At 39.4% G+C, this 107018-nt stretch overlaps 10 protein-coding genes and 4 long non-coding RNA genes across 19 annotated transcripts; 4 read left to right on the top strand and 10 right to left on the bottom strand.

The window, feature by feature from the left end:
* The first annotated feature begins 2040 nt into the window (after positions 1 to 2040).
* On the top strand, positions 2041 to 35754 carry LOC109997399 (voltage-dependent calcium channel subunit alpha-2/delta-3-like). 2 transcript variants are annotated; one of them, XM_065954803.1, is made up of 40 exons: positions 2050 to 2287; positions 2392 to 2614; positions 4313 to 4394; positions 6136 to 6354; positions 7844 to 7960; positions 9785 to 9844; positions 13874 to 14036; positions 14577 to 14708; positions 15958 to 16018; positions 16181 to 16331; positions 17247 to 17321; positions 17412 to 17501; positions 19965 to 20078; positions 21096 to 21174; positions 22903 to 23036; positions 23413 to 23430; positions 25316 to 25387; positions 25725 to 25805; positions 25915 to 25989; positions 26876 to 26959; positions 27243 to 27314; positions 27445 to 27506; positions 27600 to 27667; positions 27819 to 27864; positions 27979 to 28076; positions 28214 to 28307; positions 29312 to 29407; positions 29530 to 29651; positions 30265 to 30342; positions 31401 to 31462; positions 31543 to 31587; positions 31675 to 31737; positions 32171 to 32241; positions 32375 to 32450; positions 32722 to 32762; positions 33156 to 33211; positions 33381 to 33498; positions 33614 to 33727; positions 33975 to 34056; positions 34899 to 35754. In XM_065954803.1, the coding sequence occupies exons 2-40, from the start codon at positions 2514 to 2516 to the stop codon at positions 34989 to 34991; spliced, it is 3465 nt and encodes a 1154-aa protein (XP_065810875.1). In that variant the 5' UTR covers positions 2050 to 2287; positions 2392 to 2513; the 3' UTR covers positions 34992 to 35754. The 2 variants fall into 2 exon arrangements, 1 of the variants encoding a protein (XP_065810875.1); XR_010666417.1 differs by lacking the exons at positions 33156 to 33211; positions 33381 to 33498; positions 33614 to 33727; positions 33975 to 34056; positions 34899 to 35754 and having other exon boundaries at positions 2041 to 2287; positions 32175 to 32241.
* LOC136179214 (uncharacterized) lies at positions 35747 to 39942 on the bottom strand. 2 transcript variants are annotated; one of them, XM_065954808.1, is made up of 11 exons: positions 39850 to 39942; positions 39456 to 39734; positions 38976 to 39266; positions 38253 to 38564; positions 37929 to 37988; positions 37656 to 37712; positions 37478 to 37561; positions 37285 to 37353; positions 37040 to 37141; positions 36084 to 36124; positions 35747 to 35993 (listed from the first exon to the last, which is right to left on the bottom strand). In XM_065954808.1, exons 1-11 carry the CDS (start codon positions 39929 to 39931, stop codon positions 35859 to 35861), a joined length of 1512 nt encoding a protein of 503 aa, XP_065810880.1. In that variant the 5' UTR covers positions 39932 to 39942; the 3' UTR covers positions 35747 to 35858. The 2 variants fall into 2 exon arrangements, with proteins under 2 accessions (XP_065810880.1, XP_065810881.1); XM_065954809.1 differs by lacking the exon at positions 37656 to 37712.
* Positions 39943 to 41419: 1477 nt separating this feature from the next.
* On the bottom strand, positions 41420 to 45248 carry LOC136179253 (uncharacterized). Its single transcript, XM_065955067.1, has 5 exons — positions 45134 to 45248; positions 43568 to 43594; positions 43163 to 43441; positions 42683 to 42973; positions 41420 to 41784 (listed from the first exon to the last, which is right to left on the bottom strand). Exons 1-5 carry the CDS (start codon positions 45165 to 45167, stop codon positions 41420 to 41422), a joined length of 996 nt encoding a protein of 331 aa, XP_065811139.1. The 5' UTR covers positions 45168 to 45248.
* Positions 45249 to 46034: 786 nt separating this feature from the next.
* On the bottom strand, positions 46035 to 76546 carry LOC114921186 (uncharacterized). 4 transcript variants are annotated; one of them, XM_065954805.1, is made up of 13 exons: positions 76196 to 76544; positions 75962 to 75988; positions 75558 to 75836; positions 75073 to 75363; positions 73864 to 74175; positions 73540 to 73599; positions 73285 to 73341; positions 73107 to 73190; positions 72646 to 72714; positions 61568 to 61636; positions 61323 to 61424; positions 60367 to 60407; positions 46035 to 46791 (listed from the first exon to the last, which is right to left on the bottom strand). In XM_065954805.1, exons 1-13 carry the CDS (start codon positions 76227 to 76229, stop codon positions 46702 to 46704), a joined length of 1515 nt encoding a protein of 504 aa, XP_065810877.1. In that variant the 5' UTR covers positions 76230 to 76544; the 3' UTR covers positions 46035 to 46701. The 4 variants fall into 4 exon arrangements, with proteins under 4 accessions (XP_065810877.1, XP_065810876.1, XP_065810878.1 ...); XM_065954804.1 differs by lacking the exon at positions 46035 to 46791 and adding an exon at positions 58891 to 60276 and having other exon boundaries at positions 76196 to 76546; XM_065954806.1 differs by lacking the exons at positions 46035 to 46791; positions 72646 to 72714; positions 73107 to 73190; ... (5 more) ...; positions 75962 to 75988; positions 76196 to 76544 and adding exons at positions 58891 to 60276; positions 61761 to 61844; positions 61939 to 61995; ... (3 more) ...; positions 63739 to 64017; positions 64133 to 64225.
* On the bottom strand, positions 47601 to 52260 carry LOC136179237 (uncharacterized). The gene is made up of 11 exons (XM_065954962.1): positions 51913 to 52260; positions 51679 to 51705; positions 51275 to 51553; positions 50790 to 51080; positions 49581 to 49892; positions 49257 to 49316; positions 49002 to 49058; positions 48824 to 48907; positions 48363 to 48431; positions 48118 to 48219; positions 47601 to 47614 (listed from the first exon to the last, which is right to left on the bottom strand). Exons 1-11 carry the CDS (start codon positions 51944 to 51946, stop codon positions 47601 to 47603), a joined length of 1329 nt encoding a protein of 442 aa, XP_065811034.1. The 5' UTR covers positions 51947 to 52260.
* On the top strand, positions 56423 to 60037 carry LOC136179216 (voltage-dependent calcium channel subunit alpha-2/delta-3-like). Its single transcript, XM_065954811.1, has 8 exons — positions 56423 to 56524; positions 56658 to 56733; positions 57005 to 57045; positions 57439 to 57494; positions 57664 to 57781; positions 57897 to 58010; positions 58258 to 58339; positions 59182 to 60037. Exons 1-8 carry the CDS (start codon positions 56490 to 56492, stop codon positions 59272 to 59274), a joined length of 615 nt encoding a protein of 204 aa, XP_065810883.1. The 5' UTR covers positions 56423 to 56489; the 3' UTR covers positions 59275 to 60037.
* Positions 65703 to 69531, bottom strand: LOC136179235 (uncharacterized). The gene is made up of 5 exons (XM_065954948.1): positions 69417 to 69531; positions 67851 to 67877; positions 67446 to 67724; positions 66966 to 67256; positions 65703 to 66067 (listed from the first exon to the last, which is right to left on the bottom strand). Exons 1-5 carry the CDS (start codon positions 69448 to 69450, stop codon positions 65703 to 65705), a joined length of 996 nt encoding a protein of 331 aa, XP_065811020.1. The 5' UTR covers positions 69451 to 69531.
* On the bottom strand, positions 70318 to 71209 carry LOC136179218 (uncharacterized). The gene is made up of 2 exons (XR_010666419.1): positions 71166 to 71209; positions 70318 to 71074 (listed from the first exon to the last, which is right to left on the bottom strand). It is a non-coding gene; the product is annotated as an uncharacterized lncRNA (long non-coding RNA).
* Positions 76547 to 80706: 4160 nt separating the features above from the next.
* On the top strand, positions 80707 to 84320 carry LOC136179215 (voltage-dependent calcium channel subunit alpha-2/delta-3-like). Its single transcript, XM_065954810.1, has 8 exons — positions 80707 to 80807; positions 80941 to 81016; positions 81288 to 81328; positions 81722 to 81777; positions 81947 to 82064; positions 82180 to 82293; positions 82541 to 82622; positions 83465 to 84320. Exons 1-8 carry the CDS (start codon positions 80773 to 80775, stop codon positions 83555 to 83557), a joined length of 615 nt encoding a protein of 204 aa, XP_065810882.1. The 5' UTR covers positions 80707 to 80772; the 3' UTR covers positions 83558 to 84320.
* Positions 83174 to 85701, bottom strand: LOC136179217 (uncharacterized). Its single transcript, XR_010666418.1, has 3 exons — positions 85606 to 85701; positions 84650 to 84690; positions 83174 to 84559 (listed from the first exon to the last, which is right to left on the bottom strand). It is a non-coding gene; the product is annotated as an uncharacterized lncRNA (long non-coding RNA).
* Positions 85702 to 86234: 533 nt separating this feature from the next.
* LOC136179355 (uncharacterized) lies at positions 86235 to 88282 on the bottom strand. The gene is made up of 3 exons (XR_010666494.1): positions 88125 to 88282; positions 87645 to 87935; positions 86235 to 86748 (listed from the first exon to the last, which is right to left on the bottom strand). It is a non-coding gene; the product is annotated as an uncharacterized lncRNA (long non-coding RNA).
* A 1804-nt stretch (positions 88283 to 90086) lies between these two features.
* LOC136179252 (uncharacterized) lies at positions 90087 to 93915 on the bottom strand. Its single transcript, XM_065955066.1, has 5 exons — positions 93801 to 93915; positions 92238 to 92264; positions 91833 to 92111; positions 91349 to 91639; positions 90087 to 90451 (listed from the first exon to the last, which is right to left on the bottom strand). Exons 1-5 carry the CDS (start codon positions 93832 to 93834, stop codon positions 90087 to 90089), a joined length of 996 nt encoding a protein of 331 aa, XP_065811138.1. The 5' UTR covers positions 93835 to 93915.
* A 1192-nt stretch (positions 93916 to 95107) lies between these two features.
* Positions 95108 to 102341, bottom strand: LOC109997410 (uncharacterized). The gene is made up of 14 exons (XM_065954802.1): positions 101107 to 102341; positions 100572 to 100784; positions 100331 to 100357; positions 99926 to 100204; positions 99441 to 99731; positions 98230 to 98541; positions 97905 to 97964; positions 97645 to 97701; positions 97467 to 97550; positions 97274 to 97342; positions 97011 to 97079; positions 96766 to 96867; positions 95506 to 95546; positions 95108 to 95415 (listed from the first exon to the last, which is right to left on the bottom strand). Exons 2-14 carry the CDS (start codon positions 100603 to 100605, stop codon positions 95326 to 95328), a joined length of 1515 nt encoding a protein of 504 aa, XP_065810874.1. The 5' UTR covers positions 100606 to 100784; positions 101107 to 102341; the 3' UTR covers positions 95108 to 95325.
* A 2358-nt stretch (positions 102342 to 104699) lies between these two features.
* LOC136179198 (uncharacterized) lies at positions 104700 to 105761 on the top strand. Its single transcript, XR_010666401.1, has 3 exons — positions 104700 to 105227; positions 105361 to 105436; positions 105708 to 105761. It is a non-coding gene; the product is annotated as an uncharacterized lncRNA (long non-coding RNA).
* The last annotated feature ends 1257 nt before the right edge of the window (positions 105762 to 107018 follow it).

Below are 107018 nucleotides of genomic sequence, written 5' to 3'. Positions count from 1 at the left end.
TTCAACTCAGTCTGGCACTGGTTATGAAGATTTAACAACAACAACAATATATAATTTGATTTATTTTAATCAACATGACTTTAAATTGTGAAATGAGAGGCCTATTTCTCTGTACTTTGTTCTTATTGTTTACTAAAAAAACACAACTTAAGTTAAAATACTAAACTCAAGGCTACATGTGACCCTTCAGTTGCATTATGTTGAAGAAAGTGTGGAAAAATAGGGGATCACACACATATCGTATGGAATTGGAATTGTTAAAGAAGAAATTGAAACTAATGTAGGTGTTACTGTCCCATTTGATTCTCTGTTGCTTTTGTTGAGAATTTTTACCTAAAGGGATATGAAACACCAGTCAGAGGTACCATGGACATGTTTGGTTGATTGCCAAATTCAATAGAAAGTGTGAACTTGGAAGGACTAAAAACTACCAACAACAGCTCGGTGGATGCAAAGACTTACACATAATGGAACAGATAAGAAATTCAGCACCACTATAAGATAGTTCACTTAGGAGAAAAACTCTGAGACAGAAATAGTCATTCAAAGCAGAGTATTTGTATTATTGTATTATTGCTTTAAAACATATCTGTGGGAAATATTTTTAATGCATTTTTGGCCTCCATTCAAGGCAGCCGTAGTGAGAGAAGGAAAGTTGGGGAGAGAGAGAGAGAGCAGGGGTGACATGCACTGAACAGCGCCTTGCTTATTGGAGAAGAACTCATGTACTGAAAAAAATCTCAACAAATCAAACCACTGTACTCACGTTAATGCACTAAATCTGAACTGGTGTGTTTAACTCACTAGCTGCAGTCTTGGGTGGGGGTCATTACATAAATTCAAACATGGGCTACATTCAAATTTAGAATGTGTTTTGGCTTCTCTCTGAAAGCTTGTGGGACTGGTTGACCAACCCGGAAGAAACTCATCCCTTGCTTGAAAACTCTTCAGCAGGACTTGTGCCGGTGTAAAGTGCACGAGGACTGCCTTCATTCGCCGTCGATAGTTAATTAAAGCATTCAGGGAGGCAGTGTTGGTGACACTGGATGATACTGTCCGTCATCCCACTCGCGGCCATTCACCTTATCGGCACGCGCCAGACAGTACAGGCTCCTCACAACTGTGATGTACGATGCAATTACTAAACTAATAAAAGCCTCAAGTCCAAACACGGTTTGTGGGAGCGGTGGAGGGAGGGGGGAGGAGTGGTGGGGCATCAACCCGCCTACTGCCTTGACAACATTATCGCCTCCTAATCTGCAGTTCAGAGTTGGCTACAGGACGGCGGACCATACTTATTTTATAAGAGGCCATACTGATGAGTGTCGCGCAGCCGCAGTGGCTGAAACCTTTTCAATTTGTCCCTTAAATAAGATCCTCTTTGAAAAAGTTGCATGTGAGTGCCATGACGTCATTTGTCCGAGTGATAAAAAAAACCCAATCTAAAGGAGCTCAAGGAGCTGTTGCGCCAGTACTTACACATTGTTAAGTAGTCTTGCTCTTTAAGTCCTGTTGATTTGTAGAAATTATTTCTTTGAACTCAGTATAACACTGAGTTCAAACATTTTCACACAGATCAAACCGCTTCCACGATCAACTTGTGTTGGTGTGTGTGTGTGTGTGTGTGTGTGTGCTGCTGGCAGTGCGGAAGCTTTCACCAAACATCTGCAGTCTCATTATCGCCCACAGAGCCATTTTCTGTCAGGAATCTGCGCCTTAGCCCACTCTCTTTCTCTCTCTCTCTCTCTTTTTGTTGGTTTTAAATAAAGCTGCGTGAACTATCTTATCACTTAGTTTCTTTCTTAATGTATTGCAATATGCCATAAAGCCTAAATATAACAACATCTTAGTTTAAGTAAAAACTCTGGCAGGGTTGTGCAAGTGCTGCAGGAGACAGCACGTAAAGCGTGTACAGTAAGGCTAACTGCAGCGTCAGCGTAAAATGCAACAACTTCTGAACAGTGGAATTGAAAGAAACGCAGAGGAAAACAAAGATAAGAGTTGGATATTTTTTTTTTTTTTTTTTTTTTTTTTTTAGCAATTTTCGACGTACATGCGTTTTTGCCTCAGCTTTATGACCGATGCACCTGTCCATTCTGAGCATCTCTTTTGAACCAAATATTTTTCGTCTTAAGGAATCATCGTCTGTACTTTCCAGATGTCCATGCTACTTTGCAAAAATCTGAAGGGACGAGTCCAGTGATAACTGTTCGTGATGCCGGTAGCAGAGAGCAAGAGGGTTTTTCTCTTTTTAGGGAAAGGAGCAGAGAATGGACGCTGCAGAGGGGTAATGCTCGCTCTCTCTCACCCTCTCTCTCTATGTGTGTGTGTCTCTCTCTCTCTCACTCCCTCACTCACTCACACACTCTCTCTCTCTCTCTCTCTGTACAGTAGGGGACGTGCTGGTAGTACCACGGGGCTGGAGACGGTTTATCGGGTTCCAGATATCCAGCACGCTGCTACTGAGCCGGGACTTTTCTCCACAGATATTTTCTTTCAAACCAAAGCAGAAGATGCCGGGGGAATGCAGCAGCAGCGTCCTCCTGATCTGGATCCTTATCGGCGTCAACGTGTTGGAGGTGTCGGGGTCCCAGCCAGGGATTCCTCTATCAGTGTGAGTGAGAGGCAACTCTGCAACTTGGTTTCACTCGGATTTGATCGATATGTCGATCTCACACAGACAGAAAATGCTAAAACCACTGTGCAGCTTTTTTTTTTTTTTTTAGATTAAAACGAATCAAGGTGGTTTAAGAATGACGAGTTACACAGAGATTATATGTTCTATTCCTTAAATCTCCCTAAATGTATGCAGATCAAACTACCTCTGTCTGTATCCCCATCACAGTCCATATTGCTTCAACCATGCACTTACCTGTAGAGTGATACTCATGGTGGGAGAAAAAAAGGCAAATACTATGTGATTTTTTTTTCATCATAAATGGAGGGAACATTTAAAATAGGCATACTTATTAAAGCCCTTAAATAAGGGGGTTACAACTACTACTATTATGATTATTTATTATATATGATTAAAATATTGAGCATATTGTTTTGTGTTGTAAAAAGAATCAGAAATAATCAGTGCTACATGTGAGACTCTTATGGTTCTGCTAGAACAAAGAAGAGGTGTATATAACATTTATGTTGATCTTATTTTTTCCTAAAGTTATTAATAGTTTAATCAATTGAGAGCATTTTTTATTGTTACAAACTCCTCTGATTACTTTAAATTGTCTTAGGAGTTGAATTGTACTTCTAGCCTGCAGGTGTACTCTAGTCATTCCCAATGGTCTACATTTAAAGACAATAAGAGTGATTTACTGAAGCAGATTTTTCTCTAGAATTCAGATCATAGCTTAAGCAAATTGAAAGACTTTTTGAATTACAAAAAACTTTACTGGAGAACATTTATTGCAGGGTTTTATTAAGTTCTACTTCAATAATGTAAAAACTAGGTGGAATAAATATCAAAATAGAAATAAACGTTAATTCTAACACTTATCATATAGCCTGGGTAGCACGCTTTCCAGAGTGAACTAGTTAAAACAGTTTACCCACTGATTAAGTTCATGACAACATTCTGTTTCCCACTTTTAAAAATATGGGGCAAGACATTTGCTCCATGTAACTTTAATTATATCTTGTGTAAGAAATCCACAATTTTTTTAAATAACTTTTTTAAACTGAATATGAAGTCTGAAGAATATGAAAATTTTTTGGGGTTATAATAACCTTTTCACGTATTTTTTGTGAAAAATGTAGATTTGCAGGTGAGAATAATTTAACCAACATTTGTAACTGTAGAATCATTTTAGACACACTTTAATAAATGTAGCCTAGTTCTTTAATCATTTAACAGGGCTCGGAGAGTTCAGTCAAAGATGCCCCAAACTACAGTATAGATCATCAAAATTACAGGCAGTCATCTGTCAGCACAGTGAAGGTCAGGGACGACGGGACTTCATGATAATCTTTCAACTGATGTCAGGAATTAAGCTTTAAAAAATGATGGCTGAGGAGAGATAAAGCAGCAGAGGTATGTGGAGGACAGGGAGGATTCAGTGAGGAGACGGTGAGAAGAGATAACAGATTTAAATCCACATCTGTGACTGCTGCACAAACTTAAATCTTATCTTAAGTCGACAATTCTGTTTGTTGCAAAACATTGAATAACTTCGGCAATAAGTTTGAGCTTATTCTAATTAAATAAATTCAAACGCTTCCCTTGTTATTTTTGTTATACATGCATTTTTCTGTTCTTATAGACTTTTGTCCATGATGTCTTTTATGGTCTTTTTTTTTTATATTTTAGTGTAAAGCTCTGGGCCTCAGCTTTTGGTGGAGAAATTAAATCAATCTCTGCAAAATATTCTGGATCTCAGCTTCTACAAAAGGTATTGTTTTGTTTTCTATTCTTGCATAAGCACAAATGTGTTTTGTTTGTGTGATGGTCATGTAGTTACACACGCACTTACACACACTGAACGCAACGATGCTGCGTTCCCTCTGATGGGCTGTAGAAACATTTAAGTGTCTTAGCTGAATGCTGATGCGTCATTTTAGAGGGGACTCAGTTGTATTTGAGAGAGACACTGTGTTGTGTGTCTGTGTGTGTGTGTGTGTGTGTGTGTGTGTGTGTGTGTGTGTGTGTGTGTGTGTTTTGTACTGGACACAGCCCATTACCCACAGCTCTGATTCCCCTCTCATCTCATCTCTTCAGTTAACTCTCTGGAGTCAAGAGTTTCAACCTCTGGACATGAATGTGACAAGGAGACAGATTGAATTGGAGAGGTGCTTGGTGTGTTTGTGTGTGCGTTGGGGTGGGGAGTTATCAAATGAGGGACAACTGAAAGCAGCAGAGGAAGAGCGATGACCAAGTGCAGTTGATTTAACTTTCTGCCCACCTGATGTTAAAGGTGGACTGAGTGTTTTCTGGCCTGTGCTGGTTGGAGATGAGTCCGGTGGAGAGACGAAGAACCGTCTATCAGAATGCGATTGTACACACTTTACATCAATGTATTTAGGCATTTTAAAAGGCAGTAAATCTTCATAAAGAAATTCAATAGAATCTACCCTTAATACAAACTAAATGAACCTTTTACAAAGGAAAGAAAGGTAAAAAAGAAAAGAAGAAATTAACAAACACAAAAACAGTCTGCAGTCACAAGAACATTCAGAGAGGAAAATCTGTGACTTTTTTAAGAACAGTGTGTAATGTGTATCTATTGCTCTAATCATACATATCAAAAGTAAATGTTCTGAAAAGTTGTTGGTAATTAAAATCTTTGTTGATAACAAAAAAGGCAGCCTGGATATACAGTGTATTTTGAATCTTTGTAATTAGAAATAAATGGTCAGAAATTAGGAATAAAGTGCTGTGAGTCTGATAAAGCTTGGCCAAATAAATTCAAGTGAAACCTTCAAGACGGCCTTCAGGCTGAAGAAGTCAAATCCCGATGGAGGGGGACAGACCTGAAGATCTTTCTATCGTGCCTCATAGGCTGTGATCATTTGGCAGTTTATAGCTAAACTAAATAAAAGCATCTTTCAGAGATTAAATAGAGATATGTCGGAAATCTGTTTTCTGCCAACTCAGCACTGCTAAAAACTTTTCTGTTTGCTCATCAGGTTGAAAATAAGGTTTGGTTTGTTTGGCTGGTTTGAGTAGAAGCAAACCACAATACAGTAAATTAAACCTGAAATCTTCTGTTGTATTTTTCTGATTTAGTTGCTTTGCAGATTGACTCATTTGTTTGTTGTGTTTCAGTGGCTGTAGTTTGTATAGAGCGGTGTTGAATCAAAGTGTTAGAAATTAAGTTGTGTTAAATACTATTTCAAAACATTTGTTACCGACACATTTATGAAACAGGATTTTAATCATGTCTTTAGATTCAACAACACCAAAAACAAAAGCCTTAAGAGTACACGGTTAGATCATTGTCTGAGTTGACAGGCCCGCTTTACAGGCGGCTTATTTTCAACATTGGGAAACTGAGATTCCTCTGACTAGAACAATATTTATTTTCCGTCTTGCAGGTTAAATTAAATGATTAGTTGATACGTTGATTCTTGTTAAGTTGAATGAGTCAGTCATACCTGTTAACCCTTTACTTGTGACTATCCTCCCTCTTTCAGGAGCTGTGGGCAATCACGGCACCACGTCCAGGGACAAACTCCAGTTCTGAGACCAGTACTCCCATCAAAGTCAGCAGCAGGATAAATCCTAAAACCACTGCTGCTTGTCTATGGGAGGAAAGCCAAGGGCCCAGAGGTCCACGCAAATATGGGGAGAGTGTTCAGACTGCGATTAAAAGACGCCTCCAGGCTCCAAACTTAGGAGCGTCCTGCACTGAGGTGACTGATTCTTAATATAACATTTCCATTCAAACATTCGGTGTAAACTGAAGATTTGTCCTTCCATTTGGTACCAAATGACTTTTTCATCTTTATACCAACATATTTTGTAATTTGCCCTGTAGATTTGTTAATGTTTTTCTGTGTATGTAAGCACTTTGCTCGTGTTCCTGTTCATGGAGGCATGTCTGCAGAGCCAGTCAGCACAAAGCAGTGAGCTGCGAGGGAGCTGACGGGTCGTTAGGGGCCGCTCATTAAGGCTGATCATTAGATGCTTTTATGGAGAATTAGCCCATTTTACAGGAGGTTTCAGGAAAAAAAAAAAAGGGAACTCTTGGGCTCTTCAGGGTCTGCATTGGTCATTATTCTGATCAATAATCATGATCAGTGCTTTTGATGGATGGGGCTTAACCTCCTCTCAATGGCTGGAGGAGTGTGAGGAAGAGGAGGAGGAGGAGGAGGAGGACGGGGGGGGGGGGGGGGGGGGGATGGGAACTGGGAGTGCTGAGGCGAGGAGGACAGGCGTGAAATGAACTGTTCTGCTCCACTGCGAGTCCACACTCTTCCTTTCAGTAGGTAATTTGTCGCCTCATGTACTAGTGTGTGTGTTTTTGTGTATGTGCTGTCCACACACTATGATGTGTTAAAGGTGTGTGTACGTTTTTTTACGCAGCTTTTGTTTATTTGTTGGTGAGGTTATTGTAAGTGTGTAATGTTGCATGAGAGGATCAGGTTTTTGCTTTTCTTTAACGTGTGTGTGTGTGTGTGTGTGTGTGTGTGTGTGTGTGTGTGTGTGTGTGTGTGTGTGTGTGTGTGTGTGTGTGTGTGTGTGTGTGTGTGTGTGTGTAAGGGGCAGGATTATGTAATGTTATATTCCTGTGGGCTGTGGCGGGCTTTGTTCTGTATCACTGGAGGTCCAGAGCATCCAGCAGCATCAGCATTATGCTAGGTGTACTTCATTACCCAGAGTCACCCAGGCCTGACACGTTATTATCTTTCTCCTGTGCTTTGACTCCATTTCAATTACCCTCTTACCATGCATAGCCTTCTGATCCAAGCCCCTCCCCCTGGCCACCCAACAAGGCCTTTTCCAGCCAATCAGAGACATAGAAGCAGCGTGTGCAGCCAATGGCTGATAACGGCTAAAGACGATCAATCATTGCATGATGGAGCGAGGGTTTTATCAAGTGTTCATCTGAGACCGGCTGCATGCAGCTTGTCAGCAAACATGTGAAGCAGCATAAGCCTTGTTTAACAATTCCCTACCTCTCTGTAGGGGCTGCAGAGGAACAGTTGTGCTCTAAAATGTTGCAGAACACACACACACACACACACACACACACACACACACACACACACACACACACACACTCACTCACTCACTCACACTCCCATGGGTTTAAACATTTGAGGTCAACAATTTTGCAGTTTGTTTTTGTACAGCTGTTCACTGTGTGTTTGCTGCAACTATGTTTCTGGTAATTTTCAGAAATATAAAGAATTTGAAAAGTCAGTCAAAGTGGAAGAAATTGATGGAGTGAAACTGGTCAAAAACCTCGCTGTGAAGATGGAGGAAGTGTTCAGGAAAAAGGCAGAGGCCACAAGGGTACGTAAAAGTTTTCATATGTTTGGAAACTACATATTCTTGTTTTTAAAAGTCCTGGGAAATGGTTCTTATGGTGGTATGGGTCAGAAAGAAGTTTGTATCCTTTCCTGTAGGGAAGGGTCTTAAATATTGCTCAGTCAACACTGAAAGTTCACAGGCTCCTTCTGACTTTCTCAAAGTGGTCGGATTGTCAAACATCATGTGACTGATTTACAATCTGTTGTTCAACATTATCAGAATGTATTCATCCTGATATTACCGCTTGTAATCTGTGGTAACAAAGAGCAATTGGGTTGATTTCACAACCACATACTTGTTTTGTTTGCTTTTAAAAACATGTGGAATTATTCTGTGTTATATAAAATGTTTAATAAGAGAACACTTTTACATCATTTTTGAGTTAAATTAAATGGAGTGTGATAAACAGTTTCCCCAAAGGCTGATAGGAAAACACGAGTATTGTGCAACTTTCAGAGATGTTTTTTGTTTTGTTTTGCCTATCGTAATGTGAAAGAGTCGCTTGTGCTATAGGCCTACGTGTCTTGTATTTATTGCAGTCGAGTCTGAGCCCGAGTCACCCTCACACCGGCAGCCTTTCTGTGACCTCGGTGCAGAGGAGCTAGTAACCATTTTTAATGCTGCACCTCGCAGGGACTGCGGGCAAATGATAAGGTTTATCTCCCGCTACCTGATCTCATGTGCCAGACAGTTCAGGACGTATAGCTTATGAATTACACCCAGGAAAGCTGTCATGTCGTGTTCTTACACCATGAGATGCATAAAAGTGAAATAATTATTCATATTAAGACTGTTTTAACAATACAAGGCACAAAGTGGATATTGTAGCCTAAGAACAGGCCAGAATCGTATTTAAACCCAAAAATGGCACACGTGTCCCACAGCTGATATGCTGACGTCATCTTCGCGCTTCAAATTCCACGAGGAAGTGATTTCAATAAACTGGTGAAGGTTGAGGTGTCCGACCGTTTCAGGTAGATTTTACATGAAGGGAACTAGATGGTGGAAAGACTTTTTCGCCATCAAAAGGAGAAAGCAAGATAATTATTTCATCATATTTTCTTTATTTGCAAACTGCTGACGAAGGCAGAACTCTCCACGAGGTCAATTGAATGTGTCCACCTCCTGCTCCGCTGTTTAAAGCCTGCGTTGTGTTTATATAGCATTTATGTGACATTTGTGACAGATGTTAATTACCCGCTCGGCTCCTGAGGTGAGAGTGACTGTAACGTTTAGAGGGCATTTCAACGAAAACACAGAGCCAAGCACTTTTTTTTTTTTTTTTTACAGAACAGAGTTATTACTGAAGCTATGCTGCCTCTGGTGCAGGGGTGAAATTCTGATCCAATAACCTGCCTCCATCAATCATCTATATCTGCTGCTCTCTCCACTGTAGTGCCCCACATTTTATGCATAGCCTACTTCGACTAAACAATAACACTATGGGCTGTCAAAAAAGAAAGATGTTTTCTTTCTTTTTGTGAGTTCAACTTCAAGCTGGACATGCCGTCGATTTCATTCAAAGACTAATCGCTGCTTGGTCTTGTCCTCTTCGATTTAAGCCCATTTTTTGACATTAAAATAAAAGTGTTGCAGAGTTATGTGCACAAATAATTTTAGCCTGAAAACCTTTCTGCCATAAGCCTACAGGACGCACCTAAGGCCTTTGTGGAAGTTTTTACAACTGTTAGTGTTATTATTATTTTTTTAAATGAGTTAGATTGTTTTAAAATACATTAAAAACAATTACATTGTTTGTGTTAAAAGCTATATGCTCTAATTGGACACCGTTTTCCCTCCTCTCAGCGGCTGGTCGAGGCAGCAGAAGAAGCGCACCATGAGCACGAGGAAAACCCCGACCTGCAGGTGAGCTTTGTCCGGACACAAGAAAAAGAAAAGAGAAATAAATTGGGAGTTTAGTATTAGAAAAATAATAATAATAAAAAGAAGTGGTGAGTCATGGTGTTAGATCAGGGGGAATCATCTTTCGCTGGACTGCACAAGAGTGAATCCAAGGTGAGAGGAGGCTAATAGGCCCTAAAAGTCTTTAATTGCGTTGGCATTGTCCTTCACACTGCTGCTGTCCTGTCCGCGCTTTGATGTTGATATAATGTTTCTATGATAAGCAATGTCGAACATATCGAAGACTGCAGCGGCTTGCTGCTATAACTCACGACGACTGTTTTTTAAGAGATATAATAGCTCAAAGCCACCGTGCTGCTGCTGCTGCTGCTGCTGCGCCTGAAGCTGCAGTATCCTACAGGAAGCGTATTCGATGATCAAGATCTATTGCCAGTGTGTTGGTGTTGCTGGGATCAAATTTGTGCTAAAATGTTGTGATTTCTATGCAGGCCTGTTAATGAACTCAATGTTTCTCAGAAGACTAAATGAGGCTGTATACAGGCGTGTGCGCTGGGTAACTCGGGGAGAAGAATGGTGTAAGAAGTCGGCCTGCAGGTCTACTTTTAATTATATTTCACAGGATGTGCATGCGCGGTATGTCTGGATGTTTTTAGGCTGCGCTCGTTGCGGATTTCCTCAGATCTGCAGAGTTAATGCGCTCTCTCTCTCTCTCTCTCTCTCTCTCTCTCCTTTTCTCTCACTCTCTCTCTCTTCGTTCAGTGGACAAAGATAAATGAAAGTCTTTGCGCCGCATTGTTTCACTTTCATGGCCCTAGATTGGAAACGCACTGGAGCAACACAACAGTGAAATAACGGGCAGCACTTTACAGTTAATAGAAGCATTTACATCATAAGAATACATTTCAGCCTCCTTGTTTCCTGCCCGTTTCTCTGCTGTTCACACAGCCCTAACAAGACAGGTAGATTCAGCCCATAAGCCAAAATCAGACCGCTTTTTTTGATTAAGCAAATGTTTTTTGTTTTTTTTCAAGATTTCAAAATGTGCAATGTCGAGGTATGTCGAGTATTATCATGACACATTTTAATTAATTACATGTTGACTGATATCAGTTTTTTTTTGGTATCTCTTGCTCTCAAAGTAATCCATCAAAAAGTTGTCAAATAATGTTTATTTTTTTTAAATGTTGTAATATTTCTATTAACCTGACATGATTTAGAATTTACCTATTCTTTTTTCCATAGGCAAATATCTATGTGTATTTCAAGCATCATAACCGCCATCACAGAGTTTTAATAAATTATCTACAAACTAAAATCTTACAATAAAAATCTTCTAGGCTATATTTGGGAAGCTGTGTGAACATTTTGTTTGAACAGTTTTCATACAGCTCCGGTCCATCACGCAGTCTTTTTATCTCCAAGATCATAAAAAATAATAAGGAAAATTCAATATCCACCTGTGATAATGATGTGATGTCATTATATTACTCCTTGTGGCATCATTTAGTCAAACTCGCCTCCCCTGACATCCCACATTTTTCACGCACCATTTCACTGACCACAATGAGATAAGCTGACTGCTGCTATCTCTGCTGTGACTCTTGGACTCAGGTGTTCTGCATTGACCCTGGTGTGTCTGCAGTGAAGGGATGTGCAGATCACAGCTGAATGAATCATTGAAACTTGGCTTTTTCTTTAAAAAAAAAAATGAATTGACTATAATGTTTCAAAGTATTTTTGCTTTGTAACAGAGCTTTGCTGTCAACTTTTAACATTGAGGTATAGGCCTTCGATGTATTTGAAAATCCAAAATATTTCTACCCATACAATTTAAACAGCTTGAATTTATCGTATGAAACTTTTATATCACAGCTATAATCTTGTCCCGCTTCAAGTCAAAGCCCCAAATTACTGCTTTTTTTAATCCAATTTAACAGAGGCATCATAAAAAAAAGTAGACATAATGAAATTTAGAAAGCGTTGTTTAATTTGTATGCCATATTTTTATGACAAAATAAAAACTTTAATGGAAGACAGTGTTGTTCAGAAGTGTTATAAATCCAAATTATTGCATTCTGCTGTCGTTATGGATTCTTCAAATTATAATCATTTGATAAATGAAGCTTTATGCTGATAGTCCTTATGGTTTAATATGATAAAAGGGTATTTGCATAGATACTGAACATGTTTGGTTCACAGCACAATTTTCTAAATGACCATGTTCCCTAATGATCACTAACACCTGGAAACACACAGCTGTAGAACAAATGCATTTATGACTTGATGAAGCTGTTACTTATCACTGACATATGAGTTGGAGCCTGTCGGGCCATCAGTGCTCTGAACACAGCTAATTTAGACCCACCCTCTGCAGATACTGTGCTATGGTTTTACATTAAGACTGTGCAGATCTCTGCAGAAGGCCTTCAGCAAGCTGCAGTGGTGTAAGAGTCAGTGGGGCGTCTCAGAGCTGCAGTGTCCCCTGGCCTGCTCTACAGTAAAAAACCCTGCTGTTTAACGTGGCTCTACAGCACTATCACTTTTTGCTGAGGGTGCACGTTTCTTTTCTCCCATACCGCCCCCCTCCCCCCTCCGTGCCCCCTCCTTGCCGCAGCCCGTCAGAGAGCCGCTCAGGCGTGGTATGAGCTGTCAGCGGCTGCTTGATGGTGATGCCCACGCGGCCTCCCCCGAGTGCGATGCTGTAGAGTCCATCACCAATCTCTCCCTCCCTCTCCCTCTCTTTCTCTCCCTCACTTGGTGCAGACAATCAGGAGCAGAGGCCACAGAGAGGCCGCTCACACAGGATGAGACAGTCTTTCTTCTGCAGCAGCAGGCAGTGAAGGACAGGACACACTAACTGTTGGCTTTCACTTCAGGGAGGACAGAGGGTCTCACAAGCCACTGTGCAGTCCTCTTTGCACGCCCAGGTCCCTTTTTTGACCTCAGTGACGAGTGACTAAAGTGTAAAGACATTTTGGACAATTTTTCTATTTTAAAAACTACACTGACAACGCAGAAAACTCAGGTTTTAGAGCGTCTTCTTGTCAATATGTCAAAGTGTTCTTCAATAAATCATCGAACCCAAATTGCTCCCACATAGTTTGCATATGAGGAAAGAATGCCCTGTTCAAACCAACATAATTTAAAACATTGCGAAAATATATTCTTTTACGTATATTTTAACCCTTTTATATGCTATGGTATCCTTTACAGTCATTTGTAAGGTTTTACAGACTCTTAGTTTTGCATCCATCGATATCGTCCTCGATAAGAGAATTTTTATAAATCCACATAAACTCAATGTGTTTTCACCAATTGCTAAGATTTATGTAATGTACTGTAGTCCAAAGATAAAAAACCTGTATGAGAAAAATATGTCAACCCACTTAAAGAATAGATTTAAAAAAAGCATTTGAAGCATTCCGACTGAAAGAACCTGTTAAAAAATTTCCCTGGAGAGTTCCACGATGAGTAAGCCAATTTAAAAAAAAGTAGCAATAAAAGTTCTTCATAGCTGCTTCGAGTAAAACTCTACTTACATATACGTATGCTCAAAAAATGAATTGTGCTTGTTGTCAGTGTTCCTTTTGTTTTTTGTGGCTGTAAAAACATCAATCCTGGATTAGTATGCATCCCCCTGACACTACTGCCTCAGGAAACAATAAGAGTATTTTATTATAAAGACAGATTTTTGGAAAGAAACATTCTTGCTCTATTTTAGACAGCTAAGACTTCCTTCAACTGAACTTAAGGATGCATTGTTTGCACAGATTGAAAACTGAGAAGCAAATGAGGCATGATCACTCATTGATCACTAGACAGGAGAGTTTACAGCTTGAAAAATACTGTAGATGATGTACATTATGAAAATGTCATTTTTGTTTTTGAATAACTACTTGATGTGTACTGTGAACCCATTTTCTGCTACGCATTTATAGTTTTGGTTTTGAGTTAAAAGAATAACAAAAAAATGCAAGCTTGCATACATCCCTGCTGGCTTTGGTTAACATGTGCTCACTCTTTTTTCCTCAGTACGAGTATTACAACGCCGTGCTGATCAATGAAGTGGATGAAGTAGGAAATAACGTGGAGCTGGGAGGAGAGTTCCTCCTGGAGCCAAACGATCATTTCAATAACCTGTCAGTCAACTTGAGTCTCAGTGTGGTGCAGGTTCCAACCAACATGTACAACAAAGGTGAGGGCTCCTCCTGCATAAATATGTGACTTTGTTTTTTTTTAACCAGAAGCTGATGTAGGGGGAGGAGAAGAGGAGGGAAGAAAGTAAGTGGTGAGAGTGAGAAATGGTAGTTGAAGCTGTATTAGTATCACAGGCGAGGAGAAGAGGCGTTCAGGGATCGATAAAGAGTCCAGACAGAAAGAGAAAGCAGCTGCAGACCTCTCAAAGCGACTGAGCAGGATGTTTGTCATACGCTCGCTGTTCAGAAGCTTCTTTTCTTATAACAGAGTGTGTCACCTCCCCCTGTGTGTCACCATGGCTGCTTTTGTTGGGCTGTAATGGACTCCCCATAACTCTGTGTTTAGTGCACAAAGGGAGGCTTGTCCAGCAGGAGGAGGGAAGGGGAGGTTATAGTCACAGGCTTTGTATCTTCTACAGGGGGGTCTATAAGGACCAAAAGTCAACCATGCACCATGATGATTACCATTATCACCATTTCATACACTTGTCTCTGTTTCTCTCCCCATTTCTTGTGTGTTTCCTCGTCCTCTCCATCAGATCCTGACATAGTGAACGGAGTGTACTGGTCAGAGGCTCTAAATAAAGTTTTTGTTGATAATTTTGAAAGAGACCCAACCCTCATTTGGCAGTACTTTGGGAGCGCCAAGGGTTTCTTCAGGCAGTATCCTGGTGAGTGCTACAGCTTTTTAAAATGTGTCTGTGGTCCTATTGTGTCAATGCATGTGCGTTTTGTGCTCGCATCCGTGTGTGTGTGTGTGTGTGTGTGTGCGTGCGCGCGTGTGGGAAAAGAAAGGCTGGTCTCGAGGGAGTCATCAGCCGTCAGTGCTGGAAAAAAAACAGATCAGAACAAATGATTTAGAATTACTAAAAGGGTGATTTGGCTAATGTTGTAATTTTACAGACCATCAGAGAGGATGCATATGTACAGCTGGTGATTTATCAGAGTTTGTGGGTCCTGCGTTGTACTGAGGAACTGTGCATGGCTGTAAAATCAGGCAAAGCTTTAAAGGGATGGGAAACAGGCCAAGAGACAAGATACAACAGATTTTTTTTTTTTTTTAGAAAACAAACACAGGCTTTGTGGGTTTGATTTATTATAAGCAATTTATTTTTTTCATCTTGGTTTTAGAACATGCTTGTTCTTATTTTTTCCTCCTCATATTCCTCCTCATTTAAATGCTCTTCAAAGATCCTACATCACTGAATTATTTTTGTTTTTTCTGTACATTTAAAAAGATCAAAGAGAAAAAACATGGATAAAGATAGACAGAGCCTTAAATATGTTATTTATGTTTGAGGCAGTGATGGCAAACACTAAATCATTTCTTAGGTCTATTTTGGGGAGTGCTCATTTTTATTACACATTTTTAGTTTCACAACGTTCAAAGATAAATGTTGTACTTTTGTCTCCACTTTATTGTTTTCCCACCTTTTCAAAATATTTATTTTTCATTAAAAACCAAAACCAGTATATAATAATTATGATACCATCTCAGTCTATATAGTATATAAAGCAGGTACGACTCCACTTTGACAGACTTCATCAAAAAATGCTTACTGTACATGTTAAAACTCATGAAAACATAGTTTCACAAATTAAGACATGTTTCACTGAAACCACTTAGTATAAAAGATCAATCTATTCACTTTAGTTGTTATTAATTGATTTGCTTGATCAGAACTTTGTGGGTGTCGTTTGATTGACAGTGCTGGTCACCAGGTTCAATTGTAGAACCTGGAGAACTGAGATTTGTGTCACGTCACCTACCTGAGCCTGCACTCATCTCTCATGTTGAATTACAAACAGCTCTGCACAGAACATGAGCATTCATTTTGTGTCTGTTTATTGCAAAATGTGTTTTGTTTCCCCTTTTTTCTTCTGTTTTCTTTCCATCCACCTCCTGATCTGATTTCTCAGGAGTGAAGTGGCATCCGGATGAACACGGCGTTATTGGCTTTGACTGTAGAAACAGGAAGTGGTAAGTAGATTAAAAATAGACACGTTTTTGTACCTTTTTTTGAGGGCTTTTTTTTTACCTGTTTTTGTAACTTATTTGTAAATCAAGCACTTCTTGTCAATTCTCCCATCAATACTGCAACAATCAAGGTACCACAATGTGTGATTTACCTGTGTATCTCAGGTACATTCAGGCAGCTACGTCTCCTAAGGATGTAGTGATCTTAGTCGATGTCAGTGGAAGCATGAAAGGACTCAGACTGACCATCGCCCGACAGACCGTCTCCTCCATATTAGACACACTGGGAGACGATGACTTCTTCAACATCATTGCTGTGAGCTTCAGTAAATCCTTCGCTATGTTTGTGCCTGTGTATTTATTCAACAATACTAGTACTGTATGGTAAGATATGATTCACTTCAGTTCCCCTTGGTGAAATGTGTCTTACACTCCAGTGCTGCACACATTGAGCTGTCTCTACATTAGAAAGAAACAACAATCCACATGTAGACAGAGAAGCAAATCCCAGTCAAAACCACAAAACAAATATCACTGTCAAGGCCGGCTCAAAGCAGAAGACTAATGACGAGAAGAGACAAGGAGTTACTTGAAAATTATTTATTTATTTACATGAGAGTTCAAAAAGTTGAGTTAGCAAACATGAGATGTGAAAGTCAGTTAATCAGTTGTGTAAGAGCATGAGTGAAGGTATGGTGAGTGAGGAGTTGTAAAACAAAAAGAAATGTGGAATGTGGCTAAGTGGGGAGTAGCCTCTCTGCCTTTCCTTCTTCCTGTCTCCCAACAATGAGGAAGTGGGGTCAGCTCTTATGGATTGGGAGCTCATCTGAAACACAGAAAGCACAATGAGCAAAACAAGCTAACAAGAACCCAGCAGGGTCGTCACATAGCATATTACCTTAAAAACACAACATAAAGAGAAAAATAAGATCAGATAAGATAAGAACACCATGGCACTATTTCACAGCAGATACAGCCATCAGAAACATTATTCAATATTTAGATGGAGGTGGTTACAAAACTTAACAGTTTAAAAACAGTTTGCATTTGGGGACTCTGTAGAGGATGTGAGATGGGTCAGATGATACTCTGCACTTGCTTAAGAACAGACCGCCCTTATATGGACTTATAGAAAAATATTTCTTACCTAAGTTACATCTGTGAAGTATCTAAAATAACTATGCTCAGTCTTTCATGGAAACAAATAATCCTTTATTTTGTATTTTCTCAGTACAATCAGGAGATCCACTATGTGGAGCCTTGTTTGAACGGCACGCTGGTCCGAGCCGACAGAACCAATAAAGATGTGAGTTGGTGTCCAACTAAAGTGTCATGACTGTATGCTGATCAAATCAAGTTGAATTTGTTTGACATCTGTTTTACGATTTACTGACAGCATTTCCGGGAACATCTGGACAAGCTCTTTGCCAAAGGGATCGGGCTGCTGGGTGACGCTTTGGCCGAAGCATTCACAATCCTGAGTGATGTAAGCTCCTATATTCTCCACCTCTTTACATGAACCTCTTCTGTACCTGTCACTGTCAGTTTAATAAGGATGCTGTGCAAACACAAACCCGCACTATTTTCCTAAAAGACAATGTATCTTAAAGCAGATCCTGTAAATTCTTTTTTTTTACTGTTTACTGAATTTGTGACAATGCTGTTGAGTATTCATGAGTTCCAATGAAAGGATGCATCAATTTATTCATTTGTATGACAAAAAAAGAATGTATTTGTGCAATGTGCACCTATTTGTTTTATTTAATTGATGGACTCCACTTGACCAGAACATTAGAAAAACTTTAATTTCACAATTTCACAGGCCACATTTGTTTTCAGTGACGGGGAGTGTTCATGTACGACACTCGGCGTGTTCACTGCTAATCATAATAAAAGTAACACACACTGCAGTCAGATATATGTGAGCGTTTGGGAGGTGGTCGCCTGTCGAAACGCTCCAGTGCTATCCCTGTTCTGCCCTCCAAACACAGACACATCTATTCTGAAGTGTGATTAATGGCTGTAATTATTGTCAATGATTAATAACGGGGCTGATTGGAACACAAAGCAGATAAGAGCAGGAGCTGCGCCATGCTCCTTTTATCTCCCTGTTTTCAGGCGAGCCGGGGCTGCAGCGCTGAAGCTGAGCGAGCGCAGCTTTTACCTCTGCATTTGTCAGATTAATTAAAGCCCTGCAATGAATATGGTAATCAGGGAGCAGACTGCTGAAATGTGTTGTTACACCACTGCCCAGTGAGTGAAGTGAGAATATAGACTATCAAAGAGCAAATCAGAGAAACACATTAAGAGCACTGCGGCATTTTTACAACCAGTGCTGCTGAGCACGGAGAGAGAAACGTCTCCTACTTACACACTGATGATGATAAAAAATGAGCCTAAAATTAAATATTTTACCACCACAAAATATGTAAGCCCATCCCCTCGATTCATGATAAACTAGATAAGTGATTTAGCTCTCAAACACTCCGAGCCTGAAATTGATTCGATTTTTACCAACATCAGCTACATAATGATCCCTTTTATTGATTGCCTTTTATCATTAACATTTATATTTACATGCTTAACTTACTTATAATACTTAAGCCAATTTTATAATATACAATCATACAATGCTAGTAAACATTGATAGTTCAATTAGATTAGATAATGTTGCAAAATGTAGGAGTGATGAAAAGAGATCTCTTTAAATTAACATAAACAAAGTCTTTTTATAAAATAATTCTAAATTTGGCAGCATGAGTTAATGTCAAAATGCATTGTTTGGGATGTGCTCAACATGGAACACTTTTCATTGACATTTAAAAAGAAAAAGCAAAGGGGTAAATAATGAAAACAATCACAGCTTCATTTCATTTAGCTGCTTTACTTTCAGGTTCCTGGTCTTGTACATGTTGGCTTACTGTAACAGTGTAAGGTCTTACTGAAATACCTAAGTAGAACTGAGCCATTATCAAAGTTACTGATAATATATCAAAGGTCAAAATATATTCTGTGACCAGAATACAATCTCATTATACTGCAATCAAATCTTGAGAATGATACTCTAACTTAAAATGTTGACGTCTTGATATCTATAGGTAACAGATCAGGATAGTTAATGTGGAAACAATTTCTAATACTACAATACATATAATCCTTACATTTAAATATACCTAACTTTTTTTAAAGTCTTGTTTTAGTGTTTAACATCCCCTGTTATTTTAATCTTTAATGAAGTTCAGCCTTACTGACTGCTCTGTACTGTTCTTTTTGTTTGCTGTAATGTCACAACCTCATCATCACAGCAGACAAAGACACTTTGAGGCAGTGGTTTATCTGGCAGAATTGAAAATGTGCACAGATTATTTCGATTGAATCTCACCTAATGTCTCCTATCATACGTTATTTTATGTTATTTATTCATTGTGACATACATACCCACATGTGCGTGAAATACTTCTAACAGGACATTGCAAACAACTGCACCCTTTGATAGGCTGTGTAGACGTCTGTGTGTATGTGAGAGTGAGAGTGAGAGAGAGAGAGAGTGAGAGAGAGAGGGAGAGAGAGAGAGAGAGAGAGTCCTGCAGGCCTCACTCATGCTTCGCATTCGTGATGTGACAGCAGCTCAGCAGGTTTCATCCTGTGATTGTGTGTCTGCACGTTGCTCTTTTCTTCACATTCATTCTGTTACAGGTCAATAACACACTTAATCTCTGCTATGCATCTTCTGGCACTGAGATAAGACACCAAACACCTCTGAATATTTGCTGAGACATGACCTGTGTTTTATCGATTCATGACTTCACAGCTGCCATATCTAACGTCATCATTATGTACAGTTGAAACAGAGATTGTAAGCACTGTTGATTTGACGTTTAACTAAAAACACTGATGTTTGTTGTTATTTTGATGTGTTTAACCGTATGTGTTTTTTCTGTTCCTGCAGTTTAATCAGACTGGACATGGCAGTGTGTGCAGCCAGGCCATAATGCTGGTGACCGATGGGGCCACTGAAATGTATGATGACGTTTTTGAGAAGTACAACTGGCCAGAAAGAAAGGTGAGTATACACTCCACCACCCCCCCCCCCCCCCCCCCCCCCGATCTCATTGTCTAATTTATTACACATTTTTGCTGAAATTATCGCCGAGTCAACACTTTTCTTCCAGCGGTGACAGATGTACTTTTCAATCCTTCCTGCCAGCTGGAGCTCGATGTATGGGGAAATTAAATTTTATCTTCATAACCTCTCATAACTCTATAATGCAATGTTAATATGATGTTGTGTTGATATACAACAAAGGGAATGAGGAATTAAACATAGAAAGTGAACTGCTTTCAAGGGCAAAGTATGAAGTATGTACAAGCTTCCCTGTCTCAAAGTACCTCCCCCCCCCCCCCCCTTCTCAATCTCTCTCCACACTGCTTCCTCAACTGTTTAAATTTTGTCGGCCTCTCTTTGTAAGACCAAAATAAAATAGAAATGGAATGGACTGCTGTGCCACTCACAAAGCCATAAAAACAACAGCTCAGGGGCTTTTGTTCAGTCCTATTGAGCATATGTGTGTTGGCAGTGTTTGGCAGTGTACGGGCCAGTATTTGGAGAGACACCCCCAACGCACCCCACCCCCTCCTCATACACCCCGAGGGCTGCTATGTGACAGCCATTCAGTGTTTTTTCTATATGCTTTATGCTTAGCAAAGCATCTGGAGCCAATGAGCCGTGCACGTTTGGCAAAGTGTCACACAGCGTTCTTTAAAAGGACAGAGGAACATGCCCTCATATACAACCCCAAACAAAGAAAATTAATTTAACCGCAGAGTGCAAAGTGGGGGGGGAAAAAGTACAACCTACTGTTAAAAACGGATAAAATGAACAGCCAAAATGTAGAGAGAGAGAGGAAGAGCAGAAAAAGCAGCTGCTCTACGTTTCCTCATGAGAATGCAGAAACATGCAGCTACTTCTTGCAGATAGATTCAGGACAGGAAGATAAAGTACTGAGGAGACGCATCACTTTGCATGTTTTTATTTTTTTCCATTTTAGAACCTGAGGACATTTATGTGTCCTCTGCACAGGTGCGGATATTCCCATACCTGATTGGACGAGAGTCTGCGTTTGCTGATAACCTCAAATGGATGGCTTGTGCCAACAAAGGTTTGTGACTTTTGATAAAGACTCATGAGGACAGCTCTGTGTCAGAGTGTCGGATATGATCTGACGCTGCTTCTGTGGAGTAACGTGATAGGTAATGGATGTGTGGATATCTCTGTGGTTTGGTGGTGTATGTGTGCGCTATGTGCGTTTTCATGTGTGTGTGCTGGCTCGGATTCCTTCTGCCAGGAGGCAATGAAGTGGCACTTGAGGGGGGTCAGGGGTCAATCTGCTCTAATCCTTCTTCCTGTCAGAGCGTCTCCCCCTCGGCTGCTCGCTGCTGATGGCTCCCGCGTGTCAGCGCTCCGCATCAGTGCCCTCTGGAAGGGAAAGTCACTGCCAGGAAAACAGATCACAGGGGGACTGCAGGGGGACGAGCCCCAAACATCCTCCCCCACATAGACCCCCACTGTTGGATAACCTTCCATGTCCAATATGAAGCATTGTCACACACAGCAGGAGCTGACAGACAGTCAAATGGTCCCTCAGTAATGTCAGGGACATCAGCATGCAGGGAAAGTACATTTGAATAAATGCTGTACTTTTCAGCTAAATGTACTTATGGAGTATTTCTGTGTCATGCTTTTTAGGACTGCTGCTGCACTGGATTTCCCAGTATTCCTTATTTAATATCATCTGTAGTCTTTATTAACTATGCAGATTAAGCATCAATAAGATCTACAACTAGAAGTTCTTGACAGGTTAAATCACCATGGTGCAAAAATCTATGCAAGCCATGACTGTAGGACCAGTAAGATATGGGGGGGGGGGGGGGGGGGGTTGTTTGCTGACATGGAATATTACATTCATCTGTTTTGTTGTATAATCACCGTAAAAATAAGAAAGCTTGTGTTTCTTACCTTCTAAATATTTTTTTTTATCTGAAGGGGAAGTAAGTCTATCCATATAATGCAAACTATTGTACCTCCATCTTTCTACAGTAGCCCAGAACAGACAAAACAAATACTGGCTCTTGTAGGAAATCTCTCCTTTTTTTTTGTAGACACCCAGCCTGTTCTAATTCCCCGTGGTCAGACCCAAACAATTTATCACAGCCCTCGGTGTCTCTTACAAATACTGGAGGAACCCTGCAGCATCTGCATGAGATGCACTGAGCTTTGAACACACTGTAATGTAAATACAGCTGCAAGAATGTACAGTAAGACACTCATAGAAAATGCACTTGATGATGTAGGAGATAGAAGGGGGTTGGCCCGTGCATCACTCCACACCATAGGTTCATGGTGTGGAGTGATGCACAAACTTCCAAGGACCTTCACCATAGAGTCTGGACTTTAAGTCTTGTTTGAAACAAAAAAGAAATGTGTTGTTTTAAACCTACCCCCCTCTGCCAATTTCCCTATCTTTAACCAAGTATTTTGTTATTTCTTACCAACCCCAAGAGTCTGTTTGCGTGTGTGTAGACGTTAACCACATGTCAGACAGAAATCAAACAAATGCTCCCTCCTTCATCTTTAGTTGTCTTATGAGACGCAAAAGGGATTTGGCAATGGCAACCTGGGAATGGATTGTGTTGAGTTGCATGTTTATACATGTCCGTCAGAGGAAGTGCACCATTGTAAAGAGTTGTATTATTACTGTTTACCACAGTATCAGTTTAGTTACTTCCAGTGGACAAAACCAAAGCAAGACTTTGTCAGGTCCTTATCTTTGAATATGTGTATGCTGTGCCTCTATTGCAGTATAAAATGTGTGTGTGTTATATTTCAGGGTATTTCAGTCAGATCTCCACGTTAGCAGACGTTCAGGAGAATGTGATGAGGTATCTTCACGTGATGAGCCGCCCGAAGGTTATCGACCATGAACACGACACGGTGTGGACTGAAGCTTACGTGGACAGTGCTGTGAGTGCGTTTGAAGCAGTATCAGTGAGATTATTCTCAGGGAACATTTATGTATGAGAGAGACTGCATGCCTGTAGTGGAGCAATGCAGCAACATGCTTTCTATAAAACCAGTAAAAAATAACATCAGCCTGAGTTTGTTTAGTTGATATTACGCAATACTGGATGTTATTTTATCCATCACTGTTGCATACTTTCAATGTGTGCACATATGTGTCTTCTGTCTCATCATCATTTTTCATGCTGCTGGAAATATTCCTCATTATAAGCTTCATTAATCCGCATGGATCCTCCTCCTGATCTACATCTGTGTCCACAGAGTCTGTGCTCAACATGAAGACTTACACTGTGTTTCTGTGTCTCTTCCTTCATTTCAGCTTTCCCAGGCTCATAAGGTAAATACCTACATGTGATCGTTTCCTGCTCTCAGGTAGAATCCTATTTATAAAAGACTGAATTGATCTGCTGTGTTAGTATTAAAGAACTGTAAACTAGTGTTGGTATGACGGTAATGGACGGGTTATAAGGTGTCCACAAGGACTCAGCGTATTTGAGTAATTTTGTTTCAAGAAGAAATGACGTGAGAGGTTAAACAGCGGGTTATTGTTTCTACTCATATTTCGTTTTACTGGTTCCTTGGAAGTCTAAAGTGAGGAGAAGCTATTTCCTCTGAGAGCCAGACTAGTAGAGGAGCATTTATTATACTTCTCCTCAGTATGGAGACTATGAGCATGCACACACACACACACACACACACACACACACACTGGAGGGATGTGAGATTGTCCTCTGGAGTGTGTGCTCTTGTATCTGAGCCTCAGACACACCATTCATCATTCTGTGGATCATTGCATTTTATCTCCTAAAGCCCATAATAAAACTGACATTGGAGAGGTAACCAAGGAAGAGAGGAGGAGAAAGGAGAGGGAGAGATGGAGATGGAGGAGGTGGTGGTTAGGCGTCCATGGCTAAACCTGTGTGTGTGTGTGTGTGTGTGTGTGTGTGTGTGTGTGTGTGTGTGTGTGTGTGTGTGTGTGTAGACTTAAGTAGTCCAGTTTCCTCTTCCATTGTCTGCTGTGATGAATTTAAGGACCCAACATTTTTCATGCTGTCAAGTCAGCTAGTACACGCAGCAGCTTACAGCTCGTTTGCACACACGAATGGACATCACACAGAGACACACAAACATACACACACACACACACACACACACACACACACACACATATATACTCAGCTGTGTTGACTGATGAAGGGAGGGAATAACAGACCTACTTTGGGAGCGCTCATGTGCTTAAATGTGTTAGCCTTCATCGTTCAGAGCTGACCTCCTCAACCTTCTCTGAGCCCGGCCTGAGAATCACAGAGTTCACATTTAGTAATATATTTGAAGTGATCATGATGCTCTTTGATGCAATGACAATTCATGTTCTACAGATCACAGATGTTTGTTTCATCACTTCTTTCAGTGGAAGATTCCCACAATGCCAACACGTGTTTGAGAATAAAAACAAGTCAGAGTTTGACCAATAGGTGACTTAATATGCTCAATTAAAAAACCTCTTAGTAGTTTGGTGCACTAGATGCCAGCATTAAATTGATTTGGCACAACTAATAGACATCGGCTACCGGCATCAGTTCTTGCCACATTATTTGACGATTTGCTGATGTCTGTTAGCACGGCTAATATGGGCCAATACCGATGTTGAACTGATGCGTAAGTGCATCCCTAACAAAAAGTAATTTATGTAGCACTTCCCAAAACTGATGTCACAAAGTGCTTAAAGCAGAGACTCATATGAATGTTGTGTCGATGCCTTTAGACTTTATTATGTGTTCTATGTTTTCCCTTTTTAGCCACTTTTAGCTTAGCAACTGATACTCATATTCCTCACTGAATAACTGAAGCTCCTCGTTTATCTATCTGAACAATGAATTGAAAGTCCTGTCAGACTTACTTACCTTACTGACAATTGAATAATGTACAGTGGGAATACAATTATATTCATCCCTGTTGAGAAGAAATTGATGATTTTTGAAACTACATAAATTAAATCATTCAACTCATTATTGGGACTTCAACAAAAAGAGGGGTATAGTTCATGTGCTGATTTCAAAATGCCGTAGAGACTCTTTGCACATTAATGGTTCTCTTGCACTATTTGCTTTTGACTGAAGTTTACCAGAGAGATCATACAAATGTGACAATAACCCTTCCAGTTATTGAAATGAAATACATCAATAAAATTTAGCTGCTAGAAATGATTTCTTTTGTTTCAGTTGAATGACAAATCAGGCCCAAGTCTGATGACAACAGTTGCCATGCCTGTGTTCAGCACAAAGAATGAGACGGTAAGTGTTTAGGTCATTGAGTAGAGGGAGACTTAGATACCCGTTTGTTCAGGTGAAATAGTAAATTAAAAGGAGCTGTCTTTCACTGATTTCCAAAATAACTGAAGATCACAATGATCACCATGACCAAAATCCATACAAAATGAAAATTCTTCAAAGCTGCTATAGATGGAACTGCGTAAATTCAACACATATTGGAGAACTTGAAGGTTGTGTGGGTAATTTTACATGAGTTAAGCACCTGAGTACTTCTTCTAAAACTGACTGACTAAACATTTGTGCGGTTTTCATCTAAATTTGTTTAGCTGTGAATTTGTTTTTGAATCCTCTCATGCAGAAGAATCAGGGTATTCTGTTGGGGGTAGTAGGAACAGACATCCCTCTGCAGGAGCTGATGAAGCTCATTCCCAAACATATGGTACAGTCAGCTGTTCTCCTACTTTTACTTTGAATACATTCATTTAAAAGTTGTGATTTTTTTTTTTTTTTAAATGTCTCTTGTGTTGTTTTTCATTTTGTTCCTCCAGTTAGGAATCCATGGGTATGCATTCGCGATCACAAACAACGGCTACATCCTGACGCACCCTGACCTCAGACCTTTGGTAACTTTGTCTCTTTACAGCAGCACAATATCGCAACATTCCCAGACTTTACCCTGATTATTCCTTTTCGTTCTTGTCCATGTAACTGAATGCATAACAAAAATGACGTGAAGTGAAAGCCTCTGTAAACAAAGGCACACAGAGACAAATGTGTAATCTGGTTAGGAGGCTGAATGGGCTCGAATAGTCTGTAATCCCCACCTTCTCCTTTGATGTATGCATGCAGGGATAAAGGCCACTCATAGGGCTGGCCGGCCTGAGGTTTCCCAGAGGTAACTTAACACTCGCTGGCAGAGTGCACAGCCGCTGCACTGGGAACGCTGGTTTCTCAGGAGCTCTGGCTGTGCTAGTGGATCTGTGTGTGCCAGTGTTAGTGCTATTCCTCTCTGTGCAGCCGTGTGTGTGAACGTGTTGGTCTGTGTTGGTATTTCTGTGTTGAGTGTCTCTTTGTGGCTCAAACTGTGCTGTGGTTGTCGTCAGTGATTGTCATTTCTTGTGGACTAGACGACATGCAGAATCAGAGTTTGACATGTACAGTTTAATGCACTGATGTAGACTTGTTTGAGCGTGGATTTCCTATCAATCATGTAAATTATTTTTAATCTACCTGACAGTGTTAATTTCATGGATGATTTAGTGAATAATTACACAGCAAAACCTGCAAAAAAGCTTGATAAATCAGAGGATACAGCAAGTCTTTACTTTCTTATCGAAACACAAAAGATGAAACAAAGGCAAGACTTTTTTTTTATTATCTAAAAATGATGCGTCACATACAGATTTAGTAGTTGTGTCAGGCTAGACTGGTAGATATCATTTAAGCTTTTTTTTATGACTATTAAACATAGCAGGATCAATTAATCATGTATGTTGTGTTCTTCTGCAGTATCAGGAGGGTCAGAAGAGGAGGAAGCCAAACTACAGCAGCGTGGATCTGTCTGAGGTGGAGTGGGAAGACAAAGATGATATTGTAAGTTCCAATAATGGAAATACTAATTTAATTGTAAAAACAAAGTCTTGAAAGAATCGAAATGTTATTTGGACGGGCTAAGGGAACACTTCACGCTGTAGGAACATGTGTGAATAAACAACTCAGGAAGACTTGAGGGGCTAGCTGTACTGCAATGTTATTGTAGTCCTAAAATGATCATTCGATAACCCAGTATTATTGCAGATATGTACAGGTTGTAGATAGGAGATTAATAACCGTGTCACAGCTCTTTTTGTGCATCTTTGTGTGCTTTCTCTTTCAGCTCCGTAACGCCATGGTGAACAGGAGGACGGGGGCTTTCTCCATGGAGGTGAAGAAGACGGTGGATCGAGGGGTGAGGCTGCAGATAAACATGTTTAGTGTCTCAGATAAAGTTTTTCTCTTAGTTGTCTTGAGACTACAGGAGCACATTAGTTGTGATAATTTGATGGTATAAGTGCGATTTATTCTTCTGCTCTCTTTAGAGGCGTGTCCTGAAGATGCACAATGACTATTACTACACAGACATTAAAGGAACTCCATTCAGGTGGAGGAAAAGTTTGATTTACACTCTTTAAAAAGGGTCTCTGTGAGTTTCTGTGTCCGCCAAGTTGATTGACAGGTTGATTCTCTCCTCCAGCGTGGGGGTTGCTCTCTCGAGAGGTCATGGAAAATACTTCTTCAGAGGAAACGTGTCAGTTGAAGCTGGTAAGTCACTTCAGCCCTGTCATGTACTCCATTAACAGAAGTCTGAACACAGTGAGAAGCATGTCACTCTGACCTGCTTGTTTAGGAGGTCTCATCGTATGAGTCCTTCCGGGCTGGCACTGCTGAAGCGTTACTGACTTGTGTTTTTCAGGGCTCCGTGATCTGGAACAGCCAGATGTCGCCCTGGCAGATGAATGGTAACGCTGGGGTTGTGGGAGCGGGCATTCATGCGATATGTAGGTTATCCCTCTTTGTTCATGGGGGATGTTTGAGGCCTGTGATGTAACAGTGTGGCTCTGTTTGGACCACAGGACCTACTGCAACACAGAGGAGCAGCACGAGCACCGACACCTGACCCAGATTCAGGCCATCAAGCTCTTCATGACGGGCAAAAGACCTCACCTCAAGTGTAGGACACATCTGTGACCCAACTCAGTATATCGCACTACACGGACCTATGTTTTGCTTATGACTGACATAAACTAGTAATTTGTACAAAAGGATGGGTCTGATCAGGTCTTTAAACTGGTCTGCATCACTCTGCAGGTGACAGAGAGCTGATCCAGGAGGTGTTGTTCGATGCTGTGGTAACAGCTCCACTGGAGGCCTACTGGACCGGACTGGCCCTCAACAAGTCAGAGTAAGAACTTTTTGATGTCACTTTAAGCCAACAGTACGGTGAAATGTCAGAAAGGGATCAGTGAAGGGAGTATTTTAGTTTTTTTTATATACATTCTCATTTAGTTTGTTGGATCACTCCAACGACAAACGTCAAAGATCAATTGTTTTTGTGATCCTAATGATTTTTATCCAAACCATTTTTATTAATGTGTTAAATCAAATCAATTGTACAGCAGCCCTTAAGCATCTATAGTTAAACCTGCTTTTTAAAAGATATCTTTAAAATGAAGAGAGACTTAATCTACAACCCTTTACCATTTTTGTGATGTCAATATATATTTTTTTAATTTGTCTCGAACCATGCTTATGTACGTTAAAAGGATGCGTTTGTCATTTTGATTGTTGCTTCTCAAAGCAATGTCAATGTAAGAGATTGGCATGGACAACATCCTAAAAAATACATTTCACAGTTCAGCTGATGCTAAAATGAGTCATTATCAGTCTAAACTAACAAAATGTGTCTCTTCCACAGTTAGTCTCTTTTGGTGTAAAATCTCCTCTTTGAGCTCACACAGACACAGTTTCCTCTCAGTGCAGCAGTGCAGGGAGGGTAACAGGAGGAGGGCGTCTTGTACTTAAAACGACTATATTTGTCAAACTGCTGAAGCTTCACATTAGCTTCAGCTGAACTTTAGAGTTCACTGAGGCACAAAATGAGGACTGTGGAGTTTGTCCCTGATCACTTACAATAGAGTCATGCTAGTGCTACGATTGAAAGTACTTAAAAATGCATGCAAACTCCTGCACACTGTCTAACCTACAAACTACATTAACCTCAAGTGTTTTGGTCCCAAAAAATGACCAGTTAGTTCACTGCACTCAACCTGATCTCTTAATTAAAAGGAAAATCTAAATAAAAAGTGGTATTGTACGGCCGTGTTTGGAAACCAGCCAGAAAGGTTTTGGAGAAATGGATTCAAACACCCCCTGAACAGATGTCTTATTGAAGATTTTTACAAACAGGAACTCAGACAAAGGAGTGGAGATCACCTTCCTGGGAACCCGCACCGGCCTGTCGAGAACAAACCTATTTGTGCCAGCTGATCAGCTCTCCAATCAGTGAGTGATTCTGCTCAACATTTCTCTAATCATTACTTACAGCACGAGGCGAGGCTGCGCTCTTGCTCAATGAATCCAATCCTACTCTGCTCATCTCTGCTCCACTCTGTGTGTGTCCTCAGAGATTTCCTGACAGCTGAGGACAAGGAGGGTGTGTTTAACGCTGATCACTTCCCTCTGTGGTACAAGAGAGCGGCGGAACAGGTCCCCGGCACGTTCGTCTACTCCATCCCCTTCAGCACAGGTACACAGGGAACAATCAAAGAGAAATAAAAGCTCTCTGAGTCGGCTACTGATGCTGAATTAAATGCACGTCACGTTATACGAGACACTTTAAAAGTACTTTCAATTATCAGGTGCAGCAGTATGTAAAGTACTTTTGTGAAATTCCTCTGGTTGCCGTAGTCATTTAGCATTTTAACATCTGAATCGGTCTCTTTCTACAGCCGTCTCTCTGTTATGGATTGTGGTTTTTACTGGTTTACACTGATAGGATTTGCAGCACAGCTCACTTCCTTTATAGGTTTTATCCTGTAAATGTGGCTCACGTTCTGTCCACTGGCCGGTGAATTCAACTTCACTCTGCAGGACATTTACCAACCTTTATCTGTTAATGAAGACTGCATCCACTCAGGCTTTGCCATCTTAACCAGAAATGTCCCATCACAGCACCCATATGAGGATTATGAGAGTCATCAGACTGTAGAAAAAACTCTCACTGGACTCCATTACTGTAAAGAAATTGATTAGTGCTGAAGTGCTTTCTGAGTTTACTGGGTAAAGAGCGCCATCTAGTGAGCACAACGTGTACCCAGACCAGATGACGTGTAGTTTGAATCTTTGCTCTTTCTCTCTAGCTTTAGAAAATAAGAGTGTTGTTCTGGCCAGCACAGCAATTCAGCTCCTTGATGACAGGAAGTCTCCAATCGTTGCAGGTAACAAACACTTTTCCTTTCCTTAAATTTATTTGAAAGCATATTTTTGATTTAGTGCATAATAAGCTGCATGTAATTAATCATTTTATAGTTCATACAGAGCAACTAAACATAAACATGTTTGAGAGACCATACGTATACACCTAAATACAGTGTATCAAATACATATCCTTTTGTTCTTTGTTCTCACCACCCCTGACCAATTCTATTCTTGTATACAATCTTCAATTATTCATATGAATTTATTTTGCGCACATGTTTTTTAATCTACTTCTACATTAATTACTACACTACATAAACGGAGTGTCCTTGGTATAAGCTTCATGTCTATTTCTGTCCATCTTCCTACAAGTTGTTTCTAGGACTGTGTGTTGAAGAAGGGTGCTATTAAGCACGTCCAATGGGTGCAGGGAAATTCAAAAACAGCAACAAGATAAAGAATCTATCCACGCACACTTACTCAGTGGCACCAAAAGTTTATTAAATCACATTGTATCAAATATTTAAATATTTTGAAGGGATTAATAGATATTAGATTTTCTTGTTATAAGGTATTTAATTAAAAAATGTATTGTTAAAACTTGGACACACATCTGTATATCAATATACATAAAACATTTTTAATACTTTATATAAAAAACACAACAAATGTTTTTTTCTTCAATCTGCGCTTATCTTTTTATATATATGAAAGCTGCAATATTCCTTTTTTAAAAGATGATTTGTGTATTGATATTGTTAGATAATTGAATGGCAGTATTTGTCCTAAGTATTTTAACTATGTATTTATGTATTTGATGTTTTTACCTTGGAGTGAACCTGACATCATGGTGCCTTTTAAGCCCATTGGTGTACATATCAATATATAAGCGTTTTGCCCCCAGATTTTAAAAATGAACACCTGAAGAAGACCTCTGGTCAAAACGTTAATATTTAGTACACTTTTTTGAGGCATTGAGTAAGTGTGCGGGCATATCTCTTTCTCTTCCTATTTGTGAGGACTGTATAAGTAAGCAGAGAATCCCAACCAAGCTGAACCTGACTCTCTGTGGTTTCAGCTGTGGGGATCCAGATGAAGCTTGAGTTCTTTCAGAGAAAGTTCTGGACAGCCTGCAGACAGGTAAACACATAAACAATACTGCGACTTGAGCCTCCTGATAAGCGCTTGGAACTGAACTACACGTTTGTTTTTATGCTTAGTGTACAGCTTTGGACGGAAAATGCAGCATCAGCTGTGATAACGAGGTAAGAAGGGACAATAAGCGCTGGCTTTTTTATTTCAATCTCTTGCTGTATATATTATGTCGACCTTTATTTTCTCCCCTCTGACAGGACATTAACTGTTATCTTATTGACAACAACGGCTTCATTCTGGTCACAGAGGAGCAGTCTCAGGTAAGGTGTGCCATAAAAGTCTTATTCTTGTTCTTGCAACTTGGATCACTTCACAGAGATTCTATTATGTTTCAAAGTGATGACGTAGGTGGTCACATACTGTTCATCAAATAACTATAAATCTGTCGGTTTATGGACAAGACGGACATCTGCTTTCTCCAAAGGAAGCGCTTAATAACAACACTGAAAACTTAAAACTAGTTATGCAAAGTTTCATAGATAATTATTTAAGAATATTTTGTCTTGATTTTAGTAAGCATCTGGTTAATCCTGTACGTGAGCTGCAGCTTGTATCTTTCGCTGCAAGGCATCATTATTATTTTTTTTAAACTTTACTTGCTCCTTTTCTCACTGGATGTTCCCATTATTTTGACCACCCCACTGCTTGTGTTTAATTGTTTGCCTGTGCACCCTGACATAACTTCTCTCTCAGACAGGGCTCTTCTTTGGAGAGGTGGAGGGTGCTGTGATGAACAAACTTCTCCAGATGGGCTCTTTCAAAAGGTCACAAATACAATACAATATGTCACCGCGCGTTCACTGCATGCACACAATAAACCTGAGCTCGAAAGCATGCTGTCATGCTTTTTCATATTTAATGTTTATGAAAACCTCTGCCTCTCTGTTTGTGTTGCAGGATCACGCTGTACGATTATCAGGCCCTGTGCAGAGAGTACGCCGGGAGCAGCGACAGTGCACGCACTTTATCAGACGTGAGTGTGCAGAAAGAGCCGATTTAAAGTCAGAGATATTAGAAGCAATCTTCCCCGTTCATCTGCTCTATACTGTACGTACTTTGGCATGACCAGAGAACAAATCATCAGCATACACCTGATGTCTGAGTTTGTGGTTAACATTGGGTAAGAAAATATCAGTGACATGTGGAGCAGTCTCAAAATGAACTCAGACATTAAAACAGTGTTAGACATGATTTCACTCCTGCATACAGATTCTGACATCATATTGTCTCTCTTTTATCTTCAGCCCTTTTCTGTTGTGAAGTGGCTCCTGACGAAACTTGTCATGTAAGAACAAAACAAATTGGAGAAAGTGTGGTAACTCTTTATCCAAAAGCTTTATAACTACTAACAGTGTTGTATATGAAATAAGACAATCATCACTTGTATAATTAAAAATACAGGAAGAAAAGAGATGTTTATCACTCTTTAAAGCCTTCAATTGAACTTCAATTCAATCAGTCAAGTAACTGTTAAAAAGTTTCAGGATAGATATGTGAACTCATTCGTTTGGTTCTGGTGCTTGGATGGTAATAAATGTGTTTATGAGCTACTTAAAATCTTTTATATAGAAATATAATTAGTTACTAAAGCTTTTCCTTGTGTTGATCCATTATATATTTTCCACTGTAAGTCACTGTAAACATTTGTATTAATTGATGTTTGTGTTTTGCCTTAAAGATTCCTGCTGGAGTTTAATCTGTACAGCTGGTGGAATGTCGATCTCTCAGTGAAAGGTAGAAGTAGCTGATGGTCATGGTGGTCATTTTACTGTTTGAATGTGAGAAACAGAGGTATGGATGTCTGGGAGAGTATGAGTGAGAGATGGAAATATACTCTGTTGATCTGTGGTTTTAATGAATGTCTGTGGCCCAGATTAACTTTACTAGCTTTGTCCGCCTTCAGCTCAGAGACCTCGGGGTAAAACCATGATGGTGCCGTGTGATACAGTATACCCTGCGTTTGTCTCTGAACGCACCATCAAAGAAACGACAGGCAACATTGACTGTGACGGCTGTATCAGGTACGACTTCAGACCAGGGACTCGTGAACTGATTGACCTCTTTTCTAACAACACCTGTTGAACATGAAACCAGTCTAATACTATCGTATTATAATTCTATTATTTGTCTCTGCAGATCTTTTGTTATACAGCAGATCCCCAGCAGTAACCTCTTCATGGTGGTTGTGGATAATAAATGCGACTGTAGCAGTGCTCCTCCAGTAACCATGGACCCCATCGAGATTATGTATATCCTTTCTAGAGGAAACACAGATGTTTGATATGTGGAAACGTTTCTTAAAAACATTTTATCCTTGCATGATTAGTGAGATAATGTGCAAGTTTTTTACTTTTCAGTTCATTACATTTGCTTTCTTATATCTTGTCCTCTAGTTACACACCTTAATAGTTTAATTTTAAATCATGTTATATGAGTTGCGATGTGGGTGAAGCTGTGAACTGTGGCGATTTATTTACATCTTTGACTCCTTTGAACACAACGAGTCACTCAAGTGTGACAGACTGAAGTTTCAGAAGGACAGAAAAAAACCTGAGTCGTGTCATCCTTTCCACCCTGAGGTATGAGAATGTGTGCTTAATTGTTTGCATTCATTGAGTGAAGGTTTACTTGAATGTCTTTAAAGTCATGTTGGTACTAAAGCAAAAGGGACAAACAGTAGCAGTGACTTCCTGAAGTGTTAACTGCTTGTTTGGCAATCAATCTTCATGAAGTTACTCACTGCTCCAGGTAGTAATACAGTCCAACACAGAAACTCCATCAAAACTAAAACTTGTTTTTTATTTAAGGCTAGGTTTAATAAAAATAAACATGATATCACATATAAATGAGTGATTTTGTTTTTTTAAAAGGTGCTCATAGAAGTGTTCCCCTGTTATGCTAAGCTAAGCTATCCAATTTCTATCATACATAATAGAGTGATATCAATGGTTTAATCTTCTTCTCGGTATGTAAACACATTATCTTTAGTTTTGTCCTTATTATTGTATATTGTGTACTTTTGGAGTATCAGACTTCCTGAGACTGTTGTGTCACTGAGCACATGATGATATCCAGCCATCTATGATGGTTTCCCTTTTCCATAATTATTATACTTTAACTCACTTTCAAATATTGTCCTATAACATTTTATTGAAAAAATTACATTTTTGGATGACCCTGGCACTGTCACATTTGCCAGAACAGATAACACACAAGCTTTCATCTCTATCACAGATCTCCGTAGTAAAGTCAAATAATTGACAAAACAACCTTAAAAAAAAGTTCCAAATGATCAACACAACAAATCTGTTAGCATCCACTATCTCTCTCCCCAGTTAATCAAAGCTACAGCCTTCATGTTGACATGATCTCTGACACCCTGTACATCATAGATGTTAAACACACGACTGTGTTTGTGCAGGAAAATGCCATGGAGTGTGGTTCAGCAACACGCCTCTCCAGTGGTCTTACAGCGGCTCTGCTGCCCCTGATAGCAGCGACCATCAGCAGGTGACCACAACCAGCAGGACTGGACTTCAGTATGGACTAAATCAACAAGAAGATGCTGACAAACACAGAGAACATTGCCAATCAGATGTGAACTTACTCATACCTCTGCAAAGGCAGCGCTCTTCGAAATACAAATCAGTAGCACTGAGACTCACATCCATTAATGCCAAACACTTAAATAATGCGGTGCAGATAAAGAACAAGACAATAACAGGATTTCCTGGTGTCTGCTGAGAGCATTGCTGACAGTTCACCATCTTTTCTATAATGTGTGCTGATATTAAATAGGAGAAAGAAAGACTGTCAACAGCTTGCAGTAGGAGAAGAGGCATTTCGTGTCAATTCATTAAAAAGCCTTTCTTTATTTCACTGGAAAATATTATGGCTAATGTGAAAGTCTGCAGAATGTAAAACACACTTTTTTTTCAAACGTGAAAGAATGCAGAGACGTCTATGTTTTTGGCAATAAATTGCTAAAGTAAAAATGAACATTGCTTTCATAGTTTTCTGTATTCATATAGTTTGAAGTTTATTTTGAAAATCCAGTCTTTTTAATGTCGGTAACAATATTGATCATGTCAAATACCTGTGAGATAAGAGAAAGGTTAAACTTGCTTTATTCTGCCATTTCCTCTTTCTCGTTTGAAAGCAGGACATTTCAGACAAAATGAAGATGCATGAAGAAGAAGATCACAGAATGTTACCCTGTTAACCATGTGTTTGACAAAGCTTATGAATAAATAAAAATAAATATTTTACTTCATTTACACCTTGTGTTATATTTCATGTGTGAAAGAGAGAGAGAGAAATAGAGAGGTGTCGATGCGAGTTAGTCAAATAGAATATGGTATTGTTGGTCAACTCCTACAGTCTATTTACAGTGGTAGTAAGTTGTAGACACAAGCAGGGTGTCCTTCAGTGAGCCTCCACAGTGCTGTACACCAAGTCCTTCTGCGCTGTACACAGCTGCCTCATCAGAGATTGTGAAGTAATAACACGTGGTGTACTGGAGGGGGGAGGGAAAATAAATACATCTGTAGCATCCTTTAATATACATGGACAATGTTTTTAACACCATCTCTCATGTCAGACTTACATGATGACTTTCAGACTCCTGTCGTTTCTGCTCCTCAGAACCTGTTTTAAGAAAAAACACAGTTTGGAAAAGTTTATTTAATGACAAAGTCTTTAATAAAAAGATGATTCATTTAATAAATATAAATTTGCAGTCCAACCCATTGTATTTATAAACATCCCTTCTCAAACAGGGTTTTGCTCTCGTGTGAAACAGAGTGTAATGATCGAAGAAATTAAATTATTTTTGTCTCAGTGCACAAGTGGTTGACCACACTCATGGTTTACTGGTGTGAACTTCAGCTCTTGCTTGCTTGTTCAAGACAAGCTGATAATTACACCAGACATCTCTGCGTGTGATTATTTACTTAAACTAATAATCATAGGGACAAGAATGTATCAAGTAAAGGGATGCCACACACTACATCATTTATAGCCTGTGCTAGTTTGCAATGCCTTTCCCTTTAAAAAACAGAAACAGAAACATTGCCAAAAAAAATATTTAAAAAAATATATCATACTATAAAAATATGTAAAACATGAAGCATTAGATCATACATGACTACAAGAATGAGTCCTCTTGAAAACTGTTTCAGTTTGAGTTTAAAATGATCCCAGTCAGGATCCAGTATGAGCTCTGCAGGTAAGGCAATTCACATTTTGACACCTTGAACAGAAAAAGCTGTTTGTCCGAGCTTCACGGTCTCCAATAGATGCTCACGTGTTACAGAACCTGAACTGTAAGTGGAACCACGAGGTCACAGAGCACATCAGGAGTCTGATTATTTCAACATTTTTGGATGAGTTTAAGAAAATTTGATAAAACTTTAAATATTCAATTATTTTAGAACTTGACAACGATGTGACCTTATCGACTTCCTCTCCAAGATTTGACTTGCTCTGTTGTATGTCATCATCAGAGGCCTGATTGTGTAGGTGCTGCTTGGGATCAGAAGGTTACAGAAACAACATTCTCACCTGCTCTTCTTCTGTTGCAGAGAGCTGCAGAGACCAGAAACATTACGCCCACAGTTACTTCACAACCTGCTGCAATGACTACAAACTTCAAGATCCACTTTCCTTTGAAACAACAGAAACCATGAACAAATGTCAGTTTCACTTCTCACATTCTTAACAAAATACATGTTCTGTGTATAAATGCATTACAATTCAGCCGTGGAAACTATTTTAAAAGTAAATAAAGTATTAAGTCACATTCTCACCTGAAGTTGTTTTCAGAGGGATTTCAGGGAAAGTGTTTTCTTTAGTGTCAGGATTACTGACACTTAAACCTAGTGAGTACATTCAGAAAAATGTCATTTTTCATAAACACATTCAGGGTTTCTCATATGTATTAAACAACCTTCATATCAGCACAACAATCAGCATGAACTTTGGAATGACTAATAAACTCACCTGATGGTGGTTTCACAGACGTCAGGAAGGTGGAGACAACGTTACTTGTTGTACTAACAGTCAGACCTGAATGAAGAACAGTACCTATAAAACAAGCCATACTTGTCATATCAGATTAAAACATATAACATTTCTGATTAATTGAAGGTAATGAAAATTGTATCTCTACATTTATTACCTGATGTTTGTTTTGTAAGAGTAATGGAAGTGGAAGCAGGCCTGTCAATATTCTGACCTGGAGTATACAAAGGTTTTTAAAATCTTTAAAGAATAACATTTATGATAGTGAGTGATTAATGATAATGTTCTGCATACCTATTTATTTCATTTTTAGATTTTTTCAGTGTGTGTGTGTGTCGGGGGGGGGACAGACAGAACATGATGGGAGAAGAAGTGGTGGGTGACATGAAACAAAAGAGTTACAACATGTATAAAGTATAATATTTCCTACCTGTGTTCATAGTAAATGCAGACATGGTCGGGCTCCTGTTTGACTCTATTTTCAGAATATCTACAACAGAAGAAGACAGAGTTCGATCAGCCAAATTCATGTGTAAGACATGAATGCAATCATCTAGGCAGCACAATTCAGGATTTATAATGACATTTATTTGAATACATACACACACCAAATTATTGTATGGGGGGTGTCTCCCTTAAATTTACACAATTCAAACTGACTTTTTTTAATGAATTCATATCAGCTGAACATATCAAACACATCAGCTGATGTGGTGCAGCTGTGAATCATGTACCTGCATTTTTTCTGACTTACACGTCAAGCTGTATCCATCACTCCGAGGAGACAAAGAGTCGGGTTTATCTCCTAATGTGTAATCACAGCTGGCATCGCTTTGTTGAACTGAACGAAGTTGACTCAGAACATTAAGGATATTGACAGAAAAATGGCAAAATGACTGTTTGTTTTTGTTTGTTTGTCTCATTATGGTTTTTGTTTCAACTGGACGACTTGCTTCTCCAAAGTACAGGTGACATCTTGTATCATGATTAGCAGATACAGGCAGAGAGCAGGTAAAGAGCACAGATTCCCCAGGAGAATGATGAAGAGTAAGCTCTGGTTTCTTACCTACAAAACAAAGTTTCATTGTTAATAATAAATACAATAAAACCTTTATTCATATAGCACAATTCAAAAACAAGTTACTCAGTGCTATACGATTAAAACAACCAAACAAAAATAAAAACAAACAAAAAAATCAACAAATACTAAAACAAATAATTTGTCAAATACCTGATACTCTACCATCAAGTTATTTGTAAGAGGGTGTGATATTTCAAACACTGCTGGCATTAGCAGTCAAGCTGTGATAAAACCCTGTACACATGTGACTCTAAACAAACTTAAAGGTCACATATGATACTCCTTTTCAAAAAGCTTAAATAACGCTCAGAGGTCCCCAAAACATGTCTTTGAGTTTTCTTGTTGAAAATCTATGTATTATATTATATGATGCAGCATCAAGAAACTGTCACTCACTGAGTATGGTGATGGAGGATGTCTCACTGTGTGGAGATGGAGATTCCTTGTCACCGAACTTTGACATGTAGAAACATGTGAGTTTAACCTCAGCAGGTGAACCCTGTTGTGTCCTCTTCAGCAGCTCAGTTCCTATCAGAGTCTGCAGACAGGAGAGTCTTATTTCTCCACTCAGAGTGTAGAAAAAACACTTAGACACTGAAACAGATGGTGGAGGCTGACAGTGCACTGTGACTGAGTCTGTCTCGTTGATCACAGGTGGATTCACAGTCAGTTTAGGTGGATGAGAAGCTGAAAAATTAAGCAAATGTCAGATTAAATTTAATTATTTGTTACGCTTAATTTGTTGGTTTATTGTACATGATGACATGACGAGAAAGTGTTTCTTGTTTTTTTTAAACTTCGCAAAGTACCATTTTTAATTTTGCTGATACCGTAGCAAGTACTCAAAATAATCATCCCATAGCAGTTCTCACTCACTTTGAATGATGATGGAGATCTCGGCACTCTCAGGAGATTGTGATCCACTCAGGTAAAAACATGTGACTTTAACCTCAGCAGGTGAACTCTGATGTGACATCTTCAGCAGCTCAGTTCCTGTCAGAGTCTGCAGACATGGGAGTGCTTTGGCAGGTCGTCCTCTCATAATGAGGAAATAACACATGGACAAAGAAACAGATGGAAGCTGACAGTTCACTGTGACTGAGTCTGTTTCTGTGATCACTGCTGGATCCACTGTCAGAGCAGGTGGAAGAAGAGCTGAAAAATTCAGTTAAACTAATTGTGAGCATGAAAATATAGAAAAGGTACTTAACTGTTATAATATGTGTATAAAATAAATGACACATGAGAGCTATTAAAATCAAGAACTGACCTTGTGTTTTTAACTGAGGAAATGAACCTTTTAAAGAAAAGTGTGTAAACAAAGGAAACAGATTAATTAGTGATGAGTACATCACTAAGCTAATGTATTTCTGTAAAACTATAACAAAGCAAAAAGAAACCAATACATATGAATCTAGCATTATAATCAGGGCTTTGAATTAACATCTTTGATCACCAGCCAACATGGCTAGTAGATTTTTAAAGTTAACAGCCAACCAGATTTTCCACCAGCCAAAATGTACGAGCCACTCACAACCCAACAGCCATTAAAAATTAAAAGTCCTTCTTCTTCTTTTCCCATCCTCTGTAATCTTCATTGTCCTATGTGTCGGCAGCAGCCTTCCTTTTTTGCTCTTCTGGGGCCATATTCATGAAGCCTCCTAAATACTAAGAGTTGCTCCTACTGACAAAATTCTCAGAAAATTCTTTGGATCTGGACATTTTCTAACAATTTCCCTCAAAGTTAGGACTAGATCCTTGTAAAGATGAAAGTTATTTACAAAGTGTCTGAACCCTTAAGAGAGCCCCCAAGGTGTAAAACTGTTAGGAGGACTTTTAACAGGCTGAAGATTTTCTCAAGCTGAGGAGAAAATGAAGAAATGTTCTCCAAACACTACATGAAGAATATTTTTGACTTATAGTTGGGCAGAACAGGATTATTTGTACAGACATTTCAATCCGTCTTTGACTTTTTTCAGTAGAAAGTGAGACATGCATGTTGAGTTTCTGGTTACCTCCACAGGTGCATCCTATCTTTACCTGCTGTTGTAACTATCAGCATGTGAAGAAGCTGCTGCACAAGTGGGCATGTGATTTCAAACATCTTTTAGGCTATATACTATTAAAGTATGTCTTACAAATTATCACACAGATGCTAATTTCAAAGTGTTCATAATTACACAGCCATGAAATATTATTTTTAAAATCTCCACATCAATAAAGTTCTTTGATGAAGTGACATGAATCTGAGTCCATAGAACCTGTTTTATCAACAGTTCATGCATATAAATATATAATATCTGTGTCTTGAAAGCACACAAAAAAGTAGCATATCCATGACATCCCAGTAGAGGACCAGTGAGCAGCTATCAGTTCACTATAACTGATATTCAGAATAATGACTTTTCATAAACACATTCAGGGTTTCTCATATGTATAAAACAACCTTCATATCAGCACAACAATCAGCATGAACTGTGGAATGACTAATAAACTCACCTGATGGTGGTTTCACAGACATCAGGAAGGTGGAGACAACGTTACTTATTGTACTAACGGCTAACATATCTATTTCATTCAATTTTATCGATTTTTTTGGGCTGGTGTTTGACTCTATTTTCAGAATATCTACAACAGAAGAAGACAGAGTTCGATCAGCCAAATTCATGTGTAAGACATTAATGCAATCATCTAGGCAGCACAATTCAGGATTTCTAATGAGATTTATTTGAATACATACACACGCCAAATTATTCTATGGGGGGTGTCTCCCTTAAATTTACACAATTTAAACTGACTTTTTTTTTATGAATTCATATCAGCTGAACATATCAAACACATCAGCTGATGTGGTGCAGCAGTGAATCATGTACCTGCATCTTTTCTGACTTACCCGTCAAGCTGAATCCATCACTCCGAGGAGACAAAGACTTGGGTTTATCTCCTAATGTGTAATCACAGCTGGCATCGCTTTGTTGAACTGAACGATGTTGACTTAGAACATTAAGGATATTGACAGAAAAATGGCAAAATGACTGTTTTTTTTTGTTTGTTTGACTCATTATGGTTTTTGTTTCAACTGGACGACTTGCTTCTCCAAAGTAAAGGTGACATCTTGTATCATGATTAGCAGATACAGGCAGAGAGCAGGTAAAGAGCAACAAATCCCCAGGAGAATGATGAAGACTCAGCTTTGGTTTCTGACCTACAAAAAGAAGAAGTTTCATTGTTAATAATAAAAACAATAAAACCTTTATTCATATAGCACAATTCAAAAACAAGTTACTCAGTGCTATACGATTAAAACAACCAAACAAAAATAAAAACAAACAAAAAAATCAACAAATACTAAAACAAATAATTTGTCAAATACCTGATACTCTACCATCAAGTTATTTGTAAGAGGGTGTGATATTTCAAACACTGCTGGCATTAGCAGTCAAGCTGTGATAAAACCCTGTACACATGTGACTCTAAACAAACTTAAAGGTCACATATGATACTCCTTTTCAAAAAGCTTAAATAACTCTCAGAGGTCCCCAAAACATGTCTTTGAGTTTTCTTGTTGAAAATCCACTCTGATCCTGTATTTTAGCATGCCTTTAACCCCCTGTACTTAAGCCATGCTCAGAACTGTTTCTGTGTCTATAGCTTTAAATTCAAATGAGCTGTGTCTGACCACGCCCCTCTGGAACGGCTTGGCCTGGCTTTGGCTTTCTTGCACCATGTCGTATTGTTTACAGTGGAAAGGCAGACTCAGAGGGCAGAACAAACACCTAGCAGTGGGAGTGTCACCTGCCTGGGGGAGGGGTTACTGCCCTTTGTGATGTCACAAAGAGAAAATCTTTAAACAGCCTGTTTGAGCACACATTCTCGGAAAAGTGGAGCGAGCAAAAGATGTAGAGGAAGAACTTTTTCATAATTGAGGAGTTTGTTGTCAGGCTAGGGACACATATTAGTGTCAGAAAAAACATTGTAAGTGCATTGTGCATAATATGTGACCTTTAAATAATATATTCTTGTATAATCTGATGTGCTCATGTTTAAAAAACATCTCTACTTCTCTTGTTTTGATTATATCTTGATTATAAACTGTCACTCACTGAGTATGGTGATGGAGGATGTCTCACTGTGTGGAGATGGAGATTCCTTGTCACCGAACTTTGACATGTAGAAACATGTGAGTTTAACCTCAGCAGGTGAACCCTGATGTGCCATCTTCAGCAGCTCAGTTCCTGTCAGAGTCTGCAGACAGGAGAGTGTTATTTCTCCACTCAGAGTGTAGAAAAAACACTTAGACACTGAAGCAGATGGTGGAGGCTGACAGTGCACTGTGACTGAGTCTGTCTCGTTGATCACAGGTGGATTCACAGTCAGTTTAGGTGGATGAGAAGCTGAAAAATTAAGCAAATGTCAGATTAAATTTAATTATTTGTTACGCTTAATTTGTTGGTTTATTGTACATGATGACATGACGAGAAAGTGTTTCTTGTTTTTTTTAAACTTCGCAAAGTACCATTTTTAATTTTGCTGATACCGTAGCAAGTAGTCAAAATAATCATCCCATAGCAGTTCTCACTCACTTCGAATGATGATGGAGGTCTCGGCACTCTCAGGAGATTGTGATCCACTCAGGTAAAAACATGTGACTTTAACCTCAGCAGGTGAACTCTGATGTGACATCTTCAGCAGCTCAGTTCCTGTCAGAGTCTGCAGACATGGGAGTGCTTTGGCAGGTCGTCGTCTCATAATGAGGAAATAACACATGGACACAGAAACAGATGGAAGCTGACAGTTCACTGTGACTGAGTCTGTTTCTGTGATCACTGCTGGATCCACTGTCAGAGCAGGTGGAAGAAGAGCTGAAAAATTCAGTTAAACTAATTGTGATTTCATGTAGAGCATTAAAATATAGAAAAGGTACTGAAATGCTATAATATGTGTATAAAATAAATGACACATGAGAGCTATTAAAATCAAGAACTGACCTTGTGTTTTTAACTGAGGAAATGAACCTTTTAAAGAAAAGTGTGTAAACAAAGGAAACAGATTAATTAGTGATGAGTACATCACTAAGCTAATGTATTTCTGTAAAACTATAACAAAGCAAAAAGAAACCAATACATATGAATCTAGCATTATAATCAGGGCTTTGAATTAACATCTTTGATCACCAGCCAACATGGCTAGTAGATTTTTAAAGTTAACAGGCAGCCAGATTTTCCACCAGCCAAAATGTACGAGCCACTCACAACCCAACAGCCATTAAAAATAAAAGTCCTAATTTTCTTCTTCTTTTCCCATCCTCTGTAATCTTCATTGTCCTATGTGTCGGCAGCAGCCTTCCTTTTTTGCTCTTCTGGGGCCATATTCATGAAGCCTCCTAAATACTAAGAGTCGCTCCTACTGACAAAATTCTCAGAAAATTCTTCAGATCCGGACATTTTCTAACAATTTCCCTCAAAGTTAGGACTAGATCCTTGTAAAGATGAAAGTTATTTACAAAGTGTCTGAACCCTTAAGAGAGCCCCCAAGGTGTAAAACTGTTAGGAGGACTTTTAACAGGCTGAAGATTTTCTCAAGCTGAGGAGAAAATGAAGAAATGTTCTCCAAACACTACATGAAGAATATTTTTGACTTATAGTTGGGCAGAACAGGATTATTTGTACAGACATTTCAATCCGTCTTTGACTTTTTTCAGTAGAAAGTGAGACATGCATGTTGAGTTTCTGGTTACCTCCACAGGTGCATCCTATCTTTACCTGCTGTTGTAACTATCAGCATGTGAAGAAGCTGCTGCACAAGTGGGCATGTGATTTCAAACATCTTGTAGGCTATACACTTATAAAGTACGTCTTTCAAATTATCACACATATGTTAATTTCAAAGTGTTCATAATTACACAATGTCTGACTAGAATATATGTTTGACTTTTTAATCTCAACTTTTTGATTAACAAATCACAGCTTCTGAAAAAATGTGTTATACCTAGCAATGGGGTCAAACCCGCCACGTCACTAAGATAAAAGTTTCTGTCCATTCCCTGCTCAGAGTTGCTCTGAGAATGTTCTTAAATCACTTCTAGGCTAAGGGTGCATCCGAATTGTCCCTCCTATCCCCTTTCACTATCCACTTTACCTTAACCCCGGGGAAAACAAAGGCCCGTAGTCAACTGTTGTATGAAACATCACAACATAGGTGTTCATGGGAAATGACGGATTAGTACACCAAGCAGTGTTCCCAGACCAAGATTATGTTTGAAAATCTAAACACACACAAAAACACCCAAATTTCTTGCCAGAAAACAGCCCAATCTGGCAACACTGACTTGTCGTTTCTGCAGCCTGCCGATTCAAACAGAGGTAGTGATATTTGCTTCATTCATCACCAGCCAAAATGGCTAGTAACTCTACAATGTTACATGCCAAATTTAATTTTTACCCACAAAAGGCGGGTGTTAATTTAAAGCCCTGATTGAAATTCATCAGTGATGAATCTGGTTAGTAATTACATACATAGTCAATGAAAGAACAGAAAGAGCTTAATAAACTTACACATGAAGATAACTAGCAGCAGGTGTCCAGCCATGATGAAGCTCAATAATATGAGTGTTCAATAATCCTTAAAGACTACACTTGTGTGTCTGACTACATGGACCTTGAATAGTCCATTTGCACAAACTGACAGGCCACAGACTGTTTTTAAACGCTCACTGTTCCGGTGGTTTATATTTAGAGTGAAACTAATGCAGTGTGAGCTGACTTTTTTAGGCTGACTTTGCCTGGGTTGTTGATTTCTGAAAAACAAAAAGACTAAGATAAATAAACGTTAAGTTAAGTAAGCACGTCTTTTCATACTTTAAAGTCTCATTTGTTTTTGGTGGAAGATTTGGCAAGTTTTTCATGGGCGCAACCCACATACTCATCTCTGTATGGAGTTAGATCAGTCTCAATATACACAAATGCATTTCCCTGCTAAAAAAGTGCAATTGTGAATCTAACCACAGCAGGGGAGTCTCAAAAATCCCACACACAAATGCAGTGAGCTTCACAAATGACAAACAATTTGTAAACGCAGACTGAACAGTTTATATATTTGTGGATTTCTATTACATACAAAACTATAAATATTTGTGTGTGAATCAGAAATACATTTGTGAATCCTTCTGTGTGCATTTGTGAATATTGAGACTGATCTAACTCCATAGCTCTGTTGCTTATCCCAAAAATACATGTTCCTTGCAAATGTGGCACAATTTTAAAGAGGGAAATAAACAGGCTTTCCAACTGTGTAAGATTTATTGCCAAGATATCATTGTTACAACAAAAAAATTATCTACCAAACACAAATTTCCTTACTTTTTGTGGAATGTTTAGTTAAAAATGTATTTTGAAAATTCAGTCTTTTTAATGTCGGTAACAATATTGATCATGTCAAATACCTGTGAGATAAGAGAAAAGTTGAACTTGCTTTATTCTGCCATTTCCTCTTTTTCGTTTGAAAGCAGGACATTTCAGACAAAATGAAGATGCATGAAGAAGATCACAAAATGTTACCCTGTTAACCATGTGTTTGAGAAAGCTTATGAATAAATACAAAGAAATATTTTCCTTCATTTACCCCTTGTGTTATATTTTGTTTGTGTGTGTCTGTGTGTCTGTGTGTGTGTGTGTGTGTGTGTGTGTCTGTCTCTGTGTGTGTGTGTGTGTGTGTGTGTGTGTGTGTGTGTGTGTGTGTGTGTAAGAGGTGGTTATGCGAGTCAGTGACATAGCATATGTGTGGTATTGTTGGTCAACTCATACAGTCTATTTACAGTGGCAGTAAGTTGTAGACGAATGCGATAGTATTTAAAATGCAAAGACAAAAAAAGTCTTAGACAAGAAGTACATTGAATAAAAAACATGTTGAGAGCAGTTCTTACTTTTATGAGTATATCAAGATGCATTTTTTAAGCACTAGTCACAACAATTTGAAATAATTCAGCGTAGTCTTATATTTTGACTAAACCAAGAAAAAAATCATGTAAGTAGTTCATCAGACTGGCCAACTTTGAACAAAAGGTTAAAAATATGTAGGCGTTTAAGCTGTCCCTCCCTTTGTACAGTATGAAGCAGGGTGTCCTTCAGAGAGCCTCCACAGTGCTGTACACCAAGTTCTTCTGCGCTGTCGCAGCTGCCTCATCAGAGATTGTGGAGTAATAACATGTGGTGTACTGGAGGGGAGGAGGGAAAATAAATACATCTGTAGCATCCTTCAATATACATGGACAATGTTTTTAACACCATCTCTCATGTCAGACTTACATGATGACTTTCAGATTCCTGTCGTTTCTGCTCCTCAGAACCTGTTTTAACAAAAAACACACAGTTTGGAAAAGTTTATTTAATTACAAAGTCTATAATAAAAAGATGATTCATTTAATAAATATAAATTTGCAGTCCAACCCATTGTATGTATAAACATCCCTTCTCAAACAGGGTTTTGCTCTCGTGTGAAACAGAGTGTAATGATCGAAGAAATTAAATTATTTTTGTCTCAGTGCACAAGTGGTTGACCACACTCATGGTTTACTGGTGTGAACTTCAGCTCTTGCTTGCTTGTTCAAGACAAGCTGATAATTACACCAGACATCTCTGCGTGTGATTATTTATCTTATGTAATAATCTTGTATGTATCAAGTAAAGGGATGCCACACACTACATCATTTATAGCCTAAATTAATTTACAATGCTTATCTCTAGATGGGCCTTTAAAATACAGATACACAAGAAACATTGCCAAACAAACTCAACAATAAAATATACAAAATAAAAAGTTACAGTAAAGTATACAAAGTATCATACTATAAAAATATGTAAAACATGAAGCATTAGATCATACATGACTACAAGAATGAGTCCTCTTTAAAACTGTTTCAGTTTGAGTTTAAAATGATCCCATTCAGGATCCAGTATGAGCTCTGCAGGTAAGGCAATTCACATTTTGACACCTTGAACAGAAAAAGCAATAGATGCTCATGTGTTACAGAACCTCAACTGTAAGTGGAACCACGAGGTCACAGAGCACATCAAGAGTTTGGTGATTGAGTTTAAGATTGGAAGACGTGATAAAATTTAAAAACTTTCATTTCAATTTCATTTTTTTTTTAACATGACGATGATGTGGCCTTATCAACTTCCTCTCCAAGATTTGAATTGATCTGTTGAATATCATCTACAGAGGCTTGATTGTTAAGGTGCTGCTTATGACCAGGAGGTTACACAATAACTTATATGGAAATACAGAGTGTATTAATATATTATAATACTCTTGGTAAAACAAATGCATTGTGTTATAATCCTGGTAAAGCATATTCCTAGAATAAAGTCCCTGACTGGATTCTAATGTAATTATGGTGCTTATATCTTTAAATAAGTTGTTTAACCCTCTCAGACTGATTAAATCTGAAGATGCAGTGACTGTGTACATGCAGCTTCCACAACAAAGATTATAAACATATTTATTTGTGTTTTATGAGACATGCAAACAACATTCTCACCTGCTCTTCTTCTGTTGCAGAGAGCTGCAGAGACCAAAAATATTACGCCCACAGTTACTCCACAACCTGCTGCAATGACTGCAAACTTCAAGATCCACTTTCCTTTGAAACAACAAAAATCATGAACAAGTGTCAGTTTCACTTTTCACATTCTTAACAAAATACATGTTCTGTGTATAAATGCATTACAATTCAGCCGTGGAAACTATTTTAAAAGTAAATAAAGTATTAAGTCACATTCTCACCTGAAGTTGTTTTCAGAGGGATTTCAGGGAAAGTGTTTTCTTTAGTGTCAGGATTACTGACACTTAAACCTAGTGAGTACACAGCCATTAAATATTATTTAAAAAATCTCCACATCAATGCATGCAAGTTCTTTGATGAAGTGACATGAATCTGAGTCCATAGTACTTGTTTTATCAACAGTTCATGCATATAAATATGTAATATCTGTGTCTTGAAAGCACACAAAAAAGTAGCATATCCATGACATCCCATTAGTCACATTCTCACCTGAAGTTGTTTTCAGAGGAATTTCAGGGAAAGTGTTTTCTTTAGTGTAAGGATTACTGACACTTAAACCTAGTGAGTACATTCAGAATAATGTCATTTTTCATAAACACATTCAGGCCTTCTCATATGTATTAAACAACCTTCATATCAGCACAACAATCAGCATGAACTGTGGAATGACTAATAAACTCACCTGATGGTGGTTTCACAGACGTCAGGAAGGTGGAGACAACGTTACTTGTTGTACTAACAGTCAGACCTGAATGAAGAACAGTACCTATAAAACAAGCCATACTTGTCATATCAGATTAAAACATATAACATTTCTGATTAATTGAAGGTAATGAAAATTGTATCTCTACATTTATTACCTGATGTTTGTTTTGTAAGAGTAGTGGAAGTGGAAGCAGGCCTGTCAATATTCTGACCTGGAGGATACAAAGGTTTTAAAATCTTTAAAGAATAACATTTATGATAGTGAGTGATTAATGATAATGTTCTGCATACCTATTTATTTCATTTTTAGATTTTTTCAGTGTGTGTGCCGGGGGGGGGGGGGGACGACAAACAGAACATGATGGGAGAAGAAGTGGTGGGTGACATGTATAAAGTATAATATTTCCTACCTGTGTTCATAGTGGATGCAGACATGGTCGGGCTCCTGTTTGACTCTATTTTCAGAATATCTACAACAGAAGAAGACAGAGTTAGATCAGCCAAATTCATGTGTAAGACATTAATGCAATCATCTAGGCAGCACAATTCAGGATTTATGATGACATTTATTTGAATACATACACACGCCAAATTATTCTATGGGGGGTGTCTCCCTTAAATTTACACAATTTAAACTGACTTTTTTTAATGAATTCATATCAGCTGAACATATCAAACACATCAGCTGAAGTGATGCAGCAGTGAATCATGTACCTGCATCTTTTCTGACTTACACGTCAAGCTGTATCCATCACTCCGAGGAGACAAAGAGTCGGGTTTATCTCCTAATGTGTAATCACAGCTGGCATCGCTTTGTTGAACTGAACGAAGTTGACTCAGAACATTAAGGATATTGACATAAAACTGGCAAAATGACTGTTTTTTTTTGTTTGTTTGTCTCATTATGGTTTTTGTTTTAACTGGACGACTTGCTTCTCCAAAGTACAGGTGACATCTTGTATCATGATTAGCAGATACAGGCAGAGAGCAGGTAAAGAGCAACAAATCCCCAGGAGAATGATGAAGACTCAGCTTTGGTTTCTGACCTACAAAAAGAAGTTTCATTGTTAATAATAAATACAATAAAACCTTTATTCATATAGCACAATTCAAAAACAAGTTACTCAGTGCTATACGATTAAAACAACCAAACAAAAATAAAAACAAACAAAAAAAATCAACAAATACTAAAACAAATAATTTGTCAAATACCTGATACTCTACCATCAAGTTATTTGTAAGAGGGTGTGATATTTCAAACACTGCTGGCATTAGCAGTCAAGCTGTGATAAAACCCTGTACACACGTGACTCAAAACAAACTTAAAGGTCACATATGATACTCCTTTTCAAAAAGCTTAAATAACTCTCAGAGGTCCCCAAAACATGTCTTTGAGTTTTCTTGTTGAAAATCCACTCTGATCCTGTATTTTAGCATGCCTTTAACCCCCTGTACTTAAGCCATGCTCAGAACTGTTTCTGTGTCTATAGCTTTAAATTCAAATGAGCTGTGTCTGACCACGCCCCTCTGGAACGGCTTGGCCTGGCTTTGGCTTTCTTGCACCATGTCGTATTGTTTACAGTGGAAAGGCAGACTCAGAGGGCAGAACAAACACCTAGCAGTGGGAGTGTCACCTGCCTGGGGGAGGGGTTACTGCCCTTTGTGATGTCACAAAGAGAAAATCTTCAAACAGCCTGTTTGAGCACACATTTTCTGAAAAGTGGAGCGAGCAAAAGATGTAGAGGAAGAACTTTTTCATAATTGAGGAGTTTGTCGTCAGGCTAGGGACACATATTAGTGTCAGAAAAAACATTGTAAGTGCATTGTGCATAATATGTGACCTTTAAATAATATATTCTTGTATAATCTGATGTGCTCATGTTTAAAAAAACATCTCTACTTCTCTTGTTTTGATTATATCTTGATTATAAACTGTCACTCACTGAGTATGGTGATGGAGGATGTCTCACTGTGTGGAGATGGAGATTCCTTGTCACCGAACTTTGACATGTAGAAACATGTGAGTTTAACCTCAGCAGGTGAATCCTGTTGTGCCATCTTCAGCAGCTCAGTTCCTATCAGAGTCTGCAGACAGGAGAGTGTTATTTCTCCACTCAGAGTGTAAAAAAAACACTTAGACACTGAAACAGATGGTGGAGGCTGACAGTGCACTGTGACTGAGTCTGTCTCGTTGATCACAGGTGGATTCACAGTCAGTTTAGGTGGATGAGAAGCTGAAAAATTAAGCAAATGTCAGATTAAATTAAATGAATTATTTGTTACACTTAATTTGTTGGTTTATTGTATTTGATGACATGACGAGAAAGTGTTTCTTATTTTAATTTTTTTTTCGTAAAGTACCATTTTTAATTTTGCTGATACCGTAGCAAGTAGTCAAAATAATCATCCCATAGCAGTTCTCACTCACTTCGAATGATGATGGAGGTCTCGGCACTCTCAGGAGATTGTGATCCACTCAGGTAAAAACATGTGACTTTAACCTCAGCAGGTGAACTCTGATGTGACATCTTCAGCAGCTCAGTTCCTGTCAGAGTCTGCAGACATGGGAGTGCTTTGGCAGGTCGTTGTCTCATAATGAGGAAATAACACATGGACACAGAAACAGATGGAAGCTGACAGTTCACTGTGACTGAGTCTGTTTCTGTGATCACTGCTGGATCCACTGTCAGAGCAGGTGGAAGAAGAGCTGAAAAATTCAGTTAAACTATTGTGATTTCATGTAGAGCATTACAATATAGAAAAGGTACTTAACTGTTATAATATGTGTATAAAATAAATGACACATGAGAGCTATTAAAATCAAGAACTGACCTTGTGTTTTTAACTGAGGAAATGAACCTTTTAAAGAAAAGTGTGTAAACAAAGGAGACAGATTAGTGAGTACATCACTAAGCTAATGTATTTCTCTGTGTAAAAGTATAACAAAGCACAAAGAAACCAATATATGTGAATCCAGCATTAGAATTCATCAGTGTTTAATCTGGTTAGTAATTACATACACAAACACATTCAGTGAAAGAACAGAAACGAGGTTAATAAACTTACACATGAAGATGACTAGCAGCAGGTGTCCAGCCATGATGAAGCTCAATCATGTGAGTGTGATAACAGAAGTGTCGTTTTACAGAACTTGATTGCCACAACCACAGCAGGCAGAGTCAAGTCGCACAAACGGACAGGCCATAAACACAGACCTTCATGGTTTCTGGTGATCTTTATTTAGGATGAAACTACCGCAGTGTTGGCTGAGAAAGAAAAGACGTTTTTTTATGTCAGTGTTTTCTCTTTGCCTGGCTTGTTGCTTTCTTAAAAAGAAAAACACTAAGATAAATTAACATCAAATTAAGTAAGCACATCTTTTCATAATTTAAAGTCTCATTCATTTTTGTTCTAAAGCTTTTTCATAAAAAAAGAAAGCATAGTAAAGCTTCAGTTAAACTGTTCATGAATAATTTACTTCAACTCTAAAACGGGAAATATGTTATGCAGACATAAAATGTCTTATGTCGGCTACTGAAGGTGAATACAAATACAAAAACATACAAAAAAACATTTAAACATACGCACCATGCACGCTAAAGAGATGCAAGAAACATTTGAAATGCATTTACATAGTTGATTGTAGCCTAATGTCAAAATAATGGAAACATGTAGCTTATTGTAACCAAGCTTTCTGGGTTCATCGGACCGTATACACTTAATAAGAAACTAATAAACGGCACATAGACGGGGAGCTTCTTTATCCACGGCTTCCACTTTATTCCACACACGCCTGTGTACCGCAACAGGATAACAACAACAACAACTGCTTTACGGCAGCTATGGTAACTCTCTAGGGACACCTCACTCTAAATGTGATAAACATCACACAACCTCTGTATCACTGTTGTCACCCAAACATACTTAACATGAACAGCAAAAACACATGAAAAAAACATCCCAGAAAGAGGGAATTAAACACCAAGCATCAAACTCAGAAACTCACAAAATCCTGAAAACGTGAAGGTGGTCGCAGGACACGCCCCCTGCATGACTGCACTAGTTCAGGCCCCGAAAACTCCCCATACAGACTCATGTCCACACCCCTAGTCAGTTGTTGCTCAACCCTCTGCGGCGACAACGGGAGTGGCGAAGCCCCCAAAAGAGGAGATACTTAGGAGGTAGGAGGGGAGCCACCAACAGTCCCTGAAGGCACTGGCAAAGTATAACGTTTCAGTCTGTCATGGTGAACCACCTGAGTCCTCTCCAGAGAGTCCAGAGGGTTGCTGATGCAGTAAGTCAGTGCAGCCTCACCTCCAGACACCAACGCCTCCGTGACCCGGTATGGGCCCTTCCAATGTGGCGCCAGCTTCGTGCGGCTCTCAGTGGGATTATTCAACCACACCATCTCTCCCGCATCATAGGCATGGTGGCAAACATCAGCGTCATAATACAGTTTTTGTCTGAGAAAGCAGCCTCCAGTCCATCCACCATGGATGACACATACCATGGCAGAGATCCGGCCCCCCGCAAGTCTGAAACAACACCAGGCACATGCACATCAGCAGGGACACGCGCCTCCCGACCATGCATGAGGTAAAAGGGGGTGAACCGGGTGCTGGCGTGTCTAGAAGTGTTGCATGCAAAAGCGACCTGTTTTACATAACTGTCCCATTCGCCCCCACGAAAGAGCAACATCTGAGCAAAGCTGGTCAATCAGAGTACGATTATGGCATTCCACCAATCCATCCGACTTCGGATTGTACGCTGTGGTGCGCGTTTTCTTGATCCCCAACATTTGACAGAGACCCTGAATCACGTCCGCCTCAAACTGGTGGCCTTGGTCGGTGTGCAGGACCTCAGGGACTCCATGCACCAAAACATAATCCTCAAAAAGACAGTAAGCAACCGTGTGAGCAGTCTGTTTTGGAAGAGCGTACACATTAACAAAATTAGTAAAATAATCCTCCACAACCAACACGTACCTATTCCCCCGAGATGTCACAGGCAGTTCCAGAATATCTGCGGCCACCCGTTGCAGAGGGCGGTCAACCAGGCGCCTGCGAGGTGGTTGTGCTGCGTTATGCTCCAGCCAGGCCAGAACCACACTAATGTCAGAGTCTTCGCGCTGTGCGACCTGCAGTTCGGAGTTAGTGCAGCAGAGAGAATAAGCAGTCTGTAGGTCAGATCGTGGTCCTGGTGAGACCGGAGGGCAGTCTACTGAGCACACAACATGGTCTGTTGTCACCCCAACAGAGCCGGGGGAAACGGGCCTGCACGAAAGATCGTCCGCATTTTTATGGCTAGGGCCGTCCTTCTGCATAATGGTCCAATTGAAAGGGTCCAGCTCCAGCACCCAACGACCCCTCTGTCCTATGGGGTCATTATCGATGGCCATGTGCCTGAGTCCCAGCAGTGGGTGATGATCAGTCACAATTGTAAAGGCAGACAGTCCCACATAATGTCTAAACTCACGCACGGCCCACAGCTCTCTGTCAAAGGTGGACCAGCGCTTCTGTGCATGCGTGAGAGCCTGGCTGGCATAGACAATGACCCTTTCCAAGCCGTCCACATCCTGTGCCAATACCGCCCCAACAGAGTCCTTCCATGCATCCGTATAGACTTTAAACGGGAGTGCAAAGCTGGGCAATGTGACCACTGGAGACGATGTGAGCACACGTTTAAGATATGTGAAAGCCATCTCACACTCAGCAGTCCATTCAAAAGGCACATTTTTCCCAGCAAGGCGGTTAAGTGGGGCTGCAAACTGTAAAAAAATCTTCACAAATCGCCTGTAATATGAACAGAGACCCACAAAAGCTCTAACCTCAGAAGGAGAGATCAGGTTGGACGCCGGGTCTGGAGACCACATGGCCCAGGAACACCACGTGATCCCTGGCAAAGTGGCACTTGCCAGGATTTAGCTTCAGGGCCGCAGACTCTATCCTGGTCAAGACCTCCTCCAGGTTGGCGAGGTGGTCCTTGAATGTGCGACTGTATATCAATATATCATCCAGATACACCATGTAGATATGCCATGGCAGACCTGTGAGGATCAGCTCCATCATGCGCTGCAAGGTGGCTGGTGAATTAATTCCATCGGCATGGCCCTCCATTGGTACAAGCCACGGCCAGTTTTGAAGGCGGTCTTCTCATGGTCCTCTTCAACCACCTCCACCTGCCAGTAGCCGTTAGAGAAGTCGAGGGTGCTGAACCAGGAAGAGCCGGAGAGGGCGTCGAGGCTGTCATCAACCCATGGGAGAGGATGAGAGTCTTTGATCGTCACCGAGTTGAGGCGACGATAATCAATGCAGAATCTCCAATCACCCCCTTTTTTCTTAACCAGCACCACAGGAGAAGCCCATGGACTGCAACTCTCCTCCATCACACCATCAGCCAGAAGTGCAGCTACCTGACGGTCGATCTCAGCCCTTTTCTCAGGAGACGCCCGATAGGCACGCTGTTTGATGGGCGGATGGTCACCAGTCCTTATATGGTGCTTGACGAGCGTGCACCTGCCAGTATTTCTGCCCGGCAGGCTGAACACACTACTAAATCTCTTCAGCAGTGCCGACAGCTCTGCCCTCTGTTGCTCGATGACAGGCGATCCATCCAGTGTGACAGGGAGAGCAGCAGATGGCGGATGATCTGACTCAGTTACGGGGGGGGAACAAGTGGTGTCACATCAGTCTCCTGAACCGGGTAGAATTCACCCAAGTGAAGACCCTGTTTAAGCTCAACGGCTCTACCAGTGGGATTGAGGACGCGAGCCACAGTCACACCATCTTTCACCCTGGTCACTGTGTGAGCTACCACCAGTCCAGTCGTCTCAGGAATGTTGGGCTCCAAATAGCCGTAGAAGCCTGCAGTGGGAACGCTGGCCCCTGTGGGGGAACGGACATTGGCTAGCACCAAGGCTTCGCTCAAGGGGGGAATGGCCACCACACCAGCTAGGGACACATTACAGCAGCCAGGTACCAATTCCCCACCCTGGAGCAGGGGCACAGTAATATCCCATAACTGTAACACTCTCCGCCCCAAGTCCAGTAGTGCACGGTTTTCTGCCAAGAAGTCCAGACCAAGCAATACATCCTGAGTAGACTCTCTCAGCACAAAGAAGTTGTGCTGCCAAAAGGAGGGGCCAATTTTAAATGTCACTGACAGAGAGCCAAGCGTATCCAGCATCTGTCCAATCACTGCACGAGGGTCAATGTAATCCTTCCTCAGGGGCCTGCTCCGCAGGGCAGGGACAGATTCTTATTTTTGTTCTTGCAACTTGGATCACTTCACAGAGATGTTTCAAAGTGATGACGTAGGTGGTCACATACTGTTCATCAAATAACTATAAATCTGTCTGTTTATGGACAAGACGGACATCTGCTCAGTTTTATAGATAATTATTTAAGAATATTTTGTCTTGATTTTAGTAAGCATCTGGTTAATCCTGTACGTGAGCTGCAGCTTGTATCTTTCGCTGCAACGCATCATTATTATTTTTTTTAAACTTTACTTGCTCCTTTTCTCACTGGATGTTCCCATTATTTTGACCACCCCACTGCTTGTGTTTAATTGTTTGCCTGTGCACCCTGACATAACTTCTCTCTCAGACAGGGCTCTTCTTTGGAGAGGTGGAGGGTGCTGTGATGAACAAACTTCTCCAGATGGGCTCTTTCAAAAGGTCACAAATACAATACAATATGTCACCGCGCGTTCACTGCATGCACACATTAAACCTGAGCTCGAAAGCATGCTGTCATGCTTTTTCATATTTAATGTTTATGAAAACCTCTGCCTCTCTGTTTGTGTTGCAGGATCACGCTGTACGATTATCAGGCCCTGTGCAGAGAGTACGCCGGGAGCAGCGACAGTGCACGCACTTTATCAGACGTGAGTATGCAGAAAGAGCCGATTTAAAGTCAGAGACATTAGAAGCAATCTTCCCCGTTCATCTGCTCTATACTGTACGTACTTTGGCATGACCAGAGAACAAATCATCAGCATACACCTGATGTCTGAGTTTGTGGTTAACACTGGGTAAGAAAATATCAGTGACATGTGGAGCAGTCTCAAAATGAACTCAGACATTAAAACAGTGTTAGACATGATTTCACTCCTGCATACAGATTCTGACATCATATTGTCTCTCTTTTATCTTCAGCCCTTTTCTGTTGTGAAGTGGCTCCTGACGAAACTTGTCATGTAAGAACAAAACAAATTGGAGAAAGTGTGGTAACTCTTTATCCAAAAGCTTTATAACTACTAACAGTGTTGTATATGAAATAAGACAATCATCACTTGTATAATTAAAAATACAGGAAGAAAAGAGATGTTTATCACTCTTTAAAGCCTTCAATTGAACTTCAATTCAATCAGTCAAGTAACTGTTAAAAAGTTTCAGGATAGATATGTGAACTCATTCGTTTGGTTCTGGTGCTTGGATGGTAATAAATGTGTTTATGAGCTACTTAAAATCTTTTATATAGAAATATAATTAGTTACTAAAGCTTTTCCTTGTGTTGATCCATTATATATTTTCCACTGTAAGTCACTGTAAACATTTGTATTAATTGATGTTTGTGTTTTGCCTTAAAGATTCCTGCTGGAGTTTAATCTGTACAGCTGGTGGAATGTCGATCTCTCAGTGAAAGGTAGAAGTAGCTGATGGTCATGGTGGTCATTTTACTGTTTGAATGTGAGAAACAGAGGTATGGATGTCTGGGAGAGTATGAGTGAGAGATGGAAATATACTCTGTTGATCTGTGGTTTTAATGAATGTCTGTGGCCCAGATTAACTTTACTAGCTTTGTCCGCCTTCAGCTCAGAGACCTCGGGGTAAAACCATGATGGTGCCGTGTGATACAGTATACCCTGCGTTTGTCTCTGAACGCACCATCAAAGAAACGACAGGCAACATTGACTGTGACGGCTGTATCAGGTACGACTTCAGACCAGGGACTCGTGAACTGATTGACCTCTTTTCTAACAACACCTGTTGAACATGAAACCAGTCTAATACTATCGTATTATAATTCTATTATTTGTCTCTGCAGATCTTTTGTTATACAGCAGATCCCCAGCAGTAACCTCTTCATGGTGGTTGTGGATAATAAATGCGACTGTAGCAGTGCTCCTCCAGTAACCATGGACCCCATCGAGATTATGTATATCCTTTCTAGAGGAAACACAGATGTTTGATATGTGGAAACGTTTCTTAAAAACATTTTATCCTTGCATGATTAGTGAGATAATGTGCAAGTTTTTTACTTTTCAGTTCATTACATTTGCTTTCTTATATCTTGTCCTCTAGTTACACACCTTAATAGTTTAATTTTAAATCATGTTATATGAGTTGCGATGTGGGTGAAGCTGTGAACTGTGGCGATTTATTTACATCTTTGACTCCTTTGAACACAACGAGTCACTCAAGTGTGACAGACTGAAGTTTCAGAAGGACAGAAAAAAACCTGAGTCGTGTCATCCTTTCCACCCTGAGGTATGAGAATGTGTGCTTAATTGTTTGCATTCATTGAGTGAAGGTTTACTTGAATGTCTTTAAAGTCATGTTGGTACTAAAGCAAAAGGGACAAACAGTAGCAGTGACTTCCTGAAGTGTTAACTGCTTGTTTGGCAATCAATCTTCATGAAGTTACTCACTGCTCCAGGTAGTAATACAGTCCAACACAGAAACTCCATCAAAACTAAAACTTGTTTTTTATTTAAGGCTAGGTTTAATAAAAATAAACATGATATCACATATAAATGAGTGATTTTGTTTTTTTAAAAGGTGCTCATAGAAGTGTTCCCCTGTTATGCTAAGCTAAGCTATCCAATTTCTATCATACATAATAGAGTGATATCAATGGTTTAATCTTCTTCTCGGTATGTAAACACATTATCTTTAGTTTTGTCCTTATTATTGTATATTGTGTACTTTTGGAGTATCAGACTTCCTGAGACTGTTGTGTCACTGAGCACATGATGATATCCAGCCATCTATGATGGTTTCCCTTTTCCATAATTATTATACTTTAACTCACTTTCAAATATTGTCCTATAACATTTTATTGAAAAAATTACATTTTTGGATGACCCTGGCACTGTCACATTTGCCAGAACAGATAACACACAAGCTTTCATCTCTATCACAGATCTCTGTAGTAAAGTCAAATAATTGACAAAACAACCTTAAAAAAAAGTTCCAAATGATCAACACAACAAATCTGTTAGCATCCACTATCTCTCTCCACAGTTAATAAAAGCTACAGCCTTCCTGTTGACATGATCTCTGACACCCTGTACATCATAGATGTTAAACACACGACTGTGTTTGTGCAGGAAAATGCCATGGAGTGTGGTTCAGCAACACGCCTCTCCAGTGGTCTTACAGCGGCTCTGCTGCCCCTGATAGCAGCGACCATCAGCAGGTGACCACAACCAGCAGGACTGGACTTCAGTATGGACTAAATCAACAAGAAGATGCTGACAAACACAGAGAACATTGCCAATCAGATGTGAACTTACTCATACCTCTGCAAAGGCAGCGCTCTTCGAAATACAAATCAGTAGCACTGAGACTCACATCCATTAATGCCAAACACTTAAATAATGCGGTGCAGATAAAGAACAAGACAATAACAGGATTTCCTGGTGTCTGCTGAGAGCATTGCTGACAGTTCACCATCTTTTCTATAATGTGTGCTGATATTAAATAGGAGAAAGAAAGACTGTCAACAGCTTGCAGTAGGAGAAGAGGCATTTCGTGTCAATTCATTAAAAAGCCTTTCTTTATTTCACTGGAAAATATTATGGCTAATGTGAAAGTCTGCAGAATGTAAAACACACTTTTTTTTCAAACGTGAAAGAATGCAGAGACGTCTATGTTTTTGGCAATAAATTGCTGAAGTAAAAATGAACATTGCTTTCATAGTTTTCTGTATTCATATAGTTTGAAGTTTATTTTGAAAATCCAGTCTTTTTAATGTCGGTAACAATATTGATCATGTCAAATACCTGTGAGATAAGAGAAAGGTTAAACTTGCTTTATTCTGCCATTTCCTCTTTCTCGTTTGAAAGCAGGACATTTCAGACAAAATGAAGATGCATGAAGAAGAAGATCACAGAATGTTACCCTGTTAACCATGTGTTTGACAAAGCTTATGAATAAATAAAAATAAATATTTTACTTCATTTACACCTTGTGTTATATTTCATGTGTGAAAGAGAGAGAGAGAAATAGAGAGGTGTCGATGCGAGTTAGTCAAATAGAATATGGTATTGTTGGTCAACTCCTACAGTCTATTTACAGTGGTAGTAAGTTGTAGACACAAGCAGGGTGTCCTTCAGTGAGCCTCCACAGTGCTGTACACCAAGTCCTTCTGCGCTGTACACAGCTGCCTCATCAGAGATTGTGAAGTAATAACACGTGGTGTACTGGAGGGGGGAGGGAAAATAAATACATCTGTAGCATCCTTTAATATACATGGACAATGTTTTTAACACCATCTCTCATGTCAGACTTACATGATGACTTTCAGACTCCTGTCGTTTCTGCTCCTCAGAACCTGTTTTAAGAAAAAACACAGTTTGGAAAAGTTTATTTAATGACAAAGTCTTTAATAAAAAGATGATTCATTTAATAAATATAAATTTGCAGTCCAACCCATTGTATTTATAAACATCCCTTCTCAAACAGGGTTTTGCTCTCGTGTGAAACAGAGTGTAATGATCGAAGAAATTAAATTATTTTTGTCTCAGTGCACAAGTGGTTGACCACACTCATGGTTTACTGGTGTGAACTTCAGCTCTTGCTTGCTTGTTCAAGACAAGCTGATAATTACACCAGACATCTCTGCGTGTGATTATTTACTTAAACTAATAATCATAGGGACAAGAATGTATCAAGTAAAGGGATGCCACACACTACATCATTTATAGCCTGTGCTAGTTTGCAATGCCTTTCCCTTTAAAAAACAGAAACAGAAACATTGCCAAAAAAAATATTTAAAAAAATATATCATACTATAAAAATATGTAAAACATGAAGCATTAGATCATACATGACTACAAGAATGAGTCCTCTTGAAAACTGTTTCAGTTTGAGTTTAAAATGATCCCAGTCAGGATCCAGTATGAGCTCTGCAGGTAAGGCAATTCACATTTTGACACCTTGAACAGAAAAAGCTGTTTGTCCGAGCTTCACGGTCTCCAATAGATGCTCACGTGTTACAGAACCTGAACTGTAAGTGGAACCACGAGGTCACAGAGCACATCAGGAGTCTGATTATTTCAACATTTTTGGATGAGTTTAAGAAAATTTGATAAAACTTTAAATATTCAATTATTTTAGAACTTGACAACGATGTGACCTTATCGACTTCCTCTCCAAGATTTGACTTGCTCTGTTGTATGTCATCATCAGAGGCCTGATTGTGTAGGTGCTGCTTGGGATCAGAAGGTTACAGAAACAACATTCTCACCTGCTCTTCTTCTGTTGCAGAGAGCTGCAGAGACCAGAAACATTACGCCCACAGTTACTTCACAACCTGCTGCAATGACTACAAACTTCAAGATCCACTTTCCTTTGAAACAACAGAAACCATGAACAAATGTCAGTTTCACTTCTCACATTCTTAACAAAATACATGTTCTGTGTATAAATGCATTACAATTCAGCCGTGGAAACTATTTTAAAAGTAAATAAAGTATTAAGTCACATTCTCACCTGAAGTTGTTTTCAGAGGGATTTCAGGGAAAGTGTTTTCTTTAGTGTCAGGATTACTGACACTTAAACCTAGTGAGTACATTCAGAAAAATGTCATTTTTCATAAACACATTCAGGGTTTCTCATATGTATTAAACAACCTTCATATCAGCACAACAATCAGCATGAACTTTGGAATGACTAATAAACTCACCTGATGGTGGTTTCACAGACGTCAGGAAGGTGGAGACAACGTTACTTGTTGTACTAACAGTCAGACCTGAATGAAGAACAGTACCTATAAAACAAGCCATACTTGTCATATCAGATTAAAACATATAACATTTCTGATTAATTGAAGGTAATGAAAATTGTATCTCTACATTTATTACCTGATGTTTGTTTTGTAAGAGTAATGGAAGTGGAAGCAGGCCTGTCAATATTCTGACCTGGAGTATACAAAGGTTTTTAAAATCTTTAAAGAATAACATTTATGATAGTGAGTGATTAATGATAATGTTCTGCATACCTATTTATTTCATTTTTAGATTTTTTCAGTGTGTGTGTGTGTCGGGGGGGGGACAGACAGAACATGATGGGAGAAGAAGTGGTGGGTGACATGAAACAAAAGAGTTACAACATGTATAAAGTATAATATTTCCTACCTGTGTTCATAGTAAATGCAGACATGGTCGGGCTCCTGTTTGACTCTATTTTCAGAATATCTACAACAGAAGAAGACAGAGTTCGATCAGCCAAATTCATGTGTAAGACATGAATGCAATCATCTAGGCAGCACAATTCAGGATTTATAATGACATTTATTTGAATACATACACACACCAAATTATTGTATGGGGGGTGTCTCCCTTAAATTTACACAATTCAAACTGACTTTTTTTAATGAATTCATATCAGCTGAACATATCAAACACATCAGCTGATGTGGTGCAGCTGTGAATCATGTACCTGCATTTTTTCTGACTTACACGTCAAGCTGTATCCATCACTCCGAGGAGACAAAGAGTCGGGTTTATCTCCTAATGTGTAATCACAGCTGGCATCGCTTTGTTGAACTGAACGAAGTTGACTCAGAACATTAAGGATATTGACAGAAAAATGGCAAAATGACTGTTTGTTTTTGTTTGTTTGTCTCATTATGGTTTTTGTTTCAACTGGACGACTTGCTTCTCCAAAGTACAGGTGACATCTTGTATCATGATTAGCAGATACAGGCAGAGAGCAGGTAAAGAGCACAGATTCCCCAGGAGAATGATGAAGAGTAAGCTCTGGTTTCTTACCTACAAAACAAAGTTTCATTGTTAATAATAAATACAATAAAACCTTTATTCATATAGCACAATTCAAAAACAAGTTACTCAGTGCTATACGATTAAAACAACCAAACAAAAATAAAAACAAACAAAAAAATCAACAAATACTAAAACAAATAATTTGTCAAATACCTGATACTCTACCATCAAGTTATTTGTAAGAGGGTGTGATATTTCAAACACTGCTGGCATTAGCAGTCAAGCTGTGATAAAACCCTGTACACATGTGACTCTAAACAAACTTAAAGGTCACATATGATACTCCTTTTCAAAAAGCTTAAATAACGCTCAGAGGTCCCCAAAACATGTCTTTGAGTTTTCTTGTTGAAAATCTATGTATTATATTATATGATGCAGCATCAAGAAACTGTCACTCACTGAGTATGGTGATGGAGGATGTCTCACTGTGTGGAGATGGAGATTCCTTGTCACCGAACTTTGACATGTAGAAACATGTGAGTTTAACCTCAGCAGGTGAACCCTGTTGTGTCCTCTTCAGCAGCTCAGTTCCTATCAGAGTCTGCAGACAGGAGAGTCTTATTTCTCCACTCAGAGTGTAGAAAAAACACTTAGACACTGAAACAGATGGTGGAGGCTGACAGTGCACTGTGACTGAGTCTGTCTCGTTGATCACAGGTGGATTCACAGTCAGTTTAGGTGGATGAGAAGCTGAAAAATTAAGCAAATGTCAGATTAAATTTAATTATTTGTTACGCTTAATTTGTTGGTTTATTGTACATGATGACATGACGAGAAAGTGTTTCTTGTTTTTTTTAAACTTCGCAAAGTACCATTTTTAATTTTGCTGATACCGTAGCAAGTACTCAAAATAATCATCCCATAGCAGTTCTCACTCACTTTGAATGATGATGGAGATCTCGGCACTCTCAGGAGATTGTGATCCACTCAGGTAAAAACATGTGACTTTAACCTCAGCAGGTGAACTCTGATGTGACATCTTCAGCAGCTCAGTTCCTGTCAGAGTCTGCAGACATGGGAGTGCTTTGGCAGGTCGTCCTCTCATAATGAGGAAATAACACATGGACAAAGAAACAGATGGAAGCTGACAGTTCACTGTGACTGAGTCTGTTTCTGTGATCACTGCTGGATCCACTGTCAGAGCAGGTGGAAGAAGAGCTGAAAAATTCAGTTAAACTAATTGTGAGCATGAAAATATAGAAAAGGTACTTAACTGTTATAATATGTGTATAAAATAAATGACACATGAGAGCTATTAAAATCAAGAACTGACCTTGTGTTTTTAACTGAGGAAATGAACCTTTTAAAGAAAAGTGTGTAAACAAAGGAAACAGATTAATTAGTGATGAGTACATCACTAAGCTAATGTATTTCTGTAAAACTATAACAAAGCAAAAAGAAACCAATACATATGAATCTAGCATTATAATCAGGGCTTTGAATTAACATCTTTGATCACCAGCCAACATGGCTAGTAGATTTTTAAAGTTAACAGCCAACCAGATTTTCCACCAGCCAAAATGTACGAGCCACTCACAACCCAACAGCCATTAAAAATTAAAAGTCCTTCTTCTTCTTTTCCCATCCTCTGTAATCTTCATTGTCCTATGTGTCGGCAGCAGCCTTCCTTTTTTGCTCTTCTGGGGCCATATTCATGAAGCCTCCTAAATACTAAGAGTTGCTCCTACTGACAAAATTCTCAGAAAATTCTTTGGATCTGGACATTTTCTAACAATTTCCCTCAAAGTTAGGACTAGATCCTTGTAAAGATGAAAGTTATTTACAAAGTGTCTGAACCCTTAAGAGAGCCCCCAAGGTGTAAAACTGTTAGGAGGACTTTTAACAGGCTGAAGATTTTCTCAAGCTGAGGAGAAAATGAAGAAATGTTCTCCAAACACTACATGAAGAATATTTTTGACTTATAGTTGGGCAGAACAGGATTATTTGTACAGACATTTCAATCCGTCTTTGACTTTTTTCAGTAGAAAGTGAGACATGCATGTTGAGTTTCTGGTTACCTCCACAGGTGCATCCTATCTTTACCTGCTGTTGTAACTATCAGCATGTGAAGAAGCTGCTGCACAAGTGGGCATGTGATTTCAAACATCTTTTAGGCTATATACTATTAAAGTATGTCTTACAAATTATCACACAGATGCTAATTTCAAAGTGTTCATAATTACACAGCCATGAAATATTATTTTTAAAATCTCCACATCAATAAAGTTCTTTGATGAAGTGACATGAATCTGAGTCCATAGAACCTGTTTTATCAACAGTTCATGCATATAAATATATAATATCTGTGTCTTGAAAGCACACAAAAAAGTAGCATATCCATGACATCCCAGTAGAGGACCAGTGAGCAGCTATCAGTTCACTATAACTGATATTCAGAATAATGACTTTTCATAAACACATTCAGGGTTTCTCATATGTATAAAACAACCTTCATATCAGCACAACAATCAGCATGAACTGTGGAATGACTAATAAACTCACCTGATGGTGGTTTCACAGACATCAGGAAGGTGGAGACAACGTTACTTATTGTACTAACGGCTAACATATCTATTTCATTCAATTTTATCGATTTTTTTGGGCTGGTGTTTGACTCTATTTTCAGAATATCTACAACAGAAGAAGACAGAGTTCGATCAGCCAAATTCATGTGTAAGACATTAATGCAATCATCTAGGCAGCACAATTCAGGATTTCTAATGAGATTTATTTGAATACATACACACGCCAAATTATTCTATGGGGGGTGTCTCCCTTAAATTTACACAATTTAAACTGACTTTTTTTTTATGAATTCATATCAGCTGAACATATCAAACACATCAGCTGATGTGGTGCAGCAGTGAATCATGTACCTGCATCTTTTCTGACTTACCCGTCAAGCTGAATCCATCACTCCGAGGAGACAAAGACTTGGGTTTATCTCCTAATGTGTAATCACAGCTGGCATCGCTTTGTTGAACTGAACGATGTTGACTTAGAACATTAAGGATATTGACAGAAAAATGGCAAAATGACTGTTTTTTTTTGTTTGTTTGACTCATTATGGTTTTTGTTTCAACTGGACGACTTGCTTCTCCAAAGTAAAGGTGACATCTTGTATCATGATTAGCAGATACAGGCAGAGAGCAGGTAAAGAGCAACAAATCCCCAGGAGAATGATGAAGACTCAGCTTTGGTTTCTGACCTACAAAAAGAAGAAGTTTCATTGTTAATAATAAAAACAATAAAACCTTTATTCATATAGCACAATTCAAAAACAAGTTACTCAGTGCTATACGATTAAAACAACCAAACAAAAATAAAAACAAACAAAAAAATCAACAAATACTAAAACAAATAATTTGTCAAATACCTGATACTCTACCATCAAGTTATTTGTAAGAGGGTGTGATATTTCAAACACTGCTGGCATTAGCAGTCAAGCTGTGATAAAACCCTGTACACATGTGACTCTAAACAAACTTAAAGGTCACATATGATACTCCTTTTCAAAAAGCTTAAATAACTCTCAGAGGTCCCCAAAACATGTCTTTGAGTTTTCTTGTTGAAAATCCACTCTGATCCTGTATTTTAGCATGCCTTTAACCCCCTGTACTTAAGCCATGCTCAGAACTGTTTCTGTGTCTATAGCTTTAAATTCAAATGAGCTGTGTCTGACCACGCCCCTCTGGAACGGCTTGGCCTGGCTTTGGCTTTCTTGCACCATGTCGTATTGTTTACAGTGGAAAGGCAGACTCAGAGGGCAGAACAAACACCTAGCAGTGGGAGTGTCACCTGCCTGGGGGAGGGGTTACTGCCCTTTGTGATGTCACAAAGAGAAAATCTTTAAACAGCCTGTTTGAGCACACATTCTCGGAAAAGTGGAGCGAGCAAAAGATGTAGAGGAAGAACTTTTTCATAATTGAGGAGTTTGTTGTCAGGCTAGGGACACATATTAGTGTCAGAAAAAACATTGTAAGTGCATTGTGCATAATATGTGACCTTTAAATAATATATTCTTGTATAATCTGATGTGCTCATGTTTAAAAAACATCTCTACTTCTCTTGTTTTGATTATATCTTGATTATAAACTGTCACTCACTGAGTATGGTGATGGAGGATGTCTCACTGTGTGGAGATGGAGATTCCTTGTCACCGAACTTTGACATGTAGAAACATGTGAGTTTAACCTCAGCAGGTGAACCCTGATGTGCCATCTTCAGCAGCTCAGTTCCTGTCAGAGTCTGCAGACAGGAGAGTGTTATTTCTCCACTCAGAGTGTAGAAAAAACACTTAGACACTGAAGCAGATGGTGGAGGCTGACAGTGCACTGTGACTGAGTCTGTCTCGTTGATCACAGGTGGATTCACAGTCAGTTTAGGTGGATGAGAAGCTGAAAAATTAAGCAAATGTCAGATTAAATTTAATTATTTGTTACGCTTAATTTGTTGGTTTATTGTACATGATGACATGACGAGAAAGTGTTTCTTGTTTTTTTTAAACTTCGCAAAGTACCATTTTTAATTTTGCTGATACCGTAGCAAGTAGTCAAAATAATCATCCCATAGCAGTTCTCACTCACTTCGAATGATGATGGAGGTCTCGGCACTCTCAGGAGATTGTGATCCACTCAGGTAAAAACATGTGACTTTAACCTCAGCAGGTGAACTCTGATGTGACATCTTCAGCAGCTCAGTTCCTGTCAGAGTCTGCAGACATGGGAGTGCTTTGGCAGGTCGTCGTCTCATAATGAGGAAATAACACATGGACACAGAAACAGATGGAAGCTGACAGTTCACTGTGACTGAGTCTGTTTCTGTGATCACTGCTGGATCCACTGTCAGAGCAGGTGGAAGAAGAGCTGAAAAATTCAGTTAAACTAATTGTGATTTCATGTAGAGCATTAAAATATAGAAAAGGTACTGAAATGCTATAATATGTGTATAAAATAAATGACACATGAGAGCTATTAAAATCAAGAACTGACCTTGTGTTTTTAACTGAGGAAATGAACCTTTTAAAGAAAAGTGTGTAAACAAAGGAAACAGATTAATTAGTGATGAGTACATCACTAAGCTAATGTATTTCTGTAAAACTATAACAAAGCAAAAAGAAACCAATACATATGAATCTAGCATTATAATCAGGGCTTTGAATTAACATCTTTGATCACCAGCCAACATGGCTAGTAGATTTTTAAAGTTAACAGGCAGCCAGATTTTCCACCAGCCAAAATGTACGAGCCACTCACAACCCAACAGCCATTAAAAATAAAAGTCCTAATTTTCTTCTTCTTTTCCCATCCTCTGTAATCTTCATTGTCCTATGTGTCGGCAGCAGCCTTCCTTTTTTGCTCTTCTGGGGCCATATTCATGAAGCCTCCTAAATACTAAGAGTCGCTCCTACTGACAAAATTCTCAGAAAATTCTTCAGATCCGGACATTTTCTAACAATTTCCCTCAAAGTTAGGACTAGATCCTTGTAAAGATGAAAGTTATTTACAAAGTGTCTGAACCCTTAAGAGAGCCCCCAAGGTGTAAAACTGTTAGGAGGACTTTTAACAGGCTGAAGATTTTCTCAAGCTGAGGAGAAAATGAAGAAATGTTCTCCAAACACTACATGAAGAATATTTTTGACTTATAGTTGGGCAGAACAGGATTATTTGTACAGACATTTCAATCCGTCTTTGACTTTTTTCAGTAGAAAGTGAGACATGCATGTTGAGTTTCTGGTTACCTCCACAGGTGCATCCTATCTTTACCTGCTGTTGTAACTATCAGCATGTGAAGAAGCTGCTGCACAAGTGGGCATGTGATTTCAAACATCTTGTAGGCTATACACTTATAAAGTACGTCTTTCAAATTATCACACATATGTTAATTTCAAAGTGTTCATAATTACACAATGTCTGACTAGAATATATGTTTGACTTTTTAATCTCAACTTTTTGATTAACAAATCACAGCTTCTGAAAAAATGTGTTATACCTAGCAATGGGGTCAAACCCGCCACGTCACTAAGATAAAAGTTTCTGTCCATTCCCTGCTCAGAGTTGCTCTGAGAATGTTCTTAAATCACTTCTAGGCTAAGGGTGCATCCGAATTGTCCCTCCTATCCCCTTTCACTATCCACTTTACCTTAACCCCGGGGAAAACAAAGGCCCGTAGTCAACTGTTGTATGAAACATCACAACATAGGTGTTCATGGGAAATGACGGATTAGTACACCAAGCAGTGTTCCCAGACCAAGATTATGTTTGAAAATCTAAACACACACAAAAACACCCAAATTTCTTGCCAGAAAACAGCCCAATCTGGCAACACTGACTTGTCGTTTCTGCAGCCTGCCGATTCAAACAGAGGTAGTGATATTTGCTTCATTCATCACCAGCCAAAATGGCTAGTAACTCTACAATGTTACATGCCAAATTTAATTTTTACCCACAAAAGGCGGGTGTTAATTTAAAGCCCTGATTGAAATTCATCAGTGATGAATCTGGTTAGTAATTACATACATAGTCAATGAAAGAACAGAAAGAGCTTAATAAACTTACACATGAAGATAACTAGCAGCAGGTGTCCAGCCATGATGAAGCTCAATAATATGAGTGTTCAATAATCCTTAAAGACTACACTTGTGTGTCTGACTACATGGACCTTGAATAGTCCATTTGCACAAACTGACAGGCCACAGACTGTTTTTAAACGCTCACTGTTCCGGTGGTTTATATTTAGAGTGAAACTAATGCAGTGTGAGCTGACTTTTTTAGGCTGACTTTGCCTGGGTTGTTGATTTCTGAAAAACAAAAAGACTAAGATAAATAAACGTTAAGTTAAGTAAGCACGTCTTTTCATACTTTAAAGTCTCATTTGTTTTTGGTGGAAGATTTGGCAAGTTTTTCATGGGCGCAACCCACATACTCATCTCTGTATGGAGTTAGATCAGTCTCAATATACACAAATGCATTTCCCTGCTAAAAAAGTGCAATTGTGAATCTAACCACAGCAGGGGAGTCTCAAAAATCCCACACACAAATGCAGTGAGCTTCACAAATGACAAACAATTTGTAAACGCAGACTGAACAGTTTATATATTTGTGGATTTCTATTACATACAAAACTATAAATATTTGTGTGTGAATCAGAAATACATTTGTGAATCCTTCTGTGTGCATTTGTGAATATTGAGACTGATCTAACTCCATAGCTCTGTTGCTTATCCCAAAAATACATGTTCCTTGCAAATGTGGCACAATTTTAAAGAGGGAAATAAACAGGCTTTCCAACTGTGTAAGATTTATTGCCAAGATATCATTGTTACAACAAAAAAATTATCTACCAAACACAAATTTCCTTACTTTTTGTGGAATGTTTAGTTAAAAATGTATTTTGAAAATTCAGTCTTTTTAATGTCGGTAACAATATTGATCATGTCAAATACCTGTGAGATAAGAGAAAAGTTGAACTTGCTTTATTCTGCCATTTCCTCTTTTTCGTTTGAAAGCAGGACATTTCAGACAAAATGAAGATGCATGAAGAAGATCACAAAATGTTACCCTGTTAACCATGTGTTTGAGAAAGCTTATGAATAAATACAAAGAAATATTTTCCTTCATTTACCCCTTGTGTTATATTTTGTTTGTGTGTGTCTGTGTGTCTGTGTGTGTGTGTGTGTGTGTGTGTGTCTGTCTCTGTGTGTGTGTGTGTGTGTGTGTGTGTGTGTGTGTGTGTGTGTGTGTGTAAGAGGTGGTTATGCGAGTCAGTGACATAGCATATGTGTGGTATTGTTGGTCAACTCATACAGTCTATTTACAGTGGCAGTAAGTTGTAGACGAATGCGATAGTATTTAAAATGCAAAGACAAAAAAAGTCTTAGACAAGAAGTACATTGAATAAAAAACATGTTGAGAGCAGTTCTTACTTTTATGAGTATATCAAGATGCATTTTTTAAGCACTAGTCACAACAATTTGAAATAATTCAGCGTAGTCTTATATTTTGACTAAACCAAGAAAAAAATCATGTAAGTAGTTCATCAGACTGGCCAACTTTGAACAAAAGGTTAAAAATATGTAGGCGTTTAAGCTGTCCCTCCCTTTGTACAGTATGAAGCAGGGTGTCCTTCAGAGAGCCTCCACAGTGCTGTACACCAAGTTCTTCTGCGCTGTCGCAGCTGCCTCATCAGAGATTGTGGAGTAATAACATGTGGTGTACTGGAGGGGAGGAGGGAAAATAAATACATCTGTAGCATCCTTCAATATACATGGACAATGTTTTTAACACCATCTCTCATGTCAGACTTACATGATGACTTTCAGATTCCTGTCGTTTCTGCTCCTCAGAACCTGTTTTAACAAAAAACACACAGTTTGGAAAAGTTTATTTAATTACAAAGTCTATAATAAAAAGATGATTCATTTAATAAATATAAATTTGCAGTCCAACCCATTGTATGTATAAACATCCCTTCTCAAACAGGGTTTTGCTCTCGTGTGAAACAGAGTGTAATGATCGAAGAAATTAAATTATTTTTGTCTCAGTGCACAAGTGGTTGACCACACTCATGGTTTACTGGTGTGAACTTCAGCTCTTGCTTGCTTGTTCAAGACAAGCTGATAATTACACCAGACATCTCTGCGTGTGATTATTTATCTTATGTAATAATCTTGTATGTATCAAGTAAAGGGATGCCACACACTACATCATTTATAGCCTAAATTAATTTACAATGCTTATCTCTAGATGGGCCTTTAAAATACAGATACACAAGAAACATTGCCAAACAAACTCAACAATAAAATATACAAAATAAAAAGTTACAGTAAAGTATACAAAGTATCATACTATAAAAATATGTAAAACATGAAGCATTAGATCATACATGACTACAAGAATGAGTCCTCTTTAAAACTGTTTCAGTTTGAGTTTAAAATGATCCCATTCAGGATCCAGTATGAGCTCTGCAGGTAAGGCAATTCACATTTTGACACCTTGAACAGAAAAAGCAATAGATGCTCATGTGTTACAGAACCTCAACTGTAAGTGGAACCACGAGGTCACAGAGCACATCAAGAGTTTGGTGATTGAGTTTAAGATTGGAAGACGTGATAAAATTTAAAAACTTTCATTTCAATTTCATTTTTTTTTTAACATGACGATGATGTGGCCTTATCAACTTCCTCTCCAAGATTTGAATTGATCTGTTGAATATCATCTACAGAGGCTTGATTGTTAAGGTGCTGCTTATGACCAGGAGGTTACACAATAACTTATATGGAAATACAGAGTGTATTAATATATTATAATACTCTTGGTAAAACAAATGCATTGTGTTATAATCCTGGTAAAGCATATTCCTAGAATAAAGTCCCTGACTGGATTCTAATGTAATTATGGTGCTTATATCTTTAAATAAGTTGTTTAACCCTCTCAGACTGATTAAATCTGAAGATGCAGTGACTGTGTACATGCAGCTTCCACAACAAAGATTATAAACATATTTATTTGTGTTTTATGAGACATGCAAACAACATTCTCACCTGCTCTTCTTCTGTTGCAGAGAGCTGCAGAGACCAAAAATATTACGCCCACAGTTACTCCACAACCTGCTGCAATGACTGCAAACTTCAAGATCCACTTTCCTTTGAAACAACAAAAATCATGAACAAGTGTCAGTTTCACTTTTCACATTCTTAACAAAATACATGTTCTGTGTATAAATGCATTACAATTCAGCCGTGGAAACTATTTTAAAAGTAAATAAAGTATTAAGTCACATTCTCACCTGAAGTTGTTTTCAGAGGGATTTCAGGGAAAGTGTTTTCTTTAGTGTCAGGATTACTGACACTTAAACCTAGTGAGTACACAGCCATTAAATATTATTTAAAAAATCTCCACATCAATGCATGCAAGTTCTTTGATGAAGTGACATGAATCTGAGTCCATAGTACTTGTTTTATCAACAGTTCATGCATATAAATATGTAATATCTGTGTCTTGAAAGCACACAAAAAAGTAGCATATCCATGACATCCCATTAGTCACATTCTCACCTGAAGTTGTTTTCAGAGGAATTTCAGGGAAAGTGTTTTCTTTAGTGTAAGGATTACTGACACTTAAACCTAGTGAGTACATTCAGAATAATGTCATTTTTCATAAACACATTCAGGCCTTCTCATATGTATTAAACAACCTTCATATCAGCACAACAATCAGCATGAACTGTGGAATGACTAATAAACTCACCTGATGGTGGTTTCACAGACGTCAGGAAGGTGGAGACAACGTTACTTGTTGTACTAACAGTCAGACCTGAATGAAGAACAGTACCTATAAAACAAGCCATACTTGTCATATCAGATTAAAACATATAACATTTCTGATTAATTGAAGGTAATGAAAATTGTATCTCTACATTTATTACCTGATGTTTGTTTTGTAAGAGTAGTGGAAGTGGAAGCAGGCCTGTCAATATTCTGACCTGGAGGATACAAAGGTTTTAAAATCTTTAAAGAATAACATTTATGATAGTGAGTGATTAATGATAATGTTCTGCATACCTATTTATTTCATTTTTAGATTTTTTCAGTGTGTGTGCCGGGGGGGGGGGGGGACGACAAACAGAACATGATGGGAGAAGAAGTGGTGGGTGACATGTATAAAGTATAATATTTCCTACCTGTGTTCATAGTGGATGCAGACATGGTCGGGCTCCTGTTTGACTCTATTTTCAGAATATCTACAACAGAAGAAGACAGAGTTAGATCAGCCAAATTCATGTGTAAGACATTAATGCAATCATCTAGGCAGCACAATTCAGGATTTATGATGACATTTATTTGAATACATACACACGCCAAATTATTCTATGGGGGGTGTCTCCCTTAAATTTACACAATTTAAACTGACTTTTTTTAATGAATTCATATCAGCTGAACATATCAAACACATCAGCTGAAGTGATGCAGCAGTGAATCATGTACCTGCATCTTTTCTGACTTACACGTCAAGCTGTATCCATCACTCCGAGGAGACAAAGAGTCGGGTTTATCTCCTAATGTGTAATCACAGCTGGCATCGCTTTGTTGAACTGAACGAAGTTGACTCAGAACATTAAGGATATTGACATAAAACTGGCAAAATGACTGTTTTTTTTTGTTTGTTTGTCTCATTATGGTTTTTGTTTTAACTGGACGACTTGCTTCTCCAAAGTACAGGTGACATCTTGTATCATGATTAGCAGATACAGGCAGAGAGCAGGTAAAGAGCAACAAATCCCCAGGAGAATGATGAAGACTCAGCTTTGGTTTCTGACCTACAAAAAGAAGTTTCATTGTTAATAATAAATACAATAAAACCTTTATTCATATAGCACAATTCAAAAACAAGTTACTCAGTGCTATACGATTAAAACAACCAAACAAAAATAAAAACAAACAAAAAAAATCAACAAATACTAAAACAAATAATTTGTCAAATACCTGATACTCTACCATCAAGTTATTTGTAAGAGGGTGTGATATTTCAAACACTGCTGGCATTAGCAGTCAAGCTGTGATAAAACCCTGTACACACGTGACTCAAAACAAACTTAAAGGTCACATATGATACTCCTTTTCAAAAAGCTTAAATAACTCTCAGAGGTCCCCAAAACATGTCTTTGAGTTTTCTTGTTGAAAATCCACTCTGATCCTGTATTTTAGCATGCCTTTAACCCCCTGTACTTAAGCCATGCTCAGAACTGTTTCTGTGTCTATAGCTTTAAATTCAAATGAGCTGTGTCTGACCACGCCCCTCTGGAACGGCTTGGCCTGGCTTTGGCTTTCTTGCACCATGTCGTATTGTTTACAGTGGAAAGGCAGACTCAGAGGGCAGAACAAACACCTAGCAGTGGGAGTGTCACCTGCCTGGGGGAGGGGTTACTGCCCTTTGTGATGTCACAAAGAGAAAATCTTCAAACAGCCTGTTTGAGCACACATTTTCTGAAAAGTGGAGCGAGCAAAAGATGTAGAGGAAGAACTTTTTCATAATTGAGGAGTTTGTCGTCAGGCTAGGGACACATATTAGTGTCAGAAAAAACATTGTAAGTGCATTGTGCATAATATGTGACCTTTAAATAATATATTCTTGTATAATCTGATGTGCTCATGTTTAAAAAAACATCTCTACTTCTCTTGTTTTGATTATATCTTGATTATAAACTGTCACTCACTGAGTATGGTGATGGAGGATGTCTCACTGTGTGGAGATGGAGATTCCTTGTCACCGAACTTTGACATGTAGAAACATGTGAGTTTAACCTCAGCAGGTGAATCCTGTTGTGCCATCTTCAGCAGCTCAGTTCCTATCAGAGTCTGCAGACAGGAGAGTGTTATTTCTCCACTCAGAGTGTAAAAAAAACACTTAGACACTGAAACAGATGGTGGAGGCTGACAGTGCACTGTGACTGAGTCTGTCTCGTTGATCACAGGTGGATTCACAGTCAGTTTAGGTGGATGAGAAGCTGAAAAATTAAGCAAATGTCAGATTAAATTAAATGAATTATTTGTTACACTTAATTTGTTGGTTTATTGTATTTGATGACATGACGAGAAAGTGTTTCTTATTTTAATTTTTTTTTCGTAAAGTACCATTTTTAATTTTGCTGATACCGTAGCAAGTAGTCAAAATAATCATCCCATAGCAGTTCTCACTCACTTCGAATGATGATGGAGGTCTCGGCACTCTCAGGAGATTGTGATCCACTCAGGTAAAAACATGTGACTTTAACCTCAGCAGGTGAACTCTGATGTGACATCTTCAGCAGCTCAGTTCCTGTCAGAGTCTGCAGACATGGGAGTGCTTTGGCAGGTCGTTGTCTCATAATGAGGAAATAACACATGGACACAGAAACAGATGGAAGCTGACAGTTCACTGTGACTGAGTCTGTTTCTGTGATCACTGCTGGATCCACTGTCAGAGCAGGTGGAAGAAGAGCTGAAAAATTCAGTTAAACTATTGTGATTTCATGTAGAGCATTACAATATAGAAAAGGTACTTAACTGTTATAATATGTGTATAAAATAAATGACACATGAGAGCTATTAAAATCAAGAACTGACCTTGTGTTTTTAACTGAGGAAATGAACCTTTTAAAGAAAAGTGTGTAAACAAAGGAGACAGATTAGTGAGTACATCACTAAGCTAATGTATTTCTCTGTGTAAAAGTATAACAAAGCACAAAGAAACCAATATATGTGAATCCAGCATTAGAATTCATCAGTGTTTAATCTGGTTAGTAATTACATACACAAACACATTCAGTGAAAGAACAGAAACGAGGTTAATAAACTTACACATGAAGATGACTAGCAGCAGGTGTCCAGCCATGATGAAGCTCAATCATGTGAGTGTGATAACAGAAGTGTCGTTTTACAGAACTTGATTGCCACAACCACAGCAGGCAGAGTCAAGTCGCACAAACGGACAGGCCATAAACACAGACCTTCATGGTTTCTGGTGATCTTTATTTAGGATGAAACTACCGCAGTGTTGGCTGAGAAAGAAAAGACGTTTTTTTATGTCAGTGTTTTCTCTTTGCCTGGCTTGTTGCTTTCTTAAAAAGAAAAACACTAAGATAAATTAACATCAAATTAAGTAAGCACATCTTTTCATAATTTAAAGTCTCATTCATTTTTGTTCTAAAGCTTTTTCATAAAAAAAGAAAGCATAGTAAAGCTTCAGTTAAACTGTTCATGAATAATTTACTTCAACTCTAAAACGGGAAATATGTTATGCAGACATAAAATGTCTTATGTCGGCTACTGAAGGTGAATACAAATACAAAAACATACAAAAAAACATTTAAACATACGCACCATGCACGCTAAAGAGATGCAAGAAACATTTGAAATGCATTTACATAGTTGATTGTAGCCTAATGTCAAAATAATGGAAACATGTAGCTTATTGTAACCAAGCTTTCTGGGTTCATCGGACCGTATACACTTAATAAGAAACTAATAAACGGCACATAGACGGGGAGCTTCTTTATCCACGGCTTCCACTTTATTCCACACACGCCTGTGTACCGCAACAGGATAACAACAACAACAACTGCTTTACGGCAGCTATGGTAACTCTCTAGGGACACCTCACTCTAAATGTGATAAACATCACACAACCTCTGTATCACTGTTGTCACCCAAACATACTTAACATGAACAGCAAAAACACATGAAAAAAACATCCCAGAAAGAGGGAATTAAACACCAAGCATCAAACTCAGAAACTCACAAAATCCTGAAAACGTGAAGGTGGTCGCAGGACACGCCCCCTGCATGACTGCACTAGTTCAGGCCCCGAAAACTCCCCATACAGACTCATGTCCACACCCCTAGTCAGTTGTTGCTCAACCCTCTGCGGCGACAACGGGAGTGGCGAAGCCCCCAAAAGAGGAGATACTTAGGAGGTAGGAGGGGAGCCACCAACAGTCCCTGAAGGCACTGGCAAAGTATAACGTTTCAGTCTGTCATGGTGAACCACCTGAGTCCTCTCCAGAGAGTCCAGAGGGTTGCTGATGCAGTAAGTCAGTGCAGCCTCACCTCCAGACACCAACGCCTCCGTGACCCGGTATGGGCCCTTCCAATGTGGCGCCAGCTTCGTGCGGCTCTCAGTGGGATTATTCAACCACACCATCTCTCCCGCATCATAGGCATGGTGGCAAACATCAGCGTCATAATACAGTTTTTGTCTGAGAAAGCAGCCTCCAGTCCATCCACCATGGATGACACATACCATGGCAGAGATCCGGCCCCCCGCAAGTCTGAAACAACACCAGGCACATGCACATCAGCAGGGACACGCGCCTCCCGACCATGCATGAGGTAAAAGGGGGTGAACCGGGTGCTGGCGTGTCTAGAAGTGTTGCATGCAAAAGCGACCTGTTTTACATAACTGTCCCATTCGCCCCCACGAAAGAGCAACATCTGAGCAAAGCTGGTCAATCAGAGTACGATTATGGCATTCCACCAATCCATCCGACTTCGGATTGTACGCTGTGGTGCGCGTTTTCTTGATCCCCAACATTTGACAGAGACCCTGAATCACGTCCGCCTCAAACTGGTGGCCTTGGTCGGTGTGCAGGACCTCAGGGACTCCATGCACCAAAACATAATCCTCAAAAAGACAGTAAGCAACCGTGTGAGCAGTCTGTTTTGGAAGAGCGTACACATTAACAAAATTAGTAAAATAATCCTCCACAACCAACACGTACCTATTCCCCCGAGATGTCACAGGCAGTTCCAGAATATCTGCGGCCACCCGTTGCAGAGGGCGGTCAACCAGGCGCCTGCGAGGTGGTTGTGCTGCGTTATGCTCCAGCCAGGCCAGAACCACACTAATGTCAGAGTCTTCGCGCTGTGCGACCTGCAGTTCGGAGTTAGTGCAGCAGAGAGAATAAGCAGTCTGTAGGTCAGATCGTGGTCCTGGTGAGACCGGAGGGCAGTCTACTGAGCACACAACATGGTCTGTTGTCACCCCAACAGAGCCGGGGGAAACGGGCCTGCACGAAAGATCGTCCGCATTTTTATGGCTAGGGCCGTCCTTCTGCATAATGGTCCAATTGAAAGGGTCCAGCTCCAGCACCCAACGACCCCTCTGTCCTATGGGGTCATTATCGATGGCCATGTGCCTGAGTCCCAGCAGTGGGTGATGATCAGTCACAATTGTAAAGGCAGACAGTCCCACATAATGTCTAAACTCACGCACGGCCCACAGCTCTCTGTCAAAGGTGGACCAGCGCTTCTGTGCATGCGTGAGAGCCTGGCTGGCATAGACAATGACCCTTTCCAAGCCGTCCACATCCTGTGCCAATACCGCCCCAACAGAGTCCTTCCATGCATCCGTATAGACTTTAAACGGGAGTGCAAAGCTGGGCAATGTGACCACTGGAGACGATGTGAGCACACGTTTAAGATATGTGAAAGCCATCTCACACTCAGCAGTCCATTCAAAAGGCACATTTTTCCCAGCAAGGCGGTTAAGTGGGGCTGCAAACTGTAAAAAAATCTTCACAAATCGCCTGTAATATGAACAGAGACCCACAAAAGCTCTAACCTCAGAAGGAGAGATCAGGTTGGACGCCGGGTCTGGAGACCACATGGCCCAGGAACACCACGTGATCCCTGGCAAAGTGGCACTTGCCAGGATTTAGCTTCAGGGCCGCAGACTCTATCCTGGTCAAGACCTCCTCCAGGTTGGCGAGGTGGTCCTTGAATGTGCGACTGTATATCAATATATCATCCAGATACACCATGTAGATATGCCATGGCAGACCTGTGAGGATCAGCTCCATCATGCGCTGCAAGGTGGCTGGTGAATTAATTCCATCGGCATGGCCCTCCATTGGTACAAGCCACGGCCAGTTTTGAAGGCGGTCTTCTCATGGTCCTCTTCAACCACCTCCACCTGCCAGTAGCCGTTAGAGAAGTCGAGGGTGCTGAACCAGGAAGAGCCGGAGAGGGCGTCGAGGCTGTCATCAACCCATGGGAGAGGATGAGAGTCTTTGATCGTCACCGAGTTGAGGCGACGATAATCAATGCAGAATCTCCAATCACCCCCTTTTTTCTTAACCAGCACCACAGGAGAAGCCCATGGACTGCAACTCTCCTCCATCACACCATCAGCCAGAAGTGCAGCTACCTGACGGTCGATCTCAGCCCTTTTCTCAGGAGACGCCCGATAGGCACGCTGTTTGATGGGCGGATGGTCACCAGTCCTTATATGGTGCTTGACGAGCGTGCACCTGCCAGTATTTCTGCCCGGCAGGCTGAACACACTACTAAATCTCTTCAGCAGTGCCGACAGCTCTGCCCTCTGTTGCTCGATGACAGGCGATCCATCCAGTGTGACAGGGAGAGCAGCAGATGGCGGATGATCTGACTCAGTTACGGGGGGGGAACAAGTGGTGTCACATCAGTCTCCTGAACCGGGTAGAATTCACCCAAGTGAAGACCCTGTTTAAGCTCAACGGCTCTACCAGTGGGATTGAGGACGCGAGCCACAGTCACACCATCTTTCACCCTGGTCACTGTGTGAGCTACCACCAGTCCAGTCGTCTCAGGAATGTTGGGCTCCAAATAGCCGTAGAAGCCTGCAGTGGGAACGCTGGCCCCTGTGGGGGAACGGACATTGGCTAGCACCAAGGCTTCGCTCAAGGGGGGAATGGCCACCACACCAGCTAGGGACACATTACAGCAGCCAGGTACCAATTCCCCACCCTGGAGCAGGGGCACAGTAATATCCCATAACTGTAACACTCTCCGCCCCAAGTCCAGTAGTGCACGGTTTTCTGCCAAGAAGTCCAGACCAAGCAATACATCCTGAGTAGACTCTCTCAGCACAAAGAAGTTGTGCTGCCAAAAGGAGGGGCCAATTTTAAATGTCACTGACAGAGAGCCAAGCGTATCCAGCATCTGTCCAATCACTGCACGAGGGTCAATGTAATCCTTCCTCAGGGGCCTGCTCCGCAGGGCAGGGACAGATTCTTATTTTTGTTCTTGCAACTTGGATCACTTCACAGAGATGTTTCAAAGTGATGACGTAGGTGGTCACATACTGTTCATCAAATAACTATAAATCTGTCTGTTTATGGACAAGACGGACATCTGCTCAGTTTTATAGATAATTATTTAAGAATATTTTGTCTTGATTTTAGTAAGCATCTGGTTAATCCTGTACGTGAGCTGCAGCTTGTATCTTTCGCTGCAACGCATCATTATTATTTTTTTTAAACTTTACTTGCTCCTTTTCTCACTGGATGTTCCCATTATTTTGACCACCCCACTGCTTGTGTTTAATTGTTTGCCTGTGCACCCTGACATAACTTCTCTCTCAGACAGGGCTCTTCTTTGGAGAGGTGGAGGGTGCTGTGATGAACAAACTTCTCCAGATGGGCTCTTTCAAAAGGTCACAAATACAATACAATATGTCACCGCGCGTTCACTGCATGCACACATTAAACCTGAGCTCGAAAGCATGCTGTCATGCTTTTTCATATTTAATGTTTATGAAAACCTCTGCCTCTCTGTTTGTGTTGCAGGATCACGCTGTACGATTATCAGGCCCTGTGCAGAGAGTACGCCGGGAGCAGCGACAGTGCACGCACTTTATCAGACGTGAGTATGCAGAAAGAGCCGATTTAAAGTCAGAGACATTAGAAGCAATCTTCCCCGTTCATCTGCTCTATACTGTACGTACTTTGGCATGACCAGAGAACAAATCATCAGCATACACCTGATGTCTGAGTTTGTGGTTAACACTGGGTAAGAAAATATCAGTGACATGTGGAGCAGTCTCAAAATGAACTCAGACATTAAAACAGTGTTAGACATGATTTCACTCCTGCATACAGATTCTGACATCATATTGTCTCTCTTTTATCTTCAGCCCTTTTCTGTTGTGAAGTGGCTCCTGACGAAACTTGTCATGTAAGAACAAAACAAATTGGAGAAAGTGTGGTAACTCTTTATCCAAAAGCTTTATAACTACTAACAGTGTTGTATATGAAATAAGACAATCATCACTTGTATAATTAAAAATACAGGAAGAAAAGAGATGTTTATCACTCTTTAAAGCCTTCAATTGAACTTCAATTCAATCAGTCAAGTAACTGTTAAAAAGTTTCAGGATAGATATGTGAACTCATTCGTTTGGTTCTGGTGCTTGGATGGTAATAAATGTGTTTATGAGCTACTTAAAATCTTTTATATAGAAATATAATTAGTTACTAAAGCTTTTCCTTGTGTTGATCCATTATATATTTTCCACTGTAAGTCACTGTAAACATTTGTATTAATTGATGTTTGTGTTTTGCCTTAAAGATTCCTGCTGGAGTTTAATCTGTACAGCTGGTGGAATGTCGATCTCTCAGTGAAAGGTAGAAGTAGCTGATGGTCATGGTGGTCATTTTACTGTTTGAATGTGAGAAACAGAGGTATGGATGTCTGGGAGAGTATGAGTGAGAGATGGAAATATACTCTGTTGATCTGTGGTTTTAATGAATGTCTGTGGCCCAGATTAACTTTACTAGCTTTGTCCGCCTTCAGCTCAGAGACCTCGGGGTAAAACCATGATGGTGCCGTGTGATACAGTATACCCTGCGTTTGTCTCTGAACGCACCATCAAAGAAACGACAGGCAACATTGACTGTGACGGCTGTATCAGGTACGACTTCAGACCAGGGACTCGTGAACTGATTGACCTCTTTTCTAACAACACCTGTTGAACATGAAACCAGTCTAATACTATCGTATTATAATTCTATTATTTGTCTCTGCAGATCTTTTGTTATACAGCAGATCCCCAGCAGTAACCTCTTCATGGTGGTTGTGGATAATAAATGCGACTGTAGCAGTGCTCCTCCAGTAACCATGGACCCCATCGAGATTATGTATATCCTTTCTAGAGGAAACACAGATGTTTGATATGTGGAAACGTTTCTTAAAAACATTTTATCCTTGCATGATTAGTGAGATAATGTGCAAGTTTTTTACTTTTCAGTTCATTACATTTGCTTTCTTATATCTTGTCCTCTAGTTACACACCTTAATAGTTTAATTTTAAATCATGTTATATGAGTTGCGATGTGGGTGAAGCTGTGAACTGTGGCGATTTATTTACATCTTTGACTCCTTTGAACACAACGAGTCACTCAAGTGTGACAGACTGAAGTTTCAGAAGGACAGAAAAAAACCTGAGTCGTGTCATCCTTTCCACCCTGAGGTATGAGAATGTGTGCTTAATTGTTTGCATTCATTGAGTGAAGGTTTACTTGAATGTCTTTAAAGTCATGTTGGTACTAAAGCAAAAGGGACAAACAGTAGCAGTGACTTCCTGAAGTGTTAACTGCTTGTTTGGCAATCAATCTTCATGAAGTTACTCACTGCTCCAGGTAGTAATACAGTCCAACACAGAAACTCCATCAAAACTAAAACTTGTTTTTTATTTAAGGCTAGGTTTAATAAAAATAAACATGATATCACATATAAATGAGTGATTTTGTTTTTTTAAAAGGTGCTCATAGAAGTGTTCCCCTGTTATGCTAAGCTAAGCTATCCAATTTCTATCATACATAATAGAGTGATATCAATGGTTTAATCTTCTTCTCGGTATGTAAACACATTATCTTTAGTTTTGTCCTTATTATTGTATATTGTGTACTTTTGGAGTATCAGACTTCCTGAGACTGTTGTGTCACTGAGCACATGATGATATCCAGCCATCTATGATGGTTTCCCTTTTCCATAATTATTATACTTTAACTCACTTTCAAATATTGTCCTATAACATTTTATTGAAAAAATTACATTTTTGGATGACCCTGGCACTGTCACATTTGCCAGAACAGATAACACACAAGCTTTCATCTCTATCACAGATCTCTGTAGTAAAGTCAAATAATTGACAAAACAACCTTAAAAAAAAGTTCCAAATGATCAACACAACAAATCTGTTAGCATCCACTATCTCTCTCCACAGTTAATAAAAGCTACAGCCTTCCTGTTGACATGATCTCTGACACCCTGTACATCATAGATGTTAAACACACGACTGTGTTTGTGCAGGAAAATGCCATGGAGTGTGGTTCAGCAACACGCCTCTCCAGTGGTCTTACAGCGGCTCTGCTGCCCCTGATAGCAGCGACCATCAGCAGGTGACCACAACCAGCAGGACTGGACTTCAGTATGGACTAAATCAACAAGAAGATGCTGACAAACACAGAGAACATTGCCAATCAGATGTGAACTTACTCATACCTCTGCAAAGGCAGCGCTCTTCGAAATACAAATCAGTAGCACTGAGACTCACATCCATTAATGCCAAACACTTAAATAATGCGGTGCAGATAAAGAACAAGACAATAACAGGATTTCCTGGTGTCTGCTGAGAGCATTGCTGACAGTTCACCATCTTTTCTATAATGTGTGCTGATATTAAATAGGAGAAAGAAAGACTGTCAACAGCTTGCAGTAGGAGAAGAGGCATTTCGTGTCAATTCATTAAAAAGCCTTTCTTTATTTCACTGGAAAATATTATGGCTAATGTGAAAGTCTGCAGAATGTAAAACACACTTTTTTTTCAAACGTGAAAGAATGCAGAGACGTCTATGTTTTTGGCAATAAATTGCTGAAGTAAAAATGAACATTGCTTTCATAGTTTTCTGTATTCATATAGTTTGAAGTTTATTTTGAAAATCCAGTCTTTTTAATGTCGGTAACAATATTGATCATGTCAAATACCTGTGAGATAAGAGAAAGGTTAAACTTGCTTTATTCTGCCATTTCCTCTTTCTCGTTTGAAAGCAGGACATTTCAGACAAAATGAAGATGCATGAAGAAGAAGATCACAGAATGTTACCCTGTTAACCATGTGTTTGACAAAGCTTATGAATAAATAAAAATAAATATTTTACTTCATTTACACCTTGTGTTATATTTCATGTGTGAAAGAGAGAGAGAGAAATAGAGAGGTGTCGATGCGAGTTAGTCAAATAGAATATGGTATTGTTGGTCAACTCCTACAGTCTATTTACAGTGGTAGTAAGTTGTAGACACAAGCAGGGTGTCCTTCAGTGAGCCTCCACAGTGCTGTACACCAAGTCCTTCTGCGCTGTACACAGCTGCCTCATCAGAGATTGTGAAGTAATAACACGTGGTGTACTGGAGGGGGGAGGGAAAATAAATACATCTGTAGCATCCTTTAATATACATGGACAATGTTTTTAACACCATCTCTCATGTCAGACTTACATGATGACTTTCAGACTCCTGTCGTTTCTGCTCCTCAGAACCTGTTTTAAGAAAAAACACAGTTTGGAAAAGTTTATTTAATGACAAAGTCTTTAATAAAAAGATGATTCATTTAATAAATATAAATTTGCAGTCCAACCCATTGTATTTATAAACATCCCTTCTCAAACAGGGTTTTGCTCTCATGTGAAACAGAGTGTAATGATCTAAGAAATTAAATTATTTTTGTCTCAGTGCACAAGTGGTTGACCACACTCATGGTTTACTGGTGTGAAGCTCTTGCTTGCTTGTTCAAGACAAGCTGATAATTACACCAGACATCTCTATATGTGATTATTTACTTAAACTAATAATCATAGGGACAAGAATGTATCAAGTAAAGGGATGCCACACATTACATCATTTATAGCCTGTGCTAGTTTGCAATGCCTTTCCCTTTAAAATACAGATACAGAAACATTGCCAAAAAAAAGATAAAAAAATAAAAAATATATCATACTATAAAAATATGTAAAACATGAAGCATTAGATCATACATGACTACAAGAATGAGTCCTCTTTAAAACTGTTTCAGTTTGAGTTCAAAATGATCCCAGTCAGGATCCAGTATGAGCTCTGCAGGTAAGGCAATTCACATTTTGACACCTTGAACAGAAAAAGCTGTTTGTCCGAGCTTCACGGTCTCCAATAGATGCTCACGTGTTACAGAACCTGAACTGTAAGTGGAACCACGAGGTCACAGAGCACATCAAGAGTCTGATTATTTCAACATTTTTGGATGAGTTTAAGAAAATTTGATAAAACTTTAAATATTCAATTATTTTAGAACTTGACAACGATGTGACCTTATCGACTTCCTCTCCAAGATTTGACTTGCTCTGTTGTATGTCATCATCAGAGGCCTGATTGTGTAGGTGCTGCTTGGGATCAGAAGGTTACAGAAACAACATTCTCACCTGCTCTTCTTCTGTTGCAGAGAGCTGCAGAGACCAGAAACATTACGCCCACAGTTACTTCACAACCTGCTGCAATGGCTACAAACTTCAAGATCCACTTTCCTTTGAAACAACAGAAACCATGAACAAGTGTCAGTTTCACTTCTCACATTCTTAACAAAATACATGTTCTGTGTATAAATGCATTACAATTCAGCCGTGGAAACTATTTTAAAAGTAAATAAAGTATTAAGTCACATTCTCACCTGAAGTTGTTTTCAGAGGGATTTCAGGGAAAGTGTTTTCTTTAGTGTCAGGATTACTGACACTTAAACCTAGTGAGTACATTCAGAAAAATGTCATTTTTCATAAACACATTCAGGGTTTCTCATATGTATTAAACAACCTTCATATCAGCACAACAATCAGCATGAACTGTGGAATGACTAATAAACTCACCTGATGGTGGTTTCACAGACGTCAGGAAGGTGGAGACAACGTTACTTGTTGTACTAACGGCTAACATATCTATTTCATTCAATTTTATAGATTTCTTTGGGCTGGTGTTTGACTCTATTTTCAGAATATCTACAACAGAAGAAGACAGAGTTAGATCAGCCAAATTCATGTGTAAGACATGAATGCAATCATCTAGGCAGCACAATTCAGGATTTATAATGACATTTATTTGAATACATACACACGCCAAATTATTCTATGGGGGGTGTCTCCCTTAAATTTACACAATTTAAACTGACTTTTTTTAATGAATTCATATCAGCTGAACATATCAAACACATCAGCTGATGTGGTGCAGCAGTGAATCATGTACCTGCATCTTTTCTGACTTACCCGTCAAGCTGAATCCATCACTCCGAGGAGACAAAGAGTCGGGTTTACCTCCTAATGTGTAATCACAGCTGGCATCGCTTTGTTGAACTAAACGAAGTTGACTCAGAACATTAAGGATATTGACATAAAAATGGCAAAATGACTGTTTTTTTTTGTTTGTTTGTCTCATTATGGTTTTTGTTTCAACTGGACGACTTGCTTCTCCAAAGTACAGGTGACATCTTGTATCATGATTAGCAGATACAGGCAGAGAGCAGGCAAAGAACGCAAATTCCCCAGGATAATGATGAAGACTCAGCTCTGGTTTCTGACCTACAAAAAGAAGAAGTTTCATTGTTAATAATAAATACAATGAAACCTTTATTCATATAGCACAATTCAAAAACAAATTACTCAGTGCTATGCGATTAAAACAACCAAACAAAAATAAAAAGAAACAAAAATCAACAAATACTAAAACAAACAATTTGTCAAATACCTGATACTCTACCATCAAGTTATTTGTAAGAGGGTGTGATATTTCAAACACTGCTGGCATTAGCAGTCAAGCTGTGATAAAACCCTGTACATATGTGAATCAAAACAAACTTAAAGGTCACATATGATACTCCTTTTCAAAAAGCTTAAATAACTCTCAGAGGTCCCCAAAACATGTCTTTGAGTTTTCTTGTTGAAAATCCACTCTGATCCTGTATTTTAGCATGCCTTTAACCCCCTGTACTTAAGCCATGCTCAGAACTGTTTCTGTGTCTATAGCTTTAAATTCAAATGAGCTGTGTCTGACCACGCCCCTCTGGAACGGCTTGGCCTGGCTTTGGCTTTCTTGCACCATGTCGTATTGTTTACAGTGGAAAGGCAGACTCAGAGGGCAGAACAAACACCTAGCAGTGGGAGTGTCACCTGCCTGGGGGAGGGGTTACTGCCCATTGTGATGTCACAAAGAGAAAATCTTTAAACAGCCTGTTTGAGCACACATTCTCGGAAAAGTGGAGCGAGCAAAAGATGTAGAGGAAGAACTTTTTCATAATTGAGGAGTTTGTTGTCAGGCTAGGGACACATATTAGTGTCAGAAAAAACATTGTAAGTGCATTGTGCATAATATGTGAGCTTTAAATAATATATTCTTGTATAATCTGATGTGCTCATGTTTAAAAAACATCTCTACTTCTCTTGTTTTGATTATATCTTGATTATAAACTGTCACTCACTGAGTATGGTGATGGAGGATGTCTCACTGTGTGGAGATGGAGATTCCTTGTCACTGAACTTTGATATGTAGAAACATGTGAGTTTAACCTCAGCAGGTGAACCCTGATGTGCCATCTTCAGCAGCTCAGTTCCTGTCAGAGTCTGCAGACAGGAGAGTCTTATTTCTCCACTCAGAGTGAAGAAAAAACACTTAGACACTGAAACAGATGGTGGAGGCTGACAGTGCACTGTGACTGAGTCTGTCTCGTTGATCACAGGTGGATTCACAGTCAGTTTAGGTGGATGAGAAGCTGAAAAATTAAGCAAATGTCAGATTAAATTTAATTATTTGTTACGCTTAATTTGTTGGTTTATTGTACATGATGACATGACGAGAAAGTGTTTCTTGTTTTTTTTAAACTTCGCAAAGTACCATTTTTAATTTTGCTGATACCGTAGCAAGTACTCAAAATAATCATCCCATAGCAGTTCTCACTCACTTCGAATGATGATGGAGGTCTCGGCACTCTCAGGAGATTGTGATCCACTCAGGTAAAAACATGTGACTTTAACCTCGGCAGGTGAACTCTGATGTGACATCTTCAGCAGCTCAGTTCCTGTCAGAGTCTGCAGACATGGGAGTGCTTTGGCAGGTCGTCGTCTCATAATGAGAAAATAACACATGGACACAGAAACAGATGGAAGCTGACAGTTCACTGTGACTGAGTCTGTTTCTGTGATCACTGCTGGATCCACTGTCAGAGCAGGTGGAAGAAGAGCTGAAAAATTCAGTTAAACTGATTGTGAGCATGAAAATATAGAAAAGGTACTTAACTGTTATAATATGTGTATAAAATAAATGACACAAGAGCTATTAAAATCAAGAACTGACCTTGTGTTTTTAACTGAGGAAATGAACCTTTTAAAGAAAAGTGTGTAAACAAAGGAAACAGATTAATTAGTGATGAGTACATCACTAAGCTAATGTATTTCTGTAAAACTATAACAAAGCAAAAAGAAACCAATACATATGAATCTAGCATTATAATCAGGGCTTTGAATTAACATCTTTGATCACCAGCCAACATGGCTAGTAGATTTTTAAAGTTAACAGCCAACCAGATTTTCCACCAGCCAAAATGTACGAGCCACTCACAACCCAACAGCCATTAAAAATTAAAAGTCCTTCTTCTTCTTTTCCCATCCTCTGTAATCTTCATTGTCCTATGTGTCGGCAGCAGCCTTCCTTTTTTGCTCTTCTGGGGCCATATTCATGAAGCCTCCTAAATACTAAGAGTTGCTCCTACTGACAAAATTCTCAGAAAATTCTTTGGATCTGGACATTTTCTAACAATTTCCCTCAAAGTTAGGACTAGATCCTTGTAAAGATGAAAGTTATTTACAAAGTGTCTGAACCCTTAAGAGAGCCCCCAAGGTGTAAAACTGTTAGGAGGACTTTTAACAGGCTGAAGATTTTCTCAAGCTGAGGAGAAAATGAAGAAATGTTCTCCAAACACTACATGAAGAATATTTTTGACTTATAGTTGGGCAGAACAGGATTATTTGTACAGACATTTCAATCCGTCTTTGACTTTTTTCAGTAGAAAGTGAGACATGCATGTTGAGTTTCTGGTTACCTCCACAGGTGCATCCTATCTTTACCTGCTGTTGTAACTATCAGCATGTGAAGAAGCTGCTGCACAAGTGGGCATGTGATTTCAAACATCTTTTAGGCTATATACTATTAAAGTATGTCTTACAAATTATCACACAGATGCTAATTTCAAAGTGTTCATAATTACACAGCCATGAAATATTATTTTTAAAATCTCCACATCAATAAAGTTCTTTGATGAAGTGACATGAATCTGAGTCCATAGAACCTGTTTTATCAACAGTTCATGCATATAAATATATAATATCTGTGTCTTGAAAGCACACAAAAAAGTAGCATATCCATGACATCCCAGTAGAGGACCAGTGAGCAGCTATCAGTTCACTATAACTGATATTCAGAATAATGACTTTTCATAAACACATTCAGGGTTTCTCATATGTATAAAACAACCTTCATATCAGCACAACAATCAGCATGAACTGTGGAATGACTAATAAACTCACCTGATGGTGGTTTCACAGACATCAGGAAGGTGGAGACAACGTTACTTATTGTACTAACGGCTAACATATCTATTTCATTCAATTTTATCGATTTTTTTGGGCTGGTGTTTGACTCTATTTTCAGAATATCTACAACAGAAGAAGAAAAAATTAGATCAGCCAAATTCATGTGTAAGACATTAATGCAATCATCTAGGCAGCACAATTCAGGATTTCTAATGACATTTATTTGAATACATACACACGCCAAATTATTCTATGGGGGGTGTCTCCCTTAAATTTACACAATTTAAACTGACTTTTTTTTTATGAATTCATATCAGCTGAACATATCAAACACATCAGCTGATGTGGTGCAGCAGGGAATCATGTACCTGCATCTTTTCTGACTTACCCGTCAAGCTGAATCCATCACTCCGAGGAGACAAAGAGTCGGGTTTATCTCCTAATGTGTAATCACAGCTGGCATCGCTTTGTTGAACTGAACGAAGTTGACTCAGAACATTAAGGATATTGACATAAAAATGGCAAAATGACTGTTTTTTTTTGTTTGTTTGTCTCATTATGGTTTTTGTTTCAACTGGACGACTTGCTTCTCCAAAGTACAGGTGACATCTTGTATCATGATTAGCAGATACAGGCAGAGAGCAGGTAAAGAGCAACAAATCCCCAGGAGAATGATGAAGACTCAGCTTTGGTTTCTGACCTACAAAAAGAAGAAGTTTCATTGTTAATAATAAAAACAATAAAACCTTTATTCATATAGCACAATTCAAAAACAAGTTACTCAGTGCTATACGATTAAAACAACCAAACAAAAATAAAAACAAACAAAAAAATCAACAAATACTAAAACAAATAATTTGTCAAATACCTGATACTCTACCATCAAGTTATTTGTAAGAGGGTGTGATATTTCAAACACTGCTGGCATTTGCAGTCAAGCTGTGATAAAACCCTGTACACATGTGACTCTAAACAAACTTAAAGGTCACATATGATACTCCTTTTCAAAAAGCTTAAATAACTCTCAGAGGTCCCCAAAACATGTCTTTGAGTTTTCTTGTTGAAAATCCACTCTGATCCTGTATTTTAGCATGCCTTTAACCCCCTGTACTTAAGCCATGCTCAGAACTGTTTCTGTGTCTATAGCTTTAAATTCAAATGAGCTGTGTCTGACCACGCCCCTCTGGAACGGCTTGGCCTGGCTTTGGCTTTCTTGCACCATGTCGTATTGTTTACAGTGGAAAGGCAGACTCAGAGGGCAGAACAAACACCTAGCAGTGGGAGTGTCACCTGCCTGGGGGAGGGGTTACTGCCCTTTGTGATGTCACAAAGAGAAAATCTTTAAACAGCCTGTTTGAGCACACATTCTCGGAAAAGTGGAGCGAGCAAAAGATGTAGAGGAAGAACTTTTCATAATTGAGGAGTTTGTTGTCAGGCTAGGGACACATATTAGTGTCAGAAAAAACATTGTAAGTGCATTGTACATAATATGTGAGCTTTAAATAATATATTCTTGTATAATCTGATGTGCTCATGTTTAAAAAACATCTCTACTTCTCTTGTTTTGATTATATCTTGATTATAAACTGTCACTCACTGAGTATGGTGATGGAGGATGTCTCACTGTGTGGAGATGGAGATTCCTTGTCACTGAACTTTGATATGTAGAAACATGTGAGTTTAACCTCAGCAGGTGAACCCTGATGTGCCATCTTCAGCAGCTCAGTTCCTATCAGAGTCTGCAGACAGGAGAGTGTTATTTCTCCACTCAGAGTGTAGAAAAAACACTTAGACACTGAAGCAGATGGTGGAGGCTGACAGTGCACTGTGACTGAGTCTGTCTCGTTGATCACAGGTGGATTCACAGTCAGTTTAGGTGGATGAGAAGCTGAAAAATTAAGCAAATGTCAGATTAAATTTAATGAATTATTTGTTACACTTAATTTGTTGGTTTATTGTATTTGATGACATGACGAGAAAGTGTTTCTTGTTTTTTTTAAACTTCGCAAAGTACCATTTTTAATTTTGCTGATACCGTAGCAAGTACTCAAAATAATCATCCCATAGTAGTTCTCACTCACTTCGAATGATGATGGAGGTCTCGGCACTCTCAGGAGATTGTGATCCACTCAGGTAAAAACATGTGACTTCAACCTCGGCAGGTGAACTCTGATGTGACATCTTCAGCAGCTCAGTTCCTGTCAGAGTCTGCAGACATGGGAGTGCTTTGGCAGGTCGTCGTCTCATAATGAGGAAATAACACATGGACACAGAAACAGATGGAAGCTGACAGTTCACTGTGACTGAGTCTGTTTCTGTGATCACTGCTGGATCCACTGTCAGAGCAGGTGGAAGAAGAGCTGAAAAATTCAGTTAAACTAATTGTGATTTCATGTAGAGCATTACAATATAGAAAAGGTACTTAACTGTTATAATATGTGTATAAAATAAATGACACATGAGAGCTATTGAAATCAAGAACTGACCTTGTGTTTTTAACTGAGGAAATGAACCTTTTAAAGAAAAGTGTGTAAACAAAGGAAACAGATTAATTAGTGATGAGTACATCACTAAGCTAATGTATTTCTGTAAAACTATAACAAAGCAAAAAGAAACCAATACATATGAATCTAGCATTATAATCAGGGCTTTGAATTAACATCTTTGATCACCAGCCAACATGGCTAGTAGATTTTAGTTAACAGGCAGCCAGATTTTCCACCAGCCAAAATGTACGAGCCACTCACAACCCAACAGCCATTAAAAATAAAAGTCCTAATTTTCTTCTTCTTTTCCCATCCTCTGTAATCTTCATTGTCCTATGTGTCGGCAGCAGCCTTCCTTTTTTGCTCTTCTGGGGCCATATTCATGAAGCCTCCTAAATACTAAGAGTTGCTCCTAGTGACAAAATTCTCAGAAAATTCTTCGGATCTGGACATTTTCTAACGATTTCCCTCAAAGTTAGGACTAGATCCTTGTAAAGATGAAAGTTATTTACAAAGTGTCTGAACCCTTAAGAGAGCCCCCAAGGTGTAAAACTGTTAGGAGGACTTTTAACAGGCTGAAGATTTTCTCAAGCTGAGGAGAAAATGAAGAAATGTTCTCCAAACACTACATGAAGAATATTTTTGACTTATAGTTGGGCAGAACAGGATTATTTGTACAGACATTTCAATCCGTCTTTGACTTTTTTCAGTAGAAAGTGAGACATGCATGTTGAGTTTCTGGTTACCTCCACAGGTGCATCCTATCTTTACCTGCTGTTGTAACTATCAGCATGTGAAGAAGCTGCTGCACAAGTGGGCATGTGATTTCAAACATCTTGTAGGCTATATACTATTAAAGTATGTCTTTCAAATTATCACACATATGTTAATTTCAAAGTGTTCATAATTACACAATGTCTGACTAGAATATATGTTTGACTTTTTAATCTCAACTTTTTGATTAACAAATCACAGCTTCTGAAAAAATGTGTTATACCTAGCAATGGGGTCAAACCCGCCACGTCACTAAGATAAAAGTTTCTGTCCATTCCCTGCTCAGAGTTGCTCTGAGAATGTTCTTAAATCACTTCTAGGCTAAGGGTGCATCCGAATTGTCCCTCCTATCCCCTTTCACTATCCACTTTACCTTAACCCCGGGGAAAACAAAGGCCCGTAGTCAACTGTTGTATGAAACATCACAACATAGGTGTTCATGGGAAATGACGGATTAGTACACCAAGCAGTGTTCCCAGACCAAGATTATGTTTGAAAATCTAAACACACACAAAAACACCCAAATTTCTTGCCAGAAAACAGCCCAATCTGGCAACACTGACTTGTCGTTTCTGCAGCCTGCCGATTCAAACAGAGGTAGTGATATTTGCTTCATTCATCACCAGCCAAAATGGCTAGTAACTCTACAATGTTACATGCCAAATTTAATTTTTACCCACAAAAGGCGGGTGTTAATTTAAAGCCCTGATTGAAATTCATCAGTGATGAATCTGGTTAGTAATTACATACATAGTCAATGAAAGAACAGAAAGAGCTTAATAAACTTACACATGAAGATAACTAGCAGCAGGTGTCCAGCCATGATGAAGCTCAATAATATGAGTGTTCAATAATCCTTAAAGACTACACTTGTGTGTCTGACTACATGGACCTTGAATAGTCCATTTGCACAAACTGACAGGCCACAGACTGTTTTTAAACGCTCACTGTTCCGGTGGTTTATATTTAGAGTGAAACTAATGCAGTGTGAGCTGACTTTTTTAGGCTGACTTTGCCTGGGTTGTTGATTTCTGAAAAACAAAAAGACTAAGATAAATAAACGTTAAGTTAAGTAAGCACGTCTTTTCATACTTTAAAGTCTCATTTGTTTTTGGTGGAAGATTTGGCAAGTTTTTCATGGGCGCAACCCACATACTCATCTCTGTATGGAGTTAGATCAGTCTCAATATTCACAAATGCATTTCCCTGCTAAAAAAGTGCAATTGTGAATCTAACCACAGCAGGGGAGTCTCAAAAATCCCACACACAAATGCAGTGAGCTTCACAAATGACAAACAATTTGTAAATGCAGACTGAACAGTTTATATATTTGTGGATTTCTATTACATACAAAACTATAAATATTTGTGTGTGAATCAGAAATACATTTGTGAATCCTTCTGTGTGCATTTGTGAATATTGAGACTGATCTAACTCCATAGCTCTGTTGCTTATCCCAAAAATACATGTTCCTTGCAAATGTGGCACAATTTTAAAGAGGGAAATAAACAGGCTTTCCAACTGTGTAAGATTTATTGCCAAGATATCATTGTTACAACAAAAAAATTATCTACCAAACACAAATTTCCTTACTTTTTGTGGAATGTTTAGTTAAAAATGTATTTTGAAAATTCAGTCTTTTTAATGTCGGTAACAATATTGATCATGTCAAATACCTGTGAGATAAGAGAAAAGTTGAACTTGCTTTATTCTGCCATTTCCTCTTTTTCGTTTGAAAGCAGGACATTTCAGACAAACTGAAGATGCATGAAGATCACAAAATGTTACCCTGTTAACCATGTGTTTGAGAAAGCTTATGAATAAATACAAAGAAATATTTTCCTTCATTTACCCCTTGTGTTATATTTTGTTTGTGTGTGTCTGTGTGTCTGTGTGTGTGTGTGTGTGTGTGTGTGTGTGTGTGTGTGTGTGTAAGAGGTGGTTATGCGAGTCAGTGACATAGCATATGTGTGGTATTGTTGGTCAACTCATACAGTCTATTTACAGTGGCAGTAAGTTGTAGACGAATGCGATAGTATTTAAAATGCAAAGACAAAAAAAGTCTTAGACAAGAAGTACATTGAATACAAAACATGTTGAGAGCAGTTCTTACTTTTATGAGTATATCAAGATGCATTTTTTAAGCACTAGTCACAACAATTTGAAATAATTCAGCGTAGTCTTATATTTTGACTAAACCAAGAAAAAAATCATGTAAGTAGTTCATCAGACTGGTCAACTTTGAACAAAAGGTTAAAAATATGTAGGCGTTTAAGCTGTCCCTCCCTTTGTACAGTATGAAGCAGGGTGTCCTTCAGTGAGCCTCCACAGTGCTGTACACCAAGTTCTTCTGCGCTGTCGCAGCTGCCTCATCAGAGATTGTGGCGTAATAACATGTGTCGTACTGGAGGGGGGAGGGAAAATAAATACATCTGTAGCATCCTTTAATATACATGGACAATGTTTTTAACACCATCTCTCATGTCAGACTTACATGATGACTTTCAGATTCCTGTCGTTTCTGCTCCTCAGAACCTGTTTTAACAAAAAACACACAGTTTGGAAAAGTTTATTTAATTACAAAGTCTATAATAAAAAGATGATTCATTTAATGAATATAAATTTGCAGTCCAACCCATTGTATTTATAAACATCCCTTCTCAAACATGGTTTTGCTCTCGTGTGAAACAGAGTGTAATGATCGAAGAAATTAAATTATTTTTGTCTCAGTGCACAAGTGGTTGACCACACTCATGGTTTACTGGTGTGAACTTCAGCTCTTGCTTGCTTGTTCAAGACAAGCTGATAATTACACCAGACATCTCTGCGTGTGATTATTTATCTTATGTAATAATCTTGTATGTATCAAGTAAAGGGATGCCACACACTACATCATTTATAGCCTAAATTAATTTACAATGCTTATCTCTAGATGGGCCTTTAAAATACAGATACACAAGAAACATTGCCAAATAAACTCAACAATAAAATATACAAAATAAAAAGTTACAGTAAAGTATACAAAGTATCATACTATAAAAATATGTAAAACATGAAGCATTAGATCATACATGACTACAAGAATGAGCCCTCTTTAAAACTGTTTCAGTTTGAGTTTAAAATGATCCCAGTCAGGATCCAGTATGAGCTCTGCAGGTAAGGCAATTCACATTTTGACACCTTGAACAGAAAAAGCTGTTTGTCCGAGCTTCACGGTCTCCAATAGATGCTCATGTGTTACAGAACCTGAACTGTAAGTGGAACCACGAGGTCACAGAGCACATCAAGAGTTTGGTGATTGAGTTTAAGATTGGAAGACGTGATAAAATTTAAAAACTTTCATTTCAATTTCATTTTTTTTTTAACATGACGATGATGTGGCCTTATCAACTTCCTCTCCAAGATTTGAATTGATCTGTTGAATATCATCTACAGAGGCTTGATTGTTAAGGTGCTGCTTATGACCAGGAGGTTACACAATAACTTATATGGAAATACAGAGTGTATTAATGTATTATAATACTCTTGGTAAAACAAATGCATTGTGTTATAATCCTGGTAAAGCATATTCCTAGAATAAAGTCCCTGACTGGATTCTAATGTAATTATGGTGCTTATATCTTTAAATAAGTTGTTTAACCCTCTCAGACTGATTAAATCTGAAGATGCAGTGACTATGTACATGCAGCTTCCACAACAAAGATTATAAACATATTTATTTGTGTTTTATTCGACATGCAAACAACATTCTCACCTGCTCTTCTTCTGTTGCAGAGAGCTGCAGAGACCAGAAACATTACGCCCACAGTTACTCCACAACCTGCTGCAATGACTGCAAACTTCAAGATCCACTTTCCTTTGAAACAACAAAAATCATGAACAAGTGTCAGTTTCACTTCTCACATTCTTAACAAAATACATGTTCTGTGTATAAATGCATTACAATTCAGCCGTGAAAACTATTTTAAAAGTAAATAAAGTATTAAGTCACATTCTCACCTGAAGTTGTTTTCAGAGGGATTTCAGGGAAAGTGTTTTCTTTAGTGTCAGGATTACTGACACTTAAACCTAGTGAGTACACAGCCATTAAATATTATTTTTAAAATCTCCACATCAATGAAGTTCTTTGATGAAGTGACATGAATCTGAGTCCATAGTACTTGTTTTATCAACAGTTCATGCATATAAATATGTAATATCTGTGTCTTGAAAGCACACAAAAAAGTAGCATATCCATGACATCCCATTAGTCACATTCTCACCTGAAGTTGTTTTCAGAGGAATTTCAGGGAAAGTGTTTTCTTTAGTGTCAGGATTACTGACACTTAAACCTAGTGAGTACATTCAGAATAATGTCATTTTTCATAAACACATTCAGGGTTTCTCATATGTATTAAAAAACCTTCATATCAGCACAACAATCAGCATGAACTGTGGAATGACTAATAAACTCACCTGATGGTGGTTTCACAGACGTCAGGAAGGTGGAGACAACGTTACTTGTTGTACTAACAGTCAGACCTGAATGAAGAACAGTACCTATAAAACAAGCCATACTTGTCATATTAGATTAAAACATATAACATTTCTGATTAATTGAAGGCAATGAAAATTGTATCTCTACATTTATTACCTGATGTTTGTTTTGCAAGAGTAATGGAAGTGGAAGCAGGCCTGTCAATATTCTGACCTGGAGGATACAAAGGTTTTAAAATCTTTAAAGAATAACATTTATGATAGTGAGTGATTAATGATAATGTTCTGCATACCTATTTATTTCATTTTTAGATTTTTTCAGTGTGTGTGTGTGTGTCGGGGGGGGGGGGGGGGGCAGACAGAACATGATGGGAGAAGAAGTGGTGGGTGACATGTATAAAGTATAATATTTCCTACCTGTGTTCATAGTAAATGCAGACATGGTCGGGCTCCTGTTTGACTCTATTTTCAGAATATCTACAACAGAAGAAGACAGAGTTAGATCAGCCAAATTCATGTGTAAGACATTAATGCAATCATCTAGGCAGCACAATTCAGGATTTATGATGACATTTATTTGAATACATACACACGCCAAATTATTCTATGGGGGGTGTCTCCCTTAAATTTACACAATTTAAACTGACTTTTTTTTAATGAATTCATATCAGCTGAACATATCAAACACATCAGCTGATGTGGTGCAGCAGTGAATCATGTACCTGCATCTTTTCTGACTTACCCGTCAAGCTGTATCTATCACTCCGAGGAGACAAAGAGTCGGGTTTATCTCCTAATGTGTAATCACAGCTGGCATCGCTTTGTTGAACTAAACGAAGTTGACTCAGAACATTAAGGATATTGACATAAAACTGGCAAAATGACTGTTTGTTTTTGTTTATTTGTCTCATTATGGTTTTTGTTTCAACTGGACGACTTGCTTCTCCAAAGTACAGGTGACATCTTGTATCATGATTAGCAGATACAGGCAGAGAGCAGGTAAAGAGCAACAAATCCCCAGGAGAATGATGAAGACTCAGCTTTGGTTTCTGACCTACAAAAAGAAGAAGTTTCATTGTTAATAATAAATACAATAAAACCTTTATTCATATAGCACAATTCAAAAACAAGTTACTCAGTGCTATACGATTAAAACAACCAAACAAAAATAAAAACAAACAAAAAAAATCAACAAATACTAAAACAAATAATTTGTCAAATACCTGCTACTCTGCCATCAAGTTATTTGTAAGAGGGTGTGATATTTCAAACACTGCTGGCATTAGCAGTCAAGCTGTGATAAAACCCTGTACACATGTGACTCAAAACAAACTTAAAGGTCACATATGATACTCCTTTTCAAAAAGCTTAAATAACTCTCAGAGGTCCCCAAAACATGTCTTTGAGTTTTCTTGTTGAAAATCCACTCTGATCCTGTATTTTAGCATGCCTTTAACCCCCTGTACTTAAGCCATGCTCAGAACTGTTTCTGTGTCTATAGCTTTAAATTCAAATGAGCTGTGTCTGACCACGCCCCTCTGGAACGGCTTGGCCTGGCTTTGGCTTTCTTGCACCATGTCGTATTGTTTACAGTGGAAAGGCAGACTCAGAGGGCAGAACAAACACCTAGCAGTGGGAGTGTCACCTGCCTGGGGGAGGGGTTACTGCCCTTTGTGATGTCACAAAGAGAAAATCTTCAAACAGCCTGTTTGAGCACACATTTTCTGAAAAGTGGAGCGAGCAAAAGATGTAGAGGAAGAACTTTTTCATAATTGAGGAGTTTGTTGTCAGGCTAGGGACACATATTAGTGTCAGAAAAAACATTGTAAGTGCACTGTACATAATATGTGACCTTTAAATAAAATATTCTTGTATAATCTGATGTGCTCATGTTTAAAAAACATCTCTACTTCTCTTGTTTTGATTATATCTTGATTATAAACTGTCACTCACTGAGTATGGTGATGGAGGATGTCTCACTGTGTGGAGATGGAGATTCCTTGTCACCGAACTTTGACATGTAGAAACATGTGAGTTTAACCTCAGCAGGTGAATCCTGTTGTGCCATCTTCAGCAGCTCAGTTCCTATCAGAGTCTGCAGACAGGAGAGTCTTATTTCTCCACTCAGAGTGAAGAAAAAACACTTAGACACTGAAACAGATGGTGGAGGCTGACAGTGCACTGTGACTGAGTCTGTCTCATTGATCACAGGTGGATTCACAGTCAGTTTAGGTGGATGAGAAGCTGAAAAATTAAGCAAATGTCAGATTAAATTTAATGAATTATTTGTTACACTTAATTTGTTGGTTTATTGTATTTGATGACATGACGAGAAAGTGTTTCTTATTTTAATTTTTTTTTCGTAAAGTACCATTTTTAATTTTGCTGATACCGTAGCAAGTACTCAAAATAATCATCCCATAGCAGTTCTCACTCACTTCGAATGATGATGGAGGTCTCGGCACTCTCAGGAGATTGTGATCCACTCAGGTAAAAACATGTGACTTTAACCTCAGCAGGTGAACTCTGATGTGACATCTTCAGCAGCTCAGTTCCTGTCAGAGTCTGCAGACATGGGAGTGCTTTGGCAGGTCGTTGTCTCATAATGAGGAAATAACACATGGACACAGAAACAGATGGAAGCTGACAGTTCACTGTGACTGAGTCTGTTTCTGTGATCACTGCTGGATCCACTGTCAGAGCAGGTGGAAGAAGAGCTGAAAAATTCAGTTAAACTAATTGTGATTTCATGTAGAGCATTACAATATAGAAAAGGTACTTAACTGTTATAATATGTGTATAAAATAAATGACACATGAGAGCTATTGAAATCAAGAACTGACCTTGTGTTTTTAACTGAGGAAATGAACCTTTTAAAGAAAAGTGTGTAAACAAAGGAAACAGATTAATTAGTGATGAGTACATCACTAAGCTAATGTATTTCTCTGTGTAAAAGTATAACAAAGCACAAAGAAACCAATATATGTGAATCCAGCATTAGAATTCATCAGTGTTTAATCTGGTTAGTAATTCCACACACAAACACATTCAGTGAAAGAACAGAAACGAGGTTAATAAACTTACACATGAAGATGACTAGCAGCAGGTGTCCAGCCATGATGAAGCTCAATCATGTGAGTGTGATAACAGAAGTGTCGTTTTGCAGAACTTGATTGCCACAACCACAGCAGGCAGAGTCGAGTCGCACAAACTGACAGGCCACAAAGACAGATCTTCATCTTTAAAGGCTCAGGGTTCTGGTGATCTTTATTTAGAATGAAACTACTGCAGTGTTGGCTGAGAAAGAAAAGACGTTTTTTTATGTCAGTGTTTTCTCTTTGCCTGGCTTGTTGCTTTCTTAAAAAGAAAAACACTAAGATAAATTAACATCAAATTAAGTAAGCACATCTTTTCATAATTTAAAGTCTCATTCATTTTTGTTCTAAAGCTTTTTCATAAAAAAAGAAAGCATAGTAAAGCTTCAGTTAAACTGTTCATGAATAATTTACTTCAACTCTAAAACAGGAAATATGTTATGCAGACATAAAATGTCTTATGTCGGCTACTGAAGGTGAATACAAATACAAAAACATACAAAAAAACATTTAAACATACGCACCATGCACGCTAAAGAGATGCAAGAAACATTTGAAATGCATTTACATAGTTGATTGTAGCCTAATGTCAAAATAATGGAAACATGTAGCTTATTGTAACCAAGCTTTCTGGGTTCATCGGACCGTATACACTTAATAAGAAACTAATAAACGGCACATAGACGGGGAGCTTCTTTATCCACGGCTTCCACTTTATTCCACACACGCCTGTGTACCGCAACAGGATAACAACAACAACAACTGCTTTACGGCAGCTATGGTAACTCTCTAGGGACACCTCACTCTAAATGTGATAAACATCACACAACCTCTGTATCACTGTTGTCACCCAAACATACTTAACATGAACAGCAAAAACACATGAAAAAAACATCCCAGAAAGAGGGAATTAAACACCAAGCATCAAACTCAGAAACTCACAAAATCCTGAAAACGTGAAGGTGGTCGCAGGACACGCCCCCTGCATGACTGCACTAGTTCAGGCCCCGAAAACTCCCCATACAGACTCATGTCCACACCCCTAGTCAGTTGTTGCTCAACCCTCTGCGGCGACAACGGGAGTGGCGAAGCCCCCAAAAGAGGAGATACTTAGGAGGTAGGAGGGGAGCCACCAACAGTCCCTGAAGGCACTGGCAAAGTATAACGTTTCAGTCTGTCATGGTGAACCACCTGAGTCCTCTCCAGAGAGTCCAGAGGGTTGCTGATGCAGTAAGTCAGTGCAGCCTCACCTCCAGACACCAACGCCTCCGTGACCCGGTATGGGCCCTTCCAATGTGGCGCCAGCTTCGTGCGGCTCTCAGTGGGATTATTCAACCACACCATCTCTCCCGCATCATAGGCATGGTGGCAAACATCAGCGTCATAATACAGTTTTTGTCTGAGAAAGCAGCCTCCAGTCCATCCACCATGGATGACACATACCATGGCAGAGATCCGGCCCCCCGCAAGTCTGAAACAACACCAGGCACATGCACATCAGCAGGGACACGCGCCTCCCGACCATGCATGAGGTAAAAGGGGGTGAACCGGGTGCTGGCGTGTCTAGAAGTGTTGCATGCAAAAGCGACCTGTTTTACATAACTGTCCCATTCGCCCCCACGAAAGAGCAACATCTGAGCAAAGCTGGTCAATTAGAGTACGATTATGGCATTCCACCAATCCATCCGACTTCGGATTGTACGCTGTGGTGCGCGTTTTCTTGATCCCCAACATTTGACAGAGACCCTGAATCACGTCCGCCTCAAACTGGTGGCCTTGGTCGGTGTGCAGGACCTCAGGGACTCCATGCACCAAAACATAATCCTCAAAAAGACAGTAAGCAACCGTGTGAGCAGTCTGTTTTGGAAGAGCGTACACATTAACAAAATTAGTAAAATAATCCTCCACAACCAACACGTACCTATTCCCCCGAGATGTCACAGGCAGTTCCAGAATATCTGCGGCCACCCGTTGCAGAGGGCAGTCAACCAGGCGCCTGCGAGGTGGTTGTGCTGCGTTATGCTCCAGCCAGGCCAGAACCACACTAATGTCAGAGTCTTCGCGCTGTGCGACCTGCAGTTCGGAGTTAGTGCAGCAGAGAGAATAAGCAGTCTGTAGGTCAGATCGTGGTCCTGGTGAGACCGGAGGGCAGTCTACTGAGCACACAACATGGTCTGTTGTCACTCCAACAGAGCCAGGGGAAACGGGCCTGCACGAAAGAGCGTCCGCATTTTTATGGCTAGGGCCGTCCTTCTGCATAATGGTCCAATTGAAAGGGTCCAGCTCCAGCACCCAACGACCCCTCTGTCCTATAGGGTCATTATCGATGGCCATGTGCCTGAGTCCCAGCAGTGGGCGATGATCAGTCACAATTGTAAAGGCAGACAGCCCCACATAATGTCTAAACTCACGCACGGCCCACAGCTCTCTGTCAAAGGTGGACCAACGCTTCTGTGCATGCGTGAGAGCCTGGCTGGCATAGACAATGACCCTTTCCAAGCCGTCCACATCCTGTGCCAATACCGCCCCAACAGAGTCCTTCCATGCATCCGTATAGACTTTAAACGGGAGTGCAAAGCTGGGCAATGTGACCACTGGAGACGATGTGAGCACCCGTTTAAGATATGTGAAAGCCATCTCACACTCAGCAGTCCATTCAAAAGGCACATTTTTCCCAGCAAGGCGGTTAAGTGGGGCTGCAAACTGTAAAAAAATCTTCACAAATCGCCTGTAATATGAACAGAGACCCACAAAAGCTCTAACCTCAGAAGGAGAGATCCCCGGAACACCTTTTCGGTGTTCCGGGGATCAGGTTGGACGCCGGGTCTGGAGACCACATGGCCCAGGAACACCACGTGATCCCTGGCAAAGTGGCACTTGCCAGGATTTAGCTTCAGGGCCGCAGACTCTATCCTGGTCAAGACCTCCTCCAGGTTGGCGAGGTGGTCCTTGAATGTGCGACTGTATATCAATATATCATCCAGATACACCATGTAGATATGCCATGGCAGACCTGTGAGGATCAGCTCCATCATGCGCTGCAAGGTGGCTGGTGAATTAATTCCATCGGCATGGCCCTCCATTGGTACAAGCCACGGCCAGTTTTGAAGGCGGTCTTCTCATGGTCCTCTTCAACCACCTCCACCTGCCAGTAGCCGTTAGAGAAGTCGAGGGTGCTGAACCAGGAAGAGCCGGAGAGGGCGTCGAGGCTGTCATCAACCCATGGGAGAGGATGAGAGTCTTTGATCGTCACCGAGTTGAGGCGACGATAATCAATGCAGAATCTCCAATCACCCCCTTTTTTCTTAACCAGCACCACAGGAGAAGCCCATGGACTGCAACTCTCCTCCATCACACCATCAGCCAGAAGTGCAGCTACCTGACGGTCGATCTCAGCCCTTTTCTCAGGAGACGCCCGATAGGCACGCTGTTTGATGGGCGGATGGTCACCAGTCCTTATATGGTGCTTGACGAGCATGCACCTGCCAGTATTTCTGCCCGGCAGGCTGAACACACTACTAAATCTCTTCAGCAGTGCCAACAGCTCTGCCCTCTGTTGCTCGATGACAGGCGATCCATCCAGTGTGACAGGGAGAGCAGCAGATGGCGGATGATCTGACTCAGTTACGGGGGGGGAACAAGTGGTGTCACATCAGTCTCCTGAACCGGGTAGAATTCACCCAAGTGAAGACCCTGTTTAAGCTCAACGGCTCTACCAGTGGGATTGAGGACGCGAGCCACAGTCACACCATCTTTCACCCTGGTCACTGTGTGAGCTACCACCAGTCCAGTCGTCTCAGGAATGTTGGGCTCCAAATAGCCGTAGAAGCCTGCAGTGGGAACGCTGGCCCCCGTGGGGGAACGGACATTGGCTAGCACCAAGGCTTCGCTCAAGGGGGGAATGGCCACCACACCAGCTAGGGACACATTACAGCAGCCAGGTACCAATTCCCCACCCTGGAGCAGGGGCACAGTAATATCCCATAACTGTAACACTCTCCGCCCCAAGTCCAGTAGTGCACGGTTTTCTGCCAAGAAGTCCAGACCAAGCAATACATCCTGAGTAGACTCTCTCAGCACAAAGAAGTTGTGCTGCCAAAAGGAGGGGCCAATTTTAAATGTCACTGACAGAGAGCCAAGCGTATCCAGCATCTGTCCAATCACTGCACGAGGGTCAATGTAATCCTTCCTCAGGGGCCTGCTCCGCAGGGCAGGGACAGATTCTTATTTTTGTTCTTGCAACTTGGATCACTTCACAGAGATGTTTCAAAGTGATGACGTAGGTGGTCACATACTGTTCATCAAATAACTATAAATCTGTCTGTTTATGGACAAGACGGACATCTGCTCAGTTTTATAGATAATTATTTAAGAATATTTTGTCTTGATTTTAGTAAGCATCTGGTTAATCCTGTACGTGAGCTGCAGCTTGTATCTTTCGCTGCAACGCATCATTATTATTTTTTTTAAACTTTACTTGCTCCTTTTCTCACTGGATGTTCCCATTATTTTGACCACCCCACTGCTTGTGTTTAATTGTTTGCCTGTGCACCCTGACATAACTTCTCTCTCAGACAGGGCTCTTCTTTGGAGAGGTGGAGGGTGCTGTGATGAACAAACTTCTCCAGATGGGCTCTTTCAAAAGGTCACAAATACAATACAATATGTCACCGCGCGTTCACTGCATGCACACATTAAACCTGAGCTCGAAAGCATGCTGTCATGCTTTTTCATATTTAATGTTTATGAAAACCTCTGCCTCTCTGTTTGTGTTGCAGGATCACGCTGTACGATTATCAGGCCCTGTGCAGAGAGTACGCCGGGAGCAGCGACAGTGCACGCACTTTATCAGACGTGAGTGTGCAGAAAGAGCCGATTTAAAGTCAGAGATATTAGAAGCACTCTTCCCCGTTCATCTGCTCTATACTGTACGTACTTTGGCATGACCAGAGAACAAATCATCAGCATACACCTGATGTCTGAGTTTGTGGTTAACACTGGGTAAGAAAATATCAGTGACATGTGGAGCAGTCTCAAAATGAACTCAGACATTAAAACAGTGTTAGACATGATTTCACTCCTGCATACAGATTCTGACATCATATTGTCTCTCTTTTATCTTCAGCCCTTTTCTGTTGTGAAGTGGCTCCTGACGAAACTTGTCATGTAAGAACAAAACAAATTGGAGAAATTGTAAATAAATATTTTCCTTCATTTACACCTTGTAAATTATTATTTATTGTAAAATGTAAATGTAAATTATTATTTATTATCACTTATTTCATGTGTGAAAGAGAGAGAGAGAAATAGAGAGGTGTCGATGCGAGTTAGTCAAATAGAATATGGTATTGTTGGTCAACTCCTACAGTCTATTTACAGTGGTAGTAAGTTGTAGACGCAAGCAGGGTGTCCTTCAGTGAGCCTCCACAGTGCTGTACACCAAGTCCTTCTGCGCTGTCACAGCTGCCTCATCAGAGATTGTGGAGTAATAACAAGTGGTGTACTGGAGGGGGGAGGGAAAATAAATGCATCTGTAGCATCCTTTAATATACATGGACAATGTTTTTAACACCATCTCTCATGTCAGACTTACATGATGACTTTCAGACTCCTGTCGTTTCTGCTCCTCAGAACCTGTTTTAACAAAAAACACACAGTTTGGAAAAGTTTATTTAACGACAAAGTCTTTAATAAAAAGATGATTCATTTAATGAATATAAATTTGCAGTCCAACCCATTGTATTTATAAATATTCCTTCTCAAACATGGTTTTGCTCTCGTGTGGTTTACTGGTGTGAACTTCAGCTCTTGCTTGCTTGTTCAAGACAAGCTGATAATTACACCAGACATCTCTATATGTGATTATTTACTTAAACTAATAATCATAGGGACAAGAATGTATCAAGTAAAGGGATGCCACACATTACATCATTTATAGCCTGTGCTAGTTTGCAATGCCTTTCCTTTTAAAATACAGAAACAGAAACATTGCCAAAAAAAAGATAAAAAAATAAAAACAGTTGTCTTGAAGCTGCTGACCTGTGGCGACCTATGAGCACCTCCCAGACAGACGTCACCTATGACAACCCACCCCAAGTCCAACCTTTGGGCAAAGAGGGCATTCCCAGGCCCATTTATCTGTTCACGGACCTTGTGAACCTGTAGAATGTCTCTGCCCAGTAAAAGGAGTATGTCGGCGTCTGGGTTGAGAGGTGGTACTTGATCAGCAATGCGTTTTAGGTGGGCATGATGGCGAGCAGCGTCTGGGGTAGGAATCTCAGAGTGGTTGTTTGGTACCTGGTTGCGTTCCAAGAGTGTAGGTCGAGGAAAGCTCATTTTCCTGTCTGCTGACTATTATAAACCTTAGTATCTATTAAACTAGATAAACTATTGTAAACCCATGAGCTCTTCTTCCTGCAGTCTCAGTAAGCCCAGC

This window comes from Labrus bergylta, chromosome 5, assembly GCF_963930695.1.
Source record: "Labrus bergylta chromosome 5, fLabBer1.1, whole genome shotgun sequence".
Lineage (NCBI taxonomy): Eukaryota > Metazoa > Chordata > Actinopteri > Labriformes > Labridae > Labrus > Labrus bergylta.
The sequence above is the reverse complement of the archived record's forward strand: the minus strand, read 5'-3'. Positions and strand labels throughout refer to the sequence as shown.

Bases quoted from the DNA above. Each gene is read 5' to 3' on its own strand.
- LOC109997399 (XM_065954803.1), top strand. From the start codon at position 2,514: ATGCCGGGGGAATGCAGCAGCAGCGTCCTCCTGATCTGGATCCTTATC. The intron at 17,502-19,964 runs GTAAGCTCCTAT...CTGTTCCTGCAG, and splicing joins CATTCACAATCCTGAGTGAT to TTTAATCAGACTGGACATGG. The intron at 31,738-32,170 runs GTAAGGTGTGCC...CTTCTCTCTCAG, and splicing joins TCACAGAGGAGCAGTCTCAG to ACAGGGCTCTTCTTTGGAGA.
- LOC136179214 (XM_065954808.1), bottom strand. From the start codon at position 39,931: ATGTACTCATCACTAATTAATCTGTTTCCTTTGTTTACACACTTTTCT. The intron at 37,142-37,284 runs GTGAGAATGTGA...GTTGTTTCAAAG, and splicing joins CCCTCTGAAAACAACTTCAG to GAAAGTGGATCTTGAAGTTT. The intron at 35,994-36,083 runs GTAAGTCTGACA...TCCCCCCTCCAG, and splicing joins AGGAGTCTGAAAGTCATCAT to TACACCACGTGTTATTACTT.
- LOC136179253 (XM_065955067.1), bottom strand. From the start codon at position 45,167: ATGGCTGGACACCTGCTGCTAGTTATCTTCATGT. The intron at 43,442-43,567 runs GTCAGTTCTTGA...TGAATTTTTCAG, and splicing joins TCCTCAGTTAAAAACACAAG to CTCTTCTTCCACCTGCTCTG. The intron at 41,785-42,682 runs GTGAGTGACAGT...TTCTTTTTGTAG, and splicing joins ATCCTCCATCACCATACTCA to GTCAGAAACCAAAGCTGAGT.
- LOC136179237 (XM_065954962.1), bottom strand. From the start codon at position 51,946: ATGGCTGGACACCTGCTGCTAGTCATCTTCATGT. The intron at 48,908-49,001 runs GTAATAAATGTA...CTTGTTTTATAG, and splicing joins TCTTACAAAACAAACATCAG to GTACTGTTCTTCATTCAGGT. The intron at 48,220-48,362 runs GTGAGAATGTGA...GTTGTTTCAAAG, and splicing joins CCCTCTGAAAACAACTTCAG to GAAAGTGGATCTTGAAGTTT.
- LOC136179216 (XM_065954811.1), top strand. From the start codon at position 56,490: ATGAACAAACTTCTCCAGATGGGCTCTTTCAAAAG. The intron at 57,046-57,438 runs GTAAGAACAAAA...TTTGCCTTAAAG, and splicing joins CTCCTGACGAAACTTGTCAT to ATTCCTGCTGGAGTTTAATC. The intron at 58,011-58,257 runs TATCCTTTCTAG...CTCCTTTGAACA, and splicing joins GACCCCATCGAGATTATGTA to CAACGAGTCACTCAAGTGTG.
- LOC136179235 (XM_065954948.1), bottom strand. From the start codon at position 69,450: ATGGCTGGACACCTGCTGCTAGTTATCTTCATGT. The intron at 67,725-67,850 runs GTCAGTTCTTGA...TGAATTTTTCAG, and splicing joins TCCTCAGTTAAAAACACAAG to CTCTTCTTCCACCTGCTCTG. The intron at 67,257-67,445 runs GTGAGTGAGAAC...TTAATTTTTCAG, and splicing joins GACCTCCATCATCATTCGAA to CTTCTCATCCACCTAAACTG.
- LOC114921186 (XM_065954804.1), bottom strand. From the start codon at position 76,229: ATGGCTGGACACCTGCTGCTAGTCATCTTCATGT. The intron at 74,176-75,072 runs GTGAGTGACAGT...TTCTTTTTGTAG, and splicing joins ATCCTCCATCACCATACTCA to GTCAGAAACCAAAGCTGAGT. The intron at 73,191-73,284 runs GTAATAAATGTA...CTTGTTTTATAG, and splicing joins TCTTACAAAACAAACATCAG to GTACTGTTCTTCATTCAGGT.
- LOC136179215 (XM_065954810.1), top strand. From the start codon at position 80,773: ATGAACAAACTTCTCCAGATGGGCTCTTTCAAAAG. The intron at 81,017-81,287 runs GTGAGTATGCAG...TTTTATCTTCAG, and splicing joins GTGCACGCACTTTATCAGAC to CCCTTTTCTGTTGTGAAGTG. The intron at 81,329-81,721 runs GTAAGAACAAAA...TTTGCCTTAAAG, and splicing joins CTCCTGACGAAACTTGTCAT to ATTCCTGCTGGAGTTTAATC.
- LOC136179252 (XM_065955066.1), bottom strand. From the start codon at position 93,834: ATGGCTGGACACCTGCTGCTAGTTATCTTCATGT. The intron at 91,640-91,832 runs GTGAGTGAGAAC...TTAATTTTTCAG, and splicing joins GACCTCCATCATCATTCGAA to CTTCTCATCCACCTAAACTG. The intron at 90,452-91,348 runs GTGAGTGACAGT...TTCTTTTTGTAG, and splicing joins ATCCTCCATCACCATACTCA to GTCAGAAACCAAAGCTGAGT.
- LOC109997410 (XM_065954802.1), bottom strand. From the start codon at position 100,605: ATGGCTGGACACCTGCTGCTAGTCATCTTCATGT. The intron at 100,358-100,571 runs GTAAGTTTATTA...TTTCTTTAAAAG, and splicing joins GCTGCTAGTCATCTTCATGT to GTTCATTTCCTCAGTTAAAA. The intron at 97,080-97,273 runs GTGAGAATGTGA...TGTACTCACTAG, and splicing joins TCCTCTGAAAACAACTTCAG to GTTTAAGTGTCAGTAATCCT.